General features: G+C 42.5%; 1 protein-coding gene and 2 pseudogenes across 5 annotated transcripts; 1 reads left to right on the forward strand and 2 right to left on the reverse strand.

Moving 5' to 3' along the window:
- The first annotated feature begins 41,736 nt into the window (after positions 1-41,736).
- Positions 41,737-110,071, forward strand: GPCPD1 (glycerophosphocholine phosphodiesterase 1). Of its 5 annotated transcripts, XM_032141910.2 has the most exons (21): positions 41,741-41,896; positions 42,490-43,098; positions 48,453-48,521; positions 54,427-54,523; positions 59,810-59,894; positions 66,967-67,042; positions 68,897-68,938; positions 73,247-73,370; positions 74,773-75,004; positions 78,028-78,190; positions 78,464-78,596; positions 79,927-79,981; positions 83,959-84,051; positions 86,577-86,654; positions 87,370-87,409; positions 89,039-89,100; positions 92,587-92,652; positions 94,039-94,175; positions 95,298-95,433; positions 96,004-96,164; positions 106,614-109,173. In XM_032141910.2, exons 3-21 carry the CDS (start codon positions 48,473-48,475, stop codon positions 106,801-106,803), a joined length of 2,019 nt encoding a protein of 672 aa, XP_031997801.1. In that variant the 5' UTR covers positions 41,741-41,896; positions 42,490-43,098; positions 48,453-48,472; the 3' UTR covers positions 106,804-109,173. The 5 variants fall into 5 exon arrangements, with proteins under 5 accessions (XP_031997800.1, XP_031997801.1, XP_031997803.1 ...); XM_032141909.2 differs by lacking the exon at positions 42,490-43,098 and having other exon boundaries at positions 41,737-41,896; positions 106,614-110,071; XM_032141911.3 differs by lacking the exon at positions 41,741-41,896 and having other exon boundaries at positions 42,055-43,098.
- Positions 104,977-106,267, reverse strand: LOC131382245 (eukaryotic translation initiation factor 4E-like; annotated as a pseudogene).
- An 11,100-nt stretch (positions 110,072-121,171) lies between the features above and the next one.
- LOC116460783 (small ribosomal subunit protein uS13-like) lies at positions 121,172-121,629 on the reverse strand (annotated as a pseudogene).
- Between the last annotated feature and the right edge of the window lie 6,241 nt (positions 121,630-127,870).

Below are 127,870 nucleotides of genomic sequence, written 5' to 3' on the forward strand. Positions count from 1 at the left end.
TTTTGTAGAAATGAGGTTTCACTATTTTGCCCAGGCTGGTCTTGAACTCCTAGGCTCAAGCAAACCTCTGGCCTCAGCCTCCCAAAGTGTTAGGATTACAGGCATGAGCCACTGCACCTGGCCTGTTATTGATTCTTATGGTTTTCAGAACCCATGGCTGATTTACACGATGAGAGACAGTTTGTTTTCTTAAGCATGGGTTCCTTGAAGGTACAAAGGTCTTTCTTTGGCAATTGATACTTTCCTTCAGCCTGTACTTTGAAGTTTGATCAGGAGCTGAGATTTTCCAACAATTTTAAAGCAATGACATTTTATTATTTATTACTATTGTTATTATTATTTTGAGATAGGTCTTGCTCTGTCACCCAGGCTGGAGTGCAGTGGTGCAATTATGTCTCACTGCAGCCTCAGACTCCTGGCCTCAAGTAATTCTCCCCCCTCGCCTCCTGAGTAGCTGGGGCTCCCAGCACATGCCCCCATGCCCACGCCTGGCTAATTTTTAAAATTTTTGTGGTGACAGCGTCTTGCTATGTTGCCCAGTCTGATCTCAAACTCCTAACCTTAAGCAATCCTCCTGCCTCGGCCTCCCAAAGTGAGCAGTGCCATTTTTAAAAATTGAAATCCTGGCTGGGCGCAGTGGCTCATGCCTGTAATCCCAGCACTTTGGGAGGCCGAGGTCAAGAGATCAAGACCATCCTGGCCAACATGCTGAAACCCCATCTCTACTAAAAATACAAAAATTAGCCAGGCATGGTGGTGCGCACCTGTAGTCCCAGCTATTCGGGAGGCTGAGGCAGGAGAATCACGTGAAGCCAGGAGGCGGAGGTTGCCATGAGCCAAGATTGCACCACTGCACTCCAGCCGGGCAACAGAGTGAGATTCTGTCTCAAAAAAAAAAAAAAAAAAAAAAATTGAAATCCCGTGTAGAAACCATAGCTATGATATACATAATAATACTTTTTAAAAACGTATAAAGCACTTACCAGGTACCATGCTTAGCATTGTACTTATAGATTCTGTGTGTACACTTGCGTTATATAAGAGTCACTGAAACCTCCCAACAACCCCGTGAGGTAAGCACTATTATGATCTCTATTGTAGTTCTTAGGGAGCCTCTCCCTCTGTACTCACAAGAGTGCAGAGGATCTCATGTGGAATTTGATGACTACGACTCTCTATTTACTCTGAATAATGGATACTTTGAATCAGCTTTGGGTCACAAGACTTTTGTTAAAAAGCAGGAAATAGAATATATGTAGGACAAATAGCCCAAAGTAATAACTACACACACACACACACACACACACACACACACACACAAAATATTCATTTCAGAGCTTTAGCTGGGTCTTTGTGTAGCTGAGAGCAGTTGTTGAGAGGCGCAGCAGCTCAGTCACAGACCTCTTTCATATTCCAAACAGGCTTGAGAAGACACAACTGGAAAGGGGAAAGGGGAAGGCAAATTAAGAAAAGGAATTAATATTGCCTTATATAGAAATGTGAAATTGTAGCGGCTGGGCGCGGTGGCTCACGCGTGTAATCCCAGCACTTTGGGAGGCCGAGGCGGGCGGATCACGAGGTCAGGAGATCGAGACCATCCTGGCTAACACGGTGAAACCCCATCTCTACTAAAAATACAAAAAAATTAGCCGGGCGTGGTGGCGGACGCCTGTAATCCCAGCTACTTGGGAGGTTGAGGCAGGAGAATCCCTTGATCCCGGGAGGCTGCAGTGAGCCAAGATGGTGCCACTGCACTCCAGCCTGGTGACAGAGCGAGACTCTGTCTCAAAAAAAAAAAAAAAATAGTTGTATCTGCAACTACACTGGTAGGAAGATTTGGAGTTAGGGCATCCATGTCCACACTGGACTCTTTGGTGAGCTTTGAAATGCCAAGACTTCGAGAACTGTCCTGACCCCCTTGCCCCAAGGCGTTGCTCCAGACCTAACAAACCAGTTTCAGGACCATGTACTGCTCAGGGAGGGACATAGACAAGGACCCAAGACTAAGTCCTGTGGGCAGGGGCTGGGATTTTGAATGGGCTATAGAGCTATGCATGGCAGTCACAGAGGATGTTCGACAGGAAGTAGGAAGTGAGCTGGTGGGGCAAGATTTAGAAACTGAAGTGTGCCAACAAGAAAACCCAGTGAAGATTTGAACTTTTCAGATTTTCCTTTTTTTTTTTTTTTGAGACAAAGTCTCCATCTGTCGCTCAAGCTGGAGTGCAGTGGTGCCATCTCGGCTCACTGCAACCTCCGCTCCCAGGGTCAAGCGATTCTCCAGGCTCAGCCTCCTGAGTAGCTGAAATTACAGGCATTCACCACCATGCCCGGCTAAGTTTTGTATTTTTAGTGGAGATGGGGTTTCACCATGTTGGCCAGGCTGGTCTCGAACTCCTGAACTCAAGTGATCTGCCCACCTTGGCCTCTCAAAGTGTTGGGATTATAGGTGTGAGCCAACATGCCCAGCCAGATATTCCCTTTAACAAGAAGGAACTTCTTACATAGCCTAATTTTTCTATGCTTTACTCATATATTTCATATATAGTTTGAGATTACCGCAACCATTTAATGAAATCTGATACACTCACATACCTTGTGAATCATGGAGATTTGGGGGGATGGGACATGGGGGACAGGCTGAAAAATGGTGTGGTGGTCCAAGGCAAAGAAGTTAGAGACAGGCCTCTCAGGCCTAGGGAACTGGTGGGATCCAGGATACGGATGTCAAACAATCCTTGAGTGCCCTACATATAACTCAAAGTGCTGTGCTTCAGGAATCCAGAAAACTGACTATTGAGTTATAAGCATAATTGTGCCAGACATGGTGGCTCTCACCTGTAATCCCAGCACTTTGGGAGGCCAAGGCAGGGGGATCACCCGAGGTCAGGGGTTTGAGACCAAACTGGCCAACATGGTGAAACCCCGTCTCTACTAAAAAACAAAAGTTAGCTGGGCGTGGTGGTACGTGCCTGTAGTCCCAAGTTCTTGGGAGGCTGAGGCAGGAGAATTGCTTGAACCTGGGAGGCAGAGGTTATAGTGAACTGGGATTGTGCCACTGAACTCCAGCCTGGGTGACAAAGTGAGTCTCTGTCTCAAAAAAAAAAAAAAAAAAAAAAATTGGAAAGTTTATTTTGCGAAGGTTAAGGACCTGCCAGTAACGCAGCCTCAGGAGGTCCTGATGACATATGCCCAAGGTGGTCAGGGTACAGCTTGGTTTTATATATTTTAGGGAGACATGAGACAACAATCAATACATGTAAGATGTACATTTGTTTGGTCTGGAAAGGTAGAACCACTCAAAGCAGGGGCTTCCAGGTCTTAGGTAGATAAGATGCAAGCGGTTGCATTATTTTGAGTCCCTGATCAGCCTTTCGCTGAATACACAATTTATATATGAGAGCGGGATAGAGGAGTAGTCACTTATGGCTTAGTCTGGCTCAGTGAATCTGCATTTTTCCATAAACAGTAGGGCAGAAGAAGCAATTAGATACACATTTGTCTCAGGTGAGCAGAGGGATGACTGATTTCCGGCCTTTGTCCCACACCTGTGAACATAGCTTTCCATTTACCTTGCCAGGGTGAAATCCAACAGAACTGTTTTAGAGTAAAGATCTTGAGGCTCAGAGGGAATTTCTTTGTGGGTAAACTGCAAGGGAGGTATGTAGCTTTTTTTTTTTTTTTTTTAATCTTTGTAGCTATCTTATTTAGGAATAAAATGGGAGGCAGGTTTGCCTGACGCAGTTCCCAGGTTGACTCTTCCCTTTGGCTCAGTTACTTTGGCGTCACGAGATTTAGTTTCCTTTCACGTACCCAGGTCCATGACGTCCAAGTGTATTTTTTGGTAGGTGTTGCTGCATGGCAGGGTGTCAAGGTGGCAAGAGAGAAGCATGGTGTGGGGCAGGAAAGAAGAGGCTCCAGCTCAAGACGCCAGCAGCCAGTAGTGTCACTTCAGCCTCTTGGTGCCTCAGATTTATCTTCTTTACCATGAGAGGGTTGCAAATTTCACCATTAGAGATTCATTTTTGTATCCTAATGCCTTTCCTCCGGCTAAAATACACATACTGGCCAGGTGTGGTGACTCATGCCTGTAATCCCAACACTTTGGGAGGCCAAAGCGGGTGGATCACTTGAAGTCAGGAGTTTGAGACCAGCCTGGCCAACGTGGTGAAACCCCGTCTCTACTAAATATACAAAAATTAGCTGGGCATGGTGGGTGCCTGTAATCCCAGCTACTTGGGAGGCTGAGGCAGGAGAGTTGCTTGAACCTGGGAGGCAGAGGTTGCAGTGAGCCGAGCTTGTGCCATTGCACTCCAGCCTGGGTGACAGAGCAAGATTCCATCTCAAAGAAAAAAAAAAAAAATTTGAATCCACCTATGACTTTTAAGCCTTTCCTCCCCTGGCTCAAGATATTTTGCCGCTTTAGGCTGAGCCAATGTACATCTTCCATATATTGATTTATGATTTTACCTACAATTCCTATCTTCCTAAAATGTTCAAAACTAAACTGTAACCTGACTGCCTGGGGCACACTTTCTCAGGCCCCCTTGAGACTGTTCCCCAGGCCATGGTTACTTATACTGGCTCAGAATAAAGCTTTTTAAAATATTTTATAGAGTTTGGTTTTTCCATTAACAACATATATCAAAATATCACACTGTATGCCATAAATATTTGCCATTAGTATGTGTCAATTAAAAATAATATTAGGCCGGGCGCGGTGGCTCACGCCTGTAATCCCAGCACTTTGGGAGACTGAGGCAGGCAGATCACGAGGTCAGGAGATCAAGACCATCCTCACTAACGCGGTGAAACCCTGTCTGTACTAAAAATACAAAAATTAGCTGGGCATGGTGGCATGCGCCAGAAATCCTAGCTACTCGGGAGGCTGAGGCAGGAGGGTTGCTTGAACCTGGGAGGCAGAGGTTGCAGTGAACCGAGATTGTGCCATTGCACTCCCTCCTGGGCAACAGAGTGAGACTCCGTCTCAAAAGTAATAATAATAATAACAATAATAATAATAATATTAAAGCAAAGCCAGGTGTGATGGCTCAGGCCTGTAATCCCAGCACTTTGGGAGGCCGAGACGGGGTTCAAAACCAGCCTGGCCAACATGGTGAAACCCCATCTCCACTAAAAATACAAAAATTAGCCGGGTGTGGTGGTGTGCACCTGTAATCCCAGCTACTTGGAGGCTGAAGCACGAGAATCGCTTAAACCCAGGAGGCAGAGGTTGCAGTGAGCTGAGATTGCACCGCTGAACTCCAGTCTAGGTGGCAGAGGGAGACTCCATCTCAATAATCATCATCATCATAGGGCAGAAAGAAAGGTCTAGTCATTCGGTGTTTATGCTAAAGTGAACTTACTCAAGGACAGGCTTGGATGGAGGAGGAAAGATATTTGGAAGGGATGTGGTGTAGACCTCTGAGGCAGAGGATGAGCACAGGAAGGGGAGGTCGCACAGACCAACATAAACGTTTGATGAGAACTAATCAGCTGAGTGAAGGAAAAAGAAAGAGATTTGACAGTGTCACCTTTTCAAGCGAATAAGGAAGTAGAACCTCTATACATGTCACAGCAGTAAGAGTTGAGATTTACTAAATGTTTGTTCTATTGATAAACAGTTGCTACGAAAGCATCCTTGGGTTTCTTCCTGGGTTGTGGTGTGAGTCAAATATACTTCAGAGTGGAAAAGCTAATTTCTTTATTCCTTTTTTCCTTTTCTCTCTTTTTCTTTTTCTTTTCTTTTTTTTTTTTTTTTTTTTTTTTTTTTTTTGAGACAGGGTCTCACTCTGTTGCCCAGGCTGGAGTGCAGTGGCATGCTCTCAGTTTACTGCAACCTCAACCTCCCAGGCTCAAGCAATCCTCCCACCTCTGCCTCCTAAGTAGCCACCATGCCAGGCTAATTTTATCTAATTTTATCTTATATTTTTCTTGCAGAGACAAGGTCTCACTATGTTGCACAGTTTGGTCTCCAACCCCTGGACTTAAGCAATCTTCCTGCCTTAGCCTCCCAAAGTGCCAGGATTACAGACGTGAGCCTCCATGCCTGGCCTAATTTCTTTCTTTCAGTTTTTCGCCCTAAAATATATAGTTGATGTTGCTTTTCTTTTCTTTTCTTTTCTTTTTGAGACAGAGTCTCGCTCTGTTGCTCAGGCTGGAATCCAGTGGCATGATCTCAGCTCACAGCAACCTCCGCCTCCCGGGTTCAAGCGATTCTCCTGCCTTAGCCTCCTGAGTAGCTGGAATTACAGGCACATGCCACCATGCCAGGCTCATTTTTGTATTTTTAGTAGAGATGGGGTTTCACCATGTTGGTCAGGCTGGTCTTGAACTCCTGACCTCGTGATCCACCTGCCTTGGCCTCCCAAAGTGCTGGGATGACAGGCGTGAGCCACCACACCTGGCCTCATTTTCTAATATAGTCATTCATTAAGAATGTAGAGGCTGGGCGCGGTGGCTCACGCTTGTAATCCCAGCACTTTGGGAGGCTGAGGTGGGCGAATCACGAGGTCAGGAGATCGAGACCACGGTGAAACCCCATCTCTACTAAAAAAATACAAAAAAATTAGCCGGGCGTGGTGGCGGGTGCCTGTAGTCCCAGCTACTCGGAGAGGCTGAGGCAGGAGAATGGCGTGAACCCAGGAGGCGGAGCTTGCAGTGAGCCGAAATCGCGCCACTGCACTCCAGCCTGGGTGACAGAGCGAGACTCCGTCTGGAGCCGGCTGGGCGCGGTGGCTCACGCTTGTAATCCCAGCACTTTGGGAGGCCGAGGCGGGCGGATCACGAGGTCAGGAGATCGAGACCACGGTGAGACCCCGTCTCTACTAAAAATACAAAAAATTAGCCGGGCGTGGTGGCGGGCGCCTGTAGTCCCAGCTACTCGGAGAGGCTGAGGCAGGAGAATGGCGTGAACCTGGGAGGCAGAGCTTGCAGTGAGCCGAGATCGCGCCACTGCACTCCAGCCTGGGTCAAAAAAAAAAAAAAAAAAAAAGTAGGACCAGGTGGGTGGCTCCCGCCCAACCACACACGATCACCTGAGGTCAGAAGTTCAAGACCAGCCTAGTCAACATGGTAAAACCCCGTCTCTACTAAATATACAAAAATTAGCCAGGTGTGGTGGCGGGCACCTGAAATCCCAGCTACTTGGGAGGCTGAGGCAGGAGATTCGCTTGAACCCAGGAGGCAGAGGTTGCAGTGAGCAAAGATTGCACCATTGCACTCCAGCCTGAGCAACAACAGTGAAACTTCGTCTAAAAAAAAAAAAAAAAAAAAAAGAATGTAGGAAAGTTCTACTCTGTTTTATCAAAACTCCAAAACAAAAAATTGGTCAATGATTTTTTAAAACAAAATTTTCAGGCCAGGTACAGCAGCCCAGACCAGCCTGAGAAACATGGTGAAACCCCGTCTCTGCAAAAAATAAAAAAAAAAATAGCCAGACATGGTGTTGCAGGCCTATAATCCCAGCTACTTGGGAGCTTGAGGCAGGAGAATTACTTGGACCCGGGCTGTCAAGCCTTCAGTGAACCTAGATGGCACCACTGCATTCCAGCCTGGGCAACAGAGCAAGACCCTGTCTCAGAAACAACAACAACAAAAAATTGAATTGGAAGTCATAGGTTTTTGGCTGGGTGCAGTGGCTCATGCCTGTAATCCCAGCATTTTGGGAGGCTGAGGTGGGTGGATCACAAGGTCAGGAGTTCCAGACCAGCCTGGCCAATATGGTAAAACCCTATCTCTACTAAAAATACAAAAATTAGCTGGGCATGATGGTGCGTGCCTGTAGTCCCAGCTGCTTGGGAGGCTGAGGTAGGAAAATTGCTCGAACCCAGGAGGCGGAGGTTACAGTGAGCCGAGATAGCACCACTGCACTCCAGCTTGGGCGACAGAACAAGACTCCATCTCAAAGAAAATAATAATAATAATAATAATAGTAATAATAGAAGTCATAGGTTTTTGTTTGTTTGTTTTTGTTTTTAGACAAGAACTTACTTTGTCACCCAGGTGGAAGTGCAGAGGTGCCATCTCAGCTCGTTGCAACTTCTGCCTCCTGGGTTCAAGCAATTCTCGTGCCTCAGCCTGCCAAGTACCTGGAATTACAGGCGCACGCCACTACACCCGGCTACTTTTTATATTTTTGGTTGAGATGGGGTTTCACCATGTTGGCCAGGCTGGCCTGAAACTCCTGGCCTCAAGTCATCTGCCCACCTTGGCCTCCCAAAGTGCTAGGATTACAGACATGAGCCACTGCATCCAGCCTAGATTTTTTTCTTTTTTAAGTGAGAATGTTGGAGGAGGTGATCCCTCAGGTCTCTTCCAGCTCTGAGATATTTTGTTTTGTTTTGTGTCTTGCTTTACTTTCTGAAAGTGACAGTGTTTGAAGGAGGCCCATGCCTGTGGGACCGAATTAAACAGAGCTCAGAGCTGGCCAGTCTGTCTGACTCATTGAGAACAGAAGCATACACCCTGTTAGCATTTGTTGAGCAATGAAGACAGTTGCGTCTTGTGTCTCCTGTCCCATAGCATTTCTTAAGTTCTTTCAGAATTTCACCAGACACTGAATTCGAGATAGAGCTGATGTTGTTTTCTTTTCTTTTTTTTTTTTTTTGAGATGGAGTTTCGCTCTTGTTGCCCAGGCTGGAGTGCAGTGGCGTGATCTCTGCTCACTACAAGCTCCACCTCCCAGGTTCACGCCATTCTCCTGCCTCAGCCTCCCGAGTGGCTGGAACTACAGGCGCCCGCCACCACGCCCAGTTAATTTTTGTATTTTTAGTAGACATGGGGTTTCACCATCTTGGCCAGGCTGCTCTTGAACTCCTGACCTTGTGATCTACCCACCTCAGCCTCTGAACATGCTGGGATTACAGGTGTGAGCCATCGCACCCGGCTGCATTTAATTTTTAATTTAACTTTATTATTTTTTTGAGACAGGGTCTCAGTCTGTCACCCAGTCTGGAGTGCAGTTGCATAATCACAGTTCACTCGACTTCCTGGGCTTAGGTGATCCTCCAATCTCTGCCTCTTGAGTAGCTGGGACTACAGGTCATGCCACCACACCTCGCTAATTTTTCTACTTTTGTAGAGATGGGGTTTCATCATGTTGCCCAGGCTGGTCTCAAGCTTCTGGGCTCAAGCAATCTGCCCACCTTGCCTTCCCAAAGTGCTAGGATTACAAGTGTCAGGCACTGTGCCCAGCCTCCAACATTTATAAAAGTCATAAATCACTTTGGCGAGTTATAGATCCAGAAATTTTAGCTCACAAAGGAGCCTATATTCTTTGTGGTATCTAGTGACTCACTTTCTTTTTTTTTGAGATGGAGTTTCGCTCTTGTTGCCCAGGCTAGAGTGCAGTGGTGCCATGTCGGCTCACTGCAACCTCCTCATCCCGGGTTCAAGCGATTCTCCTGCCTCAGCCTCCCAGGTACTCGGGTACCTGGAGAGGGTAAGGAGATGGGGTGGTAATGGAGGTGGACAAGTATGATATGGCTTTGGATACGGAATGAACAAGACTTGAGATGAATTGGATGTAGAGAGTGAGGAGAAAAAATGAATCCAGATATAATGAAATTTCCCACTAGTGTGGTTAAATAGGAGGTGGTGCTACCTACAAGACAAGTAAGGCCTACTGTGGGAGAACAGGTTTGGGAAGGGAAGAACCAAGAGCACCAGGCGATATATTGTGCTGTCTATGAATTTCCTGGTTGGAATATTAAGAAGGCAGGTGAGTGATAACAGTCTGAAGTTCCAGGAAGAGATCAGGGCTGGAGATAAAAATGTTGATGATGCTGCTATCGAGATGGCATTAGAGCCATGGGATTGGATAAAATCATTCAGAAAGAGAACAGAGGAGCTCCAGTAGTGCAATCGCTTAATGTGCGGTACTTATATGACAGAAAACACAGAAAGAGCAGAGATGTGGCTGGGTACATTGGCTCATGCCTGTAATCCCAGTATTTTGGGAGACCAAGGCGGGTGGATCACCTGAAGTCAGGATTCTGAGACCAGCCTGGCCAACGTGGTGAAACCCCATCTCTACTAAAAATACAAACACTAGCTGGGAGTGGTGGCGCACGCCTGTAATGCCAGCTACCTGGGAGGCAGGGTAGTGCGGAGGTTGTGGTGAGCCAAGACCCTGCCGTTGCACTCCAGCCTGACTCTGCCTCAAAAAAAAAAAAAAAAAAAAAAAAAAGGAAAGAAAAAGGGAAGAGACGCAATGATTAAGATTCTCAGCTTTATTATTATTATTCTCTTTTTATTAAAAAGTAGAGATGGGGGCCAGGCGTGGTGGCTTACACCTGTAATCCCAGCACTTTGGGAGGCTAAGGCAGATGGATCACTTGAGGTCAGGGGTTTGAGACCAGCCTAGTCAACATGGTGAAACCTCATCTTTATTAAAATACAAAAGTTAGCCAGCCATGGTGGCAGGCACCTGTAATCCCAGCTACTCGGGAGACTGAGGCAGGAGAATCTCTTGAACCCGAGAGGTGGAGGTTGCAGTGAGCTGAGATCATGCCACTGCACTCTAGCCTGGGTGACAGAGCGAAACTCCCTCTCAAAAAAAAAAAAAAAAAAGTTGAGATGGGGGGGGTCTCACTATACTGCCCAGTCTGGTCTTGAACTCCTGGCTTCAAGTGATTTTCCCACCTCGACCTCCCAAAGTTCTGAAATTACATGCATGAGCCACTGTGCCTGACCAGGATCCTTAACATTTAGAGGTTGGATAATGGAGGAGGACCTTATATAGATGGCCAGGGAGATGACAAACAAGGAGAAAATGGCATCCCTGAAACCAGAAGGAAAGTATTTTCAGAAACAGTGAGTGGTCAATTGAGTCAATGTTGCTTAGAGATCAGAAAACACAAAACAGAAAAATGTCCAGTGGATTGGGCAACATGGAGTCCTTGTTGGCCATAATGAAAGCAGGTTCAGTGAAGTGGTGGTGGGGGCAAAAGCCAAGCCAGAGGGAAGTGGATAGCACACAGAGGGCATTCTTCCAAGAAATTTGGCCCAGATGAAAGTAGTTTAAAAAACCCTTTGCTTCTTCTCTGTGTGTTGTGAAAGAACAAAGCTCTAAGGTTATTGTCTTATTGCAGTCTGGTTTTCCCTTCCTGTTTTGATTGCAAAGTTCACTTTGCTTCAATTTTCAATTAACAGTAACTGGAAAATCATCTCCTTTCATCACAGCGTGAAACCTGCACAGCATTGTCCTGTAAAGCAACTACTAATTACATTGGCACAAGTAAACTTCCTGAAAGACTGTGTCCTTGTTGAATAAAGATATCATTCAAGTGACCCTGATTTCTTCTTAGAAGCTAAAAATATCTTTCCATCTTCTTAAAACCAATTAATTATTCAGGAGAAATATTCTCCTTCTAGTTTAGCCAAGAGATTGAAAATGACCTTTTAAGGGCAAGGGCAGCTTGCTCCTTCTGTCAGTGCAAAAATAACATTGAAAGAGGAAAAATGGGTCTGTCATTCTCACTTCTGTTTTCCCTCCTCTTATCTTTTGCAAGACGTGTCAAGGACAACCAGGTCTCAAGACCCTCAGCTCCATTCCCAGCTCTGGGACTCAAATTAGTGCTTGAATGTTCCTTAAAATGATCCTGGCTCCAATATTACATACCTCCTTTGTCTCCTCTTTTTTCTTTTTTTTTTTTCCTTTTTTGAGATGGAGTCTTGCTCAGTTGCCCAGGCTGGAGTGCAGTCAGCTCACTGCAACCTCTGCCTCCCAGGTTCAAGCAATTCTTCTGCCTCAGCCTCCTGAGTAGCTGGGATTACGGGCGCACACTACCACTCCTGGCTAATTTTTATATTTTTAGTAGAGACTGGGTTTCACCATGTTGGCCAGGCTGGTCTTGAATTCCTGAGCTCAGGTGATCTGCCTGCCTTGGCCTCCCAAAGTGCTGGGATTACAGGCATGAGCCACCACACCCTGCCTCTTCACCTTTTTAAAATTCATTTTTAAAATTTTTTGCAGAGATGGGTTGTTACCACGTTGCCCAGGCTGGTCTCGAACTCCTAGACTGAAGTGATTCTTTTGCCTCAGCCTCCCAAAGTGCTGGGATTACAGGCATAAGCCACCACGCTTAGCCTGTCTCTTCTCTTCTCCCCTCAATATTAGCTTTCCCTTGGCCCAGTCTCCCACCACCTCCTGGTGTTCATACCCTTTCTTATCGAATAGGACTGACCTATGTGACCAACAGGATATTACAGAAATGACAGAGGATGGCTTCTGAGGCTAGCTCACACAAAAACATTGCAGCCTGTTCCTTGTTCTCTCTTGGATTGCTTACGCTGAGGAAGGCTGCCATCATATCATGAGAACAGTAAAGCAGTCCCTCATAGGGAGGCTCTGAAGCTTCCGGCTAATAATCAGCACTATGTGAGCAAGCCCTCTTGGAAGTAAATCTGCCAGCCCCAGGCAAGCCTTCAGATAACTACAGCCCCAGCTGACATCTTGTCTGTAGCCTCCCAAGAAACCCCAAGCCAGAACCACTCAGCTAAACTGCTTCTAGTCTTCTGAGCCACAGAAACTGCAATATATAAAATGTTTATTGTTTCAAGCCACTAAGTTTGGGGTGAATTGTTATATGGCAATAGATAACTAATACATCGCTGGGATTAAATGACTGGGAACAGCTTCATGACCTCCAGGAAGGAAAGGTTCACATATATTAAAGAGGATTGTTTTAAATTCAGGTATGTAATTGAGGAATTTTAGAAAACAGAAAACATGATGTGATGGATCCAAGGCGGGGGGTAAGGAGAGGAGACAGTTTTTCTGTGCATATGCATGTTTTGAGATGTAGGAAAGAGCAGAAGGGGCTGGGTGCGGTGGCTCACGCCTGTAATCCCAGCACTTTGGGAGGCTGAGGCAGGTGGATCACCTGACGTCAGGAGTTCAAGACCAGACTGGCCAACATGGCAAAACCCCGTCTCTACTAAAAATATGAAAATTAGCAGGGTGTGGTGGTGGGCACCTGTAGTCCCAGCTACTCAGGAGGCCAAGGCAGGAGAATTGCTTGAACCTGGAGGTGGAGGTTGCAGTGAGCCAAATTGCACCACTGCACTCCAGCCTGGGCAACAGAGTGAGACTGTCTGAAGAAAAAAAAAAAAAAAAAAAGGCCAGCAACAGTGGCTCATGCCTATAATCTCAGCACTTTGGGAGTCTGAGGCAGATGGATCACTTGAGGTCAGGGGTTCAAGACCAGCCTGGCCAACATGGTGAAACCCCGTGTCTACTAAAAATACAAAAATTAGCCAGGCTTGGTTGGTGGGCACCTGTAACCCTAGCTACTCGGGAGGCTGAGGCAGGAGAATCACTTGAACCCAGCAGGCAGAGGTTGCAGTGAGTCGAAATCGCACTACTGCCCTTCAGCCTGGATGACAGATCAAGACTAAGTCTCAAAAAGAAGCAAAAGGAGCTAAGATATAGTTGAGTAGGTCCTGAGAACTTGCCTTCAGATCAAACACCGCCCAGCCTGGATTTGTCAGGGCTTCTGGTAAAAAATCTTTTATTGATTACATTATCATGGCAGATTAAAAATAACCCCCTAGGGAAGCCAGTCACCATGTGAGATTTCTGATTCTCTTTAACCCACCATGCTGTAAGGAAGCCCAATTTAGCCATGTGGAAAAGTACTTGAAAAGAGAAAACCAGCCTCGGCTGTTTCAGCCACTCCAATTAGCTACCAGGTGTGTAAGTAAAGAGGCCATCTTTGGACGGACATGGTAGCTCACACCTGTAAACCCAGCACTTTGGGAGGCCAAGGCAGGATTGAGTGAGGCCAGGAGTTCAAGACCAGCCTGCAACATAGTGAGAACCCACCCCTCCCCCCCAACACACACACACACACACACACACACACACACACACACACACACACACATCTCTATGAAAAATTTAAAAATTAGCTGTGGCTATGGTAGCACATGACTATAGTCCCAACTACTCAGGAGGCTGAGGTGGGAGGAACATTTGAGCCCAGGAGTTCGACGCTACAATGAGCTACGATTGAGCCACTGCACTCCAGCCTTGGTGACAGTGAGACCCTGTCTCAATAATAATAGTAATAGAGCAGGAAGGAGGAGGAGGAGGAGGAGGAGCCATTCTGGAAATCTGGTTCAGCTTTTAGGCCCACTCCAGCCCCGGCTGCCATCTTACTCCAACTGCATAGAAATCCTGAACAAGAACCTTCCTGCTGAGCCCAGTCAGCCTATAGAACTGAAAAAGATAATAAAATGGTGGTTTTAAGCTGCTAAGTTTTGGAGTGATTTGTTCTGTAGCAAAAATAATGAGAACAATGAAAGAAGGAATTAATCAGGGAAACACTAGGAATCCTTGTTTTGTAACGGAACCATTTGTCTGGCTGTGTGACCTCCTCCAGCTCAGCTTCTCAGGTTCAGGAGGAGAGGTAATAAACAGTAGTGCTTATGCAAGATTTTCATTTACCGTGGCACATGAAGAGACATCAAACACCCTATGCGTGATAAATGGGCATTTAATAAAACTGGGGCCAAGTGTGGTGGCTCAAGCCTGTAATCCCACTTTGGGAGGCTGAGGTGGGAGGATTGCTTGAAGCCAGGAGTTTGAGACCAAATTGGGCAACATAGTGAAACACCATCTCTGCAAAAAAATTTTAAAAGTTGGCCAGGCACAGTGGCTCAAGCCTGTAATCCCAGCACTTTTGGAGGCCAAGGCAAGCAGATCACTTGAGGTCAGGAGTTCAAGACTAGCCTGGCCAACATGGTGAAACTCTGTCTTCCTAAAAATATAAAAATTAGCCAGGCATGGTGATGCACACCTGTAGTCCTAGCTACTCAGGAGGCTGAAGCAAGAAAATTGCTTGAACCCAGAAGATGGAAGTTGCAGTGAACAATTTAAAAAGTTACCAGACATGCTGGCTGGGCACGGTGGCTCACGCCTGTAATCCCAGCAATTTGGAAGGCCGAGGCGGGCGGATCACGAGGTCAGGAGATCAAGACCATCCTGGCCAACAAGATGAAACCCCATCTCTACTAAAAATACAAAAATTAGCTGGGCGTGGTGATGGGCACCTGTAATCCTAGCTACTCGGGAGGCTGAGGCATGAGAATGGATTCACCTGGTGACAACAAACTCTGTCTCAAAAAAAAAAAAAATAAAGAACCAGACAGGGAAGAGAGACTTACCCAAAAGAAAGAAAAGAAAAAGAAAAAGAAAAGAAAAAATTCTAATTATCTGGCCTACCTTGTTTGACTGTAGGCCATAAAACCCCTATTCCAGAGAGGGTCTTGCCCCACACCCAGAAGGAAGTAGTGCTACTCAGAGAGGCCAGGAATCTAGACAGACAGGCCTTGCTGGGCCCCTCATTCAGTGTATTAACATTAGATCTTGCTCTTTGTGTCCAGTTACCTGGCTGTTCATACTTTGTTGAACCCAAGCGTAAAAATCGACATTTTTTCCTGTATCTTTGAGTTTTCGTTCTGAAGCCTCCTGTGTATACATGTTAAATAAATTTGTATGCCTTTCTCCAATTAATCTGCCCGTCAGTGGTTTTCAAACCTCCAGGGGGCCAAGGGCCTTGGCCCCTATAGGAGCATCCACATCTTTTTCGTGTGTTTGTTTGTTTGAGACAGAGTCTTGCTCTGTTACCCAGGCTGGAGCACAGTGGCACTATCACGGCTCAGTGCAGTCTCGATCTCCCAGGCTCCAGCAATTCTCCTGCTTCAACCCCCCATGTAGCTGGGACCACAGGCATGTGCCATCAGGCCTGGCTAATTTTTTGATTTTTTATTGTTGTTGTTGACATAGGGTTTCATTTTGTTTCCCAGCTGGTCTTGAATTCCTGATTTCAAGCAATCCTCTCAACTCAGCCTCCCAAAGTAAAGCCCCACATTATCTTTATTGTTAACATTTTACTTAAGCATGAAGCAGAATGCTGGAGGTTTGTTTTTTTCTTGAGACAAGTCTTGCTGTGTGGCCCAGGTCGGAATGCAGTGGTGTGCTCTCCACTCACTGCAACCTCTGCCTCCTGGGTTCAGCCATTCTCGTGCCTCCGCCTCCCGAGTAGCTGAGACTGCCGGTGCTCGCCACTGTGCCCAGCCTAGAGTGCTGGAAGCTTTTAAAACCCATGGAGGCTGGGTGCAGTGGGCCTTAGGACCCTCCCCGGGGACAGTCCTGCCCTATACACTCGAGTGTTACTGGTAAAGGGTCCGGATCCAGACCCCAAGAGGGGGTTGAACTCGGGCAAGAAAGAATTTGAAGCAAGTCCGTAAAGTGAAAGCAGGAACAAAAGAATGACTACTCCATAGGCAGAGCAGCCCCAGCGTCTGCTGGTCTGCTGGTTGCCTTTTTTGAGACAGAGTTTTGTTCTTGTTGCCCAGGCTGGAATGCAATGGCACAATCTCGACTCACCACAACCTCCGCCTCGCAGTTTCAAGCAATTCTCCTGCCTCGGCCTCCCGAGTAGCTGGGATTACAGGCATGCACCACCACGCCCAGCTAATTTTGTATTTTTAGTAGAGACGGGGTTTCTCCATGTTGATCAGGCTGGTCTCAAACTCCCGACCTCAGGTGGTCCACTAGCCTCGGCCTCCCAAAGTGCTGGGATTACAGGCGTGAGCCACTATGCCTGGCTGGTTGCCTTTTTTTTTTCTTTTTTTCTTTTTTTTTAGAGACAGAGTCTTGCTCTGTTGCCCAGGCTGGAGTGCAGTGCTGCCATCTCGGCTCACTGCAAGCTCCACCTCCCAGGTTCATGCCATTCTTCTGCCTCAGCCTCCTGAGTAGCTGGGACTCTAGGCGCCCACCACCACGACCGGCTAATTTTTTGTATTTTTAGCAGAGACGAAGTTTCACCCTTAGCCAGGATGGTCTCGATCTGCTGACCTCGTGATCCGCCCGCCTCGGCCTCCCAAAGTGCTGGGATCACAGACGTGAGCCACCGCGCCCAGCCCTGGTTGCCCATTTTTATGGTTATTCCTTGAAAATATGCTAAACAAAAGCATATATGCTAAACATGTATATGAATATATGCTAAACAAAAACATGATTGTGGCTATTCATTCCTCCCCTTCTTAGACCATCTAGGGTCACTTCCTGAGGTTGCCATGTGATTTGTAAACTGTCATGGCACTGATGGGAGTGTAGCAGTGAGGACGACTGGAGGTCACTCTCATTGCCATCTTGGTTTTGGTGAGTTTAAGTGGCTTCTTTACTACAAACAGTTTTATCAGAAAGGTCTTTGTGACCTGTATCTTGTGCTGATCTCCCATCTCATCCTGTGACTTAGAATGCCTAACGATCTGGGAATGCAGCCCAGTAGGTGTCAGCCTTTTTTACCCAGCTCATATTCAAGATGGAGTTGCCTCTGGTTCAAATGCCTCTGACAGAAGGAATGCTGAGGCCATGAAGCTTTCATAAAAACACAGAGGATTGGTTTGGAGAGCTTCTGGATGGCTGAACGTGTGGAGATTTCTCGAGGGTGGTGAACACAGGGAGGGCATGGAAGCTCCGCACCCCTTTCTTCATATCTATGCATCCCTTCATCTGTATCCTTTATAATAATAAACTGGTAAACATCACTGTTTCCCTGGGTCCTGTGAGCCTCTCTAGCAAATTAAAGGAACCCAAATTGGGGGTCGTGGAGACTTCAACTTGTCGTTGGTGGGTCCGAAGTTCCAGTGGCACAGACTTGCAACTGATGTCTTCTGCAAGGGAGGCGGTGCTGGGGACTGAGACCTCAACCCGTGGGATCTGATGCTATCTCCAAGTAGATAAAGTCAGAATGAAATTTTAGGGCCCTCACCTGGCGTCAGCTGCTTGGTGTATGGGGAAAAACTCCCATATATTTGGCCACAGAAGCCTTCTTCTGTGTTGACGATCATTGTGGTGGTGTGAGAACAGTGGAAAAGCACAGTTTGTGAGAGTTTTTCCTGAAACACACCCTTACAGAGTAGTCATTTCCAAGCAACAAAAAAATTGCTGTGAGCTCCATAGTCGATGCAAGGGAAGCCTTTAGGAACACTCAGCCTGGTAAAAAACATACATGAAAGGAGACATCTGGGGGAAAAGAAGCAGAGGTGGGATCCAGGAGAGATCTCCTACTCAGCAAAGCTTGCGGGTGTTCTGCAGGCACGACACTGGTTTCAGCCTGCTTTTTAGATCATTTTTGATCCAAGAAAGTAAATTTTTAAAAATTCTAGGTCTAGACATAGGATTTCCAGTTTTAATTTTGCCACAGGGAACACTGTAAAACAAAACACACTCCTGTCACTTCCAGGTTTTTTTGTTTTTGTTTTTGAGATGGAGTTTCACTCTTGTTGCCCAGGCTGGAGTGCTATGGCACGATCTTGGCTCACTGCAACCTCTGCCTCCCGGGTTCAAGCAATTCTCCTACCTCAGCCTCCCGAGTAGCTGGGATTACATGCATGCGCCTCCATGCCTGGCTAATTTTTGTATTATTGATAGAGATGGGGTTTCTCCATATTGGTCAGGCTGGTCTCAAACTCCCGACCTCAGGCAATCCGCCCACCTCGGCCTCCCAAAGTGCTAAGATTACATGTGTGAGCCACCGCACCCTGCCGTCACTTCCATTTTAATGGATATTTTGATCCATAAAAAGTAGAAACTGTCTGGGCCCAGTGGCTCACACCTGTAATCCCTGCATTTTAGGAGGCCAAGTTGGGAGGATTGCTTGAGTCTAGGAGTTTGAGACCAGCCTGGGCAACATGGCGAAACCCCATCTCTACTAAAAATACAACAACAACAAAACCTAGCTGGGTGTGGTAGCTTTCACTTGTAGTCCCAACTACTCAGGAGGCTGAAGTGGGAGGATCACACCATTGCACTCCAACCTGGGCAATGAGAGTGAGACCCTATCTCAAAAAAAAAAAAAAAAAAAAAAGTAGAAACAAAAGACATTTATGGAAGGATACCTTTTTATGGGATAAAGTTTGCTTTTTTTTTTTTTTTTTGAGATGGAATCTTGCTCTGTTGCCCAGGTTGGAGGGCGGTGGCGTGATCTTGGTTCACTGCAACCTCCGCCTCCCAGGTTTAAGGAATTCTCTGCTTCAGCCTTCCTAATAGCTGGGATTACAGGTGCATGCCATCAAGCCCAGCTAATTTTTTTGTATTTTTAGTAGAGACGAAGGTTCACCATCTTGGCCAGGCTGGTCTTGAACTCCTGACCTTGTGATCCATCCGCCTCATCCTCCCAAAGTTTGGGAGGCGTGAGCCACCACACCCAGCCAAATTTTGCTTTAGGAAAGAACCTATCACATTTCCTTTGTATTTATCAGTTTTCTTCTGGCTAGTGAGCTTGTTTTCAGAAATCATGACCCATTCCACACTGACTTTGGGAAAATTACTCTTCTGCTCAGGGTTCTAATGATTTTAGAGTATAGAAAGAGAAAGCCAGGCTGGGCTCACGCCTGTAATCCCAGCACATTGGGAGGCAGAGGTGGGAGGATTGCTTGAGCTCAGGAATTCCAGACCAGCCTGAGTAACGTGGCAAAACTCCATCTCTGACAAAAGCCTGTAGTTTCTGCTACTTGAGGGGCTGAGACCAGAAGATTGCTTGAGCCCAGAAGGTCAAGGCTGCAGTGAGCCATGATCACATCACTGCACTCCAGCCTGGGTGATAAAACAAGACCCTCTGTCAAAAAAAAAAAAAAAAAAAGAAGAAGAAAGAGAAAGTTACTCAGGTGAATAAAAATAAAGAATGGAGCCGGGCGCGGTGGCTCACGCTTGTAATCCCAGCACTTTGGGAGGCCGAGGCGGGCGGATCACGAGGTCAGGAGATCGAGACCACGGTGAAACCCCGTCTCTACCAAAAATACAAAAAAAAATTAGCCGGGCGTGGTGGCGGGCGCCTGTAGTCCCAGCTACTCGGAGAGGCTGAGGCAGGAGAATGGCGTGAGCCCGGGAGGCGGAGGTTGCAGTGAGCCGAGATCACGCCACTGCACTCCAGCCTGGGCGACAGAGCAAGACTCCGTCTCAAAAAAAATAAATAAATAAAATAAATAAATAAATAAAGAATGGAATGGTGAGTTGACACAAGGGATGTCGTGGAGACCACAGTCTTCAACTTTCTGGGATGTTCTCTCTCTGCTTCCCTCTATACATCTGTTCTGCCCGTCTGTTCCTTGATTGATCCTCTTGAACTTGGCCTGATTAGTTACAACCTCCTGTGCCAAATATCTAGCATTTTCTGAGAACAACCTTCTCAGTATCTATTATGGGTTGACTCATGTTCCTCAAAAACACATGTTCAAGTCCCAACTCCCATACCTGTGAATGTAACCTTTTGGGAAAGAGGGTCTTTGCAGATGTAATCAAATTAAGATAATGTCATTAGGCCAGGTGTGGTGGCTCACGCCTGTAATCCCAGCACTTTGGGAGGCTGAGGCAGGTAGATCACTTGAGGTCAGGAGTTCGAGACCAGCCTGGCCTAAATGGTGAAACTCTGTCTCTACTAAAAATACAAAAATTAGGCCAGGCGCGGTGGCTCACACCTGTAATCCCAGCACTTTGGGAGGCCGAGGCAGGCAGATCACCTGAGGTGGGGAGTTTGAGACCAGCCTGACCAATATGGAGAAATACAATCTCTACTGAAAATCCAAAACTAGCCGGGCATGGTGGTGCATGCCTGTAATCCCAGCTACTCAGGAGGCTAAGGCAGGAGAATTGCTTGAATCTGGGATGCAGAGGTTGTGGTGGGCTGAGATCGCGCCATTGCACTCCAGCCTGGTCAACAAGAGCAAATCTCTGTCCCCCCCACCCCCCCAAAAAATACAAAAATTAGCTGGGCATGGTGGCAGGCACCTGTAACCCCAGCTACTCAGGAGGCTGAGGTGGGAGACTTGCTTGAACCCAGGAGGCAGAGGTTGCAGCGAGCTGAGATGGTGCCACTGCACTCCAGCATGGGTGTCAGAGCAAGACTCTGTCTCAAAAATAAATGAATAAATAAAAAGATAAAGTCATTAGGGTGAGCCCTAATTGGTCTCCTTTTCTAAGAAAAGGAGAAGAAACACAGAGACAGACACAGGGAAGACAACAGGAAGCGAGATACACAGGAGAACACTGTGCAACAACACAGGCAGAGATTCAAGTGATGCGTCTACAAGCCAATAACTGCCAAGCATTGCTGGGAGCACCAGGAGCTCAGAGAAAGGCATGGAATGGGTTCTCCCCTACAGCCTTCTGAGAGATCTTGGTTCTGCTGTCACCTTGATTTTGGACCTCTGACCTTCAGAACTGTGATAGTATAAATTGATTTCACTCTAAATCAGTGGGTTGGCCAGGTGCAGTGGCTAGCTGGGACTGCAGGTGTACTCCACCATGCTCAGCTAATTTTTTGTATTTTATAGAGATGGGGTTTCACTGTGTTGTTGAAATGTAGAGATGGGGTTTCACCATCTTGTTCATGCTGGTCTCGAACTCCTGACCTCAAGGAATCTGCCCACCTCAGCCTCCCAAAGTGCTGGAATTACAGGTGTGAGCCACCACACCTGGGCCAAATTATGTTTAAAAACTGATCCCCGAATGCGTGGAGAGACAGATTTGAATAATACAACTGTGGCCAGCTCTGTGTGAATTACTCTTTCTCTGTTGCAATTCTCCTGTCTTGATAAATTGGCTCTGTCTAGGCAGCTGGCAAGGTGAACCTGTTGGGTGGTTATATCCTGGGCTCCAGTGATCCTCCCACCTCAGCCTCCTGAGTAGCTGGGATTACAGCCACGCACCAGCACACCTGGTTGATTTTTTTGTTTTTAAATTGTTGGTAGAGACAGGGTTTCACCGTGTTCCACAGGCTGGTCTCACACTCCTGAGCTCCAATGATCTGCCCTCCTTGGCTACTCAAAGTGCTGGGATTACAGGCATAAGCCACCTCACCTGGCCTTAATAAAATATCATAATTTCTCTATGCTAAGCATTTGTACAAGATATGGTCCCTTAGGAGAAGAAACACTGTCTGGTTAGTAAAGATGCAAGTATGCCAAACAAATTGGGCTATTCATGGCTGAGAGCAATGGCTTACACCTGTAATCTCAGCACTTTGGGAGGCCAAGGAGGGCAGATCATTTGAGGTCAGGAGTTTGAGACCAGCCTGTCCAACATGGTGAATCCCCATCTCTATTAAAATTAGCCAGGCATGGCAATCGCCTGTAATCCCAGCTACATGAGAGGCTGAGGCAGGAGAATTGCTTGAACCTGGGAGGCAGAGGTTGCAGTGAGCTCAGATCGTGCCACTGCACTCCAGCCTGGGTGACAGAGTGAGACTCTGCCTCAAAAAAACCCAAATTGGACTATTCATATATCATTAATCGGGGCCTTTTGTGGAAGCAACAGGCAGCATAGAGATCCAAAAAAAGAAAAAAGAAAAGCTCACCTCAACACTCAAAGATGTTATGTATAGTATATTGTGTTTCCCTAATCAGATTGAAACAGCTGAAATGGGAAAAATCTTTGGGAGACTTTTTTTTTTTTGCCATTCTTGGAATTCCTTCATGTTACAGTTGGGAAGATAGCACTCATGACAGGCAGAGCCCAGTTCTGAAGCATTCTACCTAAATAAATAAATGAAGCCTGAATTTGAGCCAGATTAGTAAGTTCATCAATCATCTTTCAATTTAGGAATTGTACATGCAGGTAAATATCGAACAACTGGCTCTCCAAGGAGAATAGCCCTGATATGGTGTTTTCTGCTGGCTTCTGATTCGCATGATGGCCAATTTCAAGTCCCCAGGCTGAGGACAGTGAACTTGAAGTTGAGAGGAGATAGGTGTACCAAGCATTTGAGCTATCTTCCGAACTGTATTGCTAAGGAGTCTGTTTTTTTTTTTTTTTTTTGAGACGGAGTCTCGCTCTGTCACCCAGGCTGGAGTGCAGTGGCGCAATCTCGGCTCACTGCAAGCTCCGCCTCCCGGGTTCACGCCATTCTCCTGCCTCAGCCTCTCCGAGTAGCTGGGACTACAGGCGCCCGCCACCACGCCCGGCTAATTTTTTGTATTTTTCAGTAGAGACGGAGTTTCACCGTGGTCTCGATCTCCTGACCTCGTGATCCGCCCGCCTCGGCCTCCCAAAGTGCTGGGATTACAAGCGTGAGCCACCGCGCCCAGCCAGGAGTCTGTTTTAATAGTAGTACTCGACATCTGCAGAGAACATAAAGGAAGAGTATTGTTTTCTGTAGACCAGGTATCTCACATAAGAACTCCTTCACAGTTGGCATTCTTTTTTAATCCTTACATTTAATGAAGGAGATACTATCTCAGTTTTATAGGCCATAAAACTAAGGGCCTAGGAGAATTAGCGGTTTGTATGAAGCTGAGCAGCCAAGCTGAACTAGGTACGTTATTTAACCTTAATGGCTTTTGTTTCCTTTGCTCTAAAATGTACTAACAATAGTATTTCAAAGATGGGCCAGGCGTGGTGGCTCCCGCCTGTAATCCCAGCACTTTGGGAGGCTGAGGCGGGTGGATCACTTGAGGTCAGGAGTTTGAGACCAGCCTGGCCAACATGGTGAAACCCCGTCTCTACTAAAAATACAAACATTAGCCGGGTGTGGTGGCACATACCTGTAATCCCAGCTACTTGGGAGGCTGAGGCAGGAGAATCACTTGAACCCTGGAGGCAGAGGTTGCAGTGAGCTGAGATTGTGACACTGCACTCCAGCCTGGGTGACAGAACAAGACTCCATCTCAAAACAACAACAACAACAACAACAAAAAACAAAGATGGTTGAGAGCAGTTAGTAAGATAATGCATGTAAAATTCTTAGCACATTGCCTAGTATGCAGTTATTCTCTACTTGAAATGGCAACAAGTGTTCATGATAGAAAATTAGAAAATACCAATATACCAAAAGAAGAAAATTTAAAACGCTATTAACTGTTAACAGTCTTGGTGGAGAATTCAGTTCTGGCTTAATATGACTTATGAAAGGCAGTCCCAACATATGAAATGCTTTTTTCAATGATGAAGCATTTGAGCAATTGTTTTGTTTTGTTTTTTTAATTTTTTTTTTTCTTTTTTAGAGTCAGGGTCTTTCTCTCTCACCCAGGCTGAGGTGAGTGGCATTATCACAGCTCACTGCAGCTTCAGACTCCTCAGCTCACGCCATCCTTTTGCCTAAGCCTCCTGAGTAGCTAGGACTATAAGCATGTACCATCATGCCTGGCTTTTTTTTTTTTTTTTTTTTTGAGACGGAGGGAGCCTTGCTCTGTCACCCAGGCGGGAGTGCAGTGGCGTGATCTTGGCTCCCTGAAACCTCCCCCTCCCGGATTCAAGTGATTCTCCTGCCTCAGCCTCCCCAATAGCTGGGACTACAGGCATGCACCACCATACCCAGCTAATTTTGTAATTTTGGTAGTGACGGGATTTCGCCACGTTGGCCAGGCTGGTCTGAACTCCCGACCTCAGGTGATTCACCCACCTTGGCCTCCCAAAGTGCTGGGATTATAGGCCTATTGTGTTTTTTGGGGGGGACACATGGAGTCTCTCTATTTTGCCCAGGCTAGTCTTGAACTCCTGGCCTCAGGCAATCCTTCCACCTCAGGCTCCCAGAGTGTTGGAACTAAAGTGTGAGCCACCACACCCAGCCTTGAGTAACTGTCGAATGCAATTCTGTTTGGATTATAATGAAAGTTTAGGGGCAGGGCAGGGTAGCTCAGGCCTGTAATCCCAGCATTTTGGGAGGCCAAGCTGGGCAGATCACTTCAGGTCAGGAGTTCGAGACCAGCCTGCCCAACATGGCGAAACCACATCTCTACTAGAAAAAATACAAAAATTAGGCAGAAGTTGTGGTGCATATGTGTAGTCCCAGCTACTTGGGTGGCCAAGGCACGAGAATTGCTTGAACCCGGGCAGAGGAGGCTGCAGTGAGCCAGATGGCACCACTGTACTCTAGCCTGGGCGACAGAGCAAGACTGACTCAAAAAAAGAAAAAAGAAAAAGAAAAGAAAAGCAAGCAAGTAAGCAAGATTGGGTTGTATACCGATGCATGCAAATTATTTTAAAAAATAAATTAGAGCAGGGATAATAATGTCATTGCCACTCATGGATGTTATGATGTTCTGTCTGGGGTGGAAGTACCAAAAAAGGAGATGCAGCTAAGGCCCCAGGGCATTTAATAACTGTTGGACGAGATACCCATGGGTACACAGCGGTGTCTGTAAATGATATTTCTCATGAGTGTTGTAAGAGAGACAGGAAGACAGAACTGAGTTGAACACATTCACAGCTAGACAGGGAGAGCAAATGCGTTTCTTTCCGACCTACTGTGCTGGTGGGTTCTCCTTGGAGCCTTGTGTTGAAAATGACTGCGGGGCCTCTTCTGTGGAGGTGCAACAGAGCTTCGTGTTCATCACATCTGCCTCCTCCTCTTCCTCATATTGCATTGAGGCCAAAAGGTAGAGAATTACTTGAAGCAAGCAAAGGGAAGCCTTCTGAAACTATAGATTCATAATATAGTTTATGATATGACTTTGTATATAGAACACAGAGAACATGCACCAATAGTATTTAAAAAGAGAGATGAAAAGAGACATAAAAAAAACAGAGATGAAAAGAAAACTTCATACGATATAAAGAGATGTGGGCATCTTGGTTTGGCTGAACCTGGTGAAACAGGAAATTTTCCTTGATCCCATCATGGGCCTCCTGGCAGGGATACCTCGCTTACTCAGCCTACAGCTCTGAACCCCTCACAGAAGGGGGAGCACGCAGGTGAGCAGGTGACAGAGTGAGTGCTTTGGGTGCCAACAGGAGCAAAATTCCATGTGGGCCCCTGCCAGTGTCTAGCGGGGAGTACCCACGACCCCCAAGGCCCCAGAGGGTGTGTGTTATAGTGCCCTTTTAGCTGTGCCATCTACAGATGGCTTAAATGTTAAACAGCTCAGTGGGCCCTCTCTTTTCGTGAGGTGGTTGCTCTCTGCCAGCGAGGGCAGAAAGTCAGTGTGACAGCCTTTAGTGTCTGCACCTGTGGCACCTGAGCTCTTGATCAGCATCCAGGAAAAATCAGGTCACACAAATGAACTGAAGAGTGGTGAATACAGAGGATTTTATTGCTGATGAAAGTGGCTCTCAGCAGGAAGGGGAGCCAGAAGGGGGATGGAGTGGGACGGTGATCTTCCCCTGGAGTCCAGCTGGGGATGGAAGCAAGGTTGTCAAGCCATCCCTCTGAAGTCAAGCTGCTTCTCTCTGACATCAAACTGCAGTCTCTGATGTCCAGCTGCTTCTCCTCTTCTCCCCTTCTCTACCCTCTGCCAGTCGGGTCAGGGGTTTTTATGGGTACAGGATGAGTGGCAGGGTGGGTCATGGGTGGTTTTGGAAAAGGCAACTTTCAAGTGGGAAAACAGGAATGCATGTTCTCATTTTGGGCCAAGGTTCCAGGCTTGAGGGTAGGGCTTTACCAGGGACCCTGCCCTTTTCTGCCTACAATTTTTCTGACTCCTGTCCCTATCACTGGCATACTACAGATCAGCATTATTTTGAAGACAAAAAGAGATTTCTGGGTAACACAGGAATCTTAGGGCTCTGAGTTCTTTAAAATTTTCAAAATGAGTTTTGATCTTCTAGGGAAAGAATTTTGGCTGTTTGCCTTATACTATGGGTCCTCACTTTGGTTATAATTTTATAATTTGAATCATGAATCGGTGATTTGAAAATGGCTTCTCTGGAGTTTGATCTGGGACCTACGGACATAATCACTGATTTTAATGATGTTTTGATACTTTATTAGACAGTGATACCATTTTCTTTTATTTTCCTTTTTTTTTTTTTTTTTTTGAGACAGGGTCATACTGTCTCAAAGTGTCTTGGAGTATGGTGATGTGATTGTGGCTCACTATGGCCTTGACTTTTCAGGCCAAAGCAATCCTCCCACCTCAGCCTCCCAAGAAGCTGAGACCACAGGCACAGGCCACTACACTTGGCTAAATTTTTTAGTTTTTGTAGAGACAGAGTCTCGCCATATTGCCCAGGCTGGTCTTGAACTGGGTTTAAGTGATCATCCCACCTTGGCCTCCCAAAGTGTTGGGATTACAGGCATGAGCCACCACACCCAACCTGAGGCCATTTTTCTTTTCTTTTTTTTTTTTGAGATGAAGTCTCACTCTTGTCCCCCAGGCTGGAGTGCAATGGCACAATCTCGGCTCACTGCAACCTCGGCCTCTCGGGTTCAAGTGATTCTCCTGCCTCAGCCTCCTGCGTAGCTGGGATTACAGGTGCGTGCCACCACGCCCGGCTACTTTTTGTATTTTTAGTAGAGACAGGGTTTCACCATGTTGGCCAGGCTGGTCTCGAACTGCTGACCTTAGGCGACCCACCCGCCTTGGCCTCCTAAAGGGTTGGGATTAGAGGCGTGAGCCACCGTGCCCTGCCACCTGAGGCCATTTTTCTATAGAACCTTTCTGTAGTCAATTCCCTGCCTGGAACTTCTCTCCCCAAACCCAGAAAAATGTTGAAGCCACCACTGCAAAATTATAACTGAGCTGACTTAACCAACTCCATCTTGCTTCTAACCTCCAAGCTGTCCTTGTTCATTCTTGGGCATAGGCTGAACTAACTGTGGGAGGAACTTAGTTTATAGTTTAAAACAAAGACAATAACAGTCCCTTCCCCAAAAAAACCCTCCTTCTTGCCTGGGGACTAGACTGCCTTTGTAGGATTAACAAAGTAGCCACAAGATTAGAAATTATGGTTTAGGAGTCACGCAGCTGGAGGCTATAAGACGCTGACCCTCCCTAAACTGCTTCTAAGATTAGTGCTTGAGATATTTTGCAAACTCTGCCCTTGATGGATCAGCTGGCAACACCCAGAAAGATAAACTGGTTCATCTGACCTTGTGGCCCCACTCAGGAACTGACTCAGTGCAAGAAGACTGCTTCAACTCCCTATAATTCATCTCTGACATGGCCAATCCACATTCCCGGCTCACCAGCTTCCTCCCACCCACTAAGTTGTCCTTAAAAACTCTGATACCCTGGCCAGGCGTAGTGGCTCACACCTGTAATCCCAGCACTTTGGGAAGCCGAGGTGGGCAAATCATCTGAAGTCAGGAGTTCAAGACCAGCCTGGCCAACATGGTGAAATCCCATCTCTACTAAAAATACAAAAATTAGCCAGATATGGTGGTGTGTGCCTGTAATCCCTGCTAGTTGGGAGGCTGAGGCAGGAGAATTGCTTGTACCTGGGAGGCGGAGTTTGCAGTGAGCCGAGATTGAGCATTGAGCCACTGGATTCCAGCCTGGGCAACAGAGCAAGAGTCTCTCACAAAAAACAAAAAAACAAAAAACAAAAAAAACAAAGAAAAACCTCTGATCCCCAAATGCTCGGGAAGACTGATTTGAGTAATAATAAAACTCCAGTCTCCTGTACCAGCTCTGTGTTAATTACTGTCTCTATTGCAATTCCCCTGTCTTGAGAAATCAGCTCTATCTAGATAGCAGGCAAGGTGAACCCACAGGGTGGTTACAAATTATCTAAAATCAACTAATACTATTGATTGATTGATTGATTGATTGATTGAGACGGAGTCTCACTCTGTCGCCCAGGCTACAGTGCAATGGCACGATCTTGGCTCACTGCAATTTTAACCTCCCAGGTTCAAGCGATTCTCCTGTCTCAGCCTCTTGAGTAGCTGGGATTACAGGCACTCACAACCACGCCTGGCTAGTTTTTTGTATTTTTAGTAGAGACGGGGTTTCGCCATCTCTACTAAAAGATGAGTATGTTTTACTCATGCTATGAGGTAAAACATACAACTCAATCATATTGGCCAGGCTGGTCTCGAACTCCCGACCTCAAGTGATCCACCTGCCTCGGCCTCCCAGAGTGCTGGGATTACAGGTGTGAGCCACCAGCGCTCAGCCTCAACTAATATTAGAATTTATTAATCTCTATTAATTTTTTTTTCAGAGATGGTATCTCACTATGTTGCCCAGGCTGATCTCAAACTCTTGGCCTCAAGGGATCCTCCCACCTCAGCCTTGCAAACTGCTGGGATTACAGATATGAGCCACCACGCCCACGCAAATGCTATTTTCCATACTTGGCTGAGTAATAAAATAACTTGGGAGATAGTTTTCATTTCTGATGGGCATGGGTTGACTGCACACACTATAATTTAGTCTTTTTTTTTTTTTTTTTTGAGACAGTGTCTTGCTCTGTCACCCAGGCTGGAGTGCAGCGGTGCAGTCTCTGCTGACTTCAGCCTCTGCCTCCTCGGTTCAAGCGATTCTTCTGCCTCAGCCTCCCAAGTGGCTGGGATTACAGGTGTGTGCCACTGTGCCTGGCTAATTTTTGTATTTTTAGTGGGAACTGGGTTTCATCATGTTGCCCAGGCTGATCTTGAACTCCTGACCTCAAGTGATCTGCCCACCTCAGCCTCCCAAAGTCCTGGGATTACAGACATGGACCACTGCACCCGGCCCTAATTCAGTTTTCCAATCATGAGTTATAGGTATAATGTTTGTATTAAATAAGTAAAGAACACTTATTCTGATTTTAAAAAGTACCAGCTAGGGTGGTGGCCCACACCTGTAATCTCAGGACTTTGGGAGGCCAAGGTAGGTGCACTCATTGAGCTCGGGAGTTCAAGATCAGCCTGGGTAATATAGCGAAACCCCATCTCTACAAAAAAATACAAAAATTAGCCAGGCATGGTGGCATGCACCTGGAGTCCCTGCTACTAGGTGACACAGCAATACCCTGTCTCAAAAAAAAAAGCCTTAGAATGCTAATCATTACTTTTTTTTTTTTTTTTTTTTTTTTTGAGACGGAGTCTTTCTCTGTCGCCCAGGCTGGAGTGCAGTGGTGCGATCTCGGCTCACCGCAACCTCCACCTCCTGGGTTCACGCCATTCTCCTGCCTCAGCCTCCCGAGTAGCTGGGAATACAGGCGCCCGCCAACACGCCCGGCTAATTTTTTGTGTTTTTAGTAGAGACGGGGTTTCACCGTGTTAGCCAGGATGGTCTCGATCTCCTGACCTCGTGATCCGCCCGCCTCAGCCTCCCAAAGTGCTGGGATTACAGGCTTGAGCCACCGCGCCCAGCTCTAATCATTACTTTTATATTCCCTTGGTATTTTTTTCGTTTCTTTTTTATTTATTTTTATTTTATTTACTTTTTTTTTTTTTTTTGAGACAGAATCTCCCTCCTGCCACACAGGCTGGAGTGCAGTGGTGCCATCTCGGTTCAATGCAACCTTACCCTCCTGTGCTCAAGTGATCCTTCCACCTCAGCTTCCTGAGTAGCTGGGACTACAGGTGCATGCCACCACACACTGCTAATTTTTGTATTTTTAGTAGAGATGGGGTTTCGCCATGTTGCCCAGGCTGGTCTCAAGCTCCTGGGCTCAAGTGATCGGCCTGCCTCAGCCTTCCAAAGTGCTGAGATTACAGGCGTGAGCCACCCCACCTAGTCTGTCTTCCTTTTTATTTAGGAAAATATTTTTATTATTTCATTTTTGATCTCTGAGCCTGTTTATATCTAATCATATTAATTGATTGTATGATAACATTGGTGAATTCCAAGTGGTTTGGATGATTTCCACCCTCTTTCCATGCACCTTGGGTTTGGATTTAATTTGCTCTTTTAGCAGGAAAATATAGCAAGGGACATAGCCAGGATGCCCAACTATTTTCATGAAAGAGGATAAAGTTCCCTTTACCGAACAGGATTGAGATAATCAGGAGTTTGTTCTTTACCCTGAAATCCAAAGCCTGGAATTCTGGGCCAGGGTGGAAATACGAAATGCATGATTAGGAGAGTGAGTGAGCAACAGGGCATGGTGGGGGCCTGTGCTGGGTTGGGGTATGCACTCCAAAGTCAATACATTTTTAAAAAAACCTCTCCAGTGGCTAAGCCCAGCATTGTTATATGATTAATAAATAAAATATTGACATCTAGGGTTGACAAACCTAATACTTTTTCCTGAAATTTTCAGTGCTCTTTGTGAGTATATTTGTACTGTTATGTGCCAGCAACTGTGCACATAACAACTGGTATGATCAATAAGACATAGTCTTCGCCAGGGCCAGGCACAATAACTCATGCCTGTAATCCCAGCACTTTGGGAGGCCGACGCAGGCAGATCACTTGAGGTCGGGAGTTCGAGACCAGCCTGGCCAACATGGAGAAACCTAGTCTCTACTAAAAATACAAAATTAGCCAGGTGTGGTGGTGCATGCCTGTAATCCCAGCTACTCGGGAGGCTGAGGCAGGAGAATTGCTTGAACCCGGAGGTGGAGGTTGCGGTGAGCTGAGATTGTGCCACTGCACTCCAGCATGGGCAACAAGAGTGAAACTCTATCTCAAAAAATAAATGAATAAATACATAAAATAAAATAAAAAAGACCTCCTTGCCTTGAAAGCCTGCTTATAGGAAAGCAAAATAGAGATACAACAGATAAAGGCAAGGAAGTGTTAATCGTCACTCTCATTTTCATGTTATAAGTAAATAACAAAGGTAGGGTATGAGCCAGCAAGTCAGGAGTAGAACAGAGAGCAAAAGCATGGCCTCTAATCTTCCCCCATCTAAATCATGCACATAATTAATTGGGTGTCGTTGCCAAGAACCCCTGTCTTCCTGACTCCAGTTCTAGCTCACTTTGGCTGGCTTCCAGCCTGGAGTTGGCAGCTGGGTTTTTGAGCCTGGTGTGTGGTAACCGCGCTCTTAGAGCTCTTTTGTTCACAGTAAGGATATACCCTGCAAACAGCAGCTCATTCTGTAGACAGTCATCAATATTTTCACTAAAATGATAAAATGATAGCCAGTGAATTGTTGAAACATTTAAGCAGTAGAAAGAATTCTCTTGGGGAATCGATTTTAATGCAGAATGCACAAGACTGAGAGGCATTTGGAAAGATACAAAAAATTAATCATAATAACATTATTATTCATCATCATAATAAATGGACCAGGGAGGAAACAAAATGGCTTAGTTCAATGTTTTCTGAAGTAACTTTGGCTTCTTAGTTTTATAACTTTTTTTTTTTTTTGAGACGGAGTTTCACTCTGTCACCCAGGCTGGAGTGCAGTGGCACAATATTGGCTCACCACAACCTCCGTCTCCCAAGTTCAAGCGATTCTCCTCCCTCAGCCTCCCAAGTAGCGGGGACTACAGGCGCCCGCCACCACGCCCGGCTAATTTTTTGTATTTTTAGTAGAGACGGGGTTTTGCCATGTTGGCCAGGCTGCTCTCGAACTCTCGAGCTCAGGCAATCCACCCGCCTCAGCCTCCCAAAGTGCTGGGATTACACGTGTGAGTCACCACGCCTGGCAGTTTTATAAGGTTTTGATTTCTAAAGAGTCTATATTACACATGCCTTAAAGAGCTGCAATTGAGAGGCTGAGGCAGAAGAATGGCGTGAACCCTGGAGGCGGAGCTTGCAGTGAGCCGAGACCGCACCACTGCACTCCAGCCTGGGCGACAGAGCGAGACTCTGTCTCAAAAAAAAAAAAAAAAAAAAGAGCTGCAATTATGTTACATTGTGTTAAAGGTGGTCATTTTTCTTTAGAGCTTCATTGGGCCGGGGGCGGTGGCTCACGCCTGTAATCCCAGCACTTTGGGGGGCCAAGGCAGGTGGATCACCTGAGGTCACAGGTTCGAAATCAGCCTGGCCAACATGGCGAAATCCCGTCTCTACTAAAAATACAAAATTAGCTGGGCATGGTGGTGCATGCCTGTGATCCCAGCTACTTCGGGGGCTAAGGCAGGAGAATCCCTTAGACCTAGGAGGCAGAGGTTGCAGTGAGCCGAGATCACGCCACTTCACTCCAGCCTGGGTGACAGAGTGAAACTCCATCTCAAAAAAGGGGGGTTGGGGGGAAAAAGCATTAATATGTTTCTTAATGAAAAAGAAAAGCCAGCCAGGAGTGGTGGCTCATGCCTGTAACCCCAGCACTTTGGGAGGCAGAGGTAGGCGGATCACCTAAGGTCAGGAGTTTGAGACCAGCCTGACCAACATGGTGAAACCCCACCTCTATTAAAAATAAAAAATTTGCTGGGCATTGTGGCACATGCCTGTAATCCCAGCTACTCGGGAAGCTGAGGCACGAGAATCACTTGAACCTGGGAGGCAAAGGTTGCAGTGAGCCAAGATTGTGCCATTGCACTCTAGCCTGGGCGACAGAGTGAGGCTCCTTCTCAAAAAGAAAAAAAGGAAAAAAGAAAAGCCGGGCATGGTGGCTCACGCCTGTAATTCCAACACTTTGGGAGGAAGAGGCGGGCGGATCACCTGAGTTCGAGACCAGCCTGGCCAACATGGTGAAACCCTGTCTCTACTAAAAATACAAAAATAGCCAGGCATGGTGGTGGGTGCCTGTAATCCAAGCTACTCGGGAGGCTGTGGTAGCAGAATCACTTAAACCTAGGAGGTGGAGGTTGCAGTGAGCTGAGATCGTGCCACTGCACTCCAGCCTGGGCGACAGAGTGAGACTCCAAAAAAAAAAAAAAAAAAAAAAAAAAAAAGACAGGGTCTGGCTCCCTCACCCACCCTGAAAAAGAAAAAGATTTAAAAAATTAAAAAATGATAACAGCGTTTCCCAAAACTAAACTGTCTTTGTAAAACTAATGAAAGGCCACAGGTAAGGAGGATGGAAGGGGTTAAAATTTGACTAAGATGCAGATGTATTATAAATCTTTATTCTGGAAATCACAAGGTTTGCGACTTCTCCAGTTACTCCTGTAATTAACATCACTGTTGTAGAACCTAAGACTAGACTTTTGAGATGGCTTTTGAATTTTTGTTTTTCTTTCTTTTGGAGACAAGGTCCCCCCTCTGTTGGCTGGGCTGTAGTGCAGTGGTGTGATCAGAGCTCGCTGTAGCCGCAAACTGATCTCAGGCTCAAGCAATCCTGCCACCTCAGCCTCCCAGGTAGCTTAAACCACTGGGACATGCCATCATGTCTGGCTGATTTTTGTATTTTTGTAGGGACAGAGTTTTGCCACATTGCCCAGGCTGGCCTCAAACTTCTGGGCACAAGCAATCCACCTGCTAAGGCCTCCCAAAGTGCTAGGATTACAGGTGTGAGCCACCATGCCTGGCCCTTATTTATTTATTTATTTATTATTTATTTTTGAGACAGAGTCTTGCTCTATCACCCAGGCTGGAGTGCAGCAGTGAAATCTTGGCTCACTGCAACCTCTGCCTCCCAGGTTCATGCAATTTTCCTACCTCAGCCTTCCAAGTAACTAGGATTACAGGCGTCAGCCACCACGGCTGGCTAATTTTTTATTTTTATTTTTTAGAGATGAGGTCTTGCTATGTTGCCCAATTGGTCTCACATTCCTGGTCTCCAGCAATCCTCCCCCATCAGCCTCCTAAAGCATTAGGATTACAGGCATGAGCTACCACACCAGGACGTCCTGTAGTGTTAAATTCCCATTTCATAAAGGAAGAAATGGGTCAAGGAAGACCTTTTGACCTTATCATGTGCACCTTTCTTGTTCCAGACATTTGGATCTTATGATGGATTCAAGAAGTTGGAAAGCAATATACCCAAAAAACTGGAGCAAATTTAAAATTGGTTTAAAGGCTCACATTTGAGGCACTTAAATTGCTTTGGAAATCAGCAATTCCTTGGTCTTCTCCATATAGAATTAATCTTTATCTTTGTTTTGTGTCTTTCTTTTTTTTTTTTTTTTTGATACAGAGTTTCGCTCTTGTTGCCCAGGCTGGAATGCAATGGCGCGATCTCGGCTCACTGCAACCTCCGCCTCCTGGATTCAAGCGATTCTCCTGCCTCAGCCTCCCGAGTAGCTGGGATTACAGGCATGTGCCACCACACCCTGCTAATTTTGTATTTTTAGTAGAGGCAGGGTTTCTCCATGTTGGCCAGGCTGGTCTCAAACTGCTGACCTCAAATGATCCACCTGCCTCGGCCTCCCAAAGTGCTGGGATTACAGGTGTGAGCCACCACGCCCAGCCTTTAGGATTGATCTTTATCTAAAGGAACAATCAATAGCAAACACCCAATTTTATCACCTACATGAAGCCTAGGTAGTGCATACTATAATTTGGGAAATTGCCGCATGGACTCAAGCCAAGGGAGTAAAAGGCATGGAAAGTTCCTTTGAGTAGCAGGGCCACCAATGAGGTGCATAAAACACATAAAATTGACAGTGTTTGAGTCTGGTAAAAGATTCTCACAATAGATCAATTGTGGAATATCTGAGGAGAATAGTCAAAATATTTTCATGAATTGGCCAAGAGATAAGTATATGTGATTACTCTTTTATCCAACTCATAATGAATATTTCTGGGAGAAGAATCAGTGCAAAATGAAGCTGATAATAGCTAAAACTGCCAAGGTAAGCTGTGCTATTACCCAAACATTGCTGGAAGAATCAATACTTTGTAACAAAATATAGACTTGCAAAATTGGACTCATGAAATAATGTGGCCACAAAAGGAAACTCACAATGGTAGAAGCTATAGTTGGTGGTTGGTTTAAAAAAATCACTGTATTGGCTGGGTGCGGTGGCTCATACCTGTAATCCCAGCACTTTGGGAGGCCGAGGCAGGTGGATCACAAGGTCAGGAGTTCGAGACCAGCCTGCCAACATGGTGAAACCCTGTCTCTACTAAAAATACAATAATTAGCTGGGTGTGGTGGCAGGCACCTGTAATCCCAGCTACTTGGGAGGCTGAGGCAGGAGAATCATTTGAACCTGGAAGGCGGAGGCTGCAGTGAGCTGAGATTATGCCATTGCACTCCAGCCTGGCTGACAGGGTGAGACTCCATCTCAAAAAAAAAAAAAAAAAAAAAAGATTCTCACAGTAGAGCAATTGTGGAATATCTGAGAATAATCAAAATATCTTCATGAATTGGCCAAGAGATAAATATAAGTGATTATTCTTTTATCCAACTCATAATTAGTATTTCTGGGAGAAGAATCAGTGCAGAACGAAGCTGATAATAGCAAAACTGCCAAGGTAAGCTGTGCTATTACCTAAACATTGTTGGAAGAATCAATACTTTGTAACAAAATATAGACTTGCAAAATTGGACTCATGAAATAATGGCCACAAAAGCCAACTCATAATGGTAGAAGCTATAGTTGGTGGTTGGTTTAAAATATCCGTGTATTGGCTGGGCACAGTGGCTCACGCCTGTAATCCCAGCACTTTGGGAGGTGGATGTGGGTGGATTGCTTGAGCTCAGGAGTTTGAGACCAGCCTGGGCAACAGGGAGAAGCTGCCCTCCACCAAAAATGGTGGCATGCACCTGTGGTCTCAGCTACTTGGGAGGCTGAGGTGGGAGGATTGCTTGAGCCTGGGAGGCGGAGGCTGCAGTGAGCTGAGATTGCATCACTTGCACTTCAGCCTGGGTGACAGAGTGAGATCTTGTCTCAAAAAAAAAAAAATCACTGTATGATCCTGGGCAACATAGTGAGACTACATCTCTACACACACACACACACACACACACACACACACACACACACACACACACACACACACACACACACACACACACACACACACACACACACACACACCCCAAATTAGCCAGGCATGGTGATGTGCACCCATAGTCTCAGCAACACAACAAGATCTTGTCTTGGCCAGGCCCAGTGGCTCACTCCTGTCATCCCAACACTTTGGGAGGCTGAAGCAGCAGATCACCTCGAGGTCAGGGGCTTGAGACCAGCTGGGCCAACATGACAAAACCCCGTTTCTACTAAAAATACAAAAATTAGCTGGGCGTAATAGTGCACACCTGTAATCCTAGCTACTTGGGACGCTGAGGAAGGAGAATCACTTGAACCCAGGAGATGAAGCCTACAGTGACCCAAGATCACACCACTGCACTTCAGCATGGGGGACACAGCAAGACTCTATGTCAAAATAAATAAATAAACAAACAAACAAACAAACAAACCAGTAGCAGCAAAATTTTTACCAAAGGTTAATGTTCACAATGTCACAGGCTGGGTGCGGTGGGTCATGCCTGTGATCCCAACACTTTAGGAGGCCTAGGCTGGAGGATAACTTAAGGTCAGGAGTTCAAGACCAGCCTGGCCAACATGGCGAAACCCTGTCTCTACTAAAAATACAAAAATTAGCTGGGCATAGTAGCACACACCTGTAATCCGAGCAATTTGGGTGGCTGAGGCAGGAGAATCGCTTGAACCCGGGAGGTAGAGGCTGCAGTGGGCCAAGATTACACCACTGCACTCCAGCCTGGGTCACAGAGTGAGTCTCTGTGTCCACAAAAAAAAAAAAAAAAAAAAAAAAAAGCCACTTGTCACTTGTAAAGGGTGGGATTCAAGCCCATGTCTGGCTTCTATGTCTAGAGTTTTTTGCATCGATAGTGCTGATTTTTTTTTTTTTTTTTTAAAAGAGACATAGCCTCCCTTTGTCACCCAGGCTGGAGTGCAGAGGTGCAATCATGGTTCATTGCAGCCTGGACCTCCCAGACTCAAGAGATCCTCCCCTCTAAGCCTCTGGAGTAGCTAGTGCTACTGGCTGGTGCCACCATATTCTGCCATATATCTGACATGGATATATATATATATATATATATATATTTTTTTTTTTTTTTTTTGAGCTAGAATCACTTTTTTGTTGCCCAGGCTGGACTGCTACCATTTTTCTTTCTTTTTTTAAATCAGGCAGCCTCCTGAGCCAGAGTAGGCTCAGACAGCCTACTAATGTTTTTCAAACAATGATTGCATAAGGTGAGATCCTGTGGTCCCGATTTCAGACAAATGAGGTAACATATTTCATTATTTAATCAAGTACAATAATGAATTTTAAATATTTTATACAATTCAAAACATATGGAGCCCTTCTGGAACTAATCAGGTAAGACCTAAATTGGTCTCATTAACCATATGTTTGAAAAGTTATGGCCGGGAGCCATGGCTCATGCCTGCAACCCCAACACTCTGGGAGGCTGAGGTGGGAAGGTCTCTTGAGCCTAAGCGTTCAAGTTCAGCCTGGGCAACATGATGAGACCCCATCTATACAAAAAATAAAAAACAATTAGTTAGACATAATGGCATGGTGGCACACACCTGTGATCCTAGCTACCAGGGAGGTGGAGGTGGGAGGAGCCTTTGAGCTCAGGAGGTCAGGGTTGCAGTGAGCTGTGATCATGCACTCCAGCCTTGGCGACAGAGCAAGACCCTGCCTCAAAAAAAAAAAAAAAAAAGAAAAGTTAACATTTCACAGAGTGTTGGGAGAAAGGAATGTGAGAATGCATTACCTATATTCTAATTATCTATATTCTACTTCAGTATCCCAATCAGAACAGTGCGATTATGGAGTAATCTAAAATACATTGCATTATCAAAGGGTTTCTAAGCAAGGCTGTGTAAAATGGCATCTGTAGGAGGAATTCCTTCTTCTCTTGGATGGGTATAGGTTTCTCTGCCAGTCTTCTTATTTATTTATTTTGAGATGGAGTCTGGCTTTGTCACCCAGGCTGGAGTGCAGTGGCATGATCTCGGCTCACTGCGACCTCTGTCTTCTGGGTTCAAGTGATTCTCCTGACTCAGCCTCCCGAGTAGCTGGGACTACAGGCATGTGCCACCACGCCCGGTTAATGTTTTGTATTTTTAGTAGAGACAGGATTTCACCATGCTAGCCAGGATGGTCTCAATCTCCTGACCTTATGATCCGGCCTCCTCGACCTCCCAAAGTTTTGGGATTACAGGTGTGAGCCACCACGCCCAGCCTCTCTGCAAGTTTTCTAATGCTACTGGCTTGTTCCATATCTTTTAGAGCAAGCTTGTCCAACCCATGGCCCAGGGGCTATATGTGGCCCAGTATGGCTTTGAATGCAGCCCAACACAAATTCGTAAACTTTCTTAAAACTTTCTAAAAATTTTTTGCAATTTTTAAAAAGGTCATCAGCTATCTAGTGTTAGTGTATTTTATGTGTGGCCCAAGACAATTCTTCTTCTTCCAATGTGACCCAGGGGAGCCAAAAGAACCCCTGTTCTAGACATTCCTCAGGCTCTGGCCATCGATGGCGTCCTTTGAATATGTATAATTCTTCTGTCATTTCGAAAGGATTTACGAAAGGAGCATGGATTAGGTCTATTAATTGGAACTATAAACACTAGGCAAATAGCTTGACTAAATAGTCGTTATAGAAAAATAAAGATCTGGCTGGGTGTGGTGGCTCATGCCTGTACTCCCAGCACTTTGGGAAGCCGAGGTGGGTGGATCACCTGATATCAGGAGTTCGAGACCAGCCTGGCCAACATGCTGAAACCCCATCTCTACCAAAAATAAAAAATTAGCCAGGCATGGTGGCAGGCGCCTGTAATCCCAGCTACTCGGGAGGCTGAGGCAGGAGAGTCGCTTGAACCTGGGAGGTGGAGGTTGTGGTGAGCCGAGATAACGCCATTGCACTCCAGCCTGGGCAACAAGAGCTAAACTCTGTCTCAAAAACAACAACAAAAACTCCATTTCAAAAAAAAAAAAGGAAAAAGAGAAAAATAAAGATCTATAAACATTTTAAGGAAGCAAACTCTTATGAAAAAATTCATCACTGAAGTATGACTAACAGAGGAAATTCACTCCAAACTACGTAGGAGATGTAAGACAGCAGAGTTTAATGGGTAATGGCACATAACCAGAAGGAATCTTAATTCTTTAAGAAATCTGGGATTAAAACGAGTACTATCAAAAAACTATTGCATCCTGAGCCTACCATAAAGCAGGCACTTAATTATTTAACTGAATGGATGGCATTGTCAGAAAATTTCTGGGATTGAATCCAAGCTAAATATCAAATGTGGTAGAGTACAATCCGATTTATAAAAACAGAAATTCTGCCTAAAGCTAGAGCTCATCTAATCCCAACACATTTTAGTGCAACTCGAGCTATTTCTCTATGTCTTGTTGTAAGAGAACTTCAACATCTCCCGAAAGGTGGTTCTTTTTAGTCGGTTTTTTGCTTTGTTTTGTTGTTTTTGCGAGAGTCTAGCTGTCACCGAAGTGGGAGAGCAGTGGTGCAATCTCGGCTCACAGCAACCTCCACCTCCCAGGCTTAAGTTATTCTAGTTCCTCCGTCTCCCGAGTAGCTGGAATTACAGGCGCGCGACCACACCCGGCTAATTTTTGTATTTTTAGTAGAAACGGGGTTTCGCCATGATGCCCAGGCCGGTCTCAAACTCCTGACCTCAGGTGATCCGCCCGCCTCGGGGTCCCAAAGTGCTGGGATTACTGGTGTGAGCCACCGCACCAGGCCTCTTTTTACTTTTCAATATCTCACTTGATTTAAGTAAAAGCTGCTAATATAATTTTATATTGGACACTAACCAGAGGGTAACTTTGATACTGGTAAAGTAACAGGGTAAGTTAGGTGAGTTGCAAAGTTTTTGTTTGTTTGTTTTTTGTTTTCTTTTGAGACGGAGTCTCGCTCTGTTGCCATGCTGGAGTGCAATGGCGCTATCTCAGCTCACTGTGACCTCCACCTCCCAGGTTCAAGCAATTCTCCTGCCTCAGCCTCCCAAGTAGCTGAGACTACAGGCGTGCGCCACCATGCCTGGCTAAATGTTGTATTTTTAGTAGAGTCGGGGTTTCACCATGTTGGCCAGGATGGTCTTCATCTCTTGACTTCCTGATCCGCCCGCCTCGGCCTCCCAAAGTGTTGGGATTACAGGCGTGAGCCACCGCGCCCGGCAAGTTGCAAAGTTTCGTAAGAGAACTTCAAGTGGCAAATGCTGATTAACTTTCTGGAGACCACCAAAGGAGAGGAAAAAAAAATTTTTTTTTTGATACGGCTCATTTTTTAGAAAATAAACTACAACTCTGGCAGGGAGAGTCAGCTTTCAAAACAGTTCCTTCAAACTTAATTTGCATACTTGTTAACCTGGGGATGTTGCTAGAGGCAGATTTGATAGGGTAGGTCTGGGATGGTCCTGGGAGTGTGCAATTCCGAGTTCTGGCAGGTGCTACTGGCTTGTCGACCATACTTTGCGTAGCAAGGGTATAAACTCTCATCCAGCTTTGGTGACTTAATAGTTTTCAACTAATGATTTGATCCAAGTGTGATTGTTGTTTTACAACGAAGGAAAGTTTCTAGATCGCTTCTCGGCCTTTTGGCTAAGATCAAGTGTGAAAGTTTCTAGAAAACATCAGTACTGGTAATTTCCCCCGTTTTCAAATGGGGGAAAAAATACAACTCTGAATTGTAGCTCCAGGCTCCATAGTCGGTTTTGTTTGTTTGTTTGTTTGTTTTTGAGACGGAGTTTTGCTCTCGTCCAGGCTGGAGTGCAATGGTGCGATCTTGGCTCACTGCAACCTTGCCTCCCGGGTTCAAGCGATTCTCCTTGTCTCAGCCTCCCGAATAGCTGGGATTACAGGCATGCGCCACCACGCCCGGCTAATTTTATATTTTTTAGTAGAGACAGGGTGGTCTCGAACTCTGATCTTAGGCGATCCGCCCGCCTCGGCCTCCCAAAGTGCTGGGATTACAGGCGTGAGCCACCGCGCCCGGCCCACGTGGGTTATTTCTAAGGCGGCTTTGATGGACCACAGTACACACCTATGACCCCAGGGCGGTTCTCCAAGGTGCGGGCGCCGGGGTCGGCTGAGAAGGGCAGCGGGGACACGGGGGATGCCCGGCAGCCCTCGGCCGCGGACGTCAGCCCTTTCCAAGAACGCGCGGGCCCGCACCCCCCGCACGCGGCTGCCGATTGGCTGGGACGGCGCCGGGCGTGACGTCAGGGCCCGCCCCTCCGCCCTCCGGCCCCGCCCCACGGGGTGGCCCGGCAGTTTGGTCTGGAGCAGCTGAAACCGGTTTGAGCGTAGCTGCTTCCTGCCGCTCGACGCCGCGGCAGGCCGCCTGGGGGAGCACTGGCGAGGCACGGACGGCGGGTGCCCCTCTGCCCGCGGTCCTCGCTCTCGGGCGGGGCGGCGGCGACGTGGACCTGCGGACTAGCGAACCCGGCAGGTGAGGCGGCGAGCCGGGTGCGGGGTCCGGGCGGCCGCTCACGTGGCGGGCTGAGCTGTCAGGGCTCCCCGGGACGCGGCGGGGCGGGGGGCTCTGGGGCCGAGGCGCGGGCGGGGTCCTCGGGCCGGGCCGGCCACTCTGCCCGCAGGGGAACGGCGGCCGGGCGTTCGCTGCGCTAAGTCGGTGGCTGGGACGCACTCTTCGACTTTCATTGTTCACTGCCGCGCTTCCGCTGGGCTGCCTGGGGCTTAGTACCCTTCTGAAAAATACGTGGAGCGTTTGAGGCGTAGCAGGGTGCTTGGGGCATGGGACCACCGCAGATATGCAGAGTACTGAGTCGGGGAACAAAGACACCGAAAATGCAGGTGCGGTCCTCTGGGGACATCCCCTGCCCCACGGCGGCCCCCTGGCTCACCGCCGCTCTCTGTCCCTAAGTTACTCATCGTGTTTTGACAACTGCTTATTTTCTGAAATTGCCTGGACACGTAGTCTAGGGCATGCTTGTATAATTCAGTTATTCCAAGAAACTAAAGTGCCTTTCCTAGGAAAAGATTCCAGGAATAGTCATGAGTGCCCTCGATACAATTTTTTAGGTCTGCTGCCCCTTCTCTCCAAAGCTCTACTTTTCCCAAAGCTCTTCAGACTGCCTTGCTGAGGTAGGAGAGAGAGCCTCAACCACTTAGGTGTCCTCATCAGCCCTCTCCCCAGACTCCACTGGCCGGCTGGAAAAGAAATCGGGCATGAATTGTAGAGGATTCTTCCACCTTAAGGCAGCTGTTAGTCTGATGTAGACCTGCAGAGAGGAACTGATGGAACCGAGCAGGATGTTTGGACCCGATGTTTTTTCTTCATACTCTTCTGTCGCCTCCTCCCATTTCTGCACAGCTCTCACCCACTGCTCTACCCCGTCATGCTTCCCCTTGCTACGTTTCTGACGAGTTGTGACTTAACTAAGAAATAAATACAAGGTATCAGTCTTTTTTTTTTTTTTTTTCAAAATTCCTAATGTCGTGGATACAAATAACACCAAGCAAACAAGCAAAACTGCACATAGTGCAATCCATTCCTGATTTACGAACTAGGAAGAACCAAGAGCTAGAGAAAACCATTATTCTAGACAAAATTTAAATCTGCAAAATAACGACGTGGGAAAGCTGGACTCTGAGAAATAATGACCACAAAAGAAAACTCATCGTAGCAAAGTGAGTAATATTTGATACGTACATAAAGTACGTTGATGAATCGAATCTTTATGTACGAGTTAAAACAGGAAAAAAGGTATGAAACATACACAAGTGAATAATATCACGGTAAAGTGAATGGAAAACATTTGGGAAAATGTTACTGCATTGCTTAGAAAGTTGATCAAGGAATTAACTTGGCGTAGTGAAACCTATTCCAGAAACACTTTTTAAATAAAGATCCATTAATGTCTTAACATGTTGGATTAAGATATTGGCTTCAAGTGTATGGGAATCAGAATGACAGTCACAACTTGTCAGAAATGTAGCAAGGGTCGTAATGATGCTTCACCAAGATGAGCAAAAATTAACTCAGGGAAAGTTATAGGCACTCGATGTATCACTTTATTTAGCTAGTTAGGAGGATCAACGCTGCCAAGGCCTGGGAAGGGCAAGAAGAACTGGAAACAGCTTTTTTCCTTGAAAAAATTCGGAAGAAAACAGATATGTTCCTTGTAGCCAGAAAAACACTTTAGCTAAAAATATGTGACTTCAATTTAGCTCTAAAGTAAATGTCCCTGTACCTTGGTTTACTTCATATCCCTTTTGTTTCCCAGCCTGGTAAATCGGTAGTGTCACGTGTCGGGAAAGTTTATTTGAGGAAAAGAATAGAGTAAAATTTATTTTGGCAGGTAGTGTGAACTCTGAAATTTTTAAAAATGTGGATTAATTACCATGTTGTATTTTGCCAATTGCTTGAGTCTTTTAAAAATGATTGTTTAAATACTACCCAGAATCTCAGATGAGAATGCTGTGGAGTGTTTCTCTTCAAAAAGTACAAAATAGATGTTACGTTTTCAAAAACCAAAAAGCAAAAGCCTATCTCAGGAAGTGTAGTCTGTATGTGAGGTAATAGGCGAGTTGGTTAAATTATCTGGTCAGCTCATGTGCATACAATGACTAACGTTTTTCATCTTACTCTTGTTTTTATGTATATCCAGAACGGACCTTCCCTTTCCAAGTTGTGATTTTTTTTTTTTTCTTCCTTGTTTAGAAGAAGGTGTATGGGTGGGTGCATACCTTTTTTGTTTCACAACACAGTCGTTTTTTTACTTGGTCACTGCTGTTTTGGTGGTAACTGGATGCCAAAATTGTATACTCAACACTGCACCAGACTTTTGGCCTCTGTCCATAATCAATGAAATTGCATTTAGAACAGCTTCCGAGGCTTTCATTTGGTATCAAATTTGGGGAGAGGGGGCGCTCAGGGTGGAAATCAAACCAGATTGCTTGACTTTGGTAAATCAAGTGGAAGATGATGCTTTGTTGACTTCTGGAGAGGTTTTCTGGGAGGTGTTTTTGTGCTTGTGTATATAGCTTTGTATAGTACATTTACTGCAGCTGTTTACCGCTAAGTTACTGTAGTCACTCTTCTAAACATCTTTGAGAATAAAAGACTCAATTTCTATAATCAGTTCATTTCTCTTTTATTATATTTACTTAAGTTTTCCGTTTGCCTTAATGCAGTAGAAATCTAGAGATAATTTTGTACTAGCTGTTGATGTTAGTACATAGGAATAATATCTGATTTCCCTTAAGAGGTGATTAAAATAGTTATTTAAAGTTAGTCAACAAATAGCAAAATACAAACTACTTAATCATGTATATGAGGTTGTCCTTAGTTGAGAACCGCAGCAGTAAACACCAAATGAAAGGGCACCTTATAGGTTGAGACTGAAGTGGTCATTCAGCCCTTTTGATGGGTGATGGAGTATTTGCTCTCTTTAAATTAATTCAGTAACTTAAATGTCAGGCTTTTTTTTTTTATTTGAGACAGAGTCTCACTCTGTCACCCAGGCAGGAATGCAGTGGCACAATCTCAGCTCACTGCAACCTCTGCCTTCTGGGTTCAAGTGATTCTCATGCCTCCCAAAGTGCTCGGATTATAGGCATGAGCCACCACACCTGGCCGCCGTGTTTACTTTTAGATGCAGAAAGTAGAATAATAAATTATTTATTTTACAAATTATTTTGATGAAGGGAAGGCTTTTTTTTTTCTTTTTCTTTTTTGAGATGGAATCTCCCTGTGTTGCTCAGGCTGGAGTGCAGTGGCGTGATCTCGGCTCACCACAACCTCCGCCTCCTGGGTTCAAGTGATTCTCCTGCCTCAGCTTCCCAAGTAGCTGGGACTACAGGCACGTGCCACCATGCCCAGATAATTTTTGTAGTTTTAGTAGAGATGGGGTTTCCCTATGTTGGCCAGGGTGGTCTCGAATTCCTGACCTCATGATCTGCCCGCCTCGGCCTCCCAAAATGCTGGGATTACAGGCATGAGTCACCACATCCGGCCTTTTTTCTGTCTTTTTTTTTTTTTTTTTTTTTTTGAGATAGAGTCTCGCTGTGTTGCCCAGGTTGGAGTGCAGTGGCACTATCTTTGCTCACTGCAACCTCTGCCTCCCAGGTTCAAGCGATTCTCCCGCCTCAACTTCCTTGGTAGCTGGGATTATGGGTGCCCACCATGCCCAGCCAATTTTCGTATTTTCAGTAGAGACAAAGTTTCACCATGTTGGCCAGACTGGTCTTGAACTCCTGACCTCAGGTGATCCACCCGCCTCAGCTTCCCAAAGTGCTGGGATTACAGGCATGAGCCACCGTGCCTGGCCAAAGGGAAGGTTTTCACTAGTGTAGTATTGGATATTCTAACCAAAATGGTAGAGTTGCCAAATAGAGAATTTCATATCTGAATATGACATGACTCCACATTGGTGGTCTTGCGCTCTGTGAGATGAATATTTGACGATGTACATTTATAAATATATATGTGTATATATGTATATATATACGTATATACACATATATACGTATATATATATACATATGTATTCAGTGTTACATTTTATAATTGATGTAAATGTGATGATACATAGTTTATAGCTAACATGGAGCCTGGACTCTTGACCCTCATCTCAACCTGAGCCCTGCTGATGTTTGGAGCTGGACAATTAATTATTTGTGGAGGGCTGTTCTGTGTATTGTATGGTGTTCAGCAGCACTCCTTGGCCTTTACCCGCTAGATGCTAGGAGTGCCACTCCCAGTTGTGACAACCAAAAATGCCTCCTGACATTACCAAATAATCCCCTGGAGGGTAGAGTTGCCTTTGGTGAGAACTGCTGGTATAGATCTATCTACCGTGACTGGGAAGTGTGGTTAATTGTGTGTAGCAGTGTTCATTAAATGACTCAGCGGGAGGGGAAGGGTGCAAAGCAGAACTAGAAAAATGACTATGTAAGGTAGCTATGAAAGGTACTTTAGAATTGTTTCATAAGGTAATATATAAATGCAAATGAAATTTAAGCTGGTAGAGTAATGTACATTATGCGGAATAAAGATGTGATTGGAATTCTTATAGAACATTGGTGGGGTGGGGGGCAAAGGTTTTTTTGGGGCGTGTTGGAGAAGTTATGTAGAATATGGTGTGTCTTTGGATGGAGTATGTTCTTCATTTAAATTATGTAAGTATCTCAAAGTATATTATATATACATGTGTGTATTAATCTATTTTTTATATTCCTTTAGGTACTTAAGTTAGTGGGTGGGAAACAGATTCCTTTGACAGGGAAGAAATGAAAAAATTAGCTAGACAAAATGTGGATAAGTGGAAAAGAACTTCAAAGGCTTGGAGTTTAGACTTCTTTCTTATTCTTTTTTAAATCTCCTTAAATTCCTTTTACTGTGGAGTTCAGATTTCTATAATAAAGTGATTCCAAGCCAGGGATGTGAGGAAGAATCCTAATTGACAAAATGGATATAAGGTCAATTAGATAGAATCATCGGGATTTAATAATAGGTTGTAGGTAGAGTTGAGGCTGTAAATTTGAGCCTGTAGAACCTGAGTAATGATGGTCCTACGGTTAATAAAGAGAAAATCTGAAAAGTTATTTGTGAGAAAATTTTTTCTTTTCTTTTTTTGGGGGGGGAGGCAGGTCGGGGGGCTCACCTCAACCTCCACCTCCCAGGTTCAAGCAATTCTCCTGCCTTGGCCTCCTGAATAGCTGAGATTACAGGCATGCACCACCACGCCCGGCTAATTTTGTGTTTTCAGTAGAGACGGGGTTTCTCCATGTTGGTCAGGCTGGTCTTGAACTCCTGACCTCAAGTGATCTGCCCACCTGGGCCTCCCAAAGTGCTGCGATTACAGGTGTGAACCACTTGCCTGGACTCTTTCTTTTCTTTTTCTTTTAATGATAAGTTACGTTGTGTCTTAGAAGCAGATTCTCAAACTTGTTCCAGAACATAACAAGTAGTTTGTTTTAGTGGGTGATACTTCGGTTGTTTCCTTTTTGTTAAAGTAGAAATTCATTAAGTCAAGCTTTTTTCTCTCTAGTTGTTTTTCTTCTCTACCACAGTATTACCCTGGTCAGGAAAGATAGGTTGAATTCAGAACAGCTGCTTATCAAAAGAGAAAGTATGTAGCAAAAGAATCTTGACGACTTAAAAAATAACAAGTTTGGATACTTTGTTTTACAATGTCTATTTCGGGCATGCATTCTGTCTTGTTTTGTTTTCTTTTTGAACATACATTCTTAAAGAATAGCTTTGTAGCACTAGGCTTCAAACTTGCTAGATACTTCCCAAGTAATTGAGTCACTGTATATATAAGGACTCTGAAATTAATCTTTTTTTGCTCATAATTGAGATTCATTTTCATGTTTTGCTTTTTAAAAAAAAACTTTATTGAGACTTTGTGTTTTGTTTTTTTGAGACAGGGTCTTGATCTAGCTCAGGCTAGAGTACAGTGGCACAGTCACAGCTCACTACAGCCTCCACATCCTATGCTAAAGTGATCCTCCCAGCTCAATCTCAATCTGTAGCTGGAACTACAGGCATGCTCCCCATGCCCGGCATATGTGTGTGTGTGTGTGTGTGTGTGTGTCTGTGTGTAGACATGAAGCCTCACTATATTGCGCAGATTGGTCTCAAATTCCTGGGCTCAAGTCATCCTCCTGCCTCAGCCTCCTTAAGTGTTTGTATTACAGGCATGAGGCACTGTGCCTGGTTTATTTTTTGCTTTTTCACTTGTTTCTTCCCCCCCTCCCCCCCGCACTAAAGTTACTTTAAAAAACAAAAACAAAACCAATCCCACCATAAAACTGCAAAGACATTAAATAATGCTTTTAAAAATATAACTGACTCTTGGTTGAAGTTGTTTCTTGATGATGGCTATCTAAGGCGTATATTTTTATATCTAAGGCATATATTTTTATATCTAAGGCATATATTTTTATATCTAAGGCGTATATTTTTATATCTAAGGCGTATATTTTTATATCTAAGGCGTATATTTTTATATAAGTTACTTTTCTTTTTTTTCTAGCATAAAATAAACCCACCAGAATGACACCTTCTCAGGTTGCCTTTGAAATAAGAGGAACGCTTTTACCAGGTATTGTAAAAGTTTTACTTTAAAACAATTAAAATTGAATTAGCATGTTTCTATCTCGATTACCTTAAATATGGAGTTGCTAATAGAGTGGGCCTGATTTTTTAGATGAAAATATCTATAGGTCTTGCCTGATAGCAGAAATGTGCTTGGAGCATAGTAAACACACCAAAAACCTCCTCAGACACTGTCTTGTTCTCATGTTTTCCCAAGAAAGCTATGAATTTATACCTAATTTTGCACAGGGCAGAGATGGTTGGGCTGTGGTTTCTAGGCAGTATGAAAATGAAGGAAACTTTGCTAGTGCAAGAAGTTGGTAGGCCGGGCACAGTGGCTCATGCCTGTAATCTCAGCACTTTGGGAGGCTGAGGCGGGTAGATCACTTGAGGTCAGGAGTTCAAGACCAGCCTGGCCAACATGGTAAAACCCCATCTCTACTAAAAATACAAAAATTATCCGGATGTGGTGGCATGTGCTTGTAATCCCAGCTACTTGGGAGGCTGAGGCAGGAGAATTGCTTGAACCCAGGAGGCGAAGGTTGCAGTGACCTGAGATCGTGCCATTGCACTCCACCCTGGGTGACAGAGCCAGACTCTGTCTCAAAAAAAAAAAGAAAAAAAAGAAAGAATAAGTTGGTGAAACAATTGGCTGGGATAACCTTGTTCCTATGTGTGAATATGTTTTTAGCTTCATTGTATTTTTTGCTGTCCCTTAAAGTGCTGTGAGATAATTTTAGTGTAAGATAGCATGTCAAAGCCGTATCACACCTGGGCTCTCATAAAACTGAAGTACCTCTCGGTTTTATGCACTCTGGCTATACTGGCCTTTCAGTTCCTTAAATGTGCTGCATTCCTTCCTCCTTTCTTCCTCTTTTAGGACTTTCTCAATGCTGTTTCCTCTGCCTAGATCTTTGCCCACTCTCATACTCCCCCTGTTCCTTCTGTTCTCTCCCCTGTCCCCACTGCCAGCCTCCAGATTCCACTAGGTTCTGGCTCTATTTTATAGCACCTCTTGGAGATTTTATAGAATTATTTGAGTGACAGATTGTAAACTCTGTTGAAAACATTACTTTTTTTTTTTTTTTGAGACGGAGTCTTGCTCTGTCGCCCAGGCTAGAGTGCAGTGGCGCGATCCCGACTCACTGCAACTTCCGCCTCTCAGGTTTAAGCAATTCTCCTGCCTCAGCCTCCCCGGTAGCTGGGATTACAGGTGTCCATCACTGTGCCTGGCTAATTTTTGTATTTTTAGGAGAGACAGGGTTTCACTATCTTGTCCAGTTTGGTCTCGAACTTCTGACCTCATGATCCACCTGCCTCTTGGCCTCCCAAAGTGCTGGATTACAGGTAGGAGCCACTGTGCCCAGCCCTTTTTTTTTTTTTTTTTTTTTTTTTTTGAGATGGAGTCTCACTCTGTTGCCCAGGCTGGAGTGCAATGACGCGATCTTGGCTCAATGCAACCTCCGCTCCTCGAGTTCAAGCGATTCTCCTGTTTTGGGCTCCTGAGTAGCTGGGATTACAGACGCCTGACACCACACCTGGCTAATTTTTGTATTTTTTGTAGAGATGGGGTTTTGCCGTGTTGGCCAGGCCAGTCTCAAACTCCTGACCTCAGGTCATCAGCCTACCTTGGTCCCCCAAAGTGCTGAGATTACAGGTGTGAGATTACAAACCGTGCCTGGTCAGAATGTGACCTTGTCTTGTTTATGCTGAATTCCTGCACCTAGCAGAGTGCCCGGATCGGAGCAGGGGCATAGTATATCTATATTCAAAGAATGAGTGAATGACTCACACTACATCTAGCTTCTTTATTCTAGCATTCATCACAGCAATTGGCAGAGTGTGTGTGAGTCTAAGTTCAAATTCTTAGCCAAGATGATCTGGTATAGTTCTACCCCTGGGCAGAATTCAGCAGATTGAAGATTGCTAGTCAGCTGATGGGTTAGCTCCCTTGAGCCAAGTGCTCACCTCTGGTTTAGTGTGTGGCCACTTCCCGTGGAGAGAAGACGGAATTTTCTCCTTCTGGGGAGTTGTAGGCAGGCAGTTAAAGCTAGAAGGAGCTGGCCATGTCAGGCAAATGGACTGACCGCAGAACTGGCCACAGAAGTGTCAGTCAGCTTGATTGGGGTCAGGGGGATGCTTATTGTCAGGGATTAGAGGGAAGGAGATAATGGTGGATGTGGATATAGATGACTCTGTATGTGCCAAAGAGGAGGCTGAGGGACAGCAAGGGGGTATTGGGGAAGACCCCACCTCAATTCCCCCATCACCTTGATTTCCGCACTGCACAGGAGGAAGGATCCTCTGCTAAATGTAGTGAGAATGGTAGTGCAGAGACGGCTGACCTTGGGGGAAGCAAGTACAACCAGGAGAGGAAACAGTATGCAGAGGTGCTGTTTGCAGATTCCTTTAGTGAGCATTCAAGTCTTCATAATCTTTTTTTTTTTTTTTTGAGACGGAGTCTTGCTCTGTTGCCCAGGCTGGAGTGCAGTGGCACGATCTGGGCTTGCTGCAAGCTCCGCCTCCCGGGTTCATGCCATTTTCCTGCCTCAGCCTCCCAAGTAGCTGGGACTACAGGTGCCCGCCACCACGCCTGGCTAATTTTTTGTATTTTTAGTAGAGACGGGGTTTCACTGTGTTAGCTAGGATGGTCTCGATCTCCTGACCTTGTGATCCACCCGCCTCGGCCTCCCAAAGTGCTGGGATTATAGGCGTGAGCCACCGCGCCCAGCCAAGTCTTCATAATCTTTTATAAATGAGAGGCAATTAAAGAAAGGTCTGTTTGTTTTAGTGAAAAATTTCCTCATTTTCAGCAGCCATATTCCCCTGGTATCAGCAGAAAGAGAAAGTAACATTGCAGGGGGAATTGGTAAAATGCAGGAGCGCCTATAAGAGGAAAGTGAACCATTGATTCCCCATTTTACTTTTTCCAATTGGAGTTTGTTCTTTTCATAGCAAAAAGTAGCCTGCTGTTTTATGTGGGGGATGAGAAATAACGAGTCCATGAAGAAGTTCTTTTAGTTTTTCTTTTTTTTTGTTAAGAGACAGGGTTGGCCGGGCGTGGTGGCTCATGCCTGTAATCCCAGCACTTTGGGAGGCCCAGGTGGGTGGATTACCTGAGGTCAGGAGTTTGAGACCAACCGGACCAACAAGGTGAAACTCCATCTCTACTAAAAATACAAAAATTAGCCAGGCATGATGGTGCATGCCTGTAGTCCCAGCTACTCGGGAGGCTGAGACAGGAGAATTGCTTGAACCCTGGAGGTGGAAGTTGCAGTGAGCTGAGATTGCGTCACTGTACTCCAGCCTGGGCGATGGAGCAAGACTCCATCTCAAAAAAAAAAAAAAAAGATAACAGGGTCTCCCTTTATTGCCCAGGTTGGGGTGCAGTGTTGGAGTCATAGCTCCTCAAACTCCTGGACTCTGGTGATCCTCCTGACTCAGCCTCATGAGGAGCTGGGACTGTAGGTGCACAACACAATGCCTGGCTAATTTTAAAATTATTCTTAAAAAAATTTTTTTTTGTACAGACAGGGTCAGGGTCTCACTATGTTGCCCAGGCTGGAGCGCAGTGGTGCTATCTTGGCTCACTGCAACTTCTACCTCCCCCAGGTTCAAGTGATTCTCATTCCTCAGCCTCCCGAGTAGCTGGAATTACAGGCTTGCGCCTCCATGCTCAGCTAACTTTGTGTTTTTATCTATTTATTTACAAAAATATTTTTTCGAGACAGAGTCTTGCCCTGTCACCCAGGCTGAAGTGCAGTGGCATGATCTTGGCTCACTGCACCCTCCGCCTGCCAGGTTCAAGCGATTCTCCTGCCTCATCCTCCTGAGTAGCTGCGATTACAGGTGCTCGCCACCGTACCCGGCTAATTTTTTTTTGTTTTCAAGAGTCTTGCTCTGTCGCCCAGGCTGGAGTGCACTGGCGTGATCTCGGCTCACTGCAGCCTCAGCCTCCCGGGTTCAATTGATTCTCCTGCCTCAGCCTCCCGAGTAGCTAGGATTACAGGTGCCTGCTACCATGCCCAGCTAATTTTTGTATTTTTAGTAGAGATGGGGTTTCACTATGTTGGCCAGGCTGGTCTTGAACTCCTGACCTAGTGATCTGCCCGCCTTGGCCTCCCAAAGTGCTGGGATTGTAGGCATGAGCCACCGCACCCGGCCTGCACCCAGCTAATTTTTTATTTTCAGTAGAGACGAGGTTTCACCATGTTGGCCAGGCTGGTCTTGAACTCCTGACCTCAAGTGATCCGCCCACCTCAGTCCCCCAGAGTGCTGGGATTACAGGCATGAGCCAATCACACCTGGCTTTTTTGTATTTTTAGTAGAGACAGGGTTTTGCTATATTGGCCAATCTATTCTGGAACTCCTGGCCTCAAGTGATCTCCCTGCCTTGGCCTCCCACAGTGCTGGGATTACAGGCATGGGCCGCTGTGCCCGGCTCACATGTATTTAGAGCCCTGAAATCTGAATGACTGTCACACTTGGAATTTTAGTTAATTTTTAGACAGTCCAAGCTAATAAAATGCTCATGCAGGTGGCTAAAGCTGAGTACAATTCTAATCTTACTAGAGCAGTGCCTCAAGCTTGGAATCCCAGCTGTTCTCAGAATGTGGAGGAGTCTGTCTTGAGCCAAATTGGCAGTTGGACTCAGTTCATTATCTTTTCCTTTATGAATTTTAATTGTATTCAGAATGTGTTGATATTTAAGTCAGAGACTTCTATGTACTTTTATCCAAGTGTGTTCTGCTAAATATATAAAATTTAGCAAGAAGAGGTGGTAGCAAGAAGAGGTGGTAGCTGTATGTTGGCTTTTAAAGTCTATTGATAAGTGTTCAAAAGAAATGATAGTCATTACCTTAGTTAAGAAGTACTAGATTTTGGCTGGGCGCGGTGGCTCATGCCTGTAATCCCAGCACTTTGGGAGGCCAAGCAGGCAGATCACCTGAGGTCAGGCGTTCAAGACCAACCTAGCCAACATGGTGACCCCATCTTTATTAAAAATACAAAAATTAGCCGGTTGTGATGGTGCGCACTTGTAATCCCAGCTACTAGGGAGGCTGAGGCAGGAGAATTGCTTGAACCTGGGAGGTGGAGGTTGCAGTGAGCCCAGATCATGCCACTGCATTCCAGCCTGGGCAACAGAGCAAAACTCCGTCTCCAAAAAACAAGAAGTACTAGATTTTCCAACTATAGAAGTCTTTGTTTTGATGGGTTTTTAATTACATTTCTGCTGTCTCATTGATAGTTTTGTTTTTGTTGTTTTTGAGATGGAGTCTTGCTCTGTTGCCCAGGCTGGAGTGTAGTGGTGTGATTTCAGCTCACTGCAACCTCTGCCTCCTGGGTTCAAGTGAATTCTCCTGCCTCAGCCTCCTGAGTAGCTGGGATTACAGGCACCTGCCCACACACGCCCACCTCAGCTTCCCAGAGTGCTGGGATTACAGGTGTGAGCCACCATGCCTGGCCTTAATAATGTTCTTGATGCGAAACTTATTAATAGCTACTGTTTGACTTTCTAGAAAATATTGATTAATTACCCTTTAGAGTACTGATAGGCATTTAGTGTTTGCCTGTTAAAATTGGAAGCTGTCTTGAAAGCAGAGACTGTGGTTTTATCCCATTTGTATTCTTGGGTGCTTGTTACTGGCTCAATGAGGAGTTGAACAGATGAAGAAAACTTCATCCGTATGCCTTCCCCCTTTTCTCTGGCTTTGGTTCTAGAAAGGTGAGTCGAGTTAATAGGCAGATGTTAGTGAGTGGTAGGTACCTGGGCCCAAACCTATATCTGGTGAGGCTCTTTCATCTCTGCTAAAGGAGGCAGCATATCTGGTTGAACTAATGCAAACTTCCCTACTTATCCCACTGTGACTGATTGTTCTGTTTCTCTATGACTGATTGTTCTGTTTCTTTAGGAGAAGTTTTTGCAATATGTGGAAGCTGTGATGCTTTGGGAAAATGGAATCCTCAAAATGCTGTGGCTCTTCTTCCAGAGAATGACACAGGTGAAAGGTGAGTATGGAAATGTGAGGTTACAGAATAACTGTGACATTAACCTTATGTTGTTAGGGGCTTTTAAGGTATCTTGGTATTTTTTCTTACAGTTATAATTTTTATCAACGTTATCACGTTGCATAGTTTTATGAGTGAAATAATTTTAAAAAATTTGTGTGGGAAAAACAGATTCCTCTGTTACCGTTAATCCCCGCCTCTTAACCACTTTCTTTTTTTTTTTCAATGTATTTTTTATTTTTACAGCTCAGGATAATTGAATATGCTATTGAATATACTTTTAATTATTGACTGGTTCTTTAGGTACTTACCACCATAATTAGTTAGCCAGGGTCTCACTCCATTACCCAGGCTGGAGTACAGTGGTGTGATCCTAGCTCAAAGCAGCCTTGAACTCCTGGGCTGAAGCTATCCTTGCGCCTCAGCCTCCTGAGTAGCTGTGACTATAGGCACCCATCACCATGCCTAGTTAATTGTGGTTGTTTTTTTGTTTTTTGTTTTTGGTGTGGAGATGACATTAATTTTTGTTTGTTTGTTTGTTTGGGTTTTTTTTTTCGGCGCAAAGGTGGTGTCTGGCTATGTTGCCCAGGCTGATCTCAAATTCCTGGACTTGAGATCCTCCCAACCTTGCTTTCTTATTTAAAGAAACATTTTAAGGCATTAACATTTGTCTGGTCAGTATATATTCTTTTCTTCTTTTTCATTTTTTCTGATTTCTTTTTTTAATTGTCAGTACATATTCTTGATAAGAGATCTAATTTTTGTATTTGCCTATAAAAGTATTTCCTTGAAGTGTGTGGTGTTAAAAGGAGCAGAGAGTGGAACACATACTTAGATATCTTAGCTAATATAAAGAAATGTATTCACTAGTGGCATTGAATCCATCAGTAAACTTAGTATGGGCCCAGTGGATAGAGAAAGGTAAATCTGGATGTCAGCCACTCTTCTGCAGTTAAGTATGAGCTCGGGCGGCTGATGTCTGTAGGCCTCAGTTAACTCATCTACACAATAAAGGGGTTAGCATAGATGAGTGGATGTCAGCAGAGGTGGCACTTACCCCACTGTGGATAGTTGGAAGTGTCACAGGTTTTCCTAAATAGCATACAAGTATATCCAGTGCCAGATTAGGTGATTGCTAAGGCTCTATTTTCCTGTAGAGCAGCATGACTTAAAATGTGGCCTCTGCACCAGTACCAGTCCAAAAGACTTTAAAAAAAAATCCATGATATGAGAAATACAGAAATTGAGAGCAAGCATTTAGAAATGTGTATAGCAGTTTGACTCCATGCATGTCACTGTGGACACATCTCATTGAACTGGGTATGTAGATCAGAACATTGGTCACCAGACAGGTTGAGTAAAGCAAACAAAACCTGCTGGTCATTCACAGCAAATAGTTTGAGGAGCACTGGTGGTAAAGCAAAGGAAAGTAAAACAGTAACAGTAACGTACGCTGGGGAAAGAAAATTTAAAAACACAGAACTGCCTTTTTGTCACTAGTTTGTCAGTAGTATGACACGTTTTCTCAGCCAATTCTCAGCTCTCCTTATAAGAGTTCTGTTGGTAAATAGTATTATTTTAATAGTATATATTCTTTACTAGTCTTTCACAGACTAGTATTTCCTTCAAGTGGCTATTTTTTCTTCGATTTTGAGATCAGCCACTCTGGTCTGAAGTAAAACCTCTTATCTTTCTGAACTTGTCTCTAAAACACACCCCTGCCTGTCCTAAGTCAGTTTCAGCCAACTTGGTCAAAAAGATGTGAACAGGGTAAGACACTTAACAATTTTAGGAGGACCAGTTGTTCATATGTTGCGCATGTACGATGAAATAGAACTGATTCACAGGTAGCAGATAAACAGTGTTTCACAGGGAGAAGGGAGTAGATGACACAGGAATCCATGTGCCTTTAGACAATATTCGTGAGTTTTAGAATTGTGTTTCTTCGGAATTCTAATGTGCTCTACCTCTAAGTCTGCTGTGCCCCTCTCTTTCAGGGAGCGTCTTAAGCTTTCTCTTACCAGCTCTCTCTACCCACAGGCTCATGGCAGCTAGAGCTCTCCTGGAATTTTTTTCTACTTAGAGATAACTTGAAGGTCATGGTATTGTTTCCTAATACTGCTGAAGATGTGCGTCACTTGTGGTTTCATTTGCCCTCCTTGTAGATTTTATGGTATTTTGGGAAAGGATATATGGGCAATTCAGAATTAGGCAGCTGCACTAAACCGCCGTACGACTACCCGTCTTTCCTGGTTTTGATTTAATTTCATCAGATTATTTTGTCGTTAATTCACCAAATAGTTCTGATTCTTTTTTTAAATTTTTTGAGACAGGGTCTCATTCTGTCACACAGGCCGGAGTGCAATGACGCGATTTCAGTTCGCTCTAACCTCAAACTCCTGGGCTGCAGTGATCTTCCTGCCTCAGCCTCTCGAGTAGCGAGGTGTACACCGTCATGCCCCGCTAATTAAAATGTTTTTATAGAGATGAGGTTTCGCTGTGTTGAGACCCAGGCTGTTGGTGAACTCCTGGGCTCAAGCTGCCCTCCCGCCTCGGCCTCCCAGCATGCTGGGTATAAGCCACTATGCCTGGGTTCTGGTTCATTCTTAAATTTGCCACATTTACTTAGACAAGTGGAGTGAAAAGACTCACTGCTTTGCCTTCTTCATCTCTTGTTTTCATTTAGTGGTTCTTTACCAGGGATCGCATTAGACTCACTTGGGAGGACTTGAAAAAAATTACACATACTAGATTCTGCTCCTGGAGATTGAGAAATAATGGCTGAGAGAGAGGCTGCAGCACATTTTTCAAAGCTTATTAGTAATTCTACTCTGCACATCTGGGGCTAGTTTCACATGCTCCAACTGGCTGTTTTGTAGATGAGGTAGTACTGGGAATTTGCCCCCTCCCCTTTTTTTTCTTTTTGGGGTAGCAGAAATGGCAACTTTCTATTCTTAATTGGAAGAGTCCACCTAGAAACCTCTGTTGAAAAGGATTCTGAGGCTTATTGGGGAAAATTGGGGAACATGTGTCAAGCATTTGCTATTCTTTTTTTTGTTTTTGTTTTTGTTTTGAGATGGAGTCTCACGCTGTCACCCAGGCTGGAGTACAGTGGCGCAATCTGGGCTCACTGCAACCTCAGCCTCCCGGGTTCAAGCGATTCTCCTGCCTCAGCCTCCTGAGTAGCTGGGATTACAGGCACGTGCCACCTCGCCTGGCTAATTTTTGTATTTTTAGTAGAGATGTGGTTTCATAATGTTGGTCAGGCTGGTTTTGAACTCCTGACCTCGTGATCTGCCCACCTCAGCCTCCCAAAGTGTTGGGATTACAGGCATGAGCCACCACGCCTGCCAGCATTTGCTATTCTTGCTTTAAAGCAGTGATTTGTATTTATTTTTTATTTATTTTTTATTATTATACTTTAAGTTCTAGGGTACATGTGCAGAACGTGCAGGTTTGTTACATATATATACATGTTCCATGTTGGTTTGTTTAAAGCAGTGATTTTTAAAAATGTGCATACCTTAATTAAAAAATACTTTATTGCTAAAAAATGATATGATCATTTGAGCCTTTAGTGAATTGCAGTCTTTTTGCTGGTGGAGAGTTTTGTCTCAGTGTTGATGGCTGCTAACTGATCAGAGTCGTGGTTGCTGAAGGTTGAAGGACAGTGTCAATTTCTTAAAATAATACAGTGAAGTTTACTACATTGATTAACTGTTCCCTTCATGAAATATTTTTCTGTAGCATGCAATTACCATAACAGATATACTAATAACAAAAAAGTTTGAAACATTATGAGATTTGCCAAACTGTGACATAGACACGAAGTAAGCACATGTTGTTGGGAAAATGGCACTGATAGACTTGTTCGACTCAGGTTTGTCACAGACCTTCAATTTGTAAAAAACACAGTATCTGTGAAGTATAATAAAGTGCAATACAATGAGCTACATCTGTATTTATTTTAGGAGCTAAGCTTGTATCAGAGTGAGGACAATGCCCTAAAACCTGTCTTAGCAGAGCCAGGTAGGGCTAAACTACTCATGCTGTATTAACGTTTGGTTAATGGTCTATGACGGGGGTTCTCAAGGTGTTGATAAAAGTTACCTGGAGGTGACCAGGCCCGGTGGCTCATGCCTGTAATCCCAGCACTTTGGGAGGCTGAGGCAGGTGGATCATGAGGTCAGGAGATCGAAACCATCCTGGCTAATGCGGTGAAACCCGTCTCTACTAAAAATCAAAAAAACAAAGTTAGCCAGGCGTGGTGGTGGGTGCCTGTAGTCCCAGCTACTGGGGAGGCTGAGGTGGGAGAATAGCATGAACCCAGGAGGCGGAGCTTGCAGTGAGCCAAGATCGCGCCACTGCACTCCAGCCTGGATGACGGAGCGAGACTCCGTCTCAAAAAAAAAAGTTACCTGGAGGCCTGTTAAAATACAGGTTAGTGGGCCCCCACCCCCAGAGTTCCTAATACAATAAGTCTGAGTGGGGCCTGAGAATTTGCATTTCTAAGAAGCTCCCAGCTACTAATGATGGTCTGGGACCATGCTTTGGATAGCACTAGTTTATTATTTGAAGCTAAAACTCAGTTACAGTAATGAATTGTAGTGAATTCTTGACCTTAAGGCAGCTGTTGAGTCAAATCTTTAGTTTCTGTTAGAATAACATAGTTCAGAGAAAGACATTGGCCTGAAACAAGATACAGGTTCTGACTGCTTGTCTAAGGAATAGCCAGAGACTGGGTAGGACAGCTTAGAATAAGGGATAGTCAAGAACAGGAGTGTAACTCATGTTTATCTCTCATTTGTGACACAAAAGCTATGACCCAAAGTCTCTTATCAGCCATGTAACATCCCTCGCTAAGTGGGAAGTCAGAGAAGATTCTGACTCTGGCTTCCACTTTTGTGGAAGTTTCTGTTTGGAAACTTATCCTGGCTCTATATGGCTGGTTCCTTCTCATCATTTAGACCTCAGCTCAGACAGTCCTTCCTCATTAAAACCTTCCTTCCTTTTAGAAGCCTCCTCCAGAACTTCCTTGTATCTATCTTCTTTGGTTATTTTTCTATCTACCCATACAGCAAAGGAAGCTCTTTGAAGATAAGGCTCTTTCTGCAATATATACCCCTGTGTTCCCATTGCCTGCTACAGAGTAGGCCTGTAAAATTTTTTGTAGGAATAAATAAGTAATATTGATCATACGTTTTATTTGAGGGGTTTTGTGAATTAAGTCTTTATGCACTGTAGTTTGATATTGATGCTGCTGCTTTTAATTTTCTTTCTTCACAGCGTGTTATGGAAAGCAACCATTGTACTCAGTAGAGGAGTATCAGTTCAGTATCGCTACTTCAAAGGGTACTTTTTAGAACCAAAGGTATGTTTTCTTTATCTAGTTTCCAATTTCTTTAGCACTTCCTTCAAAAGCAACTCACTTAAGTTTGAACACGTTCAAAGTAAAATGCATTTGCTTTGGTCAAATAAGGAATAGAACTCTTGATTAATAAAATTTACCAAAACCAAGGAAGTAGCCACTTCAGAGGCAGATGATGTCTGCCATGGAATTTTAAAAAGACGTAGTAAGTATGTTCTGCAATATTCTTATGAAATTGGTTTTAATGTGTTCTCTGTAAGTGTGCATTTTCGGTAACTTTTGTAAACTAGTTAGGAACCACTTGCAGAGGTTTTACTTTTGGCTTTGTTTTTTAATCTTTATGTGATGTAAGTACATTTAGAGAAGTATATAGCCTGTTTTAAGTGAGTAATTAAAAAATTATTTCACAGCAGCCATCTCTTAGTGGCTGTGTTAACTCTGATCAAAATTTAATTGATTCCTTTTAGATTTTTTCAAAGATGTTATTGATAGACCCCCCTATCTTTTCTGGAGGCCTTTGGCATAGCTATTCTAAATCTGCCTGTTCACAATTCATTATTTTGGGATTGTTTTCATATTCAGAAAAGAAAAAAATTTAATCATTTTCCTTTTATTCTAAAGATACTTATTTACTGAAAGGATTCTTTTCCTTAAGATTTTTACATTTGACACCCTTGGGCTGCATATGAACAAGGGTTTAGGCAGGGGTCTAGGAAACAAATCATGGATTAGCTTGTTAAAAAATGTATTTCCTTTGGGAGTCATTAAGTGTTTTTGTTACATGTGAAAAATGCAAGCAGCCACTGTTACCTCGTGCTCTTAGCCACCATTATACAAAGAAAAGAGAAAAAAAAAATGACAAACCCACTTTAGCTGTCTTTTGCACCTATTACGTTTCTTATTCCAAGAATATTTTGTGAATACCCAGTAATTGAACTTAAATTACATTGTGGTTGATCATTGTGTTGGCTTTTCTTGACAGTAGTTTCACTTTAACTTAAGAAAAGGGCATCTCATTTATTTGGCATGGGATTATGCGTCATGGTAAAGTTCTTTAGTATAACTTAAGCAATTGTGTGTAGATACGTAGGTCATAGATACGGCAAGCTTACCTGAGGATCCTGGTATGTGAAATTTAGCTTTGTAATATGTGAAACCAACTAAATTTTACTTAGGGGAGTTTGGATGAGAAAGATGATAATGAGTTCTTTGGGCATAGTTTTCTAAAGTAAGACTATTGTCAACACAGGTCAAATTAAGCCAACCTAAGTATTTATCCTCTTCATTGAAAATGTTACCAAAAGCAGCAGATCAGTCCAAAATACCTTTTGAAAAAATTGGCAAGAAGTCTGCTTAACAGTAAAAACAAGTTTTTCCCCTTGTAATACTTGCAAAAGTTGACAGTATGTGTTGGTGAGTGTGTTTCTTTAAGTAGGTGCTCTGTATCGTGTACACATGTACCGTGTGATGCAGGGGCTGCCACGGTAAGTATGTTTTTCATGGAATCGAGTACATAGCTACATAAAATCCCATGCATATGGCTACAGTTCTTTTCTCCACATGCCAGCTTAATGTGACGCTTTAGAAAAGTTGGTGGCGCTTTTTAAATAAAACATTTTTAATAGAAGTATTATGAGACTTTGTCTAGTTGTACATTGTCAAATAATAGAAGTAATGTGCAAGGCATCTTAAATTGTGAAATGATGTGAATTATTGGAATACATAATGTTACGAATATAAAGAATGATAGGAAAACAAATAATGAAAGCATTAAAAAGCTGAAATGGGAGAAAGGTTAATTTTACTGTGTTGAAAGTTTTAGGAGGTAATCTACCCAGGCAGTTTTGGAACCAAAGCTAAAAGTTTTGCGATTATGGACAAGCCAGTTGACCTTTAGGCTTTAGCCTCCTTATCTATAAAACAAAAGGTTTGAACTATAGATTTTTAGATCCTTTCATTGCAAAATTTTATTGAGTAAATGAAATTTTACCATTCGTATTTTTCTCCCATGCATTGCTTTTTTTGGCATATTCCTTTTAGCTTTGAAGAGTCCTGAAATTGTTTTTCTCAGTTTTTCACAACGACATGTTCTCTTTGTGAATTAGGATAAGGTGTTAATATGTTACATTTTAAAATAATTTCACAGATGACAAAACAAAATATCTTATTTGAACATAGCACACAAAAGTAGTGAGTATTCCTGGAATGAAAACATTGGTATGAATCTGCAGGTAGTCCACTGATGTCACATCCTCACCAAAGATACTTTCTGAATTAACATGTAATTTCAACATTTTTTTTTTTCTGTATCCACCCCTCTTTGCTTGTGGGTAGAATTAGGGATGTTTCCTCATAGTGAAATGTTAGCCAGTTTTTCATTGTATCCTTTGAAATTTTTCCTTCATTTTTTAGAAATACATCTTTATTTTTCAGCACATGTCTATGTTTCTAACTTTCATAGCTGCTAACATTCACTCATAATTAGATTCATTACAAACTGTCTTATTTTGACCTTGATCTCCCTTGAGTTTTGTTTAAGTCCTTTAACAAGACAATCAGTCACCTGCGATAGATAATTGTTTATTTTCAGAATAGTCTAGTTTGTCATTTTGTACAATAGTTTATTAGTATCTAAAATCCTTCTGAATAGTAAATACTGTCAGGTGTTAACTTGAGATTTGAACACTCTCAGAGAGTCTGTTGGCCTGGCTTCCTTTGCTTTACTCATGCCTAGGTGACTGTTTCTTTTACTGGTTGTACTAAAAATAGAGATTTTTTTTTTTTTTTTTTGGAGACAGAGTCTTGTTCTGTTGCCCAGGCTGAAGTGCAGTGGCGCGATCTCGGCTCACTGCAACCTCCGCCTCCTGGGTTCAAGTGATTCTTCTGCCTCAGCCTCCAAGTAGCTGAGATTACAGGCGTGCAACCACCATGCCTGGCTAATTTTTGTATTGTTTTAGTAGAGACAGGGTTTCGCCGTGTTAGCCAGGCTGATCTCAAACTCCTGACCTCAGGTGATCCACCCGCCTCAGCCTCCCAGAGTGCTGGGATTATAGGCAGGAGCCACCGCACGTAGCCTTGATTCCTCAGACCCCCTTTTACATTCAGTTTGTTTTCAAAATCGTGGAAGGAAAACAATCAGTAAAAGTTTAAAAAATTTGTGATATGCAAGCGGTGATATTACGTGGCTAGCTAATAATTTTGCTTGGTGATTTGTTAAAAAACAAACTTCCAATCTACATATTGGATAGTCTTATTTACTTCTCTCAGTGCTTGGTATAACTGAGTGATGTCAGTAACTGTTTAAGAAAACAATCATTAAGACTTATTCTTGTGGGAAGAAATTTTTAAAAATATTTTTGTTAATATGCATGTTTGGAAACATTTCTACAGTCGTGTGGCATTATGTATGCTAAATTGTGAAATAACTACCAGTACTGTTAATGGAATATTGTCTTAGATTGACATCATTACTTTTTTCTCCAAAGATCTATCTCCCATGTTAACTCCAAAAAGCTTAAAATTTTGGCAGGCTTTTCCAGAATGTTTTCTTTCAGAACTGTTTCCTTTTCATAGATCTTAAAGAATAAGCTATTACAGATAATATATTAGAAAGTATTGCATGTACAGTGAGACCAGGATTAAAAAATAAATAAATGAAAGGATTGCATGTTTTGGAGTTATCACTGAGATTTTGAATTTCCCAATGCTCAGTTGTTAGTTTTTATTTATTTTTTTGAGATGGAGTTTCGCTCTTGTTGCCCAGGCTGGAGTGTAATGGCTCATTGCAACCTCCGCCTCCCGGGTTCGAGTGAGTCTCCTGCCTCAGCCTTCTGAGTAGCTGGGATTACAGGCACGCACCACTATGCCCTGCTAATTTTTGTATTTTTAGTAGAGACGAGGTTTCTCTATGTTGGTCAGGCTGTTCTCTAACTCCCGACCTCAGGTAGTCCACCCGCTTTGACCTCCCAAAGTGCTGGGATTACAGGCGTGAGCCGCTACGCCCGGCCTGTTAATTTTTTTTTTTTATAGAAGTAAAGCTGAAAATTTAAGATTGCCTTCTAAAGTTTAATAAAGTAGGCTTAACAATTTTGGAAATTCAGTGTATTTTAAAACTAGGTTCATTTTTTTCTATATTATAACAGTTTACCAACCAATGTACATTTGTAGTCTGAATGATGATAGACATAATTCTGTCATCTGTTTACCTGGCCTTTTGGACTGTTCCTCAAATATGCAATTCTATTCAAGTCTAGGTGGTTTTATGCAGTGGGGTAGTGGGTAGATGAGACTGGAGTTGTTAAAATTGCTACTGAAATATGTTCCCTATCACATTTAATCCAAAGGATATTCTTACCTGATTAAGTAGATACTGCTATCAACAGTCTATAAAGTTCCCCTGACATCTGAATTAAAACAAAACAAACTCTCTGCTATGCCAACTTTATCTCTTTTTGACATTTAATATTATATTCATAGCACCCTTTTCTTTTTTTTTTTTTTTCTTTTTTGAGACATAGTCTCGCTCTATCGCCCAGGCTGGAGTGCAGTGGCGTGATCTCAGCTCACTGCAGCCTCCGCCTCCCAGATTCATGGGATTCTCCTGCCTTGGCCTCCCGAGTACCTAGGATTACAGGCACACACCACCATGCCTGGCTAATTTTTGTATTTTTGGTAGAGATGGGGTTTCACCATGTTGGCCAGGTTGGTCTCGAACTCCTGACCTCAAGTGATCTGCCTGCCTCGGCCTCCCAAAGTGCTGGGATTACAGGCATGAGCCACTGTGTCCAGGCTGTTTCTATTTTTATGTATGTATTTGCAACTTTTTTTGAGAAGGAGTCTCACTGTCGCCCATGCTGAAGTGCAGTGGTGTGATCTTGGCTCACTGCAACCTCTGCCTCCCAGGGTCAAGCAATTCTCGTACCTCAGCCTCATACGTAGCTGGGACTACAGATGTGTGCCACCACACCTAGCTAATTTTTGTATTTTTAGTAGAGATGGAGTTTCACCATGTTGGCCAGGCTTGTCTCAAACTGCTGACCTCAAGTGATCCACCTGCCTTGGCCTCCCAAAGCGCTGGGATTACAGGCATGAGCCACCATGCCTGTCCTATATTTGCAACTTTTGAGGTTTAGAAAGTTTGATATTTAAAAAACACATTTAAAAAATATTTCAGGAAAAATGTTATAGTAAACATCATCTAGAATTAATTTGATTTTCTTTTTAGTATAGTGGATATGAAAGTCACTATATTTTTAAAAGAGCAATTTCACATTACATTTTTAAAAAATCTACCCAGTCTACCAATTAAGGTGAACTGTTATAGCAGGGAAGTGTTTAGCTAGAGAAAAAGAGAATTTTATTTAGTATCCCAGGATTAATGATTTGAAGAAATATATAGTGCTATTTTAGTTTTTAAATTTCAGAAGTTTGAGGATTTCAGAAAAGAACTTAGCCTGGTTATTTTAAGTGACAGGATTATTTATTGCATTTAATACTTAATAATGTGCCTAAGTTGTTACATATTTGTTATTGTTTGGCATATTATCAAATTTAATCAGTATTAAAATCCTATAGAAAGTATAGGAGAATATTTTAATCCATTATTAATGCCTTCTAAAGATAATAGAGAAGCTTTTATGTCTAGGCTTTTTAAGAGTACGTATAGGCTGGGCACAGTGGCTCACACCTGTAATCCCAGCACATTGGGAGGCTGAGGTGGGTGGATCACGAGGTTAGGAGTTCGAGACCAGCCTGGCCAACATGGTGAAGCCCTATCTCTACTAAAAATACAAAAATTAGCTGGGCGTGGTAGCATGTGCCTTTTTAATCCCAGCTACTCAGGAGGCCGAGGCAGGAGAATCGCTTGAAACCAGGAGGCAAGGGTGCAGTGAGCTGAGATCGTGCCATTGCACTCCAGCCTGGGTGACAGAGTGAGACTCCTGTCTCAAAAAAAAAAAAAAAAAAAGAGTATGTGTAATATAATGCCTAGAAAAGGGCTCAAAGATTATATGAGAAAATCTTGATGGTGATTATCCCTAAATGGTATGATATGGGTGAGTTTTGTATTTTCTTTTTGCTTCTCTGTATTTAATTAAATTTATGTAACAAATAAAATACCTTGTAAGATTATAGTTTGAAAATGTGCTTCCAAAATGTGTATTTAAGGGTTTTATTTCAGCATATAATTATAACTAGTGAGTTTCTTTTTAAAAATTAAAGGAAAATTTGAACACTTAAATTTTAGTCTTTTAGGTATACTCAGGGAATCTTTCATGGTTATTTCACTACCGCATATGTTATCAACACATAGCTTTATGTTCTTTTTTAGTAGGGGAACTTGATAATGGAAAACAGTGTGAGGAATTGTCACACTGTATGAGATTTTAAACTAAGGCATAAGAATGAAACTAGATATTAGTTCCTCTTTTATCACACTTGCTCTTCAAGTTTACCTGGCCACATGTCCCTTCTAGAATTTCCTGTGTTCTGTAGAAACACTGGTTCCTATGATATGAGAAATCTTCCTGTTTTTCACTTAGTATTCTTAAATAAATGTAATAAATAACTTTATTATGCTTCTTAGTTCCTTGAGTAGCTTGTGATAATTGCTCTTGAGTACTTGTTCCTACTATTTTTACTATTGTAGACTTGTTTAGGCTTTTTCTAAATGCATAGAGCAGGAGGTACATACTTTATCTAGCAATACCTCATTGATGGCTGACATACGAAAGAAAGCATATTTAATATTTATCTTAAGAATTAATATCAGTTAAAAGTGAAAATTTCTTTGAAACAATTGAGTATTGTAGGCGATTTAGGAATGGGTTTGAGACAGTTCTGTGTGCCAGTTCATCTCATTTTTCTTTGTTTACTGCCTCACTCTAATTTTCTTCCAGCATTTCATCTTGTTTTGTGATCTGGTACATTCCGGGTTTTTGGCATATAATATTGATAATAAGATGAATCTTTTGGTCTCATATTTAGTATAAGATTTAGGCCACAAACATCTAATGGAGTCATGGGTAGAAAATAAGATATAAGAAATTATTGCAGACGTTTAACTTTTAAATTGCAGACTATCGGTGGTCCATGTCAAGTGATAGTTCACAAGTGGGAGACTCATCTACAACCACGATCAATAACCCCTTTAGGTATGGGCATTAACTGCATCTGTTTGAGGCATATGCATAAAGTTACTAATATGCTGCACAATGGCTTAGTGGGATTTAATAAATTTTTATTCTAAAGTTAAGGTCAATGCATTGTCAGTGCTACAAATTTCACCGAGCATTTCATGGATCTTTCAAAACTGAACAGTTTTTAATTGCCTTTTAAAATAAACTTTATTAGAAATATTTACCTAGATATTTTTGATTTCTTGGGTTAGATTAGTTTTTTATGAAATATTTACTTTTGTTTGGAATGGTTAGGAAGTTTATAAGATACCATTCTTCTTGAATGAGCATCCATGGCTCTGTTTGTTTACTTGCTCAGACTTAGCAAACATTTGAAGAAAAAATTAATCCAAAACAAAGATTCTTAAATTTTTAACTTTGAATATTAATAGAGTAAGTTATTCTATTTTTTTCTTCTTAATTTTTTTTGTTTTTTAAGAAACTGGTAAATACTTGAATAAACTTGTATGAATGAATTCAAATTTCTTAAATTCCCTGCTGGCTATGCTAGAATTGCTACTCAGAAAGTTGTTTTCTGTTTTTTTTCTTTCTTTCTTTTTTTTTTAAAGTTGTTTTCTTTTAAACACATCCACTTTTCTTATGCTTAAATATGGCATTTCTCTTCATACAAGTATTTTTGAACTTCTTTGTCCATATTGAAAATCGAATTTGAAGTTCATTTCACATACATTAAATTACCCACATGTATTCATCTATAAATTGACTCAGTGCTGAGAAATGTATCTTTTAGTTTTGAGGTAAAGTTAAAATTGAAAGATAACTGGATGCCAGTTTTCTGGTTTAAATTAGAAGCAGTGGGAGTTTCTGCTTCATCCTGGAGTAAGGACAGTATCTCATTCCATCCTCTTTATTGGATTTTCTTTTTGTTTTAATACATTTTTGGTAGCGTATTTAGGATTTTTATGAGCGTATACTTAAAATTATAATATTCCCATACTGAGGTTGGAACTTACTAGGTATGAATGTTTTAAAAAATTGTATTTTAAAGCATCTTGCAGTTAAATATATTTTATTATGAGAAATGGGATGATTTTGTTTCTGTCTTTTAGAAAGGAATGTATACTTTTGAGAAATATAACTTTTGAACCTAAAAGCTGTGTTAAACTTACCAGAGAATCTTTATTAGGAACTGTCACATCCATTTTGCAAGTATTTCAGACTAATGTTTAAACTGGGAAGGGAAGTAGGCAAGGAAGATAAATTGTATTTTACTCAAAGGGTGGGGTTTTACAGCTTTTCTCATTGAGTTGAAATTTCTGTTAGGAGAAGGGGATGTGCTAGCATTTATTCTTTTGGTAGTTCCTCACAGCTCTGTACATACAGGTAAGTTCATGCTGTTTGTAAAGCTTTTAACTGGCAGTAGTGAATAGTTGGGATATGAGGAGAATTACATTTGAGACAGGTTCAGAATATGCACTACATAAGAATAAGCATTTTAATTGTGCCAAGACCTTTGGTTTGAAAATCAAGAAGGAGTTATCGTTGTCCAGCAACCTGTGAGTCTTATACATTGGTTAGTGTAGAAGTTAATCCCAGTGCCTCTAGAGCACCTTTCTGAAGAGTTTTCTTTTTGTTCCTTTTAACATAATGGACAATCAACGAAGTACGTAAGAACTATTACTGTTTGCTAGCCTCCTTTAAAGGGAATTCTTTATTGAGGGCTACAATAAATATGCTTATTCACCTTGGGCTGCTTTTAAGCTGTAGATTTAATATTATAAACGATCTTTAAGGTGGATAATTTCTCAGTTGTTCATTGGGTATGCATCAAGAGTTTTAACTAAATTTTCTATTTTCCTTAAATTCTAGAAAGCGAAATTATTATTGACGATGGACAATTTGGAATCCACAGTAAGTGAGGCTGACTTACTTAAATGTTTACTGAAATGATTGAGATGTTACTTTACATTTCATTGGAATTATATAGCACAGGAAAATAGAACATACAGTCATGTGCTGCATAACGATATTTTGGTCAAAGACAGACCACACATGCAGCAGCGGTCTCATACGATTATAATGAAGCTGAAAAATTCCTGTCGCCAAGTGACATCACGGCTGTCGTAACGTAGCGCACATTATAATACAGCACATTATGTTTTCTATGTGTAGATGTGTTTAGATACACAAATGCTTACCATTGTGTTATATAGTTGCCTATAGTATTCAGTATGCTATACAGTGCTGGAATCTAGGAGCAATAGGCTACACCATCTAGGTTTGTGTAAGTACATTCCCTGTACTTACATAAACAACAGTGAAATCGTCTAATGACGCATTTCTCAGAACTTATCTTCATTGTTAAGCAATGCATGACTGTAGTATGATTTTGAAAATAGAGGCTGGATCCAAAAAAACAAATCCCTACTGTTAAATAATTAGTTTCTAATATAATTTTTTTTTTTTTTTTTTTTTTTTTTGAGACGGAGTCTCGCTCTATCGCCCAGGCTGGAGTGCAGTGGCGCATCTCGGCTCACTGCAAGCTCCGCCTCCTGGGTTCACGCCATTCTCCTGCCTCAGCCTCTCCAAGTAGCTGGGACTATAGGCGCCCGCCACCACGCCCGGCTAATTTTTTTGTATTTTTAGTAGAGACAGGGTTTCATCGTGGTCTCGATCTCCCGACCTCGAGATCCGCCTGCCTCGGCCTCCCAAAGTGCTGGGATTACAAGCGTGAGCCACCGCGCCCGGCTCTAATATAATTCTTGCACTTTAAAATGTTATCCTTTTGGTTTTTATTTGACTAGCAATTTCAGGTATATGATATTAATATAATTAAAAGTGTGTAGTATACTGAACTGCTAATATAGCCTTTTACCTCTTTTATGTTTGAAATTACATTAATGTTTCTAAATATCTAAAGTGTGAAATGTTACACTTAGGCTAAGTTTGTGTATTTTGTGTGTTTGTATATCTGCATATACAGTAAAATTCAGACTAACCAAAGTGTTCTAGTAATTGTGGCCGAATGTTTAAAAGTTAATTTGAGATAGAGTAGAAAATGCTTTAACTTCTGAATATGTTGAAAATGTTATTTGTGTACTTTCTGTTTTAGTAAATACTATATCCTGAGAATTCTAATTTTCTTCAGTGACTGGAATTCTTACCCCCGCCCACCCAGACTGGAGTGCAGTGGTGCAATCTCATCTCACTGCAACCTCCGACCCCGAGGTTCAAGTGATACTCCTGCCTCAGGCTCCTGAGTAGCTGGGATTATAGGCGCCTGCCACCATGCCCAGCTAATTTTTGCATTTTTTTTTAGTATAGATGAGGTTTTGCCATGTTGGCCAGACTGGTCTCAAACTCCTGACCTCAAGTGATCCACCCACCTCAGCCTCCCAAAGTGCTAGGATTACAGGCATGAGCCACCATGCCCAGCTAGGTGACTGGAATTCTTTTTTTTTTTTTTTTTTTTGAGATGGAGTTTTCGCACCTGTTGCCCAGGCTGGAGTGCAATGGCACAATCTTGGCTCACCACACTCTCCGCTTCCCATGTTGAAGCGATTCTTCTGCCTCAGCCTCCTGAATGGCTTGGATTACAGGCATGCGCCACCACGCCCAGCTAATTTTGTATTTTTAGTAGAGACGGGGTTTCTCCATGTTGGTCAGGCTGGTCTTGAACTCCTGACCTCAGGTGATCCTCCTGCCTCGTCCTCCCAAAGTGCTGGGATTACAGGCGTGAGCCACCGCACCTGGCTGGAATTCTTACAGTGTATCAGGGCTATTATACTAAACTGATTCTCTCTCTCTTTTTTCTTTTTTTTGAGATGGAGTCTTGCTCTGTCACCCAGGCTGGAATGCAGTGGCGCAATCTCCGCTCGCTGCAGCCTCCACCTGCTGGGTTCAAGCAATTCTCCTGCCTCAGCCTGCTGAGTAGCTGGGACTATAGGTGAGTGCCATCACACCTGGCTAGTTTTTGTATTTTTAGTAGAGATGGAGTTTTGCTATGTTGGTCAGGCTGGTCTCAAACTGCTGACCTCAAGTGATCTGCCTGCCTTGGCCCCCCAAAGTGTTGGGATTATAGGCGTAAGCCACCGTGCCCGGCCTGCATCCTCATTTTGGATGCTGTACTGTAGGAGTCAAAAAGTGGAAAGAGGGTGGGCGGAATTGTGTTTGTACTGATTCTGGATCAGAGATAAATTGCTGATAGCCAGTTTGCTTTCCTGCTAAGCATGGGAAAGAACAGGCCCGAATGTTTTGGTTGTGGTTTTTATTAGGTATGGTAGAAATGAACATGCTCTGGCAGTATTTAGACAGGAATTTGACATCTTTTCCTTGATTTTGTTTGGGATTGTTTATATTACATCAGAAAACAGTGTACAGTACTTGAATAGCTTTAGTGTTGTTTTAGAGTCTTTAGTACTTCATAAGTAATATTTACACTACATGTTTTGGAGTGCTTTATGGAGTAGTTTTGCTTGAGCTGTAATGCATGGTCTCACTTTGTCTTTTCTGTAAAAAAAAAAAAAAAAAAAAAAGGTTAACGTCCCACAATTACTAAGCATTCTTAAGTTAGGAGAGAATTTCTAAGGAGAGAAGTTTCTTGGTATTTATTTATTTTAACCCTGTTGATGAAAAAGCTTAGATCCAAAACAGTTGACAGCTTCTCTGGTATTTATGAACATTTTATTACCTATGTTAAGTAGGTGAGTAGCTTCAAGTTAATGCCAACAGTGTTGTCATGATCATGCAGTTTATTTATGGCAGAATATATAAATTTGAGAATATGGAATTGACTCACAATTCTGTTCTTACCTTCTGATATCTCAGACCCCCAGCACTAGTGGCATAACTAGTTGCAGCTGAATATCTAAAGTGACGCTTTGGAAGTGTAACAGTGATCCCTAGTAGAACAATTGCTAGGTTAGATGCTATCTTGGACCGTGTGCTCTTTCTGAAATAGATTTGTATTATTTTAGTCATGGATTCAATATGAATATTTTAATTTATTTGTGTTGTGACAGCATAGCTAATTATTAATATTCATTTAATTTTTCCCCCTACTTCATATAAAAGTTATATTTTAATGAAGAATTTAAGATTGCCTGTATATTTGCTTTGGGGAGAAGAGTACCAGTGTTATGTAACCTCAATGCATTATTACAGTGTGAATGTGGGCAGGGTGAGGTGGCTCATGCCTGTAATACCAGCACTTTGGGAGGCCTGAGGAAGGCAGATCACTTGACGTCAGGAGTTCAGGAGTTTGAGACCAGCTTGGCCAGCATGGTGACACTCTGTCCCTACTAAAAATACAAGTCAGCTGGGCATGGTGGGCGCCTATAATCCCAGCTACTTGGGAGGCTGAGGCATGAGAATCACTTGAACCTGGGAGGTGGAGTCTGCAGTGAGTTGAGATCGTGCCACTGCACTCTAGCCTGGGCAACAGAGCAAGACTCTGTCTCAAAAAAAAAAAAAAATGGAATTGATTCCTTTTAGATTTTTTTCAAAGATGGTATTGATAGAACCAGGATCTTTTCTGAAGGCCTTTGGAATATGTATTCTAAATCTGCCTGTTCACAATGATTCATTATTTTGGGATTATTTTCTTTTTCTTTTCTTTTCTTTTTTCTGAGATGGAGTCTCGTTCTGCCGCCCAGGCTGGAGTGCAGTGGCGCGATGTTGGCTTACTGCAAGCTCTGCCTCCTGGGTTCGTGCCATTCTCCTGCCTCAGCCTCCTGAGCAGCTGGGACTACAGGCACCTGCCACCACGCCCGGCTAATTTTTTTGTACTTTTAGTAGAAACGGGGTTTCACCGTGTTAGCCAGGATGGTCTCAATCTCCTGACTTTGTAATCCGCCTGCCTCGGCCTCCCAAAGTGCTGGGATTACAGGCGTGAGCCACCATGCCCGGCCTATTTTCATATTTAGAAAGGAAAAAAGTTAATTCTATTTTTATTGTTATTCTAAAAATACTTACTTGCTGAAAGGATTCTTTTCCTTCAGATTTTTACCTTTGGCACCCTTGGGTTGCATATGAACAACGGTTTAGGCAGGGGTCTAGGAAACAAATCATGGATTAGATCTCATTAAAAAATGTATTTCCTTTGGAGGTAAAAAAAAAAAAGAAAGTGAATGTGAACTAGAATTGTCAATCCATATAGGTACTTATGATGTTTAAAAAAACATGTATAATAATTACTGTTCTTCATATTTATTCTCTCAGATGGTGTTGAAACTCTGGATTCTGGATGGCTGACATGTCAGACTGAAATAAGATTACGTTTGCATTATTCTGAAAAACCTCCTGTCTCAATAACCAAGAAAAAATTAAAAAAATCTAGATTTAGGTATGACCATGTTTATGTGTTACTTAGGCCATTTGTTTTCACTAGTGCTGTAGATTTCAGACTCAATTGGTTTTAGCCTTTAAGTGTACAGTTTGGGATAATGTTACATATTCTAGTAACTACAGGGCTTTGTAATAGTGAACTTCTTATCACTGCTCAGATTGCTACAGTTGCAGTTAGTCTTAATCTCTACATGTAGAACCAGAAAACATTTGTTTATATAGATAAGTGGTTTTCTAAGCTTATGTATTTTTATAGTTTCTATTTAAATTTTCATAGTGTAGCAATAGTTTGTTTTAAAATTGATATAATGGGTCGGGTGTGGTGGCTCACGCCTGTAATCCCAGCACTTTGGGAGGCCAATGGACAGTGGCTCACAACTGTAACCCCAGCACTTTGGGAGGCTGAGGTGGGCAGATCACCTGAGGTCAGGAGTTCAAGACCAGACTGGCCAACATGGTGAAACCACGTCTCTACTAAAAATACAAAAATTAGCTGGGCATGCTGTTCGGCACCTGTAATCCCAGCTGCTTGGGAGGCTGAGGCAGGACAATCGCTTGAACCCGGGAGGCGGAAGTTGCAGCGAGCCGAGATCGCACCACTGCATTCCAGGCAGAGCGAGACTCTGTCTCCAAAAAAAAAGAAAAAATTGATATAATGGAAATGATTGTCTGCTACATAAGAATGCCATAAAGAGAAAATATTTTTTGGAAATACTCTTCAGTGTTCTAAATTTTATTGTGTCTTGAAAATGAAAAATTTTCCACACAGAAAATTTTTGAATATTATATGTGTTTAATAATATATATATTCTTTCTTTTGAGAGAGGGTCTGGCCGTGTCACCCAGGTTGGAGTACAGTGGTGCAGTCTCGGCTCACTGCAACCTCCACCTCTCAGGCTCAAGTGATCCTCTCACCTCAGCCTCCCGAGTAGCTGGGACTACAGGCATGTGACACATGCCTGGATAATTTTTATATTTTTTTGCAGATGGGGTTTCACCATGTTGCCTAGGCTGGTCTCAGACTTCTGAGCTCAAGCAATCCTCCCGCCTCAGCTTCCCAAAGTTCTGGGATTACAGGCGTGAGCCACCGGCCCAGCTCTAGATTTATTTATTTATTTATTTTTAATGAAAGAATCAACAACCTTAGTAGGCATAATGGTCATTTATCCCATTTTAATACTTTGCAAAAATATTTGTAGATAATAACATCAGTATTTTATAAAACACACCTAATTCCTTAACCTGTAGTATGTGTAATCTTTGCATAATACATTATTTTTGTTATTCGAAGATCTAGCATATTTGGGGGCACTTTAAAATGTAGAATTCAGGCAACATTTGTATGAGTTTTTCTTTTCTGCCACTTCTTGCGTCTCATTATTTTTTTTTTTATTACGTAGGGTGAAGCTGACACTAGAAGGCCTGGAGGAAGATGATGATGATAGGGTATCTCCCACTGTACTCCACAAAATGTCCAATAGCTTGGAGATATCCTTAATAAGTGACAATGAGTTCAAGTGCAGGCATTCACAGCCGGAGTGTGGTTATGGCTTACAGCCTGATCGTTGGACAGAGTACAGCATACAGACGATGGAACCAGATAACCTGGAATTAATCTTTGATTTTTTTGAAGTGAGTAGTTACTGCAGTGAGGGGATTGAGAAAGAATGCAGGGACAAGCTTATTTTAACGTTGGTTTTGATTTTTATTTTAATCTAATTTGTGTAAAGCTAACTTTTTGGAGGTGTGCTTCTCTGTACAGTTAAGCTTAAAAAACTTAGAGTTGTCATCTTCAAGTACTATTAAGAATATAATTAAGAGAACAGCAGTATTGATGTTTCAAATCAAGACCAGATGTCTTTGATGCCTGTCTGCTAAATAATCTAAATGTAAATGAATTGTATCCAAAGGAACCATCAGTGGTCAATAGAGACCAGGGCAGGCTTTGTACCTCTTGGCGGGCATCCCGATGTAACAAGCGTGATTGAGTTCTCACTATGATGGAAGCCTGTCGTTTATTGAGGTGCTTTATTAGGATTTGTTGATGGGACTGACTTGCAACTTGATATTGTAAATATGTAATGAAATTGTAAAGCTTGTGCCACGTTATTGACAATCTGTGCTGCTAACTTTCTGGAGCTACGTGTGATACTTACACTAGTGCTTGTAGATCACTGGCTGTTCATATTTCCCCAACACATAATACCTGGTACATCCCCTAAGGTCCTTACTGCTGTGGGCCTGGCTCGGTAGTGATATGTAGTGGTTTCCTTAACCTCCAGCTCCACCTCCACACCCATTTATACTAGATTAGAGTTTAAATCTTGGAGGGTAGGGAATATGTCTTGAACACCAGTAGCCCCCAGCCAGTTTCTTGAGAACAGAATTCAGGATGGATTTTTAAAAATCTAATCTTAAGCAGTAAGATCTGTGGGTCTGTATTATAAAAGTATGAATTTTTGATGACTTCTTTCTTTCTTTTACTTTTTGAGACGGAGTCTCGGGGTTGCACAGGCTGGAGTGCAGTGGCATGATCTCAGCTCACTGCAGGCTGCGCCCCCTGGGGTTCACGCCATTCTCTTGCCTCAGCCTCCAAAGTAGCTGGGACTACAGGCACCCGCCACCTCGCTCGGCTAATTTTTTGTACTTTTAGTAGAGATGGGGTTTCACCGTGTTAGCCAGGATGGTCTTGATCTCCTGACCTTGTGATCCGCCTGCCTCGGCCTCCCAGAGTGCTGTGATTACAGGCGTGAGCCACCGTGCCCGGCCTCTTTCTTTTTCTTTTTTTCCTTTTTTCTTTTCCCTTTTCTTTTTTTTTTTTTTTTTTTTTTCCGGAGAGAGGATCTTGCTCTGTTGCACAGGCTGGAGTATAGTGACATGATCATGGCTCACTGCAGCCTCAATCTCCTGTGCGCAAGTGATCCTTCTGCCTCAGCCTGTCAAGTAGCTGGGACTACAGGTGTGTACCACCACACCCAGCTAATTTAAAAAAAACTTTTTTGGCCAGGCGTGGTGGCTCATGCTTGTAATCCCAGCACTTTGGGAGGCTGAGGCAGGCAGATCACGAGGTGAAGAGTAAGAATACAAAAGTTAGCCGGGCGTGTTGGTGCGTGACTGTAATCCCAGCTACCTGAGAGGCTGAGGCAGGAGAATTGCTTGAACCCAGGAGGCCGGAGGTTGCAATGAGCCAAGATCGCACCACTGCACTCCAGCCTGAGCGACAGAGCAAGACTCTGTCTCAGAAAAAAAAACAACAAAACTTTTTTTTTTTTTTTTTTTTGTTGAGATGGGGTCTTTGTTGCCCAGGCTGGTCTTGAACTCCTGGGCTCAAGCCATCCTCCTGCCTCGGCCCCTCAAAGTGCTGGGATTGCAGGTGTGAGCCTCTGCTCCTGGCCTGAACATTTTCTTGTTGCTTCCTTTTAATAAACCTACCTTTTAATAAATTATATCTTGAATGTCCTACCTTCCCTTTACTTGGTTTAGCATTTTTTGTAATAGTGTTTTATTCATAGACTAGGCTGATAAAATATCCAGTGTAATCTCAAAGTGAGTATAGTATTTGGTTTCCTAGAGAGTTGCTATCCCTTGTGACACTTGTGTAGACACATTTTTAGAGAATATGTTAAAAATTCACTACAAATAGGGCCAGGCGCGGTGGCTCACGCCTGTAATCCCAGCACTTTGGGAGGCTGAGGCGGGTGGATCACCTAAGGTCAGGAGTTTGAGACCAGACTGACCAACATGGAAAACCCCGTCTCTATTAAAAATACAAAATTAGCCGGGCGTGGTGGTGCATGCCTGTAATCTCAGCTACTTGAGAGGCTGAGGCACGAGAATCGCTTGAACTCGAGAGGCGGAGGTTGCGGTGAGCAGAGATCGTGCCATTGCATTCTAGCCTGGGCAACAAGAGTGAAACGCTATCTCAAATAATAATAATAATAATAATTCACTACAAATATATCTTAGTCTTACAACAACATAAAAGTGATTAGAAATTTTCGAGCAGTGCTTTAAATTTAAACTGAATGAGACTCTGTCTCAAAAAATATATATATTTTAAAATGTACAAAGAAAATGTATTTAATCATAGAGAAGCCACTTGAATATAAATTTGATTGTATCTCTTTCTTATCAGTTCTACCCCAGAGATTCTCAGTTGACTTTAAGTGAGGTTTTTGATCTTTAAATTGAAAATATTGAATTTTTTTTTTTTTTTTTTGAGATGGAGTCTTGCTCTGTTGTCCAGGCTGGAGTGCAGTGGTACGATATCGGCTCACCACAACCTCCACCTCCCGGGTTCAAGCATTTCTCCTGCATCAGCCTCCCGAGTAGCTGGGACTACTGGCATGCACCACCATCCCCGGCTAATTTTTTGTATTTTTAGTAGAAACGGGGTTTCATTAGGTTAGCCAGGCTAGTCTCAAACTCCTGACCTCGTGATACGCCTGCATCGGCATCCCAAAGTGCTGGGATTACAGACGTGAGCCACTGACCCCGGCCGAAAATACTGAAGTTTTTATGAAAAAAAAAAAAATATATACACATTTCATATATAGGAGATATATATATGTGTGTGTGTGTGTATATATATATGTATGTATGTATGTAATATAGAAGTTTAAAAATTAAGATTATTTTAAATCTCATTTTTTCAGGAAGATCTCAGTGAGCACATAGTTCAGGGTGATGCCCTTCCTGGACATGTGGGTACAGCTTGTCTCTTATCATCCACCATTGCTGAGAGTGGAAAGAGTGCTGGAATTCTTACTCTCCCCATCATGAGCAGAAATTCCAGGAAAACAATAGGCAAAGTGAGAGGTAAGGTTGAAGACGCTGCCAAATAACCCAAGGTTAAGTTAGAATTTTAATTAGTTTCAAATTAAGTATTTGATAATGATAAAGATGAAATTAATAACTTGCTCTAGTATCAATTTAAGGAGCATGTCTGTTACGTTTTGAATCTTGATTTTTTTTTTTCTGTTTGATAGAAACTGATAAAGCTGACTTGAGTGGTATTTAAATATAATTCAGCTCATAATGGACCTTTTAATCATTTTTATTTTTGTTCCTCCCTCTTTTTTCCTATGAAAGTTGACTATATAATTATTAAGCCATTACCAGGATACAGTTGTGACATGAAATCTTCATTTTCCAAGTATTGGAAGCCAAGAATACCATTGGATGTTGGCCATCGTGGTGCAGGAAACTCTACAACAACTGCCCAGTAAGTTGAATATTTGAGTAGGATTAGCATTTGGTGTAGCTCATGTTTGATAGAGTTACACTGGTTTTCTCAGCAAAGGTCAAATGATGTTTTTATTACTTACCAAGGGAATTTAATGTAATTTGGTAATTGGGGTTAGAGACCAACCTTAAGATTCTGGTCAGTTTTTTAATATATCTACTGAATTGATAAGGAGGAAGACATTAAAAGTAGAAAGGCAGGAACGAAAGCTTGATGCAGAAAGCTTTGGTAGCATCAGTGTGTGTGTCTGTGTCGTGGTCCTTACTTTTGACGTGTTGCCCTCTCTGAGTCTGAGTTTGCGCATCTATAAAATGGAAGGGTTTGGACAACATTATCCCAAGTCTAGAAAAGTGTGACTAAACTCCAGGAATATTAGTTAACTTAGACCTCAACCGAAAGATGCTCTCTCTTCTCAACAGACATTAGATTATAGCCTGGAATAGTTGTCTTCCCCTTCTTTTAATTTTAAGGTCTATTAAAAAAAATAACTATTTAAGGAAGAAGCACCCTCACCCGCCTCTGCCTTTTTTATTTGTTTGTTTTTGAGACAGAGTCTCTGTCGTTCAGGCTGGAGTGCAGTGGCACATTCGTGGCTCACTGCAGCCTCAATTTCCAGAGCTCAAGCCATTGTCCCACCTCAGTCTCCCCAGTGTCTGGAACCACAGGCACGTGGTACCATGCCCAGCTATTTTTTTGGTATTTTTCTGTAGAGACCAGATCTCACCTTGTTGCCCAGGCCAGTCTTGAACTCCTGAGCTCAAGTGATCTGCCTGCCTCAGCCTCCCAAAGTGCTGGGGTTACAGGCGTGAGCCACCGCACCCAACCTCTCAGGCCCCATCTTAAACAGTACATTTTCCACCTTTCTGTTCTTATTAATAGAGTTTCCATACTTCCATCCTATATGTGTGTCAGTTGTTTCTCCTTCCCCCACTGTCTGCCAGTATTAAGTCCTTTGGAGGCTGTATTGCAAGGAGCAGGTTTCTACGTGTCTGTTTCTTCTGCCATTGAAAAGGATTGTTTTTATTGATCACTTTGCATGTCTCCAAGAAAAAAGTCCATAGTACAGGGCAAGTGTATGTTGTGTTGGCTATGTCAGTATTCAGCTTGTAAATATCTATCATTGTTAGAGCTTGCATTTAAGGAATAAATTCCTGGTGACAGCCATAGTCATATTTTGGGGATGTCAAAATTGGCCTCAAAATACAGAATAAGTACTATTTCCCATTGTTGAAAGTACACTTTGCTTGTTTATTACATTTGTTTCTTTATCTTCTCTATAGTCTATGATAACTGTATTTCTTCTTTTCAGGCTGGCTAAAGTTCAAGAAAATACTATTGCTTCTTTAAGAAATGCTGCTAGTCATGTAAGTAACCTTTAAACAACTTTAGAGAAATATGGATCAGGGAGTGTCCTCCAGTTTTTATTAATAGTTAGAAAGGGGAATATCTCTTGGCATAAGCATCTTTTCTTTTTTTTGAGACGGTCTTGTTCTGTCACCTGGGCCTGGAATGCAGTGGTGCGAACATGGCTTACTGCAGCCTCAACCTCCTGGGCTCAGGCAGTCCTCCAACCTCAGCCTCCATAGTAGTGGGACTAGAGGCATGTGCCACCATGCCTGGCTAATTTTTAAATTTTTTTTTTCTCTTGTAGATTCAGGGTCTCACTATGTTGCCTAGGCTGGTTTCAAACTCCTGGGCTCAAGCAATCCTCCCGCCTCAGCCTTCCTAAGTACTGGGATTATAGGCATCAGCCACTGTGCGGAACCAGCATCCTTTTTTGAGATAATAAATTTTGAGTAATTGAGACAAAAAAAAGTTCCCACTAAGCATTGGTTTTCACTACCTGAATAATGTGCTTATTCAGTTACTCACTTTGGAAAAAATGCCTTTAGAAAGATTTGATGGGATGGGTGTGGTGGCTCACGCCTGTAATCCCAGCACTTTGGAAGGCCGAGATGGGCAGATGACCTGAGGTTGGAAGTTCAAGACCAGCCTAGCCAACATGGTGAAACCCAGCCTGTACTAAAAATACAAAAATTAACCTGGCGTGGTGGCCCGCGCCTGTAATCCCAGCTACTTGGGATACTGAGGCCAGAGAATTGCTTGAATCTGGGAGGTGGAGGTTGCTGTGAGCTGAGATCATGCCACCGTTTTCCAGCCTGGATGACAGAGTGAGACTCAGTCTCAAAAAAGAAAAAAAAGAAGGAAAGATTTGATGGTGATTTTATGTAACACTTGAAAGAAGTGTATCAGCTGAGGTATCAGCTGAGTGTGGTGGCTCATACCTGTAGTCCCACCTACTTGGGAGTCTGAGGCAGGAGCTTTGCTGGAGCCCAGGAGTTTGAAGCTACAGTGAGCTATGATCTGTCCAGTGCACTCCAGCCTGGGTGACACAATGAGACTCTATCTCTTTAAAAAAAAAAAAAAATATCAGTTTCCACCCTTGCATACCAACTTGACTGTCTTCCTTAATTCCTTTTTTTAAAAATCCAGTTATAAAGGATTACAGTCTGTTTTTTAGCTGTGAGTATTTTCAGCAACTGCAATTGGGACATTTTTAATCAATAACCTGAGATTTTTCTCCCCTATTCCTCTGTACTTGTCTGGATCGCCTCACATTCCACAGTGAAACTAGGGGAAAAACGGAGGAACGTCTCATTTTTTAATTTCCACTTTTTCCACAATGTACTCCATACGCCCTCAACTTTGCCTTGTGAAAAATAGTTCAGGAAGTAAACTTGGTTAGTCAGTGTTTAGCTTTATGACTTATATGAACTAACATCTATTCTAAGGTGTACTTTTAAAATATTTTAACCTCTCGGAAATTGGAATGGGTTTACAACTTAGCTTTGAGTCATAATTTAATCGGCAGCATATTTCCCCCTCTTAGTGGTATATAAAATAATGCATTTTAAAATTCATGACATCTTGAATTGATTATAATTTTAATGTTTAAAGTATTAGTAGATTGTTTTATCTTTCTTTTGAAAATATATTACTGTTACTGGGCTATAGTTTATAATTAATTTGGAGGCAGTTTTACTGTCATAGCTAAACATCATTTCATTAGCTATAAACGTGATGGCTTGGTCACCCAGGCTGGAGTGCAGTGGCAGGATCATAGCTCACTGCAGCCTCAACCTCGTGGGCTCAAGCGATCCTCCTGCTTTGGCCTCTCAAGTAGCTGGGACCACAGGCATGTGTCAGTGTGTCGTCACACCTGGCTACTTGTTGTGTTTTTGTAGAGACAGGATCTCACTATGTTGCTCAGACTGGTTTCGACCTTGTGGGCTCAAGCGATGCCCTCACTTGGCCTCCCTAAGTGCTGGGATTACAGGCATGAGCCATCATGCCGGCGTGATGACCCTGTTATTTTTTTTTTTTTTTTTTTTGAGATGGAGTTTTGTTCTGTCACTCAGGCTGGAGTGCAGTGGCGTGATTTCGGCTCACTGCAACCTCCACCTCCTAGGTTCAAGCAATTCTTCTGTTTCAGCCTCCCGAGTAGCTGAGATTACAGGCGTGTGCCACCATGCCCAGCTAATTTTTGTAATTTTAGTAGAGATGGGGTTTCACCATGTTGGCCAGGCTGGTCTTGAACTTCTGACCTCAGGTGATCTGACTGCCTCAGCCTCCCAAAGTGCTGGCATTATAGGCGTGAGCCACTGCACCCCTCCAATAATTTTTAGATATGTGCTTTTTGAGAGAGGATTTAATTAAGCCTTTTTCTTCCATATTCTAATGAAATCCTTTATAACTCATAGGGATCACATTTTCAGATGTGTTATTTTAATTATTATTGGCTTATTATAATGTTAAATACATATCTATGAAGATGTTTCAGTCTGTTATTGGCTTATTACTTAAACCTCACAATGAATTTTGGGATTAAGTTTTGCCTTCTACTAAAATTATTTTCTATAAGGATTATGGTTGTCTAAAACCAAACAAATTAGAAAGCTACAACTTAAAATGTTTAATAGTTAGAACTACTTGGGAATGGTAGGGTTTGTCCTCTTTGGTAGAAAGGGTTTTGGTATTGTCTTGTTTAAAATAAGAGGTGCTAAGTTTCCCGCTTCAGAAGTCTGCAAGGAAGTAGGCTTCCTCGCCAGACTCTTGAACTCCTTTGACTCTAGTCTGTGATCCATGTGTATTCCCAAGTTGAGTTCTACCCCTTGACAACTTAGAGCCAGTGTAAGGGATAGAAATGCACCCATCTTTTCAATAAAGTAGTGTTACAGAATTTTCAAACCTTGCTTCTATCGCAGCTGGCCTTCTTTCAGAAAAGGTACATTTTTGCATGTCAGTTTATGACATACAGACTTTAACTGAATTAATTCATGGGGTGAGTGGATCTGCCTTTTTCTTTTTTTTTTTTCTTTAAATTAATTTCAGTCCTGCTCCTTCTGTATGGATCTGCTTTTTAGAAATTTGGCTTTAACTATAATTTTTTTTTTTTTTTTTGAGACGGAGTCTCGCTCTGTCGCCCAGGCTGGAGTGCAGTGGCGCAATCTCGGCTCACTGCAAGCTCCGCCTCCGGGGTTCATGCCATTCTCCTGCCTCAGCCTCTCCGAGTAGCTGGGACTACAGGCGCCCGCCACCACGCCCGGCTAATTTTTTGTATTTTTAGTAGAGACGGGGTTTCACTGTGGTCTCGATCTCCTGACCTCGTGATCCGCCCGCCTCGGCCTCCCAAAGTGCTGGGATTACAAGCGTGAGCCACCGCGCCCGGCCTGGCTTTAACTATAATTCATGTCTTCCTCATTTGTTTGGCTTTCGTTAGGAAACCGGACATGAGCATCACCTTTTTCCTGTTTCTGTTTTCTCTGTCTGTTCATCAGCAGTTATGGCTTCCTCTTTCATTCAGTACTGACATTTTGCTGAGAAAGGCTGTACAGTGGACTGCTCAGGTGCCCTAAGGAGCCGAGCTAAGGTGCTTTGCAGCTTATTCCTTCCCTCACCAAATCTTTCATGTTAGCTGTGCAGCTAAGGTTTGCAGGGGCAGTGGGCAGCAATGTGAGGGATCCCTGAGCTCGGGGCTCTTGTTAGGTTCCTTTTCTGCCAATAGCAGTTGCAGAAGTGACAGCCCCGAAGGCTGTCTTACTGCCACTGCGGTGCCTCTGGGTGTTTTGAAGTGATTCTGTGTCTTTTTTTTTTTTTTTTGCCAGGAAAAAGCAGCTGTGCTTTTGCAAAAGAGAAAAGCCATTGTTTAAGAGAATACATTTTAGAAAAAGTTTGTACAGGTCCGTAATTTTATAGTGAACAAAAATTTCTTATGTTCTTGCAGTTTGAGATGTACTGTGTACCAGGCAATGTTTTTCAAATACTTGCTTCCTTCTGTCAGGGTGCAGCCTTTGTAGAATTTGATGTACACCTTTCAAAGGACTTTGTGCCCGTGGTATATCATGATCTTACCTGTTGTTTGACTATGAAGAAGGTACGTTGAAATTTCTTCATTTCAAACTCTTAATGTTAAGTAAAAGGTTTAAAAACTAGGAAGTTTTTTTATATTTTTAATTGCTTATTAAATAGAATTGGTTAATTCATTTTCTTGGTGAATTACTGCCAGTCCTTCCCTCTCAGGCTCTTGCAATATTGAGGCAGTGATGAGATGGGAATACTGACTACTAGGGCTCTATTGCTGAATATACTTTATTATGTTACAGAAAAGGGACATTCCAGGTGGTTTCTGTAGCGGTCTGTCTGTGCTACTATATTGAGGCAAGAGAGGAAGATATCACAGTGTTTGTTTTCTAGGATTCCAGCTGTTTCTGCTTCAAGCTTCTTCAATTAATAAGGCTTAGTGAGCCACAGTGAAAAATTCAAAAAGAGGTTTGGAGTTAGATGGTGGAGGGACTCAGTGAAGAGGTTTAGACTCGAGCTAGGGGGGTAGGAAATACTTTTTAGCTGAAAAGGGAAATGTTCAAGACTAATGTTTTGGTAGCTGATGAAATAGGAATTTCAGAGGACAGAGACTGCAGGCAGGGCGAGCAGCAATGTGGGCTACAGGAAAGGTAAGCCTGAATTGGAGTAGGGACCAGAAGAATGGAGAAGAGGGCATAATGGGCGGGATCCAGAATGAGATTTAAAAACTTATATAGCTTTAAAAAAACTAATTGTTTTTGTACGAACATAATCATGATAATGATATAGTCCCTAAATGTCAGTATACTATGTAACCAAGTGATTTCTCGGGGACTTAGACTCTAAAACTGTGTTGGGTATTAATTTCCAACTGAGTTGATTTAAAGTTAGTCTAGTTGGCTAACATCACTGTACCAGATACTGTCTGCTGTATTAAAGAGTGTGACAAGGACCCTGGCACCACCTGCTGGTGAATTTTAATCAGAGTTCCTAGGGGTTGGATTATTATGATGTATATATGATGCATAGGAAAGGACCCTCTTGTTTCTGTGAAATGGTATTAGAAGGACGGAAGAAAGGAAGGAAGGGGAGGGGAGGGGAGGAAGGGAGGAAGGGACGAAAGGAAGGAGGTGCATCTATTCAGATTACATGAGTAGAGTGACCAAACACATGGAACAGGTTGTTTTAGCCATGGAAGAACATAATGAAAAGATAAATGAGAAAGAGTGAAGTGATAAATGCTCTTATTAGCCAAGATTGAGATTCATTGATCTAGCTGCAATTTATTTATTTATTTATTTGAGACCGAGTGTCGCTCTGTTGCCTAGGCTGGAGTGCAGTGGCGTGATCTTGGCTCAACCTCCACCTCCTGGGTTCAAGCAATTCTCCTGCCTCAGCCTCCTAAGTATCTAGGACTGCAGACTCCTAAGTAGCTGGACCATGCCCAGCTAATTTTTGTATTTTTTAGTAGAGATGGGGCTTCACCATGTTGGCCAGGCTGGTCTCAAACTCTTGACCTCAGGTGATCCGCCCACCTCAGCCTCCCAAAGTGCCGGGATTACAGACGTGAGCCACTGCACCCAGCCGAGCTACAATTTACTTAGGAAAATCAATGAGAGTTCAAATATTACTAATGCCCCATTTTCACTAGGCTATATCTTGATCTGAAGTTGAACTTGAATGAGTTAATTGAGAAATGAAAGCAATGAACTTTTATATTGAATTTTGATTTTTAAGCTGGTGTTTTTCTTATAAAAACAATTCATGTTCATTAGAAAAAATATAAGTATTTCAGAAGATTATGAAATGAGAAATAGATCTTTCCTGTTTTTCCTTGTTCTGTCTTACTCTTAATAGTTTCTTGTATATTCCAGAAAAACTTTATGCATGTACAGGTTCATACCAATGTACATGAATGAATATATATGTGATGGATTTTAGTATATTTGTTGGACAGATGATTTATTGGTGACTCATTTACTGTAGAAGTGCCTCCAACAGAGTGACACTGATCATTTGATAGACATTAAAACCTAATACAGCAGATTTTCTTGTGGGGGAAACATGATAGCTCAGAGTGCTTAAGTATTATGGTTTATAGCTAATCAGACAATTTTTTCATGACATTTGGTGTGTCTGCTGTTTTTAATCAAATGTTTACAAGTCTTCGAAAAGATTAGAAACTTACAGAAATAAATTTTTTATAGTACTTTCATATTGATTTCTAGTCATGTACTATGGATAAGTATCAAAGAAAATGTATAGACAGCATAACAGGAAGTAGGGGAGATGACTGACTTCTGGTTCTATCCTTAGTTGTCTTCAACGCTATACCTTTCTCCCAGCTGCATTTTCCTTCCAGGTATTCTACACTGCAATGAAAACGAAAGCGAGAATATAAGGGCTGGGAGGTGGTGTTAGGTTAGAAGGGCTGTCCTGCATGGGCTCAGTGTGGCTACTAACAGTTATTCTCATTGTTGAGTAAATAGAGTTGCTAGGCCTGTGTAGTGTAAGCATTCAGTAATAATTTAGGGCTCACTTTTAATTTTCTTTATTTCTTTCTTTTTCTTTCTTTCTTTTTCTTTTTTTTTTTTTTAGAAATTTGATGCTGATCCAGTTGAATTATTTGAAATTCCAGTAAAAGAATTAACATTTGACCAACTCCAGTTGTTAAAGGTAGTAATAATAACACGAAATGTAAATTATCCTTTAGCTTTAGGACTATTGTACTTGCTTGTTATATGGTTATGTTCTCTTTGCACATGGGGATGACTGTTAACATTTAATGTGTAGAGTGTGTGCTTTGGTATTCTGTTCTGTTTGGGAGAAGGGTTCTGTATTGATCCAGCTGTCTTCTCCAACCATTTACATGGACCCCACTGGTTTTTGTATTCATGAAGGAACGAACTAGACCATGAGTTTTTGTAGGCCATAGTGGCTAGCCCTTCTCATTCTTAATCTTTAGGTTGCTTCTGCTCTGCAGTAGCCCTTCTTCATATAATGGTCATTATTTTACAATAGGCCTTTTATGCAACTGTTGGTAAATATATGTTAATTTCCAATACCTTTGAATATTTTGTATCATGTAATTTTACATGGTACCTCTTCCTATCTCTATTAGGAACCTAAATAAATGCATGATTCCCCATTAACAGTTATCTAGTGAAGAATTTCTATATTCTTCCCTAATTGAGTATTTGATAATTATCTTAAATATGTGTATGCACATATAAAATATATATAGTGGCTAGTGCTTATTCTTATTAAACTGATAGTTCTACATTTTATAGGCTTTTTTATCTTGCTAGTTTTTCAAGATATAGTTCTGTTAACCATCTCTTCATAAGCTAAGGCTTCCTTTCTGATTTCATTTTGTTTGTTTGCTTTCTAGCTCACTCATGTGACTGCACTGAAATCTAAGGATCGGAAAGGTATGTACCACTATGGAAACACTGTTTTCCTTTTGTGGTTAGCATTAGTAGGATTTTTAAAATCATTTTAGCACATACTTGGTCATTTTTATGAGTATAATACTAGGCCTTCTAAATGTAATTTTCTAGTTCAGAAATTAATTTGCATTTGTTTTCTACTAAATATATATCATGTGTATAGTAACCATTGCATTGCTTTTCTTAGCTTGATGATCAAAGTATTAATACCTACCAATCTTTCCAAGATTCTTAACCATTACAAAGTGGAAAGTAAATCAACTATAGGATCTGGCTACAGGGTCAATCTGAACCAGCTCTTCATTTACCTGTTATGACCGTGGGCAAGCTTTGTCCTGCCTACCACATCCCTTTATAACTTCACTTCACTTTTCTACTCCCGTCGAAATTAATGGCTGTGCCATTCATATGAGGCTTATTGTATTCATTTTAAATCCTTTATTTTCAAATATGTCCTGCCTTTTCAACTAGAATGTTAGCCCCTCAGGGGTAGGAAAATGTTTTTATATTCCCAGAGACTGATGGTGCTGTATATATAGTAGGTGTACTATAGATATAGGTGTTTATCTGTAATTATGATAACCATACAGTTTTAATATCTTTATAAAGATTGTGAAGTGCTTAAGACCAAAGATTATCCCCACCCGGAGCATAAACATAACTATATAGGCTTATAGATATTTTATGAGTCTCAGTAATAAAATGAATTTTACCTTTAGTTTATTCCACTGGAAAATCTTACATGATTTTATCTTTGAATTTGTAATACAGGTTTTGTGTGTGTGTTTTTAAGAAAAACTTGATGTTTTAATTTTTTCCACTTTTGGAAAATAATTCTTTTTTTAGTCTATATTGATTGATGATGATAAAAGCACAATAGTAGCTATATATTCTCTTAATTTGTAATTTCTGAGCTGTTCTGAGTATTTCAAATAGTAGTCTTAGCAAAATCACACAACTCTTAATTCTCTGGAGAAATAGCAAAATCACAGCTTGTGACTACTTTTTAAAGAGTAGTACTTTAGTACAAATTTTGTTAAGAAAGTAATCACTCTTGGGTCTACAGACTGGTGTCTATTAATCGTTGCAAACTGGTTTTCATGAAGGTTGCTTATTTAGAAAATGGGTTTTTGATGTTTAATACATACAAGAGCCTTTAAAAATACTGCATATAGGGGCTGGGCATGGTGGCTCACTCCTGTAATCCCAGCAGTTTTAGAGGCCTAGTTGGGAGAATTGCTTGAGGCCAGGAGTTCAAGATCAGCCTGAGCAACATAGATCTCATTTCTACAAAAAAATTTTAAAAATGAGCTGGATGTGGTAGTGCATGTCTGTGGGCATAGCTACTCGGGAGTCTGAGGCTGGAGGATCAATGCTTGAGCCTGCTTGAGTTTGAGGCTACATTGAGCGATGATAATGCCACTGTGTTCCAGCCTAGATGACAGAGTGAGACCCTACCTCTATAAAGAAAAAAAAAGGGATCTCAGAGTTACTTATGCTCTCGCGTTTGCTCACACACACACTCTCTTTCCCTGTTTTTTTGGAACTAAGGATTTAAGAAAGCTCTTAGTGGTATTTTATTTACTGAGATTTTGTATTTTAAAATTTCAGAATCTATGGTCCAGGAGGAAAATTCCTTTTCAGAAAATCAGCCATTTCCTTCTCTTAAGATGGTAAGTTATTGAGGAAAACCAAGGCAAGGCTATCATTAACTTTATTATGTATGAATAATTTACTTTTGTTTCTTAAAATGATCCTAAAAAGGCTATGTTAAAGATAATGTTAATATGAATTTGTCATCATTGGTGCCTTTTAGAGAAGATACTGTGTGTGTGTGTGTGTGTGTGTGTGTGTGTGTGTGTGACAATCTCACTTTGTCATCCAGGCTGAGTGCAGTGGCGTGATCAGGGCTCACTGCAGGCTCAACTTCCTTGGCTCAGGCGATCCTCCCACCTCACTCAGTCTCTCAAGTAGCTGGGACTGCAGGTGTGCACCACCATGCCTGGCTAATTTTTTAATTTTTTTTTGTAGAGATGGTCTCACCTTGTTGCCCAGGCTGGTCTGAAGGGAATTCAAGCCCCTGGACTTATGCTGTCCCCCAGCCTCAGCCTCCCCAAGGGTTGAGAATACAGGCATGAGCCAACACACCCAGCCAACAAGATACATTCTTGTGTGGTATACTTGTGCAACTTTTTTTCTTTCCCCAAGAGTAACTTCTACTCAAATAAATAAAAATTCCCATCTCAGTATGTTAATTTGGTAAGAGTAGCAAATCCATGTATTTCTGTTTATAAATGGGAAGGAGAGGGCACAGGTATAGGAGTGAGAGAAAAGTGATGATGAGAGAGGCATTTTTTTTTTTTTTAAACAATATTTTAAATTGTTCCTTAGTTTTGAGAGGAAAGTGAGTTCAACCAAAGAAAATAAGTGCCCCTCTTACTTAAGATGATATTGAAATTTCAGAAATTCACTCTGAAAAAATAGATCTTCACACAAAAACTAGCCTGAAGACTTAAAAACTGGATACAATTTAATACAGGAACACCCTTGACAGCATCAGGAAAGCCCACACAGATGCCGAGGAGATGCTGGCTCTGCTTTTGTTCCGCTGACTCCAGTTTCTAAATTCTGGTCTTTCTCATTGTCTTTTTCTGTTCATGTCAGGTATAGTAGATTTCTTAGGCAAAAATAGGTAATTTTAGTTTACTATTATGTGCAAATTCTTATTTGGGGAGTGGAGCTTATTAGCTTAATGGGTTTTATCTAGTATATTAGCTCCCTGCTAAAACGTGTATGTAAATATATATATGATTTAGAAAGGAAAGAAGTGACTATAATGAAGATTTTGTTAAAATATTTGGGTATGTATTTCTTTAGGGGTTCATAAAACAATCTAAATCATTAAAATTTCAGTGGTTAAAGGTAAATTAAGTATTAGCATCTGCAAAAAGGGTGCTAATAGAGAGCCCCTACAATGAACATTATCCTAGTGCATTTAAAACATCATTTTTGGCCAGACATGGTGGCTCATTCCTGTAATCCCAGCACTTTGGGAGGCCGGGGCAGGCAGACGGTTTAAGCCCAGGAGGTTGAGGCTGCAGTGAGCTGTGATTGTGCCACTGCACTCCAGCCTGGGCAACAGAGAGAGATCCTGTCTCAAAAATAAATAAATAAAATATAATTTGTATAACTTTTAAGGTACTTATGAAGCCCATCTAAATAGGATAATTCTAATTCAATTTTCTAAAATCATTTGTTGTTTAGAAATCTCATGATTCCCAGGAAAAAAATTTTAAATTTTAATACAGGTTTGACAACCTTTTAGTCAAATAAGTTAAAACACGCACACAAACGCATTTACTCACTTTGCCATTATAATTCAATCACAAAGAAATTTTGGCCAGGCGTGGTGGCTTACGCTTGTAATCCTAGCACTTTGGGAGACCAAGGCAGGTGGATCACGAGGTCAGGGGATCGAGATCATCCTGGCTAACATGTGAAACCCCATCTCTACTAAAAATACAAAACATTAGCCAGGCGTGGTGGCGGGTGCCTGTAGTCCCAGCTACTCAGGAGGCTGAGGCAGGAGAATGGCGTGAACTCAGGAGGTGGAGCTTGCAGTGATCCGAGATCATGCCACTGCACTCCAGCCTGGATGACAGAGCGAGACTCCGTCTCAAAAAAAAAAAAAAAAAAAAAGAAAGAAATTTTAACGCCAAAATAATACCAAATATAATCTCATTATATAGACACTTTTCTGGCAAATTCGCCTTTTAGCAATCTCAACACTAATATATTGTCCTAGTCTTTCTCATTTTGCATTAGTCCAGCAAAAATATGACAGATGTGTTAAATAAGTCTTTAGATATAGGAGAAAATAAAAAAAGTCCCACACAAAATTGAATACAAACTGTTTTAGATGCTGTACTTTACATGCAGCTGGTTAAGAGTAGACCCAGAGCTAGATGCCAGGTCACCAGACTCCTGGGCTATGTTCTTACCACTGTATTATTCTGTTTGTATGCATTTATTTGCTGTTAAAAAATTCAATACCATATATGCTACACATGCTCTTTGATACCTAAAATTTTGAAGTATCTAAAATAATCTGCCAGGCACAGTGGCTCACGCCTGTAATCCCAGCACTTCAGGAGGCCAAGGCAGGTGGATCTCCTGAGGTCAGGAGTTTCAGACCGGCCCAGTCAACATGGTGAAACCCATCTCTACTAAAATACAAAAAATTAGCCAGGCGTGGTGGCAGGCACCTGTAATCCCAGCTACTCGGGCCCTGAGGCAGGAGAATTGCTTGAACCCTGGAGGTGGAGGTTGCAGTGAACCGAGATTGTGCCACTGTGCTCCAGCCTGGGTTACAGAGTGAGACTATGCCTCAAAAATAATAATAATAAAACATAATCTCTGTCAAATTCATTTTACGCTGAGCATATTTATGTATCTGTCTGGGCTTCATGTTTGTTTAAGACTGAACAAGTCCATTCTTTGGAGGTTACTAACCAAGTTTCATATTTTCAATGTCATTTTCTAGTTACAACTGCCAAAATAATCTGATGGCAAAGTGTCTAGATAATTTAGTTTAGATACACTGATAGCATTTGTCCTTTATATAAATTATAACTTTTGTGATTTATGAGCTGCAGCATAATCTTTTCATTTGGGGATACATCTTTTCAGGAAGTTATGGTATTTGTTTAGCATCATGACCTTCAAAACAATCTAAAAATCATGGTTTTTCATAGATTTTAGGCAAGTAGATTGACATCCCCAAACGCAATGTAGAATACATGACAAATGTCTTGAATTCATGATGTCGCCTATTGTGTTAGAGTTCACTTTGGATGTTTACTAGTAATGGCAAAAAGGATTTGAGGTTAAGGACCATCTTTGTGTTGGTCAGTTATCACAGACGGTGCCTGAGACTCCTGCTTTTGCTGCTTAATTTCTTTTGACCTTATGTAACATAATCATCTACCAGGTTGTCACTTTGAGTATGACAAAATATGTTTGTGCATTATGCACAAAACATTTTATTGCTACTAATGATAAATTCTTATTATTTTTAGTAATAATTCTATTTTTTGTTTTCTTATTCTGCTATCCATCTCATCAAAAACAAAATTTACCACCAACAAACAAAACCGTAGGTTTTAGAGTCTTTGCCAGAAGATGTAGGGTTTAACATTGAAATAAAATGGATCTGCCAACAAAGGGTAAGTAATTCTCTATGCAGCACATTCTGTACTCTCTATGCCCTTTCTAAAAAATTCTTTCATTCTTATCTTTGTATTTTAATGGAATAAGCTAAATTGAAATCTCATTGTGGCTTCCTCCATCAAGCACAATGCTTATTGGACCCTTTAAATAAAACATAACTTGCATTCATGCTAGTATGTGAGTATTTCAAATTAATGATGAATATTGTAGAAATTTCAATTTACATGTGTCTTGTGTGAACAATATGATGGTTTTAGGGAGATACTTATAAAGTGGACAGTCACTTCTCTTGGATTTAGTTTTTACTTTCTTATTTCCCATATAAGAGTATGTTTTAAATAATTTTCTAAGCAGTTTTCTGTTAACAGTAGCTAGTAATAATTACTCAGGAAAAAAAATTTCTGCAGTTGTTTTAAATCACTTACAAATTTAGTCATTTTTTTGTTCAACAAATATTTTTTGAAAAGCTGCTATGGACCAGGTGTTTTCCAAGTGCTCGGGACAAGTAGTCCACAAAAGAGAATAAGGCCTTGTCTTCCTGGGACTTATATTTCAGTTGTGGAAAACAATTAGCTGACTATTGAATATATCAGAGAGAATATGTGCAGATTGATGGGATGCATTGCAAGGGGCTTGGGGTAGTAGAGGGTGGGGTGTTGAAAGTAGTTAATTCAGATGTCATGATTGGGCATTGAGCAATACCCTTGAATTTGTTTCGGTCAGAATAATCTGTAATTGCCCTCAAATTATGCTGTTTGTGACAAGCTGGTCCTTGTTAAGGTAGTGAATTCTCAACTAAGGTTTCCCTAATAATGTGATTTTTAGTTTTCTGAGCTTCTAGAATTATTTCAGTGACTAATACTTAAAACGTTTAACATTTGAATGTCAGTAGAGCTGGCTTGGTGTCTTGGCTATATTTATTGAATTATTTTAATTAACTTTTGGTTACTTGATATGCCCAAGACCCAAAGAATGAGACTTTTAAACTGGTAATTAATAATTAATAGGGACATTTTATTAATTTGTTAGCAGATGATGTGTCTTATAATTTATGCAAATAAAGTCATAGCAGACTGCAAAATTCTAGAGTTTTAGCTTTTATTTTAACTTTATTAATGCAAAAGTGTATTGATGATATAGTTAATAGTTACTTGCTTTTTGTATGGAGTCTCTATATCTGAATTATGACCTGTGTCATCACTAAATAGCTTTGTGATCTTGGGCAGATCACTTAATCTTTTCAGGTTACATCATCTATAAAATAATAGTTGGACTAGATGCTGTCAGGGGTTTTTTCATCACAGCTTGCCATAATAAAAACAGTTTCTAGCACTAATTTTAGGATGTGCAGTGACTTTTATTTTGCTTTCTCTTTCACATAGGATGGAATGTGGGATGGTAACTTATCAACATATTTTGACATGAATCTCTTTTTGGATATAATTTTAAAAACTGTTTTAGAAAATTCTGGGAAGAGGAGAATAGTGTTTTCTTCATTTGATGCAGATATTTGCACAATGTGAGTAATACTCTGTGTTTTTTCGTATACTCTTAGAATGTGTCTAGGACTTAAGGCACCAGTCTGGAGGTGGGGTAGTTGTCCAGCTTTCCCCCGTGATCTGTCCTCTGAAATCATGTCAGGTTGTGTGTATCCTCATGCCCTTTCTTCACTGCTTGCTAGGGTGCCTATTACTCCTGTGAAGTCCACACCTACTAGGTCCTAGAGCCTTACACCCTTTATTTTACAGGCAGGTCATATACTCCTTTCCATACTGTAAGCTCCCTAGGGATTTATCACTGCCGATATCTGAGAATATTTTAGCTCTTGTAAAGAAAAATTTTAAATTTCTATTTATCTTTTATTTAAAAAAAATTGTTTTTGAGACAGGATCTCACTCTGTCACCCAGGCTGCAGTGGTGCGATGATGACACTGCAGCCCTGACCTCTTGGGCACAGGCAGTTTTCCTGCCTTGGCCTCTTGAGTAGCTGGGACTGCATGTGCATGCCATTAAGACTGGCTAATTTTGTATTTTTTTGTAGAAATGAGGTCTCTTCCTGTTTCACAGGCTGGTGTCAAACTCTTAGGCTCAAGTGACCTTCCTGCCTTGGCTTTCCAAAGTGTTTGGATTACAGGCATGAGCCACTGCACTGTACCTGGCCTGAAAGGCAACACATGTTAATGGTGGTTTTAGCTGAGAAATGGGAATATTTTTCTTTGTTTTCTTTCTTTCTTTTTTTTTTAAATCTATTTATTTATTTGAGACAGAGTCTTGTTCTGTTGCCCAGGCTGGAGTGCAGTGGTGTGATCTCGGCTCACTGCGACCTCTGCCTTCAGGGTTCAAGTGATCTTGTGCCCTGGCCTCCTCAGTAGCTGGGATTACAGGCCTGTGCATGATACTTGGCTAATTTTTGTATTTTTAGTAGAGATGGGGTTTCGCCATGTTGTGCAGGCTGGTCTTGAACTCATGACCGCAAGTGCTCTGCCCGCCTTGGCCTCCCAAAGTGTTGGGATTACAAGTGTGAGCCACCATGCCCGGCCTCGTTTGTTTTCTTTATACTTTCAGTGTTTTCTAAAATTTCAAAAAGGAATATTACAGTTAGCCCCCATTGAAAGGTATTTTTTAAATTGTTTCTTTTCAGGGTTCGGCAAAAGCAGAACAAATATCCCATACTATTTTTAACTCAAGGAAAATCTGAGATTTATCCCGAACTCATGGACCTCAGATCTCGGACAACCCCCATTGCAATGAGCTTTGCACAGTTTGAAAATCTACTGGTAAGTTATGTTTGAATTTTTACCTTTTAATTTTCTATTTTAGAGTGGTAGTAAAGATTTCATGTTACTTCACACATCTAATGCTAACGTTTTGACTAAACTGTAGCAAACAAGTGGCTCTGCCTAAAAGCGAGGATATTAGATCTCAGGATGAAAAACAATTAAATTAAGTACAAAATTTGTTATAGGCATACGTTAAATTTTTTAGTTTAACTTTCTGAATAGATTTTATGAATAATCTAAAAATGTTTAGACTGTATGCCTTTTAAAAATATTATTCCCATTTTACAGATGAATGTAAGCTTGTTTTGATAGAGCATTCCATTAGTACATTTTTTTACTGCACATTCAATATGTATGTTTATAAATTATGTATATATTAATATATTATGAATATATTTATGTATGAAGTGTCCGTTAAAAAGAATACCATAAAGTAATTGGAAGAAAAAAATCTAACATTTCCTTTTCCTGCCTACTGTACTTTGGAGAGCACTGATTTAGAGTGTGAGCATTTAGCTTTGCAGTTAATGTTTCTTTTTCATGCACAACTAATTTTCCTTCTTCTAGGGGATAAATGTACATACTGAAGACTTGCTCAGAAACCCATCCTATATTCAAGAGGCAAAAGCTAAGGGACTAGTCATATTCTGCTGGGGTGATGATACCAACGACCCTGAAAACAGAAGGAAATTGAAGGGACTTGGAGTTCATGGTCTCATTTATGATAGGTATTTGTTTTTCTTGAAAAATTTTCGTGGAATTTAGAAGTGTGGATTTCATCTTATGAAACTATAAATAAAATTAAACCTAGTTAAGTTAAAATTCTGTAGTTCAGCCTGAAGTTATCTTAACATTTGCCTATGGGTCTTTTCAAAGTTGGAAGGATAGCAGAATCACTTGGGAAGCTTGTTAAGGATTCAAATGACTGGGCCCTAACTCAGATGTATATACTAAATCATCCCGGGGGTGAGGGTGACTGCCAGCCCTTAGACCTCTTCTCTGTCTATACTGACTGTTTCATTGCTCTTGTCCAACTCTGTGGCTTTTCATAACTTTCTGTGTTCTCACACTTACGTATCTCCAACTCAGACCCCTCCCTAGACCTCTGTAGACTTTTATTTCCAGGTACTGACACCTGTTCCTCTTACAGTCTTCCTGATTTCAGTGATTTAAGTGACAATTCAGACCATATTCTTAGTCTTCCATGACTCTGTTCTTTATCTCATACCCCAAATCCAGTCAGATGGAAAATCTTTTTGTTCTGTCTTCAAAATATATTCTGAATCAGTCTACTCACCAAGTTAACTGTTGTCACTCAACTAAAGCAGCTCATCTTTGATGTGGATTGTTGAGGTAGCCTGTCCCCTGGTGACTGCCTCTACCCTTAACGGTCAGGCTGTTTATTCTTAGTACAGCAGCCAGAGGGAAGCTTTTAAAGGCGTATGTCTGATCATGTTGCTACTTAAAACTCTCCCACGGTTTTCTGTGTCACCTAAAGGAAAAGCTGAAGTCTGAGGGCCCTATATGAGCCAGTCTGCCACCCCACCACCTTCCAACCCTCTTTCCCTCTCTGACCTTCCACAGAACTCCCCCATCTGCTGTTTCGCATTCTTTGGAGAAAGACTTCTGTAACAATTTAAATGTCCCCTCAGTGAGGACTTTCTTGAACAGCCAATTTCAAACAACAACCTCTGTTCACAGTGCACTTCCCGACTCGTCTCCATATCATTTATCATCATCTGACACATCACATATTCTGTGTTATATTTTACTTGTTTTTCTCCCTAGCCCCTTTCCTCCATCCTCCTTGGCACTAATGCACACATGCTAATGAGAATATAGGCTCCATGAGGAGGGCAAGGCTGTTTGCCTGATTTGTTCATTGCTATTGAGGTTAGAACAATGTGGGGCACCCAGTAGGGATTCAAATAATTTATTGAACAAATCTTTTTTTTTCCATCAGCTTCTTTGGCAGCCACTAATCTGAGAGACAAAAAGATTTCTTTAGTATAAAGACATTTGGGGTTAGAAGGGATGTCATTTACTCTGCCGAGGGATTAGCAGACTTGCTCATACAGGTGTACCTCAGCAGTAGTGAAGGCTGGGATCCAGACCACCACAGCAAAGCAAGTCCCAAATCTTTTGGTTTCTGAGTGCATATAAATGTTATGTTTAGGCCGGGCGCAGTGGCTCACGCCTGTAATCCCAGCACCTTGGGAGGCTGAGGCGGGCAGATCATGAGGTCAGGAGTTCGAGACCAGCCTGACCAACATGGTGAAACCCCGTCTCTACTAAAAATACAAAAATTAGCCGGGTGTGGTGGTGCATGCCTGTAATCCCAGCTACTCGGTGCTGAGGCAGGAGAAGCGCTTGAACCCAGGAGATGGAGGTTGCAGTGAGCCGAGATCGCGCCACTGCACTCCAGTCTGGGTGACAGAGTGAGACTCTGTCTAAAAAAAAGTTATGTTTATACTACATTGTAGCTTACCAAGCGTACAGTAGTGTTGTGTCTGAGAAAACACAGTATGTGTCTTAATTTTAAAATACGCTGTTACTAAGGAACGCTAACAATCTGCCTTTATTACTAAGAAACGCTAACAATCTGCCTTCAGCAAATCAATCATTTTGCCGCTGGAGGGTCTTGCCTTGATGTTGACGGCTGCTGACTGATTAGGGTGGTGGTTGCTGAAGGCTGAGGTGGCAGTTTCTTAAAATAAGACACAAATGAAGTCTGCTGCACCAGTGGACTCTTCCTTTTACACAATATTTCTCTGTTGCACGTGATGGTGTTTAAGAGCATTTTTCACCCACAGTAAAACATCTTTTTTATTTGTTTTTGCTTTTTTGAGACAGAGTCTCACTCTTATCACCCCGGCTGGAGTGCAGTGGCACCGTCTAGGCTCACTGCAACCTCCATCTCCTGGGTTCAAGCGATTCTTCTGCCTCAGCCTCCTGAGTAGCTGGGATTACAGGCGCGCACCTGCCACCATGCCTGGCTAATTTTTGTATTTTTACTAGAGAAGAGGTTTCGCCATGTTGGCCAGGTTCTTGAACTCCCGACCCCAAGTGATCCACCCACCTTGGCCTCCCAAAGTGCTGCGATTACAGGTGTGAGCCACTGCGCCCTGCCAAAATATCTTTATTTTTATTTTATTATTATTTTTTTGAGATTGAGTCTTGCTCTGTCGCCCAGGCTGCAGTGCAATGGCACAATCTCGGCTCACTGCAACCTCTGCCTCCCAGGTTCAAGTGTTCTCTTGCCTCAGCCTCCCGAGTAGCTGGGACTACAGGCACGCACAACCACATCCAGCTAATTTCTGTATTTTTGATAGAGACAGGGTTTCACCATATTGGCCAGGCTGTTCTCGAATTGCTGACCTCAGGTGATCTGCCCGTCTTTACCTCCCAAAGTGCTGAGATTACAGGTAGCCACCACTCCCTGCCCCACAGTAGTACATCTTTTTTTTTTTTTTTTGAGACGGAGTCTTTCTTTGTCCCCCAGGCTGGAGTGCAGTGGTGCGATCTCGGCTCACTGCAAGCTCCGCCTCCCGGGTTCACGCCATTCTCCTGCCTCAGCCTCCTGAGTAGCTGGGACTACAGGCGCCCGCCAACACGCCCGGCTAATTTTTTGTATTTTTAGTAGAGACGGGGTTTCACCGTATTAGCCAGGATGGTCTCGATCTCCTGACCTCGTGATCCGCCCGCCTCGGCCTCCCAAAGTGTTGGGATTACAGGCTTGAGCCACCGCGCCCGGCCAGTAGTACATCTTTAAGTTGGAGTCCATCTTCTCAAACCCTGCTGCTGCTTTATTAATTAAGTTTATGTAATATTCTGAATCTCTTGTTGTCATTTAAACAATGTTCAGAGCATCTTTGTTGGGTGGATTTATCTGCAAAAACCATTTTCTTTCCTCATCCATAAGAAGCAACTTCTCGTCTGTTAAAGTTTTATCATGAGATTGCAGCAATTCAGTCACATCTTTAGGTTCTACTTCTATTTCTAGGTCTCTTTCTATTTCCACCACATCTGCAGTGACTTCTTCCACCGAAGTCTTGAACCCCTCTGGCATCTATGAGGATTGATGTCAACTTCTTCCAAATGCCTGTTAATGTTATTTTGATCTTGTCCCATGAATCAGAAATGTTCTTAATGGTATCTGGAATGATAAAAAGTTTTCAGTTTACCTTGCCAAGATCCTTCAGAGGAATCACTGTCTGTGGCAGCTACAGTCTTTGAAATGTATTTCTAAGGTAATAAGACTTGAAAGTCAAAGTGACTCCTTGATCCATGGGCTGCAGAATGGATTTTGTGTTAACAGGTATGAAAGCAGCAATCTCTGTTAGAGCTCTTGGGTGACCGAGTGCATTGTCAACGATCAGTAATATTTTGAAAAGTGTCTGTTTTCTTCCTGAGCTGTAGGTCTCAACTGTGGCCTTAAAATATTCAGTAAACCATGCTGTGTACGGATGTGTTGTCATCCAGACTTTGTTGCATTTCTGGAGCACAGAGTAGATTTAGTGTAATTCTGAAGGGCCCTACAATTTTCAGAGTGTTAAGTGAGTATTGGCTTCAACTTAAACTCATCATCAGTTGTATTAGCCCCTAACAAGAGAAGCAGCCTGTTTTTTGAAGCTTTGAAGCCAGGCATTGACATCTCTCAAGTTATGAAAGGTCTAGATGGCATCTTCCAATAGAAGGCTGTTTTGTCTACATTGAAAATCTGTTTTTCGGCCGGGCGTGGTGGCTCACGCCTGTAATCCCAGCACTTTGGGAGGCCGAGGTGGGCGGATCACGAGGTCAGGAGATCGAGACCATCCTGGCTAATACAGTGAAACCCCGTCTTTACTAAAAATACAAAAAAAAAAATTAGCCAGGCTTGGTGGCAGGCGCCTGTAGTCCCAGCTACCCGGGAGGCTGAGACAGGAGAATGGCCTGAACCCAGGAGGTGGAGCTTGCAGTGAGCCGAGATCACACCACTGCACTGCAGCCTGGGCAACAGAGTGAGACTCTGTCTTAAAAAAAAAAAAAAAGAAAAGAAAATCTGTTGTTCAATGTAGCCACTTTGTTAAGTGATCTTAGCAAGACCTTCTGGATACCTTACTGCAGCTTCTCCATCGGCACTTGATACTACACTTTGCACTTTTACGTTGTGGAGACAGCTTCTTTTTCCTTAAGCTTCATGAACCAACCTCTGTTGGGTTCCAACTTTTCTGCAGCTTCTTCACCTCTTTCAGCCTTGATAGAACTGAAGAGAGTGAAGCCCTCTGAATTAGGTTTTGGCTTAAGGAAATGTTTTGGCTGGTTTGATCTTCTATCCAGGCCATTAAAAGTTTCTCTTTATCAGCAATAAGAGGCTGCTTTGCTTTCTTTTCATTGTTGTGTTCACCGTAGTAGCACTTTCAATTTCCTTCAAAGACTTTTCCTTTGCATTCGTAACTTGGTTAACAGTTTGGTGCAAGAAGCCCAGCTTTCAGCCTATCTTAGTTTTTAACATACCTTCCTCACTAATTTTAATTATTTCTAGTTTTTGATTTAAATTGAGAGATTTAAGATTCTTCCTTTCACCTGAACTCTTAGGGGCCATTGTAAGATTAATTGGCCTGATTTCAATATGGATGTGTCTCTGGGAATAGGGAGGCCAGAAGAGAGGCAGAAAGATAAGGGGAGAGGCTGGTCAGTGGAGCAGTCAGAACACACTGATTTGTGGGTATGATTCGTGGCACCTCAAAACAATTACAATAGTGACATCAAAGATTACTAATTACAGATCACCATATCAGAATCATAATGAAGAACTTTGAAATATTGTGGGAATTATCAAAATGTGACACAGACATGAAGTGAGCACATGCTGTTGGGAAAATGGCACCAACAGACTTGCTGGGTGCAGGGTAGTCACAAAGCTTCAATTTGTAAGAAACACAGTATCTGAAAAGCACAGGTGGGGCATGGTGGTTCATGCCTGTAATCCCAGCACTTTGGGAGGAGACCCATCTCATATAAAATAAAATTAAATTATAAGAAATTTAAAAAAAGAAGACGAAGTGCAGTAAAACAAAGATTGCCTGTGCTTGAGAAGTGTTACACAAAGAGTAAGTGATAAAATGTCACTAGGCCTGCTTTAAACAATACATTCCTTGGATTTGGTTCATATTACTATTCTTCCCATAAAGTTATATTACTGTCTGAATAAAGCTTGTTTTCCTTCCAGTATTTTGTCTCAATTAGTTTGGTTTTAAAATTGCAGTCCAAGTAAATCCTACCTACCTGCCTTTTAAACTATTTGGTTAATTTTGCATGAAATCGCATGCATGATGCATAGCGCTCTTCAGCGTTTCCAACTAATTTAATTAAAATTTTAAATTAATAATTTGAAACAAGTACTGGCTTTAGCAAATTTTTGAATGTATATGGTTGTGTGTGTATTTTTGTTATAAGGAATGATTACAAATATTTTCCAACAAGGAAGTGTGTTATGAGATTATATCATTTATGGTTCTGTAGAGTATACAAATTTGATGCAGATCCTTCATCTCAAGGGCTTTACTTGGTTGAAATCAAATGTTGACATTTAATGGAGAACAGGAAGATACATGATATAACAGGTGCTTAAGAAAGTTCTTCCTGGCTTGGAGCTTTAAAGAGGAAGAATTGAGTTGGAATTTGGGGAGAGGTTATGTTTACTTTGGCAAGATTTGTGTTCTAGGCAGAGGCAAGAGCGTAAATCAGGGCATGACTCTGTTGAGGGTTGCAGAGAGGTGGACAGGCACTGGGTTCCTAACAGGGTCCGAGGAGGGGAAAGGTGGGTTGTGTTGAGTTGGTTTTTACCCTCAAAAAGTGTTTTTTTTTTTTAAATTTTATTCAAAAAAGTATGTGTATATAGTTTTAAAATTCAAATAGTTTGAAAAATCTTATAATAAAAAACGAATAATTTCTTGTACCTTTTTCTTCCATTTGTCTCTGGCCAAGACCCTGTCCCCTCAAATCTTTATTATCTGGCTCTTCTGGCAGTTACCTCTATTTCTAAATAATCTGCTTATGCTATTTTTTCCATTATCAAATTCAGACATCATATAGAAGGTTTTCAATGATTAGTGACTTGGAGCCTTTGAGGCATTTTGGATTGGAGAGAGGTATGGTGAGAGTGTGTGAGTGTGTGTTTTCAATTATCAAACACTCAGCTGCTACATATCATTTTCTGGTATTTTGTTTGGGAAATTTGCACTTAGGATGATGAGTAAGAGGCTGTTCTTTTTATTTTTTTGAGATGGAGTCTTTGTCACCCAGGCTGGAGTGCAGTGGCACTATCTCGGCTCACTGCAGCCTGGGTTCAAGTGATTCTCCTGCCTTAGCCTCCAGCTCCTGGGTTCAAGTGATTCTCCTGTCCCAGCTGTAGTTTTGTATAGTTTCAAGCTTTAATTATACTTTGTAAAACTTGTAATTATGTTCTTAAAATTAACCTATATTGTTGCATGTAGCTATACCTTACTCCTTTTCGTGGTCGTATTAATATTCCATTGTTGTCTTTACCACAGCTTAGACTGCTATTTAGGAACATTTAGGTTGCTGCCAAGTAACTGCTATTTTATAGTGTTGCTGTGAACATTATTGATAGTACAGTGACTTTCAAACCTTTTTGCACCCAACCTATTTTATGTGGCAACCCAGTACACAGATAAGGTATATTTACAAATATGCACCTGAAACAATTCAAAGTGTCCTTTAGATACTTCCTGTTCATACGTGTACTTCTTTGCGTGTGTGCGCTTAAATGCTAGTCTTAACTTTCTGAACTGATTGTGTGACCCGCTGGGTCTCTAGCTCAGGACATCTGCCTGTGGGTCAGGCATTGGAAGTATAGCAGGAGTGGGCTATCCTGTATTTCCTGGTTCTACACTCATTGTAGCCTGTTACCAGTTCTCAGGAGTAGGCCAAAACATCATAATCCTGCAGGTAATGTGGAAACTTAATCAGCACATGGTTAGACCATATTTAAATAATATGCCACTTCAGGCTCATGAGGGCACTCTGTTCTTAGGTTAACATAGCTGCTAGAGTGACAGTGTCTCTCTCGGAGTAATAGCCCTCAACACATCTGCCTCTCCACTGGGCCGCTCCAGTACTGATTGGTTGATTGTGCACCGCTGTCATCCTGTGTCCTGCCATTCTCTGTGTTAGATCTCCTGTTTCCTGTAGCTCATATCTGTTTCTCTCTTGGTTCAATGAGTTTTACGGGACACATCTTTCAGCATCCTCTTAAGAAAGGTGAACACAGGAGGAAATGTTTTTGAGGTCTTATATGTCCAGAAATGTCATGGCTGTGTATAGAACTCTGTTAGAAATACGTTAGAATTTTAGAAACATTCTCCGTCATCTTTACCATTCCAGTGTTGCTGTTGAGTGTGAAGCCATCTTGATTATGTTCTCACATGTAATCTGTGTTTCCTGTTTAGAAACTTTGAGGGTCTTCCCTTTATTACCAGTGTTTGGAAATTCTATAGAGATGTGTTTTCTTGTGAGTCTGGCTTTGCCCACTTTTCTGGACACTTGGTAACCCCTTTAGTCTGTCAATACATGTTCTTAAACACGGGAAAATTTTTTCAAAAATATTTCTTTTGATTCTTGTCACTTTCAATTTTCTGGATTTTTTTTTCTTTATAGAAGTCTTTTTGTTTGAATCAAATAGCTCTTGGACCAGATTTTTCTTTTTTTTTCCTCCTATTTTGTCTTTTTTTTTTTGCTTCGTTTGAAAGATTTTCTCAATCTTACTTTCTACTCATTCTATTGAGCTTTTATGTTTTTTGTTTGTTTGTTTTTTTTGAAACAGTCTCACTCTTATCATCCAGGCTGTGGTGCAGTGGTGCGATCTGGGCTCACTGCAACCTCTGTCTCCTGGGTTCAAGCAAATTCTCATGCCTCAGTCTCCCGAGTAGCTGGGCCTGCAGGCGCACGCCACCATGCCTGGCTAATTTTTTGTATTTTAGTAGAGGCAGGGTTTCGCCGTGTTGCCCAGGCTGGTCTTGAACTCCTGAGCTCAGGCAGTTTGCCTGCCTTGTCCTCCCAAAGTGCTGGGATTACTGGTGTGAGCCACCCTGCCTGGCCTCTGTTGAGTTTTTCATGTCTGCTATTGTGTCTTTAATTTCCAAGAACTATCTTTTTTTCTCTGAATGTACTTTTTCCCATATATTTAGCATCCTATTCTCATTTAATGAACGTGCTATTTCCCTGAAGTCATTAAGGATTTTTTTTTTTATTTTTTTTGAGACAGGGTCTCATTCGCTCTGCTGCCCAGGTTGGAGTGCAGTGGCACAATCTCAGCTCACTGCTCCCTTGACCTCCTGAGTTCCAGTCCTCCCACCTCAGTGAATGAGACTTCTCTTACATCTTAGCAACATTTGGATGGAAATCAAATTTAAATCCAGTCCACTCTAGTCGTTTCTGAAGAGGATTTGATTCAGCTCCAAAATCTCGATTGCTTGACTTGGTCTCTTATGAGAATACTCAGAAGAATACTCAGAAGTATACTCAGAAGGTGTCTTCTTAAACAACAAACCTATTTTTAGTGGTGGAGCTGTTTTTAGTAGCTGTGTCTCCATGGGACTGATAACCAATCACTATGTTTGGAGGAAGTCCTAACCTTTCCTTGTATACCCTCCCTATATGTGTAACAGCGTCTCTGTTTTCACATTCAGTAGTTCATACTGCTATCTTAACACCTTTAGCTCTAACATTAACAACAGCTCCACATACATCATCACTGTAGTCATCAAAAGATTCTCCAATAAGGCACACGGTAGAGTCTCTAGCCAAAAGTGATTGAGGTCCCTTCATGTCTGCTGTTTGTTCAGTGTAAATTAGCCATCATCCTCCCCATTTGTTTTTCTCATCTTCCCACATGGGCTCAATACCATCCTTAAAAAGTGAGTAGTCATAGCCAGGCATTAAATTACTAGACAACTGGATATGGTTGTACAGAGCCCAGAAGTCAACAGGATCAAACTTAGAGATCAGCAGCAGGTTTGCTTGCCAAGTTTTGCTTTTATCTTTTTTAAAAAAACCAGAGTGCCCATCTGTTCTGTAGAGGATGTTTAATGTAGTGTTCTGGGTTAGCAACCTCCTGATTAGATTCTGTTTTCTCCCCTTCCATAGGGGGATTAGGTGGTTTCTGGTTTGATAGTCGCCGTCTCAGATTGATCTGCTCCTGCTTTTAACTCTGCTCTTCGTGTTTCCTACCACTGGCCTGTGAGCCAGCCTTTTCAGTTCTCTCACTGACAAACTTTTAGTTCTTATTTATCCATCTGTTTTCCAGCTTTCAAAATGTTGTAGCTTTGTCTCTTGGGTTTTTCTCATACTTATGGATTTTATTAAAAAGCATCTTTGTTTTATTTTTAATGGAATATAGGGAGAGAATGAAGTTAAAGTTAAGTTAAAGTTCTGTCTTGATACCTTGACCCAGAGGTCATTTTTCATTCTCTTAGATATGTCTTTAATTAGTAGAAATTCTTTGTTTTAATACAGTCAGATATTTATTAGTCACCATATTTTTTATTGTGTTGAAAAAATTCTTTCCTACTGTGATGTCATAAAGATTCTCTGATACTGCCTTACATAGTTGCCTGGCTGTCACATTCAGGCACAGGAGGCCATCCTTTCTCTGCTGATGGGCAGTGCCAGTGTCAAGTCACCGGAGGCTCTTTCAGAGTTCTCCACTCTGGATGCATCTGATGTTATTGAGCAGCTTTAGAGTAGTTCCCACGCTGGTGAGCAGTCTTCTTATCTTGATCTTTAGTGACTTTGAAGTCAGAGCAGTCAGTTTTTTATAGATTTCCATTTGTTAAAAAAAAAAAAAAAAGGCGAGTTGGAGGGCAAATGCTTTAAGCTAGATCACAAGTAAACTAGACACTTCATTTTCTGATTCAGTTGCTTTATGTTGAGCTCCATTGTATCAGAGATACAAAAGGGCAATGCTGCTCTTCTGGATTGTTGGAAAGACTGGGAAGAAGAGAAATTTTAAAAAATAGAACGGATACTTTCATCTTTAAAACAAAACAAAAACTCTGATGTGGATGTTCCAGGCATTCTGTAAATGAATTCTTATGACAAGGTTGAATCAGGCAGGTCTTAGGTAAACCATAAAATTACAGTATTTTATGTATTTTGTATTTGTTTCATCATAGGATATATGATTGGATGCCTGAACAACCAAATATATTCCAAGTGGAGCAATTGGAACGCCTGAAGCAAGAATTGCCAGAACTTAAGAGCTGTTTGTGTCCCACTGTTAGCCGCTTTGTTCCCTCATCTTTGTGCGGGGAGCCTGATATCCATGTGGATGCCAATGGCATTGATAACGTAGAGAATGCTTAGTTTTTATTGCGCAGAGGTCATTTTGGGGGCATGCGCCGCTGTTCTGGGTATTCATTTTTCATCACTGAGCATCGTTGATCTATGCCTTTTGGGCTTCTCAGTTCAATGAAGCAATAATGAAGTATTTAACTCTTTCACTACAGTTCTTGCAAGTATGCTATTTAAATTACTTGGCCAGGTATAATTGCCAGTCAGTCTCTTTATAGTGAGAAAATTTATTGGTTGGTAATATAAATATTTTAAACTGAATATATAAATCTATAATGTTAAACAAATATTCATTAAAAGCATAGCACTTTGAAATTAACTATATAAATAGCTCATATTTACACTTACAGCTTTTCATTTGATCAGGTCTGAAATCTTTAGCACTTAAGGAAAATGACTATGCATAATTATACCTGACCATGGAAAAAATAAGTACCTCAAATGCATGCATTTGCACTGGTGATTCCAACTACACAAATATTTGTGCCATCTTATATATAGGTATTTTTTACATGGGTTGACATGCACACAACACCATTTTCATTCAGTATGAACCTTGAGGCTGCTGCCATTTTTCCACTTAACCAAACCAGCCTGAAGGTGAACCTTGAAACTTCTTTCACAAATCTTTCAAAAGTTGTTTTACATCAATGTTAAAATTTCAAAATGCTGCAGGGTAATTTAATGTATAAAATATTAGTAAGAAAAAGTATGTATTGCATACGTAGTAGAATAGATCACAACATATAAATTCAATTCAGTGCATGCTTTAGGTGTGAAGCATGAGATATTGTACATGTTTACCATTAGGTCCTTGCATCTGTGGTGCTAGGTGAGTATGAGAAGATGTCAAGGACTGGACGCATTTTGTTGCCTAAAAAAAAAGGCTGTAGGCGTTTTAAATATGCTTATTTTGTGTGTCTCTCACTACTTATTACACACTGTTGCTTTGTGGGTTTGTTTTGTATGTGTGTTGTACAGTAGTTAAATTTCCATGCAGAAAAATAAATGTCCTGAATTCTCATATTAGTTTTCTTTATCGTATATCATGCATGCAATTTATTTAGAAATGTAGGTCTTACTAAATGTATATGCATGTGTTTCAGATTATACTAGGATTTCTTGGATTAGAAGCAGATTGTGTTAACTGTAACTTAAAGAATGTTAAATAAAATGATACAGATTTATTTTCTTCATTACAAAATGAAATTGCAAGAAGGTGTTACTTTTGTAGAATGGTTTTATAATGTGACAAGAAATTTTAATATAGTGTCTACCCTAAAGGGATGGCTTATTTGCATCTACCTTTTACTGCATGTTTTTCACGAGGCAGTTTATTCATATATTGACATATTTTGGTAGTAGCTGAGAACCTAAGACTTGAAATTATACATTATGTATTATTTTTTAAGCTGAACAATGCAATTTTGGTCAGATCTTGTTTGTGTGAAGATAGGCTCTGAAATCCTATGGTATTGCATTTGTAACTTTCATATTAATGGAAAATAGTTTAGGAAATGGAGTCTTCTGCAAGGGTTCTGTATACTTTTCCCACATTGTGTGAGATTTTCCAACATTTTGGTGTGAATTGGGCACTTTTGGAAAACTTCTGAAAAAGAATTAGTTTCCTTCATCTGCAGACCTTTGTCCAATATGGTTACCATTTCTTTATAGTAACTCAATTAGTCATATGTGTTTGTTTCTAGTCCTGCTCCTTTGCTCCTCTCCTATGCCTTCCCAATGCTGGCTCCATTTTGAAGACTCGAGGACAGAGGGGAAGCAGATCATAAAGAGAAAAAGGAGACGGAAGAAAGGATGAAGGAAGAAGGTCATGGGGAGTGTGGCTTCTGAGCAGTTTAGTTGCTGGGGAGAGCAGACAGTCACTACCTACAGTACAGACAGAACCTTCCTGCTCACTTTCTGTCCTATCTCTTCCTGACCTTATGAACCAGTGTTAGTAGATGATTAAAACATGACAAGCAGTGGCTCCTTATTTTCACAGGACTAAGTCTGGGCCTTCATATCACTAGCTGTTGCCTTTTACACCCTGCTTCAGCCACACTGTCCCTGTCATTGGCCCTGGACTTCCTCTCTGTGCCCGTGTGTCCCCTGCCTGGGAGCCCTCTCCCATAGTCACTTTCTCTCTGCCAAACTCATTTCTTCTTGTACCCAAGACCTCTCTCCTGAGCCCTTGTGGAAACTCCAGAAAGGATGAATCCATCTTTGTGCTCCATGGGTTGTACCTTGGTCAGGCCGTGCATCACAGTAATTCTAGGCAGGCAGAGTTGATCTTTGTCTCATCTGCCAGGCTGCAGGCTCTTCAAGGGCAGGGACCTTGTCATAGTCATTTTTATTTTCACAGTGCTTGGAACATGGTGGAAAATGAATGTTGGAATTATTGGAGTAATATAATTTGTATCAAATGTCCTTTTGAATTAAGAGATTTAGTTATGTTTACTAAGAATGTAAACTTTGGTTTACATTTTGACAATTAGGATGGTTTATTGATGTGAATTTTGAAATGTAGAGGTATAATGTTAAATTATTTTCTACTTTATGGAAATCAAGTGAAATGTTTGATAAAATGCTGCCATTATCCTCTGGTATTTTCTACTCTCTGGAATTATGTACTGTAAATGATCAGATGTAAATGTGAGGCACACCGCTCACCCCTGTGTGGGAAGTGTGGTGGTACTTCCTGCCACCCACCCACCTCTCTGCCGTTGCTCCTTGTGACACTTGTCTATCGTCTTCCCTCCAAACTCCAAGCTTACAGCTACCTCAGTACTGCTTTCCTTGTCTGAAAGACCTCCTTTGCCTTCCTTCAGTGTCCCGCTCAGGTGCCACCTCCTCCGTAAAGCTCATCTCAGCTTTTGATCTGAATCATGATGGAAACATGCAGACAGCCTCTCAGTCTTACTATTTAATGTTGTAGCTGGGAAAAAACCCAGAGAGGTTAACTGATATACTGGGTTGGGACTAGGATGTGGGTTTTGTGACTCTGAATCCCATGTTCTCAAACTACGCTGCCTTCCGAAGTCTGGCATTTGTTAGCTCTTGCTTCCTTGTAGTCCAGCTTCTTATGTGCCTGTTATATTCTCCAGTAAGATTGTAAGCCCCTTAAGGGCAGGGACGTCTTTGCATCTCTAGCACTGCTATAGTGTTCTATCCTTAGTTATGAACTAGATAAATAAATGGTGGTGGCAACAATCCTAGTTTCCTAACTCAGATTGTTTCACGATAAACATACAGTTTTGTATGGCATGCTTGGCCATAATGTCTGGAGTATGTGTGCGCTCACATGTGCATGTGTGTTTGCATGTGTTTGTATGTTTACCCATGGAGTTCTCTGTCTGGTTGCTTGGAGTCATGTATTTGATGGATTATGCTAAAACCAATTTTTTGCTCCATGCAGACTGAGGAGAAATAACAGGGATAGTTATTCCATTTAAGTGGAAGAAGAAGGTACAGTTTTTCCCCCAGGCCTGGTTGCCTCTTCCTGGGACAGCATACCTAAATCCCGCAGTTGGTGGACTGGTAGTGAAAAGGGCGCTGCCTTGGATAGGAATTGTGTGGCCTGGGGCAAGTCACCTCATTAGTCCTGGCAGACACTCATTGCCCTTTCTGCTTCGGCTCGCTCTCTATGCCTCTGACTAAATTCTGCCTTTCACATTATTACTGGCTTGGTACTCTAGGTTGATAATGGAGTCCCGTTAATTGAGATTTGGATACAATTGATTTATTCCTTTGCATTTTAGTTTTGGATCATGTATTTTTGGGGTAGAAAGCAAAGTATCTGTATTAGAAATACTGCATGATTTTGGCATTCATGATTGGAAACTCATTCCAATATGACCTCTTAGTGGGCTTGTACAATTTGAGAAGTAGGTTTGAGGTTTTTAAAATGCAAGAGACCATATGAGGAAGACTACCATGCAAATGTGTGTGGAGATGAGGAGGGGAGATGATGGGCTGGAACAGTTGGAGACTTCATAGAGCTGTCAAGCTCTCACAGATACAGGTACAGGTCAAGGGAGTTGTGAAACCAGTTTGGGTCGCAGTCTGCATAAAGTCAGAGGCCAGGGTCATATTCATGGTGTGTTCAGGGGGAATGAAGGAGCCATTTTGACAATGGAGAATATATTATGAATGCCAAAGAGAAGCTTAGCATCGTATAGAAGATAAAAGTTAATGATTTTTAAGAAGGGAAATGACATGAAAGGCAAGTGTTTTAAAGTAACGAGGAAAGTAATATTAGTGTAGGAATAAGAGGAATACTATAATTTATCTAGTCCTCTACTAAATTTACCTAAATATGAAAATAGAAATGTGGATAGGATGGGTGACCTTCTGAAGCTTACTTGCAAAGCCAAACTACTTAATTTAACAGGAAGAAAGCAATAAAAGCTCAGCAAAAGTTCGGTGGCATCCCACAGTTTTAAATATGTCTCTCTGCAGACCAGGTCTCTCAAATAAGTTCTGGATTCATACATCCAGCTGTGTCCCCATCTCCACTTTAAGGTCTAATAAGCATCTCACACTTAACATACCTGAACAAAGCTCTTGCTTCCTCCTTCCTTCTACCAAACCTGCTCCCATCCCACCTCCTCCCAAGTTCTGTCTCAGTGTGTGGTGCCTGGGAGTCATCCATGCGATTAGTATAGCTTTATGTTATGTGTGTTAGGGTAGTTGCTCGATATTTTTAAATAACTTTTAAATATTTTAAATATTTTTAAATAACTTGATACTTTCTCAAATGCCAGAAGAATACGCTTGAGAGTCTGATCAGTGTTGGACTAATTTGCTATATTAAGAACATAGCAGGGGCCGAGTGCAGTGGCTCATGCCTGTAATCCTAGCACTTTGGGAAGCTGAGGCAGGCAGATCACCGGAGGTCAGGAGTTCCAGACCAGCCTGGCCAACACGGTGAAACCCCATCTGTACTAAAAATACAAAATTAGCCGGGCATGGGGGGCGCCTGTAATCCCAGCTACTCGAGAGGTGGAGGCAGGAGAATCACTTGAACCTGGAAGTTGGAGGTTGCAGTGAGCCGAGATCGTGTCACTGCACTCCAGCCTGGGTGAAAAAAACTAAAATTTATTTGGAGAGGCAAAGGAACTAGAATAGCTAAAAACAATTTTGAACAAGGAGCAAGTGGGAGGAATCACTCTACCTGATTTTAAAACTTATATAACTACAGGACTCAAAACTTTGGTACTGGCGGAAGGATAGATACATAGATCAGTGGCCCAAAATAGAAAAATCCACACAAGCACAGCCAAATGCTTTTTGACAAACATGCAAAGGCAATTCAGTGAAGGATTGAAAGAAGGATAGTCTTTTCAAGAAATGATGCTGGAGCGGCCAGGCGTGGTGGCTCACGCCTGTAATCCCAGCATTTTGGGAAGCCGAGGTGAGTGGATCGCTTGAGGTCAGGGGTTCAAGACCAGCCTGGCCAACATGGCAAAATCCTATCTATACTAAAAATATAAAAGTTAGTGGTGGCATGCATCTGTAATTCCAGCTACTCAGGAGATTGAGGCATGAGAATCACCTGAACCTAGGAGGTGGAGGTTGCAGTGAGCCAAGATTGTGCCATTGCACTCCAGCCTGGGCAACAGACTGAGACCCTGTCTCAAAAAAAAAAAAGGTTGGAGCAATGGGACATCCAATGCCACGAGAATGAATGTTGGCCTAAATTTTACACCTATGCAAGAAGTAACTCAGATCATAGATTAAAATATAAAACCCCAAGTCTTTTAGCAGATAACAGGCTGGGTGTGGTGGTTCACACTTGTAATCCCAGAACTTTGAGATGAAGACCAGTCTGAGCAACACAGCAAGATCTCATCGCTACAAAAATTTAAAATATTAGCCCAGCAAGATAGCGTGCACCTATGGTGCCATCTACTCCGGAGGCTGAGGCAGAAGGATTGCTTGAACCCAGGTGGTTAAGGCTGCAGTGAGCCATGATTGTGCCACTGCATTCCAGCCTGGGTAACAGCAAGACCCTGTCTCCAAAAAAAAAGAAGATAAAGAGAGTATCTTCAGGACCTAAGGCTTGGTAAAGAACTCTGAGACATGACACCAAAAGTACTATTCATAAAATTCAAAAATCAGTAAATTGGACTATGTAAAAATGTAAAACTGTTGCTCCGTGAAAGACCTGTTAAAAGGACAAAAAGGGCTAGGCATAGTAGCTCACGCCTGTAATCCCAGCACTTTGGGAGGCTGAGGTGGGCAGATTGCTTGAGTCCAGGAGTTCAAGACCAGCCTGCGCAATGGGGTGAAACCTCATCTGTACAAAAAATACAAAAATTAGCTAGGTGTGATGGCACACGCCTGTAGTCCCATCTACTCAGGAGGCTGAGGTGGGAGGATCACTTGAGCCCTGGAGGTTGAGGCTACAATGAGCCGAGATTGTGCCCATGCACTCCAGTCTGGGCAACAGAGTAACACCCTGTCTCAAAAATAAAATAAAAAGACAAGTTTACAAAGTGAGAGATAATATTTGCAAAACAAATCTCTGACAACGAACTCTGAAAATTCAACAGTCATAGCCAGGTGCAGTGATGCCTGTAGTTCCAACTACTACTGAGTGGGAGGATCACTTGAGCCCAGGAGTTCGAGGCTGTAGTGAGCTGTGATTGTGCCACTGCCCTTCAGCCTGGGTGACAGAGCAAGATCTTGTCATAAAACAAAACCAAGAAAAAAAAATGAAAATTCAGTTTAAAAATGAGCAAAAGATATGAGGATATATATTAAAGATGATATAAGAATATCAATAAACACATGATAAGATATTCAACATCATTTGCCATTAACGAAATGCAAATTAAAATCATGATGAAGCCCAGGCCTGGTGGCCCACACCTGTAATCCCAGCACTTTGGGAGGCCAAGGTGGGTGGATGACTTGAGGTCAGGAGTTTGAGACCAGCCTGGTCAACATCTCTACTAAAATACAAAATTAGCCAGGTGTGGTGGCACTTGCCTGTAATCCCAGCTACTCGAGAGGCTAAGGCAGGAGAATCTCTTGAACCTGGGAGGCAGAGGTAGTAGTGAGCCAAGGTCATGCCACTGCACTCCAGCCTAAGCAATAGAGTGAGACAACAACAAACAACAACAAACATACCCAATGGGTAAGTGGTCTCCAAGTTTCTAGAAACCAACTCTGTAAGTGATCTTTAGAAGCATAGTTTCTTGTGTCAACAAGTGTCTCTAGTTGAGATAGAAATGACAGTCTGTCTCCATTGACTTTCAGCAAGGTTGTTCTATGAGGAAAGGGCCAAGGTTTGGGGAATGCGTGTGATGAAGATATCCCAGGCTTGGTGTTAGAAGGAAGTGGCCATGCGCATAGCGGAGGCAGAGGTGCCCAGGCTCCCAGCATGTTTTTGTAATTGCCTAATGGGCTTGTCCTCCCCCCTGCACAGACAAAATCAATTCACTGAGACCACGGTGTTGCAGTGAAGAGTTTAATTGATGCAAGACCCACCACCACACAGGAGATGGAGTTATTGTTCAAACTGATCCCTGTGAAGGCTTTGAGTTTAGGGGTTTTCAAGGATAGTTTGGTGGGCAGGGGACTAGGGAATGCTACTGATTGGCTGGAGATGCCATCACAGGGGCATGGAAAATGGTTGCCTCTGGGTGGGGGTCCCAGAGGACTGGTTAGTCATGAGTCTGGGTGGAGTTAGCCAATTGTCAGTAGTGTGGAAGTCTGAAAAGACACCTCAAAAGACCAATCTTAGGTTCTACAATAGTGATATTATCTACAAGAGAAATTGGGGAAGTTGCAAATCTGTGACCTCCGGAACAATGGCTGTTTATCCTTTATGTCTACATTTTAGCAGAATTCAGGCCCTTCTCATTCTCCTCATCTTGCGGCCTTTCATTAGTTTTACAAAGGTGATTTAGTTTTGGGAAGGGCTTTGGTAGGCTAAGGTTAAACTATAAACTAAACGTCTCCCAAAGTTAGTTTGGCTTATGTCCAGAAATGACCAAGAACAGCTTGGAGGTTAGAGGAAAGATGAAGTGAGCTATGTCAGATTTATCTGACTGTGTAATTTTGCAAAGGCAGTTTCACGTGGAGGGCTCTGCCAGAGATACAGAATTTGTGCACCTTGCCTCAGCCTCTGTTGTCTTAGGAAATATCCCAGAGATGCATAAATTCCCAGCTGGTCCCTTCTTAGAACTGGTGGGTGTGTCCTGGAAGATTCCCCAAGGTCCATGTGTTGGGCAGTCCTCCCACCTCAGCCCCGCAAGTAGCTGGGACTACAGGGCATGCCACCCACCTTCCCCTCTGAAAGCATTTCATGGTTGTCACCAAAGTGTGTGGAGTCTGGACCAACAACTCCACTAGCAAGTCTTAGTGAGATGACTGGCTCAAAGAGGAGTCCCCAAAATGTTTATACCTCTTGTAACTAATTATTTTTAAGTTTGGGAAACATTAGGAAATAAGGAAGCCAATGACTACTGATGCCAAAAATGCAGAAGCTATGACTCCTTTGCTGTGACTCTGGCAGTGAATCCTGTACTGGACTAGGTCAAGTATGGGCAGGGAAGTGCTACAGCTTGTATTGTTGAGTTCCCAGTTTCCCTGTGGGGCACTATTTGGGGTACAGGAATTGCTCATGATTTTATATAACGCAGAGATACCTACTAGACAGAATTTTACCAAGTCATGGCTAGGCACTGGAGGCTCAGTGGTGAGCACGTGGTTACCCCCTCATGAAGCTCAACAGCTGCAACATGCAATACATTGGAATCCTGCCTCCATCTGTGTGAATCATCTGTTTGAGCGTCAGTCTCTCAATCTCTCTCTCTCTCTGTCAATCTCTCTCTCTCTCTCTCTGAGACAAGATCTCACTCTGTCACCCAGGCTGGACTGCAGTGGCATGATCATGGTTCACTGCAGCCTTGATGCCGGGAGCTCAAGCCATCCTCCTGCCTCAGCCTCCCAAAGTGCTGGGATTACAGGCGTCAGCTGCCATGCTTGGCCAATGAAACCAAGTTGTTTTTTTTTTTTTTCAAATGGAGTCTTGCTCTTGCTCTTGTTGCCCAGGTTGAAGTACAATGGCGCGATCTCGGCTCACTGCAACCTCCGCCTCTGGAGTTCAAGCAGTTCTCCTGCCTCAGCCTCCCGAGTAGCTGGGATTATAGACGCATGCCACCATGCCTGGCTAATTTTTGTATTTTTTGGTAGAGACAGGGTTTCATCATGTTGGCCAGGCTGATCTGGAACTCCTGACCTCGTGATCCACCTGCCTCAGCCTCCCAAAGTGCTGGGATTACAGGTGTGAGCCACTGTGCACAGCCTAATAAAATCAACTTCTAATGACCACAGCTCTTTGCCAGCGACGGTGACGCAAATAAGTCCAAGGAACAGGGAGGCTGTGGAATGGCACATCAGTCACTCTGGACCAGCAGGAAAGTAGATTTTCACAGGTCTAGGGCAGGGCACGAATGAGGTGAGCACTGGACCGCTTATCATGTCGAAAGCAAGGAAGGTATCAAACACTAATAGGATGAAGTCAAAGGAACCCGGAACCGACTCACCTACGACGGGACAAGTTTTAGCACCAAAACAGATGTTTACAATAGACTGAAACATATCATAATGACAAAATTACAAAATGAAACAACAGCAAGACCCCCTGCATTTGTCACCACTAGAATTTTCCAGGGAATAGGTCAGTTGTTTGACAATTGAGAAATAAAGGGACAGAATGAAGCATTTATCCTGCCTTTCTGTATTAGCTCCCTTGCTTCTTTCCTGTCTCTCTCTCCCTTCCTTCCCTTCTTTCCTTCCTTGCTTTCTTCCTTCTCCCTTCCCTTCCTTTCTTTCATCTTTCTTCCCTTTCTTTCCTTTCTTCAGGGGCTCATTCTGTTGACCAACCTGGAGTGCAGTGCTGCAATCATGGCTCACTGCAGCCTCAACTTCACAGGATCAGATGATCCTCCCACCACAGCCTCCTGACTAACTGGGATGAGAGGCATGCACCACCAGGCCTGGCTACCTTTTGTATTTTTTTGTAAAGATGGGGTTTTGACATGTTGCCCAGGCTGATCTCGAACTCCTGGACTCAAAGCGATCCACCCACCTTGACCTCCCAAAGTACTGGGATTACAGGCATGAGCCACTGTGCCCCGCATCAGCTGTATTTCAAAAACACCAAGTCAGTGATAAGGAAAAGTTTTCCCTTATAGAAGAATTCTATAATAGAAGCAAAAAGAATGATAGAATTTTTAAAAAAATCATCTTGCAGGCATGAATGAAACAATGAATGTAAATAATGATCATCAGGAGATGCTAGAACCACAATGTGAAAAGTTTACAGGGAACTTTATGATGAAGAGATCAGGCTCACAACACCGGAACCTGCTGAGCATTTGGCCCTAGCATCACCAAATATAGCAATGAGCCATCCAGATGGGTAGCCATAGCAAAAGCACAATATCTTTTATCAGTTCTTCTTCCCTAAAAAGCTGAATCTGAACAAGTCTTTAGACCTGACTTTCCAATGTACAGCAAATACAGGGGACAGAGTACTATAGGATGCAGATGACACCATAGGGAGCAAAAAGCCAAACTCAGAACACGGAACATTCTAGAAGGTAATTGATTCATCCTCTCCAAAAAACCAATGGCATTAAAACAAAAAGAGATGTAAGATTGCTATGGAAAAAAAGAGACTTAAGAGATATAATAACCAAATGCAATGTATGGACCTTTCTAATCCTGATTCAAACAAACCAATTATAAAAAGATAGTCCTGAGATAATCAGATAAATAAATATGCATCCTGGCGTTTAACACAGTGAAACCCCATCTGTACTAAAAATACAAAAAATTAGCCGGTCATGGTGGTGTGCGCCTGTAGTCCCAGCTACTTGGGAGGCTGAGGCAGGAGAATTGCTTGAACCCAGGAGGCTGAGGCAGGAGAATCGCTTGAACCCGGGAGGCAGAGGTTGCAGTGAGCCAAGATCGCACTGTGGCACTGCAGCCACAGCGACAGAGCGAGACTCCATCTCAAAACAAAAAAAAATATGGACAGATAGTAGGTGATATTAAAGGGATTGTTGTTAGCTTTATTGGGTGTTAGCTTTATTGAGTGTTTGATGGCTTGTGTTTTTCTTTTTAAAATATTCTTATCAGTTAGAGAAGCATGCTAAAGTATTTACAAGAGAAATGATATACTATCTTGGATTTTAAAAAGTGTTTTGTCTTTTATTTGTTTCCATCCCATTTAATAGAAGTTCAAGTATCTTGGATTTGCTTTAAAACAATCCGGTACAAAAAAGAGAGGATAGATAAAAGGATTCTGGCAACTTGTTGGTAATTGTTATAATTGTAGCTGAGTGATGAGTATATATTCTGCCTACCTTTGCATGTGTTTGAAATTTTCCATAACAAAAAGTTAAAAGAGAAAGCAAAAAAAAAAAAAAAAAAAAAAAGTAGGGAAACGCCAGGACACTGGTTCTGAATCTGCTCCTAACCAGTTTTGAGCTTGAGCAAGTTAGTTCAATTCTCTGGGTTTCAATTTCCTTATCAGTAAAATCAGTAATTCAGTGATGACCATCTAACACCTAACTTCTGTGGTTCTTTATTCTCTTTGACTTGGGAACCATTTTTATTTAATTAAATTAATTTTTTTTAACATTAAAAAAATAGGGACAGGGTCTCCATATGTTGCCTAGGTTTGTCTTGAACTACTGACCTCAAGCAATCTTCCTGTCTCGGCCTCCTAATGTGCTAAGCATGAGCCACCATGCCGGCTGGGAGCCATTTTTAAATGCCTCCTCTGTGACATCCAGGAGGGGAAGGCAACCGTGGTACGGGTTGTATCAGGAGGTGTGGGCTTCCTGAGGGAAGTGGAAAGCAGAACAAGTCCAGGGTTAAACGGTGATAATGAAGAGTTTATTTGTGTTTTCTTAGCTAACCAAGGAACTACAAAGGGGAAGAAGGATTCATTTGACGCAATTTCCCCCCCACCACCTTTTTTATTTTTTCAGTGTGCGTTGTTGGGTAATTTCTGTACAGGGTTCTCTATGCTGTGGGTCTAGGTGGGAGAATTGCTTGCTCACCCTTTGGCCTAATGCAGAAGGAACAGCTTACCCCAGCTGCGGGGGTGTAACTGTTTCAGCTCAAGAGACTCTTACCCAACATTCTGTTCATGGTAAACAAAATTCTAGGTATGTAGGGAAATGTCTGCAATGAGGCAAGAGCAACTTGTGAGCAGAGGGTAGAAAGCTCTTGATGAGCAGCTGCTGTAGGGTTTCTATATTATGAAATGTAGAAAGCCCAGTCTGGCTTCTGAATTCTTATACTCTGTCAGCTGGTATTTATCTAGGGCATACACATTGACTGTAATGTTAGATTGAGCCAAATATCTATAGGAATACACATCTGCAAAAAAATGCACCCTTAAGAATGAATTGGGTGTTAGTTATACCTTTGTTGTTCAGCAAGCGACAGGGAGATGACTGTGGATTGATCTATAATTCTTTTAATTTCAGAAGTCAAGTTGCATAGCTTTAAATACCATCTATGTGGTATAGACCCTCAGATTTATACCTGCAGCCTCATCTCTCCTGTGAGCTGCAGACCCCTATTAGACAACTGCCTACTCAGAATCTAGCAGGTGGTCTAGCAGGTCTCTCAAACTTAACATATCCCAGTATGAACTCACGTGCAACCCCTTCTTCTCAAACATTCTACTTGCAGTCTTCCGCATAACAGGTGCTCCATCCTTCCAGTTGCTCAGGTCAAATCTTTAGTCATTTTTGCTTCTTTTTTTTTTTTTTTTTTTTCACCCATCTGGATCATGGCACGACTTGGTCACTGCAACTCCCCCTCTTTATCAGGATTCTACTGCCTCAGCCTCTCGAGTGCCACCATGCCTGGCTAATTTGTGTATATTTAGTAAAGACAGGGTTTCGTCATGTTGGCCAGGCTGGCCTCGAACTCCTGACCTCAAGTGATCTGCCTGCCTCGGCATCCCAAAGTGCTGGGATTACAGGCATGAGCCACTGCTCCCGGCCCACCCTTGATTCTTTGACTTTAATTCCCAACTTCCGATTCATTAGCAAATCCTGTAGGGTGCTTCCTTCAAAATATTTCTTTTCTCCAGCATAAATTGGAATCTCTGGCTAGAACTGGACCTCCTCCCTGCTTCTGGTCACAACTTGGTCACCACTGAGAAAATCAGGACTTAACCTCTTTATGACTCTGATCTCTGCTTATTTCAGGCACCACGAAAATCCCAGGCTGAGATCCCTCAGCCCTGAGACACTTGTCCCATACATTTGTGCTTCTTCCTCTCTGAGCCCGTCTTCCAGCTCTCACCATCCCGTGCAGGCTATCCTCTGTGCTGCTCGGTGAATTATCAGCTAAATGTCCTCATCCACCTCTTCTCTCTACACATTCCCTTCATCTTCTTTCTCTAGGCCAGCACTGCCCAATAGAAGTCTACTGTAACCCTAGATGTGTTCTAAATTTTCTTTTTGTTTGTTTGTTTTGTGGCAGCGACACGATCACAGCTCACTGTAGCCTCAACTTCCCAGGCTCCGGTGATTCTCCCACTTCAGCCTCCTGAGTAGCTGGGACTACAGTTACTTGCCACCACGCCCAGCTAATTTTGTATTTTTTTGTAGAAATAAGGTCTCGCCATGTTGCCCACGGTACTCTTGAATTCCTGAGCTCAAATGATCCACTCACCTTGGCCTCCCAAAGTGCTGGGATTACAGGTGTGAACCACCTCACCCAGCTAAATTTTCTAGTAGCCCTATTAAAATAAGTAAAAAGAACCAGGTGAAATTAATTTCAACTATATATTTTATGTAGCCCAATAAATCCAACACAAAAAACATATTTTATATAACCCAAAACACTGCAACATGCAAAAAATATAGAAATGTTAAAAGATATTTTACATCTTTTTTCTTCCATACTGTCTTTAAAATCTGGTGTGTATTTTATGTGTAGAGCACATGATAGTTTGACTTTTTTAAAATTTTTTAATTTTTATTTTATTTTGTTTAGGTATATAAACTATTAACAAACAAGGCCTACAAACTTGTTTTTTTTCTTTATTGAGATAGAGTCTTGCTCTGTTGTCCAGGCTGGAGTGCAGTGGCGCAATCTCGGCTCACTGCAAGCTCCGCCTCAAGGGTTCACGCCATTCTCCTACCTCAGCCTCCCGAGTAGCTGGGACTACAGGCGCCTGCCACCGCGCCCGGCTAATTTTTTGTATTTTTAGTAGAGATGGGGTTTCACTGTGTTAGCCAGGATGGTCTCGATCTCCTGACCTTGTGATCTGCCCGCCTCGGCCTCCCAAAGTGCTGGGATTACAGGCGTGAGCCACCGCGCCTGGCCAAACTTATTTCTTCTTAGATACACCCATGGTATGGCCACAGCGGCCAGTGGTCTTGCTGTGCTGGCCTGGGACATGAAGGCCCCAGAAGTGGCATAGCCCTCTATAGGCTCAAATCTTCTTCAGTTGCTCCAGGTTCTCACAGAGGTTGTTATCCAGACCATTGGCCAGGTCCTGGCTGTATTTTCCATCCTTTACATCTTTCTGTCTGTTTGAGAACCAGTCTGGGATCTTGGGCTGTCATGGATTCAGCATAGTGGTGATCACACATCCACCTTATCCTCAGTGAGTTCTCCTGGCCTCTCAGTGAGGTCAATGCCAGCTTTCCTCGACACCACAGGAGCAGATCTTCAACACACGCCCTTGATGGCAATGGTGGCAAAAGCTGTTTTCCGACACCCATCAATGTTGGTGTTGAGTATTCACAAAATATGCTGGGACTTCTCAGAGATCACTAGAGACATGGTGGCAGCACAAGTGGTGGTGTGTAGGTCTCTGGTGGAAGACAGAATGGGAATGACTCCTTCTTTTTTTTTTTAGAGACAGCGTCTGCTCTGTCACCAAGGCAAGAGTGCAGTAGCATGGTCATAGCTCACTGTAGCCTCGATCTACTGGGCTCAAGGGATCCTTCCGTGTCAGCCTCCTGAGTAGCTGGGACTACAGAAGCATGCCACCATGCCCAACTAATTATTTATTTATTATTATTAGTTTATTTATTTTTGAGATGGGGTCTCACTCTGTAGCCCAGGCTAGAGTGCAGTGGTGCCATCCTGGCTCACCACAACCTCCGCCTCCCGGGTAGTTGGGATTACAGGCACATGCCACTGCGCCTGGCTAATTTTTGTATTTTTAGTAGAGATGGGGTTTCACCATGTTGGCCAGGCTGGTCTTGCACTCTGATCCGCCTGACTTGGCCTCCCAAAGTGCTGGCATTACAAGTGTGAGCCACCGCACTGGGCCTAATTTTTTTTTTTTAAGATATGGGGTCTTGCTATGTTGCCCAGGCTGGTCTTGAACTCGTGGCCTCAAGTGATCCTCCTGCCTTGGCTTCCCAAAGTGTTGGGATTACAGGCGTGAGCCACTGCACCTGGCCAGTTTGGCTTCATGGTTAAAGTGAAATGAATTCCTACCAAACCAATAAAGCTGTGATTAACAGAAAAATATTTTCTACTGTCTCACTTTTTAGTTAATTGGAATTAAATTCAATTAAAAATTCAGTCCCTCATCACAGGAGCCACATTTCAAGTGCTCGGTAGCCACATGTGGTTGGTGGCTGCCACACTGGACTTTGCAGCTCTGTGTGAAACCACACTTTCCCCTACGGCTCTCTCAAAATGGGAATGTTTTCTTCCCTGTGCTTTTTGAATATCTGTGTGCTTGAGGGTGGGGTGGGTGGGGTGAGTGTCTTTTCTGCCAGTCATTGCTGCTTTCCTGGAACATTCTCCCTCCTTCTCATGACAAACTGTTTCTCCCACACCCTGTGGTTACCTTCATCTACCAAAGCCTGAGTACAAACATTCTTCCTTGGAGATTTCACTTTCTGAATCATTGCCACTTTCTCTAACACTTTCCTGTCCTTGGTTATATCAGTAGCTTTGTAAATAATATTTCCAAAATATTGGCCTCTCAGTTTCCTGCCAGTGATCCTGTCATCTCCCCAGCCTTTCACTCCCGTGGTCATATCCCAGAGCTGTCCTGTCAAATAGCGACACCCTTTCCATAACGGAAATGGCATGCGTCCCATTCCCCTCCACTGTTCACTCCCTCTGGCACCTTTCCTGCGCTGAGGCCACCAGTGCATCCATCCCAGCTTCTCTGCCCATGATCCACCTCATCTCATGCTCTCACTGACTGCCCTGCCAGCTGTAATGAGACTGTCAGCTGCTGGAATCTCTTCCTTGTGTGTGCTCAAGGCCCTTGCCCTGCCTTGCTCCATCACATCCCTCTTATTATTTTCATCTCACCTCCAAGTCTGAATCTGCAGCCACACAGCTGAACCTGGCTGGGGAAAGCAAGCAGCACCTAAGGTCCCTCATGGTCATGCCTCAGTTGGCCCCAAATCTATGACAGTTCCCTTCAACCTCCCATTCTCCTAGATGCCATTTTACTATCTGTAAAAGGACACAAAAGACCTCCGCTTTGCTAAATTCATTTTCCCCCTAAATATATCACTTAGGAAAGTTAATGATACCCTGTTTTCCTGATTTGTAAAAGAGAGATAACGTTGAATATAACTTTACACAACTTAGGTAAATCGCGTACCAAAAGTCTGCTTGTCAAAAATTAGAGATGCTGGCTGGGCACAGTGGCTCACAACTGTAACCCTAGCACTTTGGGAGGCCAAGGTGGATGGATCATTTGAGCCTAGGAGTTTGAGAACAGTCTGAGCAACATGGTGAAACTCGGTCTCATTATTTTAAAAACAATTAAAAAAAATTAGAGATATTAGTCCTGGCATGGTGGCTCATGCTTGTAAACCCAGTGCTTTGGGAGGCCCAGAGGGTCACCTGAGGCCAGAAGTTCAAGACCAGTCTGGGCAACAAAGCGAGACTCTGTCTCTACAAAAAAAATAAAAATAAAAAAAATAAAAAAATAAAAACGAGTGGGGTGTGGTGGTGCTTGCGTATAGTCTTAGGTACTCAGGAGGCTGAGGTGGAAGGATCGCTTGATCCCAAGAGTTTGACGCTCCAGTGATCCATGATTGCACCACCGCACTCCAGCCTGGGCGACAGAATGAGACCCTGTCTCAAAAAAAAAAAAAAAAAATCACATGCCAAATATGCTCTGATAGGATTTGGAATTTCCACATTAAAAAAAGAAAGAAAGAAAGAAAGAAAAAAAAGGCCAGGAACAGTGGCTCATGCTTGTAATCCCAGCACTTTGGGAGGCCGAGGCCGGCGGACCACCTGAGGTCTGGAGTTCGAGACCAGCCTGACCATGGAGGAACCCCATCTCTACTAAAAATACAAAATTAGCCAGGCGTGGTGGTGCGTAACTGTAATCCCAGCTACTCGGGAGGCTGAGACAGGAGAATCGCTTGAACGCGGGAGGTAGAGGTTGTGGTGAGCCGAGATCGCACCATTACACTCCAGCCTGGGCAATAAGAGAGAGACTGTGTCTCAAAAAAAAAGAGAGAGAGAGAGAGCGAGCTCTGCCTGTTTACCCGATCCTAAGCTGAATGTCGCATCTGTGCCTGAGCTGGGTGGCTAAGCATGAACTGCTGAGCCTGGGTGGGGGGAGGACCGGGGTTCCCTGTGGCTGTCCTGTCGAGATGAGAAAGATGTGCAGCAAAGAGACTGCGGCCGATCATCTTATGAACTGTTTTCTGATAATAAATTGCTAATTACTGTTCTTACTAATTCCAAGCTAAGGGTCAGCCTCAACTGGTGTAGGATTGAGGATATACATAATCATATAACCGAGACTTCCGCAGTAAAAGCTGAGACGCGCGCCGCCTAGAGGGAGCCTTGCGTGCCGGGGGAGCGTGGGCCGCCCGGGAAGCAGGTTCTCTCTGCCTCTACTCGCTGTGCGTGCCATTACCCAGGTTCCTGAAGGTCTAATCCTTTCTTTCCCCATCTGTAAAATGAGGATAATAATCACTATGACAGACGGCTGCAGTAAAGTTTAATGCGACCATTCATGTAAGGCATCGATCATGTGCCCAACATCGTCTAAATTTTCAGGAAGTCAACAGCAGCAATTATAACACATGCAAGCCGTGAACCCAAGTCGGTCATCTGCGCTGAACAAACCCTTTCATCGAGTATCATTGACTTCTGGCTTCAGGTGCAACATACACACTCTTTACCAAAAGGTGAAGAATTCTGGCCACACTCAGTGGCTCACGCCTGTAATCCCGGCCCTTTGGGAGGCCGAGGTGGGAGGATCGCTTAAGCCCAAGAATTCAAGACTAGCCTGGGCAACGTGGTGAGACCCTGTCTCTATTAAAAATAAATAAATAAATAAATTTTTTTAAAAAAGATGAAGAATTCTGAACTACATAATCTCCTGTTACCCTTTGAATCTCTTCATTTACCTCAGAAATGCTGCATGTGTTTGCAACACGTTATCATAGAAACAGGCATCATAACCTTTTAAGTGTGGGGATTTCCAGGATGGCAGGGGCATTATTAGCAGGTTAATTGCCGTCATCTCAGTGTGCAGGAGCTTGAAATGCTGTGTGTATGTGCTGCCATCTTGTGGTACCTTGGGGGAACATGTGTCTGATTATTCTGGAGTCGCTAGCTGACTGGGTGAGTTCTAACCTTTTTGAGCACGGTTACATGTCACATGTTACATACATACACATGGTACATAGGCACCCATAAATCCACACCAAAAATGGTGTTCCAGACAATGGGTTATTTCACCCATCAAATTATTCACAGGTTACTCTAAGTGTAGGAGAAGCGAGGACAAGGCACATCCATGCCTAAGGAGGAAACACATGCCCCTTCGCAGGCCCAGGGGGCTGTCCTGTTGCAGGGGGCCCTGTCTCCTAAGTGCTTCCGAGGGAAACAGATCTGGAAGACTGAAGGCCTTAGAGATTCAGCTCAAGATGTACCCAACTCTAGACTGAACTCCTCAGTTCTGCTGGTGTGCCAGCACTGCTTGCTCCCAGCCCCTCAACACACACCTTAACTCATTCTCTGGAAAGCTACACACATTCCAAGTAAGTGTGGCAGCGTCAGTCCCCAGGATGCTCTGGAGATTCACCCACTGAAGGCCATTGGGGTTGTGTCCCAGTTTTGGACTATTATGCATAAATCAGCTATACACACTTGTGTACAGGCTTTCGTGTGAACTAAGTTCTCATTTCTGTTGGCTAATTCCGAGAACATGTGGCTTTCAATTCAAGCATAAATACTATCTTCAACTTAAAGAAGATTTGAGGTGCAGTAGTGGGGAGTTAACCAGCAAAAGCACAGTAGACAAGGGTAAGTTTTGTCATACAGACTTAAGTCCATGCATTCTCCATTGATAAAACTCTTTAGTGATTTATTTATCCTTCTCTTCTTGGTGTCGAGAGAGGTAGCTTTTAAATGGTGATTTCCTTTATAGATGTAAATTTTCCTTACACAAGGGTAACTTCTACTCTGTTTTCAGAACTTCCTTTGTTAGCATTTTTTTTTTTCAAAATAATCAGCTTGGAATAATTCTTAAGCCAAAGGGACATATTTTGGGGTGGCATATTCTGGTTTCCTACCATTATATTGTGGGGTGGCATATTTTGGTCTTATACACTGTGTTCCACCGGCAATGAAAAGAGTTCTGTTTTTCCTCCAGGAATTTGTTATTTTTTGAAGAGTTTAGCAGTTCTAAGAGATATAGACCAGCTGTGCTATCTCATTGTGGTTTTCAGTTCTCTAGTATGTTGAGTATCTTTTTGTATGTTTAGTTGCCATCTGTAGATCTTACTTGGTCAGGTGTCTGTTCAGATCTGTGTGCATTTTTAATTGGGCTGTTTGACTTATTGTTTAGTTTTAACAATTTTTTAAATATATTTTGAATACAAATTCTCAGATCTGTATTTTGCAAATATTTTCTTCAATATGTGGCTTGTCTTTTTGTTCACTTAACAAGGTCTCTTCCAGAGTATAAACTTTAAATATTAAGAAATCCACATTGTCATTTCCTCTGTGTATATCACCCTTTGGTGTCATTTGTTAAAATTCATTACCAAACCCAAAGGCACATAGCGTTTCTTGTAGTTTCTTCTAGAAATTGTATAGTTTTGCATTTTTAGTGTAAGGATGATTTTGAGTGTTTATTTGTGTAAGTTGTAAAGTTTTAATCTACATGCATATCATTTCTTATGGTTTCCAACTAATCATTCCCTCACTATTTTGGGGAAAGACACAGGATAGTGGGCTCTGTTAGAGTAGACAGATAACTAGACATGAACAGGAGAGGGAGCTCCTGGAAAAGGGAAAGTCTGGGAAGGCTCACCAGAAGGGACCATCAAAAATTCACATATTAGTAGCATCTCTAGTGCCGGAGTGGATGGGCATTTGTCAATTGTGGGTAGGAGGGAGAAGAGGTACCTATGCAGAAAGAAACACCCTAGAACTCCTCTTATCATGCCCCAATCATCATTCACTCTGCAATAAAAATGTCAGAATATTGCTAGCTACATGCTCATAAGAAGGCCAAAGGGAACATTCTTAAGAGAAAACTGGAACCGTAAGTACAGATTAGGGCAGAGATGGACATTCAAAAGAGATAGGCAGGCACAGTAGGTACAAACGTCACTGCTGTCAGCCTGCCTGGGATGGCAGGAGGGGGGCTGGTGCCAGAGTGGATTCGGATTGATCACCACACATGTACCTCCACCAACAGTGAGGAAGTCCCACAAGCCTAAGTGGGGCAAGTCGGGGACCTAAGGCAGTAGCAGGAAAACCAGACAAAGAAAACAGGCGGAGACTTGAGACAGAGGCAGGAATGTGAAGAAATCCAAAATAAAATTCCCTGCACTGGACTCTTAGGCTGTTTTCATGCACAATCAGTCCACTCCTCCCTATTTTTCTACAATAAGCACTTTACACTGTATTTCTTTTTAATGAAGTTATCTGCCATCTTTGTACTGCCTCTTGGTGAAAATCTTTCTTCCACATTAGACAAGAACTGGGACATCAGCTCTCCCCAGTAATAGCTCCATTTCAGTTTGAATTTACAGAACTGATGGGGCTTAATAACTGGCGCTCC

This window comes from Hylobates moloch, unplaced genomic scaffold (assembly GCF_009828535.3).
Source record: "Hylobates moloch isolate HMO894 unplaced genomic scaffold, HMol_V3 SCAFFOLD_21, whole genome shotgun sequence".
NCBI classification, from domain to species: Eukaryota; Metazoa; Chordata; class Mammalia; order Primates; family Hylobatidae; genus Hylobates; species Hylobates moloch.

Coding starts and splice junctions, on each gene's coding strand:
- GPCPD1 (XM_032141909.2), top strand. CDS start 48,473: ATGACACCTTCTCAGGTTGCCTTTGAAATAAGAGGAACGCTTTTACCA. Junction 94,176..95,297: donor GATGCAGATATTTGCACAAT/GTGAGTAATACT, acceptor GTTTCTTTTCAG/GGTTCGGCAAAAGCAGAACA. Junction 95,434..96,003: donor CACAGTTTGAAAATCTACTG/GTAAGTTATGTT, acceptor TCCTTCTTCTAG/GGGATAAATGTACATACTGA.